Genomic DNA, 121,896 nt, shown 5'->3' with positions numbered 1-121,896 from the left:
CAACAACCATATGTTTTGCGCTTTCTCTTCTTATCCGCAGTGTTTCATAAACACATTGATGACTTTAAACAAACCCCAGTTTAAAGTGTCTGTGCGGAAAGAATGTGGTATTGTACTGTCATTCTTTTTTTTTAGTCCGCTTTTTACATTGCTCTCATTTTCATCTTTTTCATTTACGCACTGTGCCACGGAAGCCATGTTTTGCTCCCGCCCCCTAAATATGCGCTGGATATAATCGGCTTTATTGGTCGCTCGCAGATGCTCGGTGATTGGCGCCCAGTCCCAACGTGTTTCCCGCTCTCCTCGTCACATTCTACGAGTATATATAAACCACCAATTCGCTCTAGAGTGCGCGATAGGTCTTATTGCACTGTGACGCTATTTGAAAGACGAGCATAGTGAGAGAATAAACAGATAAAGAGATAAGCGAATAGTACTTCAAACAACTTACAGACTGCTGGTGGAGGGTAGACTTTTTCCCCCGGTTGGTGTTTCTATATTTGCCTGCGGTGTCTTGAGTCAAAGTAAAAGTGCAGATCGGTGAAAGGAAGAATCTTCAAGAGGGAATTTGCCGACGACATCGTCTTCTTCCGCACACCAGGTTAGTGTATTCTGCTTCTGTTTTTTTTTTTCCAGTCATCAAAAAGTTTGATTGTTGTTGTTTTTTAGCAAATCTGCACTTTTAGTAGCCAGTGAACATTTAAACTACCCTGTATTTGATCTTGCTGAGTTTCTAACCGATATTGTTGTTGTAGTCGCATAACATCTCGTCAACTAGAGCAAGTATTCAATAAAAGTGAATATAACATTAGACATGGGACAAGGTGCACACATTGCATGTTATAGTAAAGTAAAACTTGGCTTGAAGTACGAAGTTTCATAAAGGTAGGTGGTAGAAACCTACCGCTTAACTTAGTGAATATGTCAAGAAGTGTGGGATGCACGACTCTCGGCGTCGCTGTGGATAATTTCGCTGCATCGTTGATCTGATGCATTTGCATATCTTAGGCTGTGCAATTCGAGAAGCTGGAAGAAGAGAAGAGACATTGCTTATCTCTAATCTTCTTTTTGATTTAAGCAAGCTCAAATGACTCCTTCTGGATAAGATAAATAAATTCTTGATAAAGATAATAGCAGGTGCTACACATTTTAAAGTGAGATGTGCTCTCTATTTTCAATGGATTTAGTGTAAGGAGTCTTCAAGAGCTGATCAGGGATTATACGTTGGTCAATTCATAATGGACAGTGATTTATCATCGTCATTATTCAGGGCAGGAGACCATTTGCATTCTTATTATCATCATGGTGCTAGTGGCGTTAGTGAATATTATGTGGGGGAAGGAGTGGGGCTAGGGGTGCGGGACTGCCGAGCAGGAGCACATTCATTGAAGCCTTTACGAGTATATTCTGAACATTTTCAAAGACGCACATCTATACTAGCAACACAGAGTGACTTCTATCTGGGAAATCTACGATTTCAGCTGTCTTCAGGCAAAATGCTCAATCCAGAGGACATTCACATGAAACACAAGAAGGACGCTTCACTTCTTGTCATTATAAAACCGCACTAAGTTGAAACAAAACAAGATTAAATTATCTTCATTCTAGCCTCATTTGCAATCAGCGAACAGACTGTGGTTTAAAAAATGGAGGCCCACTAGAAATCGTGCATCTTTATAAAAACAATAGCATTGTCGCGATTGCAGAGATTGTTATGCCTTGAAGATATGTACATGCTATGGCCCCACAACTTCAGCAATGTTTTGGTAATGTTATTTTTTTCTCTCTCCTTGTCTATCTCACTTTCTCTCTTTAGATCAAATATATAGCTATTCGCATACATGAATTTCTAGGCGCCTATATGTCTACGTCTATACACCCGTTTGCATAACAACATTATCTACAAGCATAGAAGTATAATATCAAAACTACGATAGGGAATAATGTAATCCGAAATCGTTATATATATATATATATATATATATATATATATACATTTTGTCAATTGATATTCTCCTTCAGGAAAGCCAGTTACGCTGTTGCTCTTCCCTTTAATAAACGTATATAGGTTGATAGAAAAACAGATAAAGATATCAATGATTTTACGAAAGACAATACTTTTTTTTATCCTCTACCACACATGCACAACATATTTGTATATATATATATATATATTTATATATATATATATATATATATATATATATATATATATATACATGTTTATGTAGTCTGTTTGAATTGGTGTTCCGTTTGTTTTATTTTGTTCATGAAAGCAACACAACATTGCAATGGTACTTCTATTTAGTTCTCCTGCGGAAAAAAATAGTGATTAGCGGATGTATCGCTGATAGGGGATATGTCACTACAGATCATCTCAGACAATGCACTCTCACACACTTGCTACCAAAGAAAACGACAAAGTCATTTGAACATCCAGTAAGTATGAAGAGGTTTAAGATTCGACCCAGTGCTAGCAGACAGTTAAGATTTATGAACGGTTAAACACATTTAAAATTCAATACCCACCTGATTTGAAAACCAAAGGAGCTATCGGAAAAGTGACATGCAGGGGTGTCTATAAGCCCCATCCAGCAACTACTCTTTAGCGTTTGATGCTCTATACATCATTGTAATAAGAATATTTCAGTGAAGATAGAAACACACGAAACTTTATCTCGGAGTGTTTCAAAAAACTTTCTTTCACCACGATGTTAAAAAAAAAATACAAATTTAAAGTGTTTTTTCCATGCTGGCGAAAAACAGACAAAGAAACAAGAGGACGAAACTGTTTAATTGCTCCAACTTGATTCTATGAAATCTAATCTTTCTGTAACAAGAACAGTCTACGCTGTTTCACTTGAGAAAGCTTCCCATTTCTGTTTTTGTTCTTTGGCAATTATTCTTTTACACGTTAATTTCCTTGTGGTTTAGCCAATTCTTCCCACAAGGAACGTTATTTTTCTCTGTTATCTTTTTTTTTTTGTGTGCATGCAACGTAATTCACAGGATCTGGGGGCGAGTAAAAACGTGTGTTGTGTTTGTATCGCTACTTTCTCTGGTTTCGCATTTCTCTCCACTTACACGTTTATTAATCAACAAACAGAATTTCACAAAATCTCACTTTTCAACGACATAAAAGACTTTTTACCTAGAATCTAAAGAAGGAGAAGAAGAAGAACGCTTCGGATAAAACAAACGCCTTGATATATTTCAATGATTTTGTCATATGTTTATATGACAAAATGAAGGAACCAAATCAAATCAACAAAATGATCATTCACATTTCCTGAATATTGCTTTTCTGGTCTGACATCACAATGTCATTTGATATATCATGAGGTTGTCAAACGCAATTGATCATTCTTTTTTCTAAGTCATAACTCACAAATGTATTTGTCATTTTTATGTGGAAACTTTCAAGGATGCACTTGACTATTAACTGTGCATTCGTGAAACCCAAATAGATGTCTAGGGACAGTTCCTTCCTTTTTTAACAACTAAATAGAAATTTTGATCTAATCTTTCTCGCTTGAATACATAGTTTTCCCGATATTTGACTTTTCAGATAGTACTAGACATAAAACTCGAATTGTGGAAAAGGCAGCTGGAGAATACTGCAGCCAAAACTTGATATCTGGTTCGTGTCCGCTAGTAGCAGTTGTAGTGCCCCTGTCCTTCGGATGCGACTTTTTTGTTGCCTGCTATTAATCACTTTGACTTGCCGCCAAAATTGTCACGTACAAGACTCAACTTAAACAAAACAAGTCAAGACAAAGCATACGACGGCGACTAACTAATTGAAAAGCAAATTGTATAAGATTTGGATCTCTTACTTGTAACTGGAGAAACATTTTTTTGCAGGAAAGTATTACAGCTCCCAGCACCATTATGTGAGTTATCATTTTCTAATATCAAGAAATTATCTTCTCGACGAAAACCTTTGTAGACACTGCAGCAAGTATTTTCGTCATGAAACGTGAAAGAATTTGAAGTGTAAAATATAACCATTTCTCTACCGGAAGATGGAGTTGACATTTGTGAAATGTATGTCATATATTATAGAATGTTATATAAATACAGTCGATTTAAGACATGATCACTGTTAGGGCGTGACATAATAAGGTGTAAAAATGCTTGACACCGTACGTATAAAACTCCTAAAATCTTAAAATTTTACGATGAACTTTGAATGAGAAAGAGTCAACCAGATTAACACATAGAGAAACTCAGACACACATTTACAATGAGAAATAATAGAATCCAATTTTCTTTGCTCATTTTTCCACTAAGAAATAATTATCATACATTAACGGAAGACTGATGATTTCCGAAAAGAGATATTTTGTTAGACGTCATTATTTCATTCCATTTTTTTCACACTCTTATTAGATTTTAACAATAGTACTGCACATTTACAAAAAAAAACAATAACAAGTTCATGGAAACTAACGTCACAACCGCACCTCTATACACAACTCTCTTTTAAGTAAGACGGTAAGGATGTTGTTTGTTTCGATTATATCCGTAGATAAGAATATCTAGGAACTGAGAGCACATTCACAGCCAACCGGCTTTTTTGCAAACACGATTATAGGTGTGCCGGCAATATCTGATCTTATCTTGAGGTTTCAGTCGGTGAATCGCTTTAAAGGGGAAATCCAGTCCGAATTCAAAGGGGGCAATCAGTCCAAATATAAGTTAGTCTGATAAGAAAGACTGAAATATTACGAGATCAAAGGTAAAATTCGGGTGAAAAATAAAGAATTTATGACATTTCTATTTTTTTTCGAACATTTTCTAATTTTCAGGAAACAGATCTTAAACGGTCACTATATGAATGTGCAAATGGAAAAGTGAGCATATCATCCCATCACAACTTGCCATATATTATATATTGTACATAAAATTTCGAAATTTCCAGTTTTTCATTCAAATGCAATTATGCCCGAGGCTCAAATCCTGGTATATCTAACTGATCACTATTTTGAAGTTATTCAGCCAGGAATAACATCATGTTTCAGACTTCACTGACAGAAACATTGAATTTTTTTTTTCTACACCCTCAGTGGAAAATTGAGAGGGTATGACATGGTGAGATCACTCATTTGCATATTGATATCCACTGTACAAGAAATGTTTTGTAGAAATTAGCAAAACTTCAAAATGTCATAACTTCCTTATTTCTCATCCGATTTCAGTCAAATTTTTACCGTTTAATCGATATTTCTCTTTTTTATCAGAAAAACTTAAATTTGGACTGGATATCCCCTTTAACTGAAACTGTCAGCTACTTTGCAATTCGTGTCATTCCCTTTTTTTGGGTGTGTATGAGTGTATGTGCTATGTGTGAGTATGCTCGCGTGCAGAAGAAATCATAGAATACTCAGTCAAAAAAAAAACCAACAACAACTGTGAACATATGTTAAGGTATGATAGCAAAGTAGAAATAATATGTTTCCTTTTTTTCAATGGGCATTTGAATTCAACTCGGAAAATGAGTTACTCGCAGATGGGAAAAAAAATCATTTTCTCTACGCTCATTTTACGTCGACGGCCTTTTAACAATGTGGTGTTGTTTGTCTGGAGTAGGAAGTGAATACTCTATTTCTTTCTTAGGATGTATAATTGTGGTATTTGTATTTCCTTTTCGCTGTTGGTTTTTTTTTTCTGTGCCTGAATGCATCCTAGTTTCGTCGCATGAAGACTTCATCGAATAGAGTGAACTCTTAGCATGTAAGCAGTAGTACTTTGCAAAGTTGACACCATAACTACCCCGGACACGTGTCAAAGATTTTGATTCACAGCTTCCGGAAAGTCATCTCAAACAAAAGAAGAAAACCCTCGAACAAAATCGACGTGTTCGTTTCTCTTGGATGGTGATGGTGATGATAATGCAAAACCTCTCGCGGCCAGTAGACAACCTTCGCGTTCATGATGGTAATGGTTATGTCAATCAAGTGGTTAGGAGTCGTTAAGCCTACCGTCGTTTTTCATTCCTTTCCGGTTTGTTATCTTAGAAGAACGATGAGAACAAAAGAAGATGAAGAAAAAAAAAACTATGCCAGAAAGCTTCATGGAAAAGTTGGCCGAAAACCTCTTACACGGTTGCCAATCGCGTTTTTTTTTTTTTTTGGATAATCGTGATGTTTTCGATGTGTTGTGGTGACGATGTAGGATTCATTGATCATTATAAGCAAAAAAGAAAGAAAAGAAAAGAAAGAAAGCCACAGGTACGTAAATGATGTGCATGAGAGAAGGAATGGGTAAAACGTCCACAAGTCCTTATTAAAACATTGAAGGAAAAATTGTATATCATTTATATCGTTCAAAGGAATGAAAAATGATAGTGAAGAGATTACTGTTACGATTTTGCATGGTGACTTACTAAAAAGGGATATAGCCCTTTTTTTCTATAAAGATCTGCAATTTTTCCATAGTCAAAGAGAAATATATACATGTAAAGTAAACTATTACCAATGTGTGCTGTATGTAATGAGATTCAATATGAATCTAAAAAGCCAACAACGAACGCACATTCAATATGAATCTAAGAAACCAACAACGAACGCGCTTTCAAACTTTTTTTTCGGCACTTTGGAGTTGCCAGTAAATATGTAGAGACTTTTAGTTTGAAAATAAGTGTCACTTTTCTTTAATGCAGGTCTTTTGACTAGTACTAAGCTGCAATATCCTGCTACAGCGTATGATTCACAAATATTAAATTAGAATGATAATTGTTTGAATGGGGGAATTTTTGACATCTGACAGGTAAGAATCTTGGATTTCATCCAGATTTCAATCCCATTTCAAACAAATCCCATTTCAACGACAGACATTGTTAGTAACTCAGCTTGTCTAAAAATGTTCAAAATACTAAATGAAACCTATTTTATGCGTTCTATAGTATAGCAATATTCCCTTAAAGGGGAAGGCTAGTAACTGATCAGTGGGAATCAGTGGAAATGCTGGGAGATGATTGTTCCAATCCTTATGGGATTCATTCAAGAGTTCATTGTATATCTATTGTTGTGTGAAAATGATTTGCTTCAGAACTGTATCATATTCAAGTAATGTGCAGATTAATGCTCCGTCACTGACCAGGGACGCTAACCTGGAAGCATTAAACTGCACATTACTTGAATATGAGACCATTCTGAAGCAAATCATTTTCACACAACAATAGATATACAATGAACTCTTGAATGAATCCCATAAGGATTGGAACAATCATCTCCCAGCATTTCCATTGATTCCCACTGATCAGTTACTAGCCTTCCCCTTTAAGACAAAACGTGAAAAAAAAAAAAACGTGCACTCTGCAGAAAACCAGTTTACATGTATCATCAGTGGCAAATCCAGAGGACTGACCATGATATAGAGACTGGCATATAGCGCACAGACTGACCGTAACCTACCCGCGAAGAGAGCAACTGGAATTAGGACAAAACCATTTCGTCAGTATCCGGGACAATCCACGAAACTTAAACGGTCTGATTTGCCCTAAATGTGGCTGAAGTAACTTCCTGTAGGAGAAAAAAAAAGTGAAGTGAAAAGAGCAGACTTATCCATTTCATCTTTTTTTTTTTTCCACTGGTGGTGGTGGCCCATATTGTCGTTTTCTGAGTAGGTCAATGTAGAAGTGCTTGAATGATAAGGGGCCTTTAGTCACTTGATCGGCACAATATTGAATGCGTGGGTAAAAATCTGAATCTGAACAACCATTTTCCTTAACAGCTTCTAGGGCCATAAGGTCTCCATGTCTCAATTGTTATCGAGAAAGCCAGATGACTACTACGCTTCAAGTGATTGCGTTTCCTTTTTCTATGGAATGTTTTTTTTTTCTGAAATATATATATCTTATACTGCACTCCTTAAATAAGGAGAAAAGATTTTGAAGATATTGTTAAGATTATCACATTATGTTTCGATTTTTCTTTCTTTCTATGTAGTGTTACTCTTAAATATCTTAAATTGATAGAAATTGATATGATTTTTGTTTCATATACTCAATAGCTAGAAATAAATAGATATTTATTTCATGTATAAGAATATCATGCTTGTACCAATTGTTGATAAAATGTTACCGACACTGCAAAACTTTGCACTTTCACTTTGCAATACTACAAAATCGTATATGTGACCGTGCATCACAAAACCAACAAAAAGTTGCACATCCAGTTGATTTTACATGAGGACTCAGAGTCGGTGAAATGGGTCAACCAAGTCAATCTTGAGTTTTTCATGATTTCTGAGTGAACTATTCTTCTTTTACATTATCTTTCAGAATCTGCCCTTAACTAAAAATCCTTGTCTGGCGACTTTTTGTTGGTTTTGTAATGCAAAGTCACATATACTTCAATCATGTCAGTAAGCGTCTATATGACATAATTGATTATGTAGGTAAACTTTTTTGTAAGTTGGGTTGGCATATGTCACCCGTATTTCAGTTCTTTAGTATTCTCGATCTCGTTCTTTCTTGATAAACAAATATAACAGTAGACTTGCATGGGCCCATGATAAACTTTACACAGTACAATTCGCACTCTAGCCGTATTTGTTAGTTTCTCTTTCTATGTACACTGCAATCGGGTTTTTTCCGTGATTTTTTTTCAACACTTTTTAGTTCTGCAAGGTTATGACCTATCATAATTGGTCAGGAGAATATTACTTAGTTTAGAACTACTTGCCAGCTTGTGATTTATATAAAGAAACCCTATTTCCTTGTACTTTCCATGAATTAACTTTTATTGCTAAATACGTACACACATATACACTGCAAACAATGTCAAAACTAGAAATACTTCAACTTTATTAGGAAATGTAGTTTGTTTCAAGTACCGTCACTGAAAGAAAATGGACGCTTTAATGAATAAGATCTTACGCCTGAGTGGGATCACATTAGTGGCATACCACAGTTCTCTTAGGGGCGTCACGTGCGATCCGCTCTCATGTTCAGGGGAAAATCAATCGAGACGTTTTTTCACTTACCCCACAAGAAAGCACCGGAGAGTGTCATTGGGTATCCACACCTCAAATTTTGACAATTCCATTTCCTTGCACTAACGTCAACAAGATTCCAAAGTCGAGTCGTATCACATCCATTAGACGCAAAGCCTTTTTTAACTTTCCATTTTCACCCCCCTCCCCCTTAGCCTGTCTAGACTGTAGTGCGAAATGCTTTCACAGATGTAATGCAATACTCACGCCTAATGATGTATACTGGGGATAATCCAGATTTACATTTTCCGGAGGAAGTTGTAGAAGAAGGGGGGGGGGGGGATAAAGAAGCGACACATGTATCTTTTAGGAACAATCCCATTTACATCTTTGTATCAAAACACATCCTGTGTAAATCTGTCACTTGGTGCATAGCAAATGGCGCCAGCAAAAGTAGGGCAAGGTCGATGAACCCTGTAATAGCCATGGACGGGACATTGAGGAAGGTTCAAAATCCCACGATTTAAACTTGAAATTAGTCGTAACAAAAGTTCAAAAGTCTGTTCATGAATCAAGAAAAAACAAGGGATATTCAGCCCATGAATCTTCCCAGCCAACACTGATGTTGTCTGCTTTCTTTTCATCACGTCTCGGTTTGTCCTCAACGATAACGTAATATGAGTGTAATATGAATTTGTGATTATGTACATACATTTTCTTTTTTAGTAGTATTGTATAAGCCTACAACCGTACACTATCCCCGTGACACTTTCACATAGGCGCAAATTTTGTTCTTTTGACAATCACATGCACATCATTTCAAGCGTCTTCAATATCACACTTTATGCATGCACACGTATTCTCATATTAAGATTCAATGATAGAGCGATTCCACCAAAACCTGATCCCCAACACTAACCTGCAGGAAACATATTAATTCAGTCGCATTGTTCGCTATTCCCTTCGGTATAGTGATGTAAACTGAGCAGACATTCTGTTCCCGATGACTATAATCCGTTTTGTATTCTAACCTCTAACTTACATGATTTCGATACAATCAGGCTTAATCGCATAGTCTTTGTATCATTTTGTGTCGTCCAACATATTTTCCTGCTTTGTATTCCCTTTTTATCATGATTATACATAAAATGTTTTTACCGTACTTATAAATAACACAAGATGCAAAAGGCAAAGTAATTAAACGGCTACTGAGAGGTCAGAAATATGGATTTCTATAAGGAGAGTCAAAGATTAGTTGTCAAATTGAAATAACTTGGCTCCAAGGCATAGATTCCTTCCTAATCACAAAATTGGTTAGCAGACATCTGTCTTGCTTCAGCCTAGAGATGTGCGATGTACGAGGCTGATGCATTTAGCAATATATTGTTTTTATCATACGTAAACAATTGGGGGCAATGAGGGGGGGGGGGACCGTTATTCATCTTTCCACGGTAGAACGTTACTAAGATATTCTTCTGGTTTGGCTCAATTGTCAGTTGGCTTTTTTCTGATTTTCACATCTATACCGGGTGTCCCAAAAAAAGCGGAACGGTGGATTTTCAGTATCTTGCGGTCTAAAAGTTATATATCTTTTGACATCATTAGAAAGAGCATCTTCCGCAGAAGACTATGATACCAAAATCATCAAATTTGGTTCAGTACTTTTTATTCTACGCCAATTTCTGAAAATGCAGTCATTGCCAAATTTCGCCGGATTTTTGCGACTTATGAGATAATAATTAAAGTGCACTACGCGATCCATACGGTGAATATTGTGTAAGCTTGGTGATCCGTGTCAACAAAAGATACAGCTTTCACATTGGGAAACCCGTGTGTGTGTGTCTGTGTGTGTGTGTGTGTGTGTGTGTGTGTGTGCGCTCCCAATATGAAAGCGTTATCTTTTGTTGACATGGATCAACGAGCTTACACAATTCACCGTATGGAACGCGTGTCGCACCCAAATTATTATCTCATAAGTTGCAAAAAATTGAAAATGACTGCATTTACAAAAATTGGCGTAGAATAAAAAGTGCTGAACCAAATTTAATGATTTTGGTATCATGGTCTTCTGCGGAAGATGCTCTTTCTAATAATGTCAACAAAATGTATCACTTTTAGAACGCAAGGTACTGAAAATCCACGTTCCGCTTTTTTTGGGACACCCGGTATAAATCATATCTCTAATGATTAATGGCGTCGAGAGTGAGGGTTAAAGATGCACCTATGCACGATTGGTCCGCGTGGCGCCACAGAGACATTCTTGGCAGGGGAAAACGATTGTCAGAGTGTACGATCATTACCAAACTTTTCCACCAGTGAGCTCATCATCCAAACAGGTGTAAAAGACTTATTCCAGCATTTCGATTACCCTTCATTTATCGCCACTTGGCAAAGACATGCCCCACAGGTACTGACATTCATTTGCCGCGGGGGCACAGCTCATACATCAAAACTGCATCGTAAGCTCCTCTCGGATGATGGCTCCTCTCGGATGATGAATCCCATTATGGTGCTTGCTATTGTAGAGGGTGAGATCTTGCTGAATTTGAGAGTCAAGGTGTCCGGAAATAATCAAAAAGATTACCCTCCGAATGCCTACCATCAGGATATGAATCCTGCATGTTTCGTCCTCATTAGATAATTATATGATTGACACGGATGGCTGAGCGCGAGACTATTATATTAATTTCATGTGATGCTGCAGTTTCAGTGTATCCCCTTCTCTCTCTCTCTCTCTCTCTCTCTCTCTCTCTCTCTCTCTCTTTATACGTGAAATTTTAGTAGCGTTGCGTAGCGTTAGTAGCGTCGATATCGTCAGTTTGACGAATCAATTAGCAAATTCAAGGTCCGCTTGTATTAGACGTATACATGGACGCGTGAGTAGATCTGTACGTATTTCTAGAAAGATAAGTGATACAAATCTTCCGAAAACCATGTCCCTGATCTTTTCACTCTAGCTATGTAATTGTATACATACATACATGTATATGCACATATATATATATATATATATATATATATATATGTATATATATATATATATATATATGTATATATATATATATATATATATATATATATATATATCATATACTGTCAAAGTTGTCGCTTACGCCTACTGTTGTTCAAATACTGATGTTTTCATCGTGGCATACACAACAACAAACACAAATGCAAACTGTACATCTATAATCATGAGAGGTGATCAAGATATACTGTAGTAGTGGGTGCTGTTGTGTACTAGAATTATGTATTTTGCATGCATCTTTAACGTTCCATGTTTTACATGCTTCAGAATGTTCCTTTCTACCCAAAGTGGCGTACACCGTCTGCCAGAGCTATTCCATCTCATTACATAAGTAATTATCTTATTACAATAAGCGTGTACCTCTAATGCGCCATCTCCACTTGTTATGGTGACGAAGGGAAGAGCGATAAATCATCAACATTCTACTCGAGAGGGAAAACAAAAGAAGTTGTACAGATAGAAAGAAAAATAGGTAATATATAGCTAGAGAGAGAGAGAGAGAGAGAAAGAGAGGGAGAGAACACTTATAGTCTTTATACTCAGAGAGATTATTGAAAAAGCATTGCTTTCACGAGGACCTGTGAAGATTCAACAGACTAAATATTTGGATTTTTCATTTAAAAAATCAAAGGACTTGCGCAATCGAAACCCCTATCCCTTAAAGGAGAAATCCAGTCCAAATATAAGTAGTCTGGAGATGGGAGATCTTGAGATGAGGTATTTGGTGCAAAGTTAAAAGTAAGCAACTAAAACTGGAATGCAGGTCAAAATTTAAAATGGAATGTAAAATTACCAGACTTCAAGGAGACCTCCGGATGATTTTCAGACTTTCAATTAGTTATACCGAGTGCAGTGTTTCAGAAATTATAGTGATTGGGATGAGGAATAGGAATGTTTTCAAAATTCATAACAAATTACAATGAACAAGGATGATGACATGGCAGCCTCACCATAAGAATACATGAGTTGGGGCTCAAGGAGGCAGAACAAAAGAAGAAGGCATACATAGATTCTACAACCGTGGACTTGTTAAGCAAGCGGTGTTGTAATGGAATTACACTTCTACGTTTCTGAAATATGCGAGGTTCCTATGTCATCAGCACTGTTCAGTGTACTTTGTATAAGATTTTTCAGAGTATTGGTTTTTCCACTCAAGGACCACAATAAATTCCACAAATCTATACATGGAACTGTCGATTTATGTACTACCTGATGTGAAATTATGAAAATCGTCTGGAATACCCTTTTAATCCGTGAAGGAATATCTATCAGTATCTCGTAAGTGCAAAAATTCGATGTGTGTTGTAATTTTAAACCTTGTGAGATGTGAGTCTGAAAGCTTTCCAACAGATCTGATGGCGGAAACCTTGTAAAAAACAGAAAGTATTGGCATTATCTCTTTTGTTCAATTTCACTGGAATGGAAAATAGAGCTTCATGACATCTAAATTCGACAAACCCGCCGCGAAGTTTGCGAACTGATATATTATCATGGTTGATTTCATCTTTCCATTTCCGGAATATATGGCCATTTACCCCGGGTATAGCATAGTGGGCGTTAGTATTGCTCTTCTTAAGGGTTCTACCACTGCAGGACATTACCCCTGCATCAGCATTGGAGGACATTTTGCCTCCTTTATCAAAAGGATGGGGCGGGGGAGGTTCTTCTTCTTCTTCTTCTTCTTCATCATCATTTTCTTCTCCTCTTCCTCCTCCTCCTCCTTCTGCTTTGTTTCTTCTTTTTCTTTTTCTCCTTCCTTTTCTTCTTCTCCTCCTCCTCCTCTTGCGCCCCTCCTCCTACTCCTCCTCCTTCTCCTTTTCCTGGTTGAAACCATAATCTGACTTTTGCTAATCACCTGAAGATAACCACGAGAAGTCGACATCATCGTCCGTTGTTCGTAACTGTGAACAATGAACCGTGGAAGTCCCGTTTGGGAGCCCATATGGGGGGCATTTTCTACCACCATACTTTTTAAGAGAAAGAACATCAATGTGTTGAAGACGGTAACACTTGGAGGAATTGTCAAAGAGTACAATTCGGGGAAAATTAAGGCGAGGCAAGAATAATGGATGTCAAGATATAAAAAAAAAAGAAGACACGAAAGGAATGGACAAGATGTGATTTTATACCGCTATAACAGTGTCGACACCAAAAATTCTAAGATGATGTTTGAAGCAAATAATCTATGCGCGTTCAACCACTTATCCGATCTTTAATATATTTCCCCGACAGTAATGGACATCGGAGTCCACAAGCTTGCTTCTTGCATTCTTTTTTTTTTCTCCTATCTTTGAAAGGTAAGAAAATAAAGACATAGGCAAGGGAAGAAAAAACACCATACAGTACGAAGCATGACAGCTTCTTGATTATTCCATTCGGAAATGTAAAAGAAATATTTTCTCTTACATCGCCCCGAATGAAGGCACTCGAAACCTGGCGTGTGACGGTTGAACCCTCCGGCCATCAGAAACCTATTAGATTTGCACTCCGGGCGTCCAGATATTTTAGCTCCTCCCCGGAGATGCGGAGCTTAACATCCCTGCCTTAATACTTTTCCGGACAGATCAAGCCCGATTCAATTATTTGTCACGTTGTAGACCTCTCCCAGGTTTGGTAGATGAGGTGTGAGGTGCTGAGCATATTAACTACAGCAGTCAGGGATATCGCCGCTTCTTTTCGAACTGTCGTGGGGTGGCTACATTACCCCTCCCCCTCCGAAACAAACAAAAAAATATATATACATAAGAGGTCTGATGGGATGTTTGCAGTATGTATGGAGGGACATTTCGAAATCTGTCTCATATATGTGTGTCTAAATATTGATTGTGCAAGTTGGGCACACAGAAAATAAGCAATTAGCCTAATGTTACTAAAAAAGCAGAGCAGACAAGGAATATCAGGTATCATAAGGACAAGGACTATCATAGTGAAATAATGTGCACATAAACAAGCTAACGAACACGTCTGAGGTTATAAAAGAACAAGAAGAGTTATAAAACACAATACAATCCATGGGCTCGTAGAGGAGCAACGCTTTCTGTTATCAGTGTGATTATAATAATATGTCAGTGAGCTATTAAGGTACTAGAGGTGAGAGAAAAGAACCAACACATAAAATCGTGTTATCAGCCAAAAGCCCCCGGGATCAACACTCTACCTATAGACTTGACCGGAGTTGTGGAGGAGGGGTAGGCAAAATTAGCTGATCAAATACGTTAAGTTTGCCTGCATAACATTCTGGCTGGCAAGAAACTCTCACCGGGATAGAGCGCAAGATCGTTCGGAGTTAGTTCCAACTCCTGTCTATTATCCTCTGATTTGCTGGAGGTGAACAAAATCGAGGGTAAAGACGTGCACACAATGAGAACTTCCCCCGAGTTCGTAGATTTCTAGTTTTAGATGTTGCAAAGTAACAGATGTCAAAAGAATAGTGTCGTCATTATTCACTTAAAATGAACCATTCCATTTCAAAAAATTATGTCACTTTTGTAATAGAATGTGCCTCTCTTAGAACATACGTAGGAGTTGCAAATTGTGTACTGCCATCATTTATGTTTCTTTCATCTTGTTTATTACCTCAACTACCTCTGTAAGTTATCATTGTTATAATCATTATCATTACAAATCCTCCGTTGTCAGTTTCTTGCCATTTGTTATCATTACCACCATTGTTGCTATGAGCATTGTTGTTGTAAAATATAATAATATATTAATACGTGGGATAGGCAAATAACATCATTTTTTGATGAGTAAGTTTGTTGCGGTGGCATACAGCATTACTTATTTATTCAGTGTTATGCATTAACAACTGGAAGGACTTTTTGTGTGTTTGTGTACATATTGTTTGAAAAGTATTGTATAGTACGTATATAACTAGCATAGATATCATTAGCAGGAAATGAGATAGAAAAAGACGCAAACATATTACGTATATATACAAAAATAGACATCATAATTATGTGGCCATAAGAGGACTTGTGACAAATTATCTGATGATTTCACAGTCGATTACACACGGCCATGAACTGCAGTGTGATGCATGTTTTCCTTATTTGGAGTCTGGTAATAATAAGCAAAAAAAAAAAATCGTAATCATGCAAATGTGCAATGAAATGGTTTTTCTCATGGCTGTCACGAACCACTTTAATCATCTCCCCATGATGGTTGCTACGGTAGTGACAGTCTAACATTATTACATTAAGGTAATTTGTATACATGTACCATATACAATTGTTGTGTTAACTGTTATGATAGAATAACTTAATAAAAAGAACCGAAGAAACAAAGATGAAGAAAGGCTTTTCCTAAAAACCGAAGTGGACATTACCAACATTGGTTGTTTTCACAGATACCAACTGGTCGTACATCGACAATAAAATGTGTGTTTCTCTGCAAATATCTAGATAAATAAACAAATGAATTAAAAAAGTTTGTGGTTTTATCATAAAAAAGTCATGAGAAATTGTTAGAAAAACTCAAAATAAACTGGAAGAATTGAAAAAAATCAAATCTCAAAAATCCCCATCTTAAACTAGATCCTGCGTGCGGAATAGACAGACTAGAAATGTTTTCAACTTCGTACCTTAACTCTTTACGTGCCATGGTGTAAACCCCATATGTCAAACTGTATGTGCCATGTTATTCTGAGACAGCAACGTAGTCATGCTTTGGGGGAACATTCTGCTTTTCAAATCTATGTAAGTTCAATAGATTAGTGTTACCTGGACATGTAATAAGCAAAGTTGGCGAGAAAATGCCAAGCTTTCTTTTGATGTACATTGTATGACATTCATGCATTGAATGATCAGTAGGTACATACTGTAAGAGGGATGACTTTTGCACACAAAACAGCGACTGAAACTTAGGATATATTCGCAAATCCTGTTGGGAACACCACTTGATTGCCAATCACCACATAAAATGCAAGCTATATGTGACAGGAATAGAATCGCGAGAGACATTCCCATTGTACTGTGGCATTTGGCTATTTATCGATCGGTTTGGGCGGCTTTGTGGTTTGAGCAAAATATGCGAAGTTGGCACGCCGTCGACTGAGTCGGGCGTGCAAACGTGGCACAGAAAGGGTTGAACAGTGAAAATGTGCGTTCTGCATATACGTTTTATATTTAACAGGTTTTAACAGTCAAAACAAGTTGCATAATACGTATTGTATTTAAATGCCTATTTTGATGCACTGATGCATCTAAGTTACAGCTTCGATTTTTGGAACAAAACAATGTTTATCTGAAGGGTGCTTTCTGAGGGCCATGTTTTAGAGGTTTTGAAGGGGAAGCACTGCGGTATAGTGAATAAAACTCTTGACTTTGAAACGGAGGTTCGGGGGGTCAAGTCTTGTCAAGTGCCTACGTCCTTGTATGAGATGATTTTACTATTCGTATGCCACTCTTTATCGACCCAGGTGTATAAATGGGTACCTGACAATGCTAGGTAATAATAATGACAGGGCCCTCTGGAAGAACAGCGCTAACACTGAAGAGGCAAACCCTGGGAAAATATATTGTAATCATTATCATCATTATCATGGATTCTTTCTTCTTCTTTCTTCTTTTTTTTTGGGGGGGGGGGGGTCATCAAAGAATTATTCATCCCTCAAGAGCTTTGAATCCTTAAAACATAAAGATATTCAAAGCAGGCGATTGCTGTATGGCGACTTTATCCGTTTGTTGAGGTAAAGGGCCACTTCCGTTGAGAAAAGTTTGAAGGTAACTGAATTTGTTGAATGTCGAGAAGGTTTCCGGTTCGGGATATTGTGATGTATTAATGTATTGTGAATGTAGGTTGTTGCTTTTCTTTTTTTCAAACGTCTGTCTGCAATCTGTGGAGACCTTTATGACAGCAATTCTTGCTGCGTTTTAAACATTGGATACTACAACCACACATGTGGTGGACTTCATTTTCCTGTTATGGATAATTCGGAGAAAGTAATGTGTCTGTTTTTCACGAGATGTTGATCTCATAGTGGAAACCTTAATAGCTTAGCTTTAATACTTTGCTTTAGTGTCTAGCGTGCTAGCAGTAAAAAAGTTGTTACAGTGACGCATTGTCGGTTTGTAGGATATGTGATTCAGAGAGAAAAATTAGCACTGACTCAATGACGACAAAATCTATATATCAACATTTAATTTGCGACATCTATGAAAAACAACAACTGCTTAAATCATGAGACTGTTCTGGTGAAGGATGCCTGATGTCTGAATAGACATCCCATTCTGTGACCAGTACCCACTAGGCATTGTCAAGAATCCATTCTACAGAAGGAGAATATTTAACTAATATTTGATGAGTGGAAAAGAAGCCAGAGAGGCCGGATGCAGTCCACAAGATAATGTATGTTTTGAAGACATAATTCATACGAAGCGCCATCAAGACACCGCTTTAAAGACACAACATGTTTGTTTCTCCGGAAGACGTCAAGGAGCAGAGTGTTCCTTTTCATCTTGAAAACGCCCCCCTTGGATTTGGTTTCCCCATTTTATATCTGTTCATTAGCGTTAGATTATACGCTTATTACCAACATCACCAAACAGTGTACACGCTGGATCGACCTAACTGACACATGTTACTGACACTTAAATGGAGCGGTTATGTGCTTCATCAATTTACAATTCAAGACTCCAAACATAGAACTTGATAGTCAAACTCAACAACTGGCTACCACTATTTGGCCGTTTTAGAAGAAAAGTGTTCTCTTTTCCTCCCCATCTCTATATTAAATGCAAAACGTAGATGAAGATGACCACGGAAACAAAATACGCAATGATAAAAGAATAAGGACATCACACTGGGAGCGGCGGAGAGAAAACAAAAGATCCTCCCTCTACCAGCATCGATTAGAGGCGCACTTCATTTCTTAAGTCCATATGAAACCGCATCGATTCGAACATACGAAACTGCTGCGAGATGCGAACTCGAGACAAATATATTCGCGTGATACAACACGCGCCGAGATGGTGAAGGCATCGATCCGAGGCGTTTGCCTCCTCACAAAGGCTTGTTGAATTTGGTGATGCGACTTTTATTGGCACACTGACTTCAGAGAAGATCCTGCCAAGACGAGCGAGCGAGCAATGGATGCTGTTGTTAAACTTGTTAAAAAATGCGGTTTTCTGTAACCACTGGAGTTGGCATCCAGTAAGAAGCCAGACTCTTTCTTTGTCTGGTGACTCAAAGAAAACCAAAAAAAAAAAAAAAAAAAAAAATCCTTGCAAAATATTCTTCAAGATCGGGCAGAACAGACGAAAAACAAAGACACGTCGAATCGATTTAGTTTAACCTAATGCCAAAACGCATCAATCAAACACACTCGCATATTGCTGGTTTTTGTTTTGGAATTGTTACCATCTCATCCCCCAACACCCCCCCCCCCCACACACACACACACACAAACACACACACACACACACACACACACAACGAATAAAGAAAAATCAACTTTTTTTCCGAAGAAGAGCAATAACACATATTTCATGAATCATCTGGTATCAGCCAGGCAAAAAATGATGTGCAAAAGTAACATGTAAAACCACTGGGACAAAAGATGGGAGGATCCTCAGATAAAGAATCTAAGAGCGCAAATGACAAAAGAGAGAGAGAGAGAGAGAGAGAGAGAGAGAGAGAGAGAGAGAGAGAGAGAGAGATAATAAAAAAACCGTGTATAGATATCAACAGTATGATGCGATATAAATGCTGATAACAGTCTGTGTATTAATGCTCATGAAAGAATATACATTGAAAAGACGGAGAACAACAGATTGTGACCTAAAGCGGTAATGACACGAGACGGTTATAGTGCAGTATGCGCTGAAAAACAAACAAGAACACAAACAAAGAGATAGAGCAAATGTCTTCGAAAGGGATGACCTGAATGCTGATGAAGAAGCTTGGCAAAAAAAAAAAATAATAAATGCGTGCCTGGGCACGTACGTAAAGGGGGTAGAACGCGCTTTTGTCTACGATTCCAACGAGCTGGAAAGCATGATTATAATACCCATACTGGACATACATAAAGAGTTTGAAGAGTCAAAGGCGATCCCAGCTGAGTAGATGGATGAATTTCATGAAGACAGGGACAATAAGGAGATCACTTCCCACACTAACACAAAGGAATTTAAAGGCAACGTATTCTATGAGAAATCAAGGCAAATTTTACCTTGGTCCGTTGATACGATTACGATACTATTTTGAAAGACTAGTATTCATTTCAAAATAAAACAATGTTTTATTTAAAGCATCTTGGATATAACAGCGTCAAGCATGCTAGCACTACTTAATATGAGAGAGTACCCAGGTAGCATCGACATGTACTTTTAGGATAGTTGGCGAGTATGCTTCGATTCTATAAATAAATAATAATAAAACTATCACGTTTGCGTTCATCACTGGCTCCTGAGCGATGCATGAAAAGCGCGTGTACGAGAACAAGTGTATTGTCCAATCCTCTCGTGTTATATGATTTATTTATTCATTTATTTCAGCTAATATACAAAAAAAATACTCCAGCGCAATGTATAAATACGAACATCACCTTATTTCCGCACAGATATAATTCTGTTTGTGGTATATAGATAAAGGATATTTACGCCGTCTTCGCCTGATGAGATCTATGAGTGTGCGGGAGAAAGTAAAGACAATTTAGATTTAATGGGATGAAGCTTAGGCAAAGCGAATTGTCATCTCTTTGTATTTCACTGCCTCAAGTTTTCTTGATCCACGGGAGTGCTATATGGTGATACAAACAGCAACTACATCAGGTGTATGGAATTTCTATGATCTTATCTATCTATATGTTTATCTATCTAAGTATATAAGTATATATAATATATATACTTAGATACTTAGATAAACATATATATATATATATATATATACATATATATGTATATATATATATATGTGTATATATATTGTTTATATAATTAATATATATGCATAATTATGTAAATATGTAGAGAGAGAAAAAGAGAGAGAGAGAGAGAGAGAGAGAGAATAGTATCATAATGATAATATACATTTTCTTATTTCATCTATCTGCATTGACGTCAGTATTCCAGAGTATTCATTTTCTTTTGTTTTCTTTTTTATGTATTTATTGTGTGAATTATAATTATGCTTATGATAATTATCTAGCCGTTATTGTGTTTGTTGCGGTCAGATTTCAATACCGTATAGTATACCTATCATGATTGTATCAAGCCTTTTCTACTAAAATTCGTTTCTACTAGCGCTTTTTTAAAAGAAAATTGTAACAATAATTATGTTAGGAATTAGCAGTTGTGAAGAATTATTAACCTTGTCTTTCTCCCTTTCTTCCATAAGTTTTCAGATTAAGGTTTGCCCTTACTTTTAGGCTTACAACAGGAAGTCATTCGCCATATTTCATCTTTCCCCCTCCTTTCCTTCCTCTTCCTCTCTCTCGGTCTTCCTTCCCTCTCTCCCTTTCTTTTCTCCTTCCCTCCATCACACTCCTCTTTCTCTATATCTTCGCCCACCTTATCTCTTTCGCTTTACCATTCCGTGAGTCCAATATGATTTGCTCGATAAATCCATTACCCTTGGCGGAAGCGACAATATCCCATTGCATCTCAGCTCAGCTCATGAACAACACCGCACATGTAGGTACTACTACAGGTTATGGGAATAATACGTTACTCTACACTGCATGAACGCAGGGTGATAACACTTAACATCACATCACGGTTACTCCATGACAGCTACATAGCAATGATGTGATGCGTCAACAAACATGAATCTTCTAACAATTCGTTATCAACTCACACTTCGCACTGTCAATTACAGACACTTTGATGGCAATACTGTGACGTTTCGTAAACCACTCTAGATCGTATGTGTGAACCCTGTCATCACGGCTATGGGGCCATTTACAGCATTTTGTCACCCTTGACAAAATAGATGTGTGCCGTATCTTTTTCGGCAGTGTGCAATACCGGCGAATTAGTGGGCTATCTACCCTAGTCTTAGACGAAGCTGTTCAAACAATCGCGGGGAGAAGGGGAGACAAAGTTGGCGGATCCAATACGGAATGGGAGGAGGGATGCCCGTAGATTGGCAGAGAAGTACGGCAAAGTACACACAGGAAGATATACGGGTGGGACTATTGCCGGAAGAACTTAACAATACGTTCACTCTCCCTCAGGGTAGGTTTGTGTGTGCTTATGCCAATACTTACAAGGATCATCTAGAGGCGGAACGTTCTCAAAGAGACAGACAAACAGACAGACAGATAGACAGAGACAGAAGTAGAGGGGAGATGGAGAAATAGAGAGAGAGAGAGAGAGAGAGAGAGAGAGAGAGAGAGAGAGAGAGATGCAATATAAGAAGGATAACATCAAGAGCAGATTGGATATCTTACAAAGATAAGAAGAAATATTATCGTCCAGACAGCAAAAGAGAAAGGGAGAAGGACCGTCGTTCTATACCTTGAAAAGGTTCTACGATAAGACTCTGTTGACATTGTGGTGGAGAACAAGCTTTCTTTTAAGAAGAACCCATCATATTTCTTTACCATTTATACTTAGGTTGAAACTTTCGTAGACTGACCACCATGTTCTGTATGTTTACAATAATTCATGGTGCGTCCTAGCTAAATATGATGTATCATTCTACTTTGTTATTTTTGATGTATTTTTACTACAAAAAATATGACAATGAATTGAAATTGAAAATTGAAATTGTATTGGGCAATAATGCACCTAAAATATGTAAACATATTCTCTTCTTCCTACTGATAGCAACGCAGACAGATCTTAAATCATCAAAATGGATTTATCCAGATAGTAATAAGTAGTACATCATCACGTTATGCAACTCACTTGACAATTGTGTGTGCTTCCGTTACATCAAAGTGACTCTCAAACATGAATATTTCATGATTTTCTCTTCCTTTGATGTTTGAGCTGGAGACGAAATTTCTTGCATGTTCTTGGTATAGATTTATTGGTTTGTTGGTATTTATTTTGGTCAAAATAAAGCAATCATGCAAATACAAGAATAAAGAACAAGCAAAGAATTTATCTCTCTTTATATTCATCAAAAATGCCTGGTAGAGTAAATTTGAAGGTGGTGCAGATTTTCACTTCAGGTAAAACCGAAGCCAGAAAGAGAACAAAAAATCTGAAAGAAAGACGGGAAATTCACCAAAATGAATTTGAAATTATTTGAGCAGCGTGTTATCGTCTTCTGGAGTTCAACAGAGTATCTTGCCCCACGTCCTCTCGTGGAATGTCCGTCTCTTTGTATGTTTCGGGTTAGAATTCGCCCTGGAAATGTGGATTTATGGACCCTCTCAACAATCATTGGCGGTAGTATGTGAGGTATGGGAATGTTTGTCTATTACATTTCGAGTGCTCGTTGGAGAGCCAGATCATACCGTATATGCGGTCTTTGGCCCCATGCCGAAGAAATTGTTTGTTTTTATTTTTTCTAGCATGAGAATTGGTAATGTCGTTATTGTTTGAATGAAATAAGACAGAGTAAAGACTCGAAGCTGAAATGTAATGTTCTCAGCTGAATAAATACATCGTTCTTTTTCCAGACTCAATTTACAGAGAGCGTTTTCCCTTTTTAGCACACGCATTAGAAGTAAATGCGCGTTCTGCTAAATGAATATTTCCCTTGAATTCTATACTTGATATATTTCTATTTATGTAATTTTTGCTGCCGTGATGATGAAATAGAATGCCCCAACGGCGTGCGCTAAACTCCCATCAGCTTCCCGTATCGTGCAGAGAGCGTTGTTAAGAAGCTCGATGTGCCGGAATGGTAACAGATCAATTATATTGGACTCCCGGAAAAATTCGCCCGCAAATAGATTCAAGTCCTATTGATTTTTCACCCTACCTGACTACATTGCTGGTGGCTACGCGAGAGATGACTACAAAATTGATGGGTCTGTCATAGATAGAATTTGGAGGAAGTAGGCCTACTTGTAGAGCTTCGAGCAGCTTGGATATAGATCTTCAGAATATTATGAATGTAGGGGCAGTTTTCATTGATAGTGATTAATATATTCATTTGTTATATATGGGTCTAGGGCAATTACCCCCTGGGCAATTACCCCGCACCCTTCCCCTGGCCCTAATCCTAATCCTAATCCTGAACCTAATCCTATCCCTAACTCAAACTCCTAACCCTAACCCTAACCCTAATCGTTACTCTAAGCTTACCACTAACCAGTATTTAGCCGGGGGGTAATTGCCCTCTCGGGGTAATTGCCCGGATACGGTTATATATATATACATATATAGTGTGAGTCGTGTGTCTTCAGCTACTGAACCCCTGGGCCGTCGCATCTTTTAGGAGTGTGTATAACGAGAGTAAGGAGGCGGTAGACGTTGCTTGGAATCCTCACAAATGATTTTGCTTCAAGCTTTCGGGCTTTCTGCCCTTTGTCAAGACTGAGGACATATCGGACAAAATACAAAACATGGATATCATAAGAATTATGCAAAAAATAATGATGATCAAAACAATAGTGAAAATAATAACGACAGTGATAGAGGCAGAGACGGCAGAAAATGAATACACGGATGGGAGTGTATATAGGCCTATGCATCAATCCTACATAATATATACATACCATCACAAACAAGCATACATAATATTATAAGCATTTACAAATACGTATGACTAAACATCTGGGCACACACATGTACAAAAAGATACCGATATGTACGCACAAACAGAAGTGTGAATCTCCTCGCGTATGTCAAAGCAGGCAAATATAAACAAAAACGGCAAATAATGAAATCATAATAGTAATTAAATCAAGGAGTTTATGTATAAATAAATGGAACGTATATATATATATATATATATATATATATATATATATATATATATATATATATATATTTATATATAATCAATTTGATGTTGTACATACGTACATACAAAATAAACTCTGCGACAAACACTCAAATGGGTTTGTTACTTGCGAACATGATATTCATGGTATATATACATTCAGCGGTATTTGCGTGTGTATAATAGTGACAATCCTTTATAAAGTTTGAAGATGATAATGATGTAAGATACTTAAAAAGGATACTTTTTCGTCCCATAATACTTAATTTCATTTACTGATAGGGATATCACATCACATGTTATTTTAACTCTCTCTGTGCAATCAATCTCTTTTTTTTCATTAATACGCAGACATGTCATTTTGGAGTGCAAGTCCTTCCAAAACAGTATATATCTGAAACTCAGATGTTTATCTTCGACTGAACGTAACCCGGTCTTTTACCCTTTATTTCCCTTTCTTCTTGACGATATCGGTTACGGCTACATTAATGATCACTGTTTAATCTTCATGCATCACACTTGATGTAACTTCGGGAGAAAAAAAATCCAGTCAAGGGCCAGCTGTGGCCTTCTATTTTCTTTCTCCAAATTCGAAATTCGTCATCAATTTTATTCCTTTCAATACATCTTTTCGTCTATAAGAATTCATGGTTTAAAGCAGTTTACGACGTTTCTCCTGAAAGGAGGGGCAAGAATAGAAGAAAATCTTTCTGTGTGTATGCATATAGTATTTGGTTATCTTTAATGTTTCAACCGTTGCCATGTTGCTTATTGTGTATTCTTTTTTTCTAAAAACGACATCACAAGGATAAAAAAGGATACTTGCAAAACAACAAGTCACCATTAATATTCTTCGTGAGATCACTGTGTGTGTATGTGTGTGTATGTATGTTTTAATTGTTTGTGTGTGTGAATTGTTATTCACCTACTTTCGCTTCTCACATTAATTTAGTTATACTATGGGCTTCAAACTGCTTGGTCCGTGATGTTGATGGGTACAAGTTTTACAGAATCCTGTAATATTTAATTGGTTTTCATTCTTGTCTTAAAAGAGGTCTAGAAGGGGTTTTATCCCTTTGTGCTCCTCACCCCCCCCCCCCCCCGAAAAAAACCCCAAAACAACAGCAACTTGAAGTGTGCTATACCAAAAGTTGAAACGAAGCTAGAACGTTTTATGCCTATTATATGGAACTCCCCACTGCAAACCATGTAATGATTTAAGCATTTCTTTGCCAGCTCAAATGTTCTGTTAACACTGGCCACATGTTATTTTACAGCTATACTTTATTGACTGACGGGCTTCTTTTTTTTTCATAGGGCGTGGTGTCAGATATCCACTTTTTTTTTTCATTCAGTTGAATTTGCTGACACCATGAACAACTGTTATTGTGGATATTGTTACTTTGTCGGCAGTTCTTTTTTTGTAGTTAAGTTTAGTTTAGTTTGACTAGTGTTAGGTGTAATTGAGATGTATCATCTATTCATACACCATAAAAAAATGCTGCACATTTTGAATAATATGTACCGGTTTTCAATACGCCGTTCGTTATAAACTACAGTATCTATCCTGAAAGGAAGGAAATAATAAAAAAAAAGACTTTGAGAACGTCAAAAATGTAGGCCTAGTAAATGTAGAATGATAACAAACAATCAATAAAGCCAAAGACGATTATGACACGTTTTATAATACAATGGTCACTTTTCTATGAACGAGCGCAAATTGCATGAATAGTTGACAAAAAGTGTAGAGCGCAAATGGGCTCTTTTGTTGTAACCAATGCTTCTAGAACAAAAACTTTGGAAACTGGTTTCATCATTTAATGTCATCGGGCTATATGGACCACCACTGCATAGTAAACGAATGTATAAATTCATTGTAATGTGGATCATTCAAGTTTTGTGTTTTAGCAGTGTCGTGTGAAAGGAAATGTAATAGATTTATGTGAAGAAGGAATTGATCACAATATTTGTCTGTGTGGATGATCGAGACTATTAAAATGCTCAAACTGACGCATGATAGAAAAAGCCAATGTCTGGTGACACACTTTGGACCAAATGAAACAAACAATCAGCAACAAAGAATGATGAGGCAAGCCTCCTTAATAATCGTAGCGTGATCCCTAAATCTTTCAGAAGAATGAAATGAAATATGAGTTGTTGATGTTGTAGACGTATGAGAAAGGCAATAAAAAAAAATGATCCAAGAGTGCGAACGATCGATTTCTTGTCAATTCAAGAAAGGTAAGAAAGTGCAGCGAAGGTACATAAATATTCACTTTGATCAAGAACTTTCTACTTTTGTGCATCAGACAGCGCGGAGTTGCAGCCAATCGTTCGCAGTTTTAGGTGTTATCCATTTTGCATTTTGAAGATTGTTTTTGCTGGCTAAGCTCCATGTTTCCTGTCTGCAATAAAAACACGTTCTTGACTAGCCTACGTAGGAAACAAATTCAATGTCATAGCTGTGGATTATGGCCTGGCAAAAAAAAAAAAAAAAAAAAAAAAAAAAATCAGTCGATGCAAAGACGCAATTTAGCTGCTCAACAAACCAGAATCTCGCTCCTCAAATTGGCCTTCGTAATTCAGGAAAACACGCCGAGCCGAATCAAATCATGTGCTTCGAAGGGTTAGAGTAAGTGAATCACTCAGCTGACTACTCTATCAAAATCACAAGCCTCCATATTTTCCCTGCGTTTAAGGTATGTCAAGTTAGGTCTGTCGGCTGGGCAAACCCCTCTAATGTTTGCCCAGAGCTCCCGCGCTTAATGATGCGAATAAAGGAATCGAAAGACCCTCTTTGCCATAATTTGATATGCTGCAAGAAAAATTCACTTAGGCCACATAGACACCAACTACATTCTTGTCGAGTCAAAAGAAATCCAGTCAATTGTCCGAAGAGTATTTTGAGAATCGCAATTTTTTGTAGCGTGTTTATCGAAGAAGTGCTGAATACAAGGTGAAAAGTTTATTTCACATTGACCCCGCGGAAATAATTTTTCCTAAGAATTAATTGAATTGAAGTTTAGCTACACACATAAAAACACGCATACATACACACACACACACACACACACACACACACACACACACACACACACACACACACACACACACACACACACTCAAATTACACACACGCGCGCTGGGGTATTTTATTTGTGAGATGATTCGCGCTGGTATCAGGATTACTAGGTACACATCTTTAGCTAAAAAATGTGTTTCTTTTTCAGGTAACAGTTTCTGATTTTAGTACTTTCGACTTCGACAAATGTGTAATTTCTGGGGTTGTTTTTTTTTTCTTGAAGAAATTAATATATCAAAAATGTCACCTGAAAGGTCACCTTAAACTGAAATCCATTACCCCTGCTTTGTCTGTGTTCATGATATGACCATAAGTACTGTATTTTATCCAATCATTGAATTTCGTGTTCTATGGATAGCAATGCTCGACATTATCGGTGACCTGATGGGCCTGAGCCGATGAAAAATTAATATGCTGCCACCAAATTTCGAAAAAAAGGTTATCTTTTGGTGGCCCAATCGGGCAACTAAGATTTTAGTAGCCCGAATGGGCAACCAAAGAAAAAAAATCGAGTCCTGCCTATAGTATTTTGGTAACTTTCCATGAGTTCAGAGGTTCTGTGTCTACTTTATTTCTCTTTCCAGTCTTATGAGAAAGGCTGCATGCATGTCTTGGTATCCACTTCCAATATGTCTGCAGTCGGAGTCCATAAGTGTATTCACACAAATTTCTTTAATGCTCTTTTTGGTATATTGTATTTTCTGTCCCCCGTCTGCTCACTAATCGGCACGATGTGTTCTTATGAGGCATATAAGTCGAAGCCGCTACATCTATTGTGACCGGCTAGACATAGCACTTGCTACATCATTGTACATGTCATTGACAATGCTCCCAACACGTTTATTTCTTTCGTGTTTCTATCCTATCCGAAGCAGAGAGGCGGGCTGCTCGTTGATGCACTTTAGATGACTTGAGTTGTTTCTTTCTTCCTTTTTCACGATGTTATTGTAAACGACATGGGCCATGTTTCAAGCCAATCGTCGGATGTCTTGAATAGGAAATCGAGTTTGTGTCGGAGCGATCTCCAGCGAAAGATTCCCGGGTATGCATGCGCTCAGGCATTAACCCATATGCATCGACTTGCTCACCTATGTAAGAGATCCTGATACGCGCTGTGCCTCATTCCAAGAAGGGGTGATAATTCCTCCCTATATAGCCAGATTCGAATACCAAGCAGTGAGACTCGTGTTCCAGTGACACTGAACGTTGTTCATAGCGTCATTTTACAGTACTTAAATTGTCTACAACAGCCATCACTGCCTGCTGGCTAGAGTTTATGTTTATCAAAAGTAATGGGGAGGTTTTGCATTTTCTTCTTTTTGTGTGTGTGTGTTGGTAGTGCTATATCTACTCTCAAGTGAATAATGCGTGAAGAGGCCCTCGAAATATTACAAGTAGAGTCAACATTTGACGTGTGAGAGCAAATACGTAATAATCGCAATACACGGATAGCTTTATGAAAGGTTCGTTATAACAGAACCTACCGGCAACGCACAAATACCTTGGAAGACATGCGAATGGCACCAACCACTCGTGGCTGGTCAGCGATCGGAAGAGACCGACTACACCGTGCCATCACACGGTTGAAGATCCCGCAAAGGTTTGCACGTATCCAATATTAATCTGTGATTAAGAGAGTGCGTGAGAAGAACAAGTGCACACCCCTTACAGTAATTTACTGAGTCAATCCTTTAATGAATAGCCTACTCAAATAAACAAACAAACAAATGTGTTAATGTGAAATTACCGATTACAAACACGACGTTTCACTTTCTGGCGGCAAACTTAGGCCGTGGTGCCAAAAGTGTTCGCGCCGTCGCACTTTCACCCGGGAACATAATTCTTGGGACTTCATATATGACTTGGAGGCAGTATTCCACTTCATCACGTGTTGCACCATGCCTGGAGCGACGGGATTCATTGCTATCGAGGAGAGTGCTTTCTGCTTCCAAATTCAATCAAAAATGCCACTCGGTATGTCTCGATCTGCAGGTAGCTCCATGGATGGAGCTGTTTTTAGTGAGACTCACCTAGCAATCGTCTCTTCTTCTTCTTCTTCTTCTTCTTCTTTTTTGCTTTTTTTTTCTTTTTACGCACACGATTTGACGCCGGTAGAAACTGTTGAGATGGCCATACATATCAAGCCAAGTGTGCACACAAGGTGCTAACGTTGAGATGAAAGAGAGTATGCCCATCAAATCTAATAAAAAATGAGGCGGTCCGTGGGATATCGATATATTTCAACAGTTACTCATTCAATGAAAAGAACGTTAAACAATGAGAGGACGCACAGTGTCTGAGATTGCATGGTTAACAAGGTGGCGCATTTCCATAATTCGTCGTCATATCAGTCTACTTTCAGAGAACCCCAGAACGAGTGAAATACTTTGAAATTGATAGCGTTTACTTTCGTATTTTTGTTTTTCACCTCTCATGTCGTATTGTGTAGTGAACATCATAGACAGTAGCAGCAAATTAATAATAATTATCTTTGCAGGCTCGTTGTTACGAAAATTCGGGCATTCCACCGGAAAGAAAGAAAATACTTTCAAAATATTCATGTTTGAAGTACATTGCATAGAAAAAAAAACATACAGCACCCCGACGTACACTTGCATAGACCCTAATCCAGACCATTGAAGGAAATATATACAGGAACTAGCGGAAATTATTACTACATCACAAACTATACACACGAGAATCGCAAACGAAGAATATCTAAACGCATGTTTCCGATGTATACTCACCTCACCCCGTGACTTTCTAGTAAATAAGTGAATTTTCTAGTAAATAAGTGAATTCATGCGTTTTTCACAGCTGCTTCGTCACATTCGAGACGTGATAGGTAAGAATAATATCCCAGCAGGAATATGCTGCAACGCTCAATCTCTGACATCTGACAAGTTTTTTATTTTCTAATCTGTTTGTGATATCGTTTTTAAGATAATATCAAACAGCTCTTCAATAAAAAAGGATTAACAAAATTTTAATTTTACACGAGGAAAGTGCTGTAACTATGGCTTTTCGAATTAGATAGACTCAAACTGAGTAAGTTCCTTTTTACCATCGTGCTGTAAATGGAAATGAAATACAATCAATGAACTATCCTTTGGTGACAGTTCATTGTCGAGCTTCTAGAGTCGTTGCCCTTTTTGACTGAGCGAGATAAAAAGAAAGAAAGAAAGAAAGAAGGGAAAAAATATCTCCTCCATGGAGAGACTGTAGTAAAACCCTCAGGGAAAAAATGGTCTTTGTTCCTGTACAAGAACCTCACCTCTACGGGTGTGCAATTCGATACTGAGGAGCACATGGTATCACTAGGCGAGTTTCGTTGATCGCTCAACTTGAAGCAACGACCTACCGAGGTCTTCTTTAAACGATTGTGTTGCAAATTTTTGTCTGAGCTTTTTTTTAATCTTTCCTTCTGCGTATCTGCTTGTGTGCGTGTGCGTGTGAGCGTGTTTGTGTTTGTGTGTGTGTGTGTTTGTGTCTGTGTGTGCGTGTGTGCGTGTGCGTGTATGTCTGACAGGTAGGCTCGTGATGCTAATTAGCTCCATCACCTGTAATAAATGGGTATTAGTCTACAGCGCCGTGAAGCAATCCCGGCGTAAGACTCCGCATGCAATGTGAAGGAGTCTCGAGCGAAATTCTAGAGGAAATAGGTGAATTCGTAGCGAAAACATCATTATTTCCGGGTCGGATCGTGAGGTACTGAAAAGAAAGTGACAACTTTAGGGAAATATCTTTTTATTTGTTTGCTGCAATTATCTTAGAACTTAGAAAGACCTTTAATGTGGCATGGAGATATTCTGTTGTAAGAGATTCATAATGAATTCAAAGTGACGAGGAAGCCAAATTTTCATTTATATTCTTTTGTAATTTCTTCGTTATAGGGCGCAGCTCTTGAACACAAATCTTTAGGGGAAAGCTGCATGATCACGAAGTGTTGGACGTGCGTAATGGTGGTATAGGAACGAAGAAAACAATGCCTTTTAAACACGGAGGACAACACTTATGATTTTGATCAGTAAGTAAAAGGACGTTGATGGTTTAATGGACCATGTATTCTTCCTCGTGCATTAGCCATACTTCTTGTTGCTTTTAGAGTAAATCAAATTAAAGAAAGTAGTAGAAGTCCAAAGGAGAGGTAAAGAGAGTCTTCAATAGATAACTGGTAGTAGACGGTTTCTTCTATTAGGTTACGCAGAGGTCATCGTTAGTCATTATCCGTTGGTTGAGTGTATATCAAACTAATGAGAAGTGAGTCTTAGGGAGAAACAACATTCAACTCGCCATTTTTGTACATGTCAGAAAACAGATTTTAAATGTTTCAGCCCTTGTATTTTTGTTGTTTTGTAGTTAGAATAGCCAAGACACATGAAGTCTGTTGTTAAAATTGCTCGTTAGTTGTATTGTAAATAGTGGCAAGACCTTATATTCCTAAATTATTCAGTCAGCTGTATCAGTGATATTTTTGTCAATTTTGGGTTTGGTTCTTTTTTTTTCAATGAGCATGAAGAATGATGGAACGATTTCTCTTCAACGGTTTATTTGATTTATGATAACAAAATTGAGAAAGATTGAAATGCCTGCGGTGACGAAATGTGTGTAAATAGCTATAATTTAATGTCTATTCTCGTCAGATTCCGTATACATTTTGTACTTAAACCATGGAGCTACAGCTCCATGCTTTAACAAACTCTTTATTCGAGTTAGGAATGAAATACTCTGAGAAAATCGAAGACATGTAACAAAGTATATAGGCCCTGATGATTCTGCCAAGACAAATAAAACCGCAGTCCTTCCTATCCGAGGTTTGCGGCCTCTTAAATGTCTCTATATCAAATGAAACGTAAACGTACGTTCCGTTGATACGGTCACACATTTCCAGATGGTCGAACCTATCACTCGCCTATCAACCCCTTGTCCACTTGCCGAGGTTGCGTGGCTGATTTGCCCAAGTTATTACAGCACATTGGATATCTTTAAACACGTGACATTTAACTAGGGACAAGTGCGACGACAATCAAGTATTCTGTATACGTCATTGCCTTTAAATCAGAATTTGTTCCAGGCACATCTAATGAATAGAAGTTCATTCCTAAAAGTCTATTTGCATACCACTGATATAATATCGCGCATGCCGATTGAAGATTCGGCAAAGAGCTTGAATGTCGGTGACCCTAAAGGAGAATGGATGCGTGTGTGTGTGATTTTTTTGTCTGAATACTCATGATACGGCAAGGAAGAATTCAGCTGACGAACTAAAGACCATTAATATGTATGACGAGTATGACGAGACGTGAAATATTTTACCACTGACCTTGTAACGGAAAGACGATCATTTTTCCTATATGTATGTGGGGGTTAAAAATCCTCCCTTTCCTGTAAAATCCAACTTATCTCTTCAAGAGCTAGTTATTGTCTGTGATCTATGACGCCATCAAGTTACAATGCTGTCCAGGTCGTATCACGTGCCTTAATATTACACCTAATCATTAACAATCTCTTTTGTGTTCGTTTGTATATAATTATCTGCACTTAGCGCGTCAGGGTGTGTGCATACAATCTATGAGAGTGTAAATCATTTATATATGCGTGTGTTTGTGTGAGTGACGAAGGGCTCTCGAGGTTGAAATCTTGTATCTGTTGGCTGGAATGAAAGTGAGGTTTATTTGTCAGCTCCATCACCATTGCCACAGATGTCAAATTTGGAAGGAGAACTCAAAGAGACTTCAACCTGCATGGCATCCGCACATGTCCCCCACCCTCTATCTCTTTCGTTTTCTTGTTGGAATTAAGATGCTAAGACAAACTGCATCTGTACCATCTGGTGGGCAGTGCTGGAGCATAGCCCCAGTCGTCAAGGAAATGTCATCTATCACTGGCGCTGCCCCTAATGGTCCTAGATTTGCATCCGTAATGCAGTTACATCTTCGCTTGGCTCGAGAATATACCGGGGACCACTGCGATTTTAGTTTCGTTTCTCTTATACTGTTTTTCTGTGACTTTTTGTAGTTGTTGTAGTTGTTATTGTCGTTATTGATTGGAGTCACCTGTAACAGAGGTCTAGCACGAATGAAATTTTCACTTCCCTGTAGCCGAACGTTGCACTTTGACTTTGAAATACGGTCGCAGCCTCATTTTCATTTTATCTAAAGTATAGTCATCCAAGTTTGACGTTGTTTCGACATTTCCTGCTGCTATTCCCACATGAAACCCCAAGCTCGCAGCCTGGCAAACATGTCATTTAATACTGTCTTTTTATTTTTGTTCGAAGTCAGCGAAATGTTTTTGAGATCACAGTGAAAAATGACATGCGATGCATGACGGAGAGGCGGGATTCGCCTGTGCGCTATGCGACATTTGAATTTCATGCAGCTCATGCTTTCGCGATCGTATCAAGCTTATGAACAAAGCATGTCATTACTCCTCCGACAAAAAAAAAGGTAAAAACAAACAATTGTGCTTTCCCTTCCCAGGGATGTACACCATTTCTTGTGGTATAGATGCTTAAGCCTTGACCTTAATCCGAGAAATTGTATTATTCACTCAGTGGTCATGACATGGCTGAGTTTCAAAACTACCAGACAAACTACGATGTTCGCAGACAGAAAGTAGCATAAAGATTGGATCCATTCCAGTCAAATGTATATGTGATGCGAAAAGACGACTTCATCGATTTTTTTTCCAACTTCGGATACCCCTCTGAAACTGAGAAAGACAAAAGTTATGATCGTATCTCCCCTGTGTCAAAAGATGACACTTATTGTTCACTCATAAAGCGTGTCCAATGTCGCGGCACCTCCCTAGCTCAACGGAAGCTGGCGGGCAGAGGGGCTAAAGGAGTAAGCGGAAAGCTGAAGAAACACAGATGGACTAGCTTCTTCCCTCTTCGCGAATGTCAGGTGCCATCGGAGGTCTTGTAAAACGTCAATTTGTATGTGAAGGGACGCAAACTTGGCGAGAGTGTCGTATCTCAACAGCAAAAAGTGTGAACCGGCTATCGCGTTACTGCTTTCGTATGGCATATCGTCGGGTCCGTAGATTCAAGCGCGGCATTTTCTGTCAGCGAAGGTGCCGTACGGCTGCGACGGAGAATGGGTCGCAAAGTGTGGGTGTTGGGAAAGATTCGGGAAAGGCTATACCATGAAGTCTTGCGATATCCTCATGAAAAGAAAGAGTTCACAAAGTATACCTGAATTAAAAGTTCGAGCGTGACAATGACAATGAAATGGCACGTAGGAACACAAGATAGAGTATAAGCAAAATGCACCGGCAAGCCCTAGAGAGAAAATGAGATATTGAGATATAAGATAGGGAGAAAGAGAGGGCGAGGCAGAGAGAGAAAAAGAGAGAAAGACGATGACTAAATTTCATCGTAAGCTTTCGAAACAGGGGACACCCCTCTTCCTTCATCTTTTCCACAATCGAAAAAGAGTAGGCGGAACACAAAATGGAAAGTGTCACTGCACTTGGAGGAAAAAGGGGGAGATGAATATCACCAAATATTACGTTTTACTTGTCCAAACCATATACATGCTGCAAACGTAATAATGTCGACAGACGCGTATGTAACAATTTGAAGTGAAGGTGCAACAAATCTACCATCGCTTTTGAAGTCTATAGTAGGAAAAGATGATAAAACATTTTCAAAGTAATTATGAAAGTTCCCCAATTTGAAAAGAATCCATGGCCTGGTGCATTACAGCCATGGCAACTCTGTAATGATTCATCTTAGAAAGCATGATATATGCATCGTTTTAAAATCGCTCATTTTAAACTTGAGAACAGATGAAAATGATGATGATGATGATGATGATGATGATGATGATGATGATGATGATGATGATGATGACGATGATGGTGATGATCGTAATAATGATGATGATAATAATGATAATGATAATAATAATGATAATGATAGTAATAAGTCTTCTTTATCCAGGGTAGCCTCTTCGTTGTTGCCACTGCTCGACCAGAGGGCCCTGCCAATATTATTACCCTCATTAATACACCTCATTAATACACCTAGGTCGGGAGGGACGTGGTGGGTAAAAACATTTTGTCCATGGACGTTTTATACACTGCAAAAAGTCCGGTGTTAAATAGTGAACACCGAGCTGGTGTTAAATTTTCGGTGCTCATTTATGGTGTTAAATTAACACCCCCGGGTGTCATTTCCAAATTTTAAACTGTTTTTTGAAGAGTTTCTTAGTAACTGCACTTCTTGTTGATTTTCAATTGAAACAAGACGATCAAGAATTTTACATTAAAATACTAGATTTTTGAAAACATGTGAAAATAAATTTACACCAAAGTAACACCAGCTGGTGTGGTCCCTTATTGAAACTTAACGGGTGTTAAACCATTGATATTAACACCAACAAATATCAAATCAACACCATGTGGTGTCATTTTTGAATTAACACCAGTACAGTGTCAAAATAACACCAGGTACAGTGTAAATTAACACCCCGAAGTGTCAGGTGAACACTTTTCAACACCATCACAGTGCGCACGGGGGGGGGGGGGGGGGGGGGGCGGGGATCGAACTCGGGTCATCCGATTGGGAGTCGGGAGTCTTACCCACTATGCCACAGCGCCCCACAAGGATAATATCTATCTTGCACAATACATTGTAACCGATACCACTGTTCTTTGAAAACACATGACACTACAGAAATGCATTAAACTGCCTATTTGTAAGTACTTTCAGTATTTTTCCCCTTCTCCTCAACCTAAACAAGATGCGGAGTTCTGCGCATGAATGATAATGAAGCTATATATGACGCTGATGTTCTGGGTTTTTCTTTACTTTTCTTTATTATCAGGATCGCTTCAAATGCTGAATTATTCATCAAAATCCGTGATCATTCTTGATCCATTCCAGGCACACCAAAGCACCTGCATTATTAGGAAAGAAAACATGACGAAAATATTTCCATTACAATATCAGGTGAACCTTTCTTTGCTTCGAAAAAATCCTCTTCTCTAAATTGCCCTGTAACATGACATTTAGAAGAATAGGTCCATGTGGTTTACGGTTGAGAATCTAAGAAGCTTTTGTAAAACTTTGAGCTCAGGAAATGTAAATCTCCTTGAGAACAATCGTTACTGTTAATAGAGAAATGATAAGCATAATATTCAGAGGACATGAATGTGAACGTGCGTCACTAAACCAAAAAACAAACAAACAAACAAACAAAACAAAAACGCATGCCCTCATTTTAAGTGAGGATTCGAAATGGGTGAAACGGGTAAACCTAGCCACTCTTAAAGTTTTTTTTTCTCATATTTTTGAAGAACGATCCTTCCTCTGTGTTATTCTGAAGTTTGGAGTGATAAAAAAAAATTCCCGTTGATGGTAAATTGTTGTTTTCTTTAATCAGTTTCTCTACAACATCTTTCTTTGTAGAATAGTGGATTAGATATGTCTTAAAGTTCCCTTTTCATTTCTTTAAAACCCTTTACACACTCTTTCCTTTCAACTCTAATGAATTTTGAAAGGATGATGCTACAGCGTTGAAGTTAGCATTAGTCATGGACAGATTGTGTTAATAGAGCATCCCTAATTTCAGCTTACATTACTTGATTTACTTTTTTACCGGTGGGGGGAGGGGTTCCATTAATTACACAGCTAGCACAGCTTGGTAAGATTAAGCGCTTGATATACCCTATACTTCAGAGCCTGTTTTCTCAGTACACACTTTTCAAGAGTGTATGCTTTCATTTCCCTATTTTAGATAGGCCTAGGTTAGGAGTGTCCATTTGAATTAAGGTGACATAATTGTAAAGCTTAGAGTCTGCTCTTTCAGGATCTGCCCTTAAATAAAAATCCGTGTCTGCGACTTTTTGTCGGTTATGTGATGCACGGTCAAAAGTACTCACAACTTAGTTAGAATAGCTTGATATATGTCAACATCCATACGATTTGTATGGTAAAACGGACGATTACATTATTTATGTGTAGGAATGTCTGTATACATTTGCAGCTGGGTCTTGTGGCTAAGCGAACATTTTCTGGGATTCCACTTGCAATGACTGAAAATATCGACAGGCAAGAGGCATTGGCAGACGGTCAACCGGAGCGATTTGAAGGAAGTCTCTTCGGCAATCACTCCGGAGTACATTAAATTGGTATTGATCCCTTTGATGTAACGTGATCCCTAGAATTATCCTTTCTAGTGCGTCCCACTCGAAAACGGTTTCTAGGACACGGTCACGTTGGTAGGGATGGGGGAAAAATCTAATTAGGCGGGGGAATATTGAATAAACAAGACTCTAGGGCAATTACAAAATCGGCTCGAAAATTTGCAGCCAGGTTCGCGGTGCAAATCCCGGAAGTTTTTCCACGGCGCTGTGGAAACATTATATTCGTCGTTCTTCCTTTGCTTTTCAGAGCAACGTGTGCCAGTTCTGGGAGTAGCCGCAAGTGGAAATGAAGGTGTGTACCCAAAATTGTTGGCACACATCGATTCTGCGTAGATACATTGCCGTTCTGTAAAGATTAGCGGAGTGATATAAATGGACTCCGTTTGGTCAGAAGGGACTGGTGAAAACTTTTTGGACAGAGAAGCAGCCCATTCTGATTGAAATGGGAGGTGATTTGTCAAGCGCTTTGCTAGTTTGGATATTCATCATTTTCGCTTATACAAAAAAAAAGAAGGAAATGATAGTCAAAACGTTTAAACAAGAAACAACAACCGGTTTTCGCAAAAAAAAAAAAAAAAACTTATTGTGTTGAATTGTCTAGACAACGATGTCTACTGTCCGCGAGATATGGTAGAAATAGAATGCCATTAAGAGGGAGCAAAAAGATGGAGAAAAGGAGCTAGAAAAAAAAAAAGACGCGACGCATACCTATTTCGTCATGATTCTAGCAATATTGTTGATTTCTCATGTCTTCTCTCTTGATTAGACATCTTTGTTCGACTGTGGAGATGCGTAGCATTAAAAAGTGTTCTTTAAAAAAAAAAGACGGTCCTCTAAGACCAAGCTCTCTGATTTATAACTAGATGTTCAAAAATAATCACTAGTAAAAGTGCAGGATTGAAGTCTAATCTCTCCTCCCATTCTTACTACTCATTGCCTGCAATGTGATGAATAAATCTGCAGAATAGATGGGGGTTAAAATTTAAATTGTAAGGCCTCTCCGCTAAGTTACTGCCTAATATTTGACACTGATGTGACGAAAACACCTCGTGGCTGGAAATCTATTGATCGATTGACCGTTTGGTCACAATTTTCGCGCCTTTCACGGGTGAGGGAGAAACAGAATGACCGACCAATGACTTGTAAAAACCGACATGATATGTTGTCAACTCGGAAGTTGTTGCACTCTGAACTATCTATCGTCACCACTCTCTGGATGAGAGCGCCTTTCTTTTTGTTGGCTTTTTGTGTCCGCCTTTGGTTGATGTTAGAGAACATTAAAAAATGCGTCAGAACTTTTTTTTTTTTTTTTTTTTTTTTTTTTTACAGCAGGAACTGGCAGACGGAGGGCAATAGTCCTGTGCACCCTTGTTTGCACTTTTCTGAATGCGGCTATATTCGTGAATGTCGAATTGTGTCTATAGACTTAACTGTTTCATTTTTCCTTGTCTTTTTTATTTGGTTAGTAAACATCAGAATCACACTTTTTTTCTATTCACATAAGCAAATAACAAAACAATCAAAGCTGTTGTGTCCTTCTCTTTGTAATTAGCGTAATGGGGCAAACTAAATGGCAGCTTAGCAGCCAAACTTCACTGTCTGTCCTGGTCTATAGACTTAACTGTTTCATTTTTCCTTGTCTTTTTCATTTGGTTAGTAAACATCAGAATCACACTTTTTTTCTATTCACATAAGCAAATAACAAAACAATCAAAGCTGTTGTGTCCTTCTCTTTGTAATTAGCGTAATGGGGCAAACTAAATGGCAGCTTAGCAGCCAAACTTCACTTTCTGTCCGGTATTATGCAAAAAGGGCACGATTGTTTCTTTCATGGGCGCGGAGTGTATCAATTATTTGGCAGCACTGTATTTCGACAACACGATTTGCGTGGGACGAAGTTTCGATTCATTGACGGTACATGCATTGCTTGATTGGCATTGTGAATTAGAGATGTTAAAAGTCAATGGTTTTGCAAATCATTGTTGTGGATGCATTTCCTTTTTATTTTTAGATCATTTGTGTTATTTTATTTGTCTGGATGATGTTTTGCTTTATGATGGAACATGTATTATTGCATTGGCCTTTCGAGTCGGTGACTTTAGACAAGTGTTAGAAATAAACAATTTTGCACAAACTATGGCTGTGTATAGGTTCTTAAAGGTGAAGGACGTGTTTTGGTATGTGCTTGCGTGTGAGGAGACATCTTAAATTTATGGCTGAAAGTGTTTGTGCGTGTGTCTATCCACTGGCCCACCTGCTGATTTGTTTCTACGTACTGCAGTTGAGGTATGGGTGAGACTCATTTATTTCCACACTCCACACTGCTGTCACGTTGTGATCTATGACTGCAAGTCCTGAAACATTGAAGAAAAATATTCAGCAATTAAGTTGCCTGCACTCTTATCGTCTTTTATCCTAACGATTACGATAGCAACCCTATTACACCGTGCAGAAGTGTGAAGGATGTATTTTTGTTTTTGTTTTTGTACTATCCGAGGAGTAAACACGTATCACTTGACTCGTCCGACAATGCCAAAATGAACAGAGCTCTGTTGTAGAAAGGTCAATATATATGTCATTTCTACGAATTGTTTAAGTTTATGAATAATCCTAAAGGTTTTGGGTTGCCAGTCCGCATACAGTCTTTTTCCCTACCCTTATATACGTAGGGTCAGAGAAGCTATTCCCTTAATGTTGACATTTTCTGTCAAGACTTTGTCCTGTCTTCCATAACTAACCATAACGGCTGTGAATTAATGTTGTTGCTGCTTCTTTTTCATCGATGATGATGATGATGATGATGATGATGATGATGATGATTCACAGCATTTGTATAGCGCCATATACATTGATATATCTGCTGTAGAAACATTCGAAGGCACAGACGAGTAAATAATTGAATAAAAATATCGTTTTGCTTCACATAAGTTCATTTTTCTGAATGTTGATTCCTTGTGACCTAAACATGTTTTTTTCGTTGCTACAACAGAAATGAAAGCTGAAAAGAGAAAAATGTTTGAGATGATTCTAAAGCTCATTCTGTAGTTGTTTCAACAATTAAATCCCACTTGGTGCATAGAGACCAAATAAGCTCTCAGCTCGTATGTAACAATGACTACGGAAACCAAGTATCCTCTCTAACTTTTATTTATTGGTAGTTATTTTGTACCGCTTTGCCAATCAGAACACTCCTTTCTTCCGTTTATTTGTTTATCTTTTTTCGGGGGTATTTGCCCTGAAATCGCAGGTAGTTTAATTGTTTATTTATTTTGTTCGGTCCCGTTTACATCCTGATCTTGAAAGTAGTTACATTAAAAAAAAATCATGTATTAAAGCAAGAAAAGGGGAGCAATACTTGTAATAACAGACTTACATATGTGAGTGTGTGTTTGTGTGTGTATGTCTGTTGGTGTGTGTGATTATCTAGAAGGCACCTCTGTGCAGCCTGATCTACTGAAAAAAAAATAGTTGGAAAAAAACCACATATATTATTACCTTGATCACGAGCTTAGCTATTCATGCCCTACCGCTAGAGTTTATCACATGTAAATTATGTAATATCAAAAAGATAGAGAAGTTCTATTCCATCTCTCAAGTACAGTCTTTTCTTTCATAAATAGGCCTATACGGAGAGGGCTAAAGGTTTTTTGTCGTGCAATGCCAAGATTGGTTTCTGCTCCCTGAATGCGGGACTTTTCCTACAAAACTATACACATCTACTCAACGGTCAAACTCCAGTCCAGAAAAAAAAAATCTTGTTTGAACTGTCCAAATAGGCAAGCATGTAAACTGTATTGTTGTTAGCATGTGACGCTGAAACGAAAATGGACATCAAAAGTAAGTTAGATAAATAATACAGTGTGCAGACGAGCCAGGAAGCAATTGAAATGTCTATTTTAAATCGACATCTCCCTCCACGGAAAACACGAGGATCCGAATTGAAAATTACTGAACTATCGACATCGAATTGGAAACAGTAAAGACAAAGAAACAACGCCATGTCATTTGACCGTCACAGTTGAAATTACTGTTGCAGGTGACATAGTAACTAAATCGAGAGGTTTACTCTATCTCTATGACTGGACTTTGTTCACGCTTCTCTTTTAATAATCAGCGGTGCAGAGCAAAAACAGGAGGAGCCGCATCAGGTCAAGGAAGACCAATTTTCATCTTGTAGACTTCACCGCTCATCTGCCACTCCTGTTGTCTCGAATTCATACCAACGAGCTTAATCTCAATCCTTATTCACCCTTTTCTACTGAAGTGAATTACTCAATAGCATCCTAAAGACCATTCAAAATATATTCACAGGAAAGAAGTAAAATTTAATGAAAATCGGTATGGTGGCATTGGTCATCAAGTGCCGGCCCCCAGGAATACATTCCAGATCAGTGGTAAAGTCACGTTACAAATTTGGGTAAAGGCTTTTTTCGATGGGAGTAAACTTGAAATTAACATAAAGGGAAGTCTTCTGATTCTATTCTGTATAAGGGTCAAATAGTGTGGATAGCAAGAGTACCAACTTCCGATCACAAAAAAAAAAAATCGTAAATCGTAAAGTTTAGTATTGACTATGCATTTCTAAATTCAGCAAAAAGAAAAAAAATAGTCGGGAGAATATATCTCGCTAGCATTTTTTTTTCTCATCGAGACCATCATCAGGCATAAAATCTAGACTAGAGGGTTTTATTCTTTTTTTTTTGCAAATCATTCGTATTTCAGGTAATTTTTCATTATTGGATATGTAGTCGACTGAGAAATTAAGCAAAGTAAAGCAAGTTGCTCCTCTTCGGTGTGATGAAAATATAAGAAAGTTATGTCTGTGAAGGCCAATCGTGCAAAAAGCCTACGCTGTTGTTTCTGCCACAATACAGCCCAGGAAAAGGGTAATTGAAATGGCGAGGGAATGGACGGCAGGAACACCATGTAATATCACTAATTGTATTAAGACCTATCGGAAGCTAATCTATATGATTCTCTTATCCGTCTGTCCAAAGAAACACGACGGTTAGATATTTGCCACCTCCTACTTGGAGCCTTTTGGGGGTTTTTCTGTTTATCACTCGTTGTTCTTTGGGTCATCCTAAAGATTCTGCGCTAACGACAACCCGTCCCAATGGGCCTACGGATTAGCAATAATCCTTATCCTTTATCTTGGATTACACAGAATAAACAAGGTGGCTTTAGCTCGAGGGAAATTAGGAATATTTCTCAAAAGTGATGTGCAAGGATATAGTATGAAAGTTCGGATTTTTTAATGTAGCTTTTTCTTTCATTCGGGAGTATTGTGTTTGTCATTGTTAGTGTGTAACATTTTTAGAAAGACAAGAAACATGATTAAACACCCCCGCTGTGGATAAATTATATATGTGGTTTGGAATGTCTCACGGATCATTTCGCCGGACATGAGCCTGGAGGACGTCTCTTTTCCGTTATGAATTTTTAATCTTTGTGGGACCTTCATGGACTATGGTGATGTCGAGTGCAATACCTTGATGACTCTATCGTAATCTGAAGATATCCTATAATAGAAAAAAAAAACACGAACAACAATATTGGTATTGCGCTGACTGATATAGCGCGATAAGCAAATAGCCATCAGGAACTTTTTTCATATTTGCCTAAATTTCCTCCTAAAGTTCTTGCATTGCTGTCGAGATGGAATAACGGCAATTCAAATCCGAATATTTTACACGCAAGTACGTCAATGCGTGAAAACAATGCCCCCATACAGCGTTGGAGGAATCGTCTGGACCGACAATTTGCTGCTAAAAACAGCCAATTATTAATCCCTTAACCCAAGAACTACAACATGTAAGGATGTAAGTCCTGTATCTATTCCTAGCAGACTAGGATTATAATGTGTACCTTAATCGTTAACTTCTGTTCTGACGAAAAGGGCTCCTTTCTCACCATGACTTCTTAAGAAGCAAAGAAAATGAGTACCACGATTCAAAAGCACAATTGAACCAGTTTACAGGATATGCACACCAATATAAGCACATATAGGCCTATATACATTAAGACATTCTTTGTTGTTGTTGTTGTTGTTATTGTTGGATAAATATGTGTACTATGGAAACTACACCAATTTAAGAAACTCTAATGAAGTAGAGGTTGTTTACAATGCTTGTGCATTGATATGTCTTTCTCTATTTTTGTTTTGTTTTGTTTGTTTGTTAATTTGGGTTTGTTGGGTGGGGGTGGTAAAGGATGAGGGCAATGTAGGACCTCAAAACACCATCCCCAAAAAGAGAGAAGAAAAATATCTGTACCAAATTGTATACCAAAGTATATTCACATCTTCGGTAGATCACTTGTCGAATGTGTGAATGATAATGCACGTACGATAGGAAGGTTCTTTTTCACGATAATACTGTATGGAAGTCAAATAAACCTACAGATATTCTATGGTTAGAATGAACTGTTTATGAGAAGACTTGATTTCTACACACTGCAATTATTGTTGTTACCTTGCAAATCCGTACTTTATCGTCATAGTTTTATAAGATTATATCATGCACATACTTACCCTCACACCATATAAGTGTCATTCATTATTCTATATAAATGTATAAACATATCATGTGTATGCGCGTATTAAACGTTGAAAGAATATTATATATATATATATATATATATATATATATATATATATATATATATATAATAGATATATGCAGAAAGAGAGAGAGATACAAAGAAATATGTGAATGATGAACATTATCAGTTCATTTCTAGTCACAGCACCAGGTACTATGGCAGCTAAAAAGTAAACGACTGAGCGTTGATTTAGGAAGTGGGAGTCTACAGTGCTTCGTCTGTTGGTTTTTGGACAAATTCATATCTTTAAGCTCAAGGGTGCTGCAGGTATCATCCAAACAAAGCACCAGTGAGCAACCTGTTTCTTGGGTCATGAAAAGCAGTTCCTCGTGATATTCACACTATTTCTTTTTCGTATATTCCGTTTCTCCCGCAATTTTCCGAGAGCCTTCAATGCCCCCAAACGAGAATCTTTTTTTTTCCATCGACAAAGAATGGACAGGTTGGTAATGCGCCTATAAAAAGGCAGTCAAGCAGTACACGTTTCTTCTTTCCACCGTCAACTGCATGTGCCATCGAACAAAGCAAAATATCGATCGGACGTGAGGTATGAATAGAGCGCGCACCGATGGGCTCGTAAAACTCTTCTGTTATACACTATATGGGCGCAATGGGGTCAGCGAAAATCTAGCGAAATCAACCTTGATTGCTAGGTACGTCTTTATACGGGTTAGCAAAACAAGCGCACTATACCTTGGTTGGAAAAAGGTAAATCAAACAAAAACAAATAATGCAGTTTTGATACATATTATAGAAGAAACAGATCTTTCGACCGAAGTCATTTTCTTGTAAGCATAACACAGATAAACACATATTCACAAATGTTGACCCTCTTATCGACACTTTGGGAACCTGAAATACAAGGTTCCCGTAAGAAAGGATATTTACATATCATATATATACCATATGGATACTAGTAAATAGACAAAGAGAGGGAGGGAGAAACATAGAGAGATACATGCAGATTTATTTTTGAGAGAAAGAATTTGAATTTTGAAAATATCATTTAACCTTCATTTAACCTTATATTTCAATACTTCATGTTTCACAAATGCACACAAACGAACTAGCACACACCATTAATGCGGACATCATAATGAAGCTTTCAATAGTAGTTCCCAAGCTGATTAAGTAGACAATGTGAATTTGTCGATTAGTTCTTTTTTTTTACAGGCAAATGTTTTGAGGGAAAAAAAAAACTTCACAAACCAAAACAATTCCATGCAGTCAATGTTAAATTGGTTCACTGATGCAATGTACAGATAACGATCCATTGTCTTTTTGTCAGTTACTAAAATAAAATGACTCCAACATATCCAGCTCTCTTGCCACACACACACACACAAAAGAAAAAAAAATGGCACGAACATGGCCCTGTAAACAAACAGGTTACAAATGGAAATGACGGGGGAGAAGCTGAATCGTCGGTAATACCAAAAGATATCATAATAAGATGGAAAAGCGTTCCTGGGTCAGAGTAATTATCTTTTTATCCTATAACAGACGATAACACCCCATCTCAACTTCCACGTCGTTACGCGCACTATTGCCTTCTCTGCATTCGTTTCATGAAGTTGTGCAGATGTGGACCAGGGCTGAGTTTGCACTTTCATCCATTGCACTAATTCAAGGTCAATTACATTACGATGGAGATTCTATGCGTGTAAAGGCTTCAATTCATATTTCAATGAGCTGAAGGTATTTGTACACCATGCAGTAATACCTTTAAGTGCCTACCATTCCGGTCACAAACTTCATGGGTGAGCGTTTTTATGCATGGTAACATTATTATGACGTTGTGATGAGAGGTTCTGTTCTAATTCGTATGGTATGATACGTTGCGATATACAAGGATTCACGAAGCTAGAACCCCAAGTCATTGATTGCCAACTTCCAACAGTGTGTAGTTACACTGAATAATAGAACAAAATAAAGGACCCTCATTTTAGATTATATAATGCGCACAAAAGAACATTACATAGGTCATAAAGCAAAGCAAAATAAACAGACAAAAGAAAAACGAAACAAAAAAACTGAAAAACTAAGACATAGTTTTTTGCCATTTTTTCGTTAATAAGAAGACGTTGATATTGTGGCATTTTTCTCACTTGCCGCAGAAGATCTGATTAATATGCCCCTGGATAAAGCGGCTAGAATTGGAATCAATTTTAAGAGAAGACGAGGTGTTGTCATCATGCACCCTGAAGTTAGCGGCTTCTGATATGAAGGAAAGAGGAAGGGAAATAAGGGCGATTGGAATTGGACAATATTGTGGATGTGATCGCCTTTTGGTGTTGCTCCGACGCTCCCAAAGAGCAAAGGTTATCACCGGACGATACCGGACCGAAGATATACCAGTTTAAGAAAAGACAGACAGACAGACAGACAGACAGACAGACAGGGAAAGGTACAAGGAGAGATAGACAGATGGATAGATAGATAGAGAGATAGATAGATAGATAGATAGCTATAGGAGCTAAATAGTTAGAGAGATAGATAGATAGATAGATAGCTATAGGAGCTAAATAGTTAGGTAGATAGATAGGTAGATAGATAGATAGATATGGGCTGGAAAGTGTGTTTTTTTAGCAGTTTATCTCGAGCATTTTTGGTAGAATAGTGTGATTAGGTGTTTCTTTAGAATCCCTTTTTCATTTCTGATAAACCCCGTTCACAGTCTTCACTTTCAACTCTAATAACTTTTGAAAGGATAGTGCTACTGCTTTCAAAGTTAGCATTATTTATGGACAGAATGTGTTAATGAGGCATGCTAAATTTCAGTTTAATCTGATAATCCCTTCATTGTTGTCACTCTGGTAGATTACTTCCTGTTTTTTGTCCCATTCATCGCACAGCCAGCACGGTTTGATAAAGATTAAGCGCTTGAATAGACACTGTACTTCAGAGCCTCTTTTCTCAGTTCACACTTTTCCTGAGTTTGTGCTTTCTTTCCAATATTTAGATAGGTTAGGAGAGTCCATTTGATTTGAGTTATACATCATTTTAAAGCTTAAAGTCTGCTCTTTCAGAATATGGTCTTAACTAAAAATTCATGTCTGGCGACGATAGATAGATAGATAGATGGAAGGAGAGAGAGAGAGAGAGAGAGGATTTGTCCTGAATCTGTATGAAGAACTTTCATTTACCCTCTTAGCATGTCCAATTTCTAATAGGTGGAATCAACCTTGCCTTTAAATAGGTAACATGACATTTGCTCATGCAACAGTTGCTTTTATTTTCTTTAAGGACTTAGGGTGAGGGTTAGGGTTGTAGCAGGGTTTTAGGTTAAGTTTGATGTGAGGATTAGAATTAAGGTTAGGGTTAGTTTTGTGGGTATCTTTTATGTTTGGCTTAGCTCACAGATATTTCATGGGAGCAAATTATTGTCGCAGAAGCAAATGTCATGAACCGCCTTTTTAATGTTCCTATTTTCTCTGTTTGTCTCGACTTGTTTAGTTTCTATTTGAAAATGCCAAACAAAATAGGCTTTATTTGTATTTCAAATGCATAAAACTCTTTACTGTTAGGTGGTTGGATATGAAGCTGTAGCCGTATACCCAAGTAATATCGATCGTAAAGAAAAACAATACGCTTTACGTTAAAACTAGTCTATGCGGTAGCCGAATGGGCATTTGCTGAGTGTTCAAGTTTGATTGGTGTTAATAAAATGTTGGATCTTCACTACTCACCGCAAAACACAATTCATTATAAGGTATGAATCCAACGTTAAAGGAATATATATTACGATGAAGAAAAATACCTTTGCCTCTCAATATGTTAAAAAATCCAAGCTTTGCTTTTCAAATAGGAAAACATTGTAAATGAAGTATAATCATCAGGACCTGTTCGTCAGTTCATTAAATGCCCAGGCTTGCGGTTTCAGGACGAGATGACGTGTAAATCTACCTCATCAAATGAGAAATGATAAACAAAAGGTGGTGGGAGACCTATATCGTAATTATCCACATAGATTCTTGCAAACGCACCACACACACACACACACACAAACGCACACACACACACGCACACTCTGTCTTCTTCTTCCCCACTCTCTTGATTCTGTATTTGGAGTTCTTTAAAGCCTCGCACGCATCTAGATTTCATGGCCCATTTTCGTGTTGATTCAGTCGATACAAACTCGCTTCGATGGTCCGATCAGCCGGCCCAATCAGACGGTGGCCCGCGACCTTAGCACATTTTAGCGCGTCCGTAAACATCGCCAAGATGTCAATGAATCTATTACGTCATATGACCACTGATCACGTGACAATCTCAATGCTTGATATCAAATGCAATAAGCCCCTCAAGAGATAAGCCCCTGTGTCGACTCTCAAAAGGTGTCAGGATAAATCGTATCTATATGTTGAAGCAAATTTTGTCTTTCATCCATGTTGCTTTAGACACAAATGATATTGGTCTAAAATATTTGTTTAAAGGGGAAATCCAAATATAAGTTAGTCCGATAAGAGTAAAATATTACTGGTTCAACGGTAGAACTTTGATCAAAATCGGATGGAAAATAACGAAGTTATGACATTTTGAAGTTTCGCTAATTTTAGAGGAAACAGTTCTTGAACGGTCAATATGAATATGCAAATGACAAAGTGAGTATGTCATCCCCTCACAACTTGCCATATATTTTGTACATACAGTTTTAAAATTTCCCGTTTTTTATTCAAACGCAATTATGCCCAAGGCTCAAATCCTGATATATCTAACTGATCACTATTCTGAAGTTATTCAACCAAGAATAACATCATGTTTTAGTCTTCAATGACAAAAACATTGAATTTTCGTCATATTTTGTATGCGTTGAATGGAAAATTGTGAGGGCATGACACGGTCAGCTCACTCATTTGCATTTTCATATCACCTGTACAAGAACTGTTTTGCAGAAATTAGAAAAACTTCAAAATTTCGAAACTGGCTTATTTTTCATCCGATTTCAGTCAAATTTTTACCATTGAACTTTTGCTCCTTTTTATCAGACTAACTTATTTGTGGACTAAATTTTCCCTTTGAGAAAGAATTGTTTGATAGCTGGTCTCCATGAGTATTTCATGAGACGACCACAGTGCATATTTTGCTCTCGTATCATGTCATTAAGATAAGTGAACAACCATCAGGTAGACCGTATTACTGCCCTACCGGAAGTGATGACTATTAAAGGTAATTTCACTCCTGGAGAAAGAGCGACTGTCTTGAATGACACCAAATACATGTTAGGACAGGAGAATGGAAATGAAGATATGTTACAGGATGTTTGAATGTCAGCAAAGTATACTGTGACGCCATCCAGGCAGAAATCTTAATGTCACATGACCTGCAAGACGATTGCTTAGAAATTTTCTGTGGTTGATGTGTAAGAAGACAAGGATATTTTTTTGTCTTGCAAAGCCTGGTGACGGCATGGACTTCCTCTGTCCAGGATGATGCGTAAGAAGTGTTGTTGGGGTGGGGGTTTTTTTTGACAGAAAAAGTGCCTATGAGAAGCATTGAAACATAATCAAAGATTAAAAAAAAAAACAAGAGAGTATTTTGACATTCTGTGCAAGTGACGTCAGAAACACGCTATTATATCTGTACATTCATCAAAAGTCGTCTCAGGTCATTTTCCAGGTGTCCAGTTGCTACAATTTTCCTTCAACATTAGCTTTAGATACCTTATTGAATTGTAGGAGGCATATGTCGATGTTATGGAAAACAGTTGTGTTCATGTTAACGTAAGAATACACTGTTATTCACTCACATTTGATATAAATTTGCAATCTTATATCGAGCTAGCAACCTGCAGTGCAGGCTAGATACGGCTACAGAGTTAGGGTGGGATTTCACGGAGCACGCGAACGATTTGCGAATGACGCGAATGGCAAAATCCAGCATTCGCATTTTAGTCTGCAAAAGATCGCCAAACAAACGTGAGGGTTCGGAAGCGTCGTCAATTGTTCGCGAATGTCGTTTTTACTTCGGCGAGAATTTCAAAAAAGTTTGAAATTTCTTGCGAACCTTTTCCGCACACTTAGTCGGGATTTGCTCGTGAATTGTTCTCGAAAGTGTCTTTAAAGCTTCGTCATATGCGCAAGACCTTCGCAAGACACGCGCGATGTTCGCAAAATGTTCGTGAAACCTCAAACAGACTCCGAAACTTCGGAGAATGTCTCGCGTATGTTACGCGATATCTGCGAAGTTTTTCCGATCATTTTACGACGTAATCGCAAACTGTTCGCGTACCTTTTGAGACATTCTCGCGAACGTTTACCGCACGTTTGGGGGATGTATGACCTATACGTTTTCTACTTATAAAAGTCTTACCATACATCTAAACATCAAACAATTATTAACAACTATAGTAACAAAAGAAATTAAAAACTAGCAAAGAGAAAGAAATGTTTGATATAATATACAAAAACAAATCGCAGAATACACCTAAAATTATTCTCAAGTAGGTAAAATTTCGTTTGAACTATAGAGATTATGTGTTGGAGGAACTGCAAAAAAGAAATCAAATGCTTTACTAGCGGAGATAGGTCCTAGGGGAAAAATATATATGTAGGCACACCATAGACAAATGAGAGGAAAAGAAAGGAGAAATAGAGTAAAGAAAAAAATTCAACTCAAGACAGCTTCCACCTCTCCTTGGGTACATTTTCTCCCATGATTAATGAAAAATTTTCGTTGTTCGCATTTCCGTCGCGTGTTCTTCGTGTACGTAACATGCTGTACTTTAGCAATGATGCACACGACATTCGCACATACGTCGTGGAAACTTCGCACATATTTCGCAAGAATAGTTTTCGGCTTCATTGTCGGAAAACATTCGGAGAAAAACTTTTCCGAATGTTGGATTTTGTCATTCGCGTCCTTCGCAAATCGTTCGCGTGCTCCGTGAAATCCCACCCTTAGCAGGTTAGATACGAGTTTTGTCTCTCTCTCTATCGGCATTTGTGTGTGTGTGTGTGTGTGTGTGTGTGTGTGCGCGTGTGTGTGTGTGTGTGAGTGTGTGTGAGTGTGTGTGTGCGTGTGTGTGTGTGTGTGTGTGTGTGTGTGTTCAAAATTGTGTAATGTAGAAGAGGTATTTCAATATATTCTATAAATTTCGTTTCCACAAGCTTTGACGATTGTGTCAATTCAACTCATTAATTGAATGTAACCTTTTAGTTCACATAATATAACCAGCAGAACCCTTGAACAACATTACTGATATCTAATCACTTGATGAACGCGTTGATGACTACATAGACAAACTGCTACACTCTTCTGAGAATTCTTATCATAAAATCACAAGTTTTGGGTATAGAATAAAAGGACCCTTTTTAATTAAAGCAATTCTCGTAAAATGTGAGATGTTACGAATTTTCATCATAATCCGTATACCAATGAGGAATTCTTTTTGGCCAACTATTGTATTGTCTTCTTCGAACAAATCTTCAAGGATTATGTAATCTTTGTAACCTTTTTGAAATGATTCTCTTACGATGCAAAAAAACCCCAACAATAACAACAGAGAAACACATCATTACACGTTTCGATAAACTGTCCATTTATGACATATTCCCCCCCCCCCAAAAAAAAAGACTTTACTCAGAACATGATCATGTGTGTCGTCAGGTTTTATTACTGTGCCACCACTCGTCAATATATCAAATACAAAGAACAATGTATTAAGTAAAACAAGAACGAAAATTCGTGTTGCCAATACTGAACTTCGTTCATTTCTATCCCTGTATCAACTTGCACCAGGCAAGTCATTGAGATATAATGTCCTGATGTCACCAAATTGACCCTGATTCTAAAGAGAGCCATGCGTATTGTATATATAGGCAGTAAGTCCACCAGTTTGAATCGAAGTAGCTTAGCAGTGAGATATAAGCGAAGATGAAAAGTTCAGAAAACTGGCCGAAAACCATCTCAGATCATCTCTGCAGAGTAGGAATCTTGTTTGACATTGAATTTGAAATAGTATGTACACGTCTTTTCAGACGTGCTGTATAGTTCGACGCCAAACGTGATCGAAGGCAAAATTCGCAATTGACCCGGAACAGCGAATTAGGGGAACTACCTCGAGGTGTGGCGCACGTGAGTAGAAAAAAAAAGAAAAAAGAGATAAATAGAAGAAGAGAGAGAATAAGAGAGAAAGAGATAGAGAACGACAGTGAGAGAGGGGATATAAGAAGGAAGACATCAAGAGCAAATTGGGTATCTTGCGAAGACAAGAAGAAATCATTGTCCGAACAGCGACCTCGGACATTCTTTTCATACATCATTCTAACCATCTCGTCAACCATTGAATTGGCTAGGCAAGACGAGGTAGTAATAAGCCTGTTCGTAATAAGTTCATACGTACATTTCCCAAATTTACCCTTCTTTCTTTTTTCTCAGTTGGTCAGATGCTTTACTCTTTTTTAAAGCGACAAAATGCATAAGCGTGCTCAACATATCAATTTTATGGAATTCATGTTGACATAGAGACTGAACTTGGTTTGACTACGTGGCCAGAATGGTTTATACTTAATGAATTTCTTCAAACATGTTTTTGTTACTATTAGCCTATAATGAAAGTTTGTTGCTGCTGTTGTTGTTTTTAGGGGGGTTACTGTCAGGTGGATGTGCTGGCAAGCACCATTTACGACAATGTACAGTGATTATACATAAATAACCATCACATTGCAGATGCTTATGTTAGTATCAAGAAATTAAAAAGCCTCTTTCACAAATGAGCTTATTTTTTGCTCATGGACAAAGTTGCTCTACGATCTGTCTCATTGGTCGTTCAACACCTAGGGACATAAAGAAGCCGGAATAAAAATTATATTTGACGTCCATCACTAACATAGACACACGTAATAGATATGTTAATTTCCAACTATTCATTGTAAACTGACGTCTGACGAAGTAAGATAAAAAATTGATCGTTCGACCACGGGGCAGTGCTATGACTCCTCATTTCGACAACACTGCTCCCAAAAATGTGTGCGTGTATGTGTATGAGTGTGAAGAGTAAGCCAAGACCATTTCAGTTTCTCGTAAGCATGCAAAAGATAACGCAAAGATGTTATATATACATTTTAGCAAATCATATGCACTGTACGTCCTCATCGATCTGCTATCGAGAACGCTTTTAGTAGTCCGGATGCATAACACTTCGCTTCGGCGTGTTTGATATCTTTATCGTTCTATTTGCTTGCTGAGTTTCGTCCACCAAACATAAAGGCTTAAAATGCACTTCATTGATACCTATTCTCTCACTCCCACCCCCCCCCCCCCCCTTCTCTCTCTCTCTGTCGCTCAATGACAAAATGTCTATCACGCCCAACTCCTCGTAATTCTTCACCTCAAGACCTCCGAAGTGACATGCAACAACTGCGGCAGAATCTGCACTCGGAAGTACAATCATTACCGGCAGATTTGAACAAGCATCGATGCTACATCAACACTTAGTTGATCATGAGCGGTAAAAATCATCCACTGTCCTCTCGATTGTTTGATGACTTTATTAGAGCTTCGTTAACGAAGAGAGGTAAAGATGAACAGGAATTCGGGATTCAAGATCTGCGTGTTCACACGTCATCATCCAATATTTGTGTACAGCCCCTTGCACTCAAACACCTCGGCATCAAGACACATTTGCCCAGTCATAAGCACACGTTAGGCATGAATGGTCTGTGTCTATGTTGGTTCGACAAAACGTCCAATACTGGGTTTGCTCTGTGTTCGACTGATAGAACCCCCCCCCCCCCCAAAAAAAAAAAAAAAAAAAAAATCAGACATCCCTGGACAATGTCTACATAAAAGGCAGCTGTTTTCGTATTTTGGTCGTTCGCATTCAATATGTGACCCTGCACCTCAAAACACACAAAGAGTCGCCAGACATGCAATTTTAGTTAAGAGCATATTTTGAAAGAGCAGACTTTTAGCTTTAAAATGATGTATAACTCAAACCAATTTGACTCTCTTAACCTATCTAAATACTGGAAAGAAGGCACACACTCTAGAAAAGTGTGAACTGAGAAAAGAGGCTCTGAAGTACAGTGTCTATTCAAGCGCTTAATCTTTTGCGAAGCCGTGCTGGCTGTGCAATGAATGGGACAAAAACAGGATGTAAACCACCAGAGTAACAACAATGAAGGGATTATCAGATTAGATTGAAATTAATCATGCCTTATTAACACATTCTGTCCTTAATTAATGCCAACTTTCAAAGCAGTAGTATTATCCCTTCAAAAGTTATAGGACTTGAAAGTGAAGAATGTGTAGAAGGTTTTTACGAAATGAAAACAGGACTCTAAAGACAAACTTAATCACACTATTCTGCCAAATAATGTTACAGAAAAATGGCTAAAAAGCACACTTTCCTGCCCGTTTTATGATCCCAAATTTTAGCATAATGTAGAAGAAGACTTGCTCTTTCAGAAAATATGAAAAGGTCGACATCGGCTCGTTTGACCCTTTTCACCTATATTCAGTCCTCACACAAAACCAATGTGTGCGACTTTTTGTTCGTTTTGAGGTGCACGGTCACATATGACATGGCGGCAAGGTGGCTCACACCGCGAGTGGTTGCCAGTCATTCGCCATGTTCGCAAGAGCCTTAAATTCAAACCAAACGTCCAGGAGTGCCCTCTTGCATCAAAACGAAAGAATCCTGTTTCTCGGGTATGACATGTAAGAAAGGTTCCATGCACATGCGCCCACTCGGGGAAATGACCCGCCTGCACTTCCCCGCCAAGCAGCCAAGAGTACAGTTCACACCCCACTCTGCCTAACACACACCCTCCAAAACGGGAAGATTATACGGACTCACTGCGGTCCGCCTAGGAGTAGTGACAAGTATAATAGTCAGGAAATTATTGTTCTTCCTCCTACTACTATTACTCCTCCTATTTCTCATTCTCTAACGACACTAGGTATACTTCTGCGTTGACTCCAACTAAATTGTACACTGCTCTGTTGCAGTAATCGCTGCTTTAAGTATCATGGAACATCATTTGAGTATAAACTCCTTGACAAGATTTTACAGTAAGTTGCACAGGCGCATTGGTGCAAAAAAAAAAAATGTTCCTGTTTCACATTAGTGTCGTGGTTTAGAATCCACGGACACCAAAGTACTTCAATCCCTAACGCTCTGCATAAGATACTTAAAAGAGACACAGAAGAAAAAAAAAATATGTCTGCAGAAATTGGGTCGATTGTAGCACCTGTTCCTTAGGACTCGGATTTCTGTTCACACCCGCAAAGTTTGCAAAGTGATGTGAACGCACTTGCCCGCACGGCGGCAGTTTGATACGAACTACGGAGAAAGTGTTATTACTCACTATGTGTGTTTGTATATAATGCTTAATATTTAGCTTTTTGTCGAAAATCAGCAACTAGCAGTTGAGGTGCCCTTACACATCACGTCTGGGAGCTAACAAGCAGATAAAACAGTTCTTGAGCGACTGTCCGTTACTCTAGTGCGAATTTGCAATTTGTTAATGTTCTCTTGCACTGTCTCTCTCTCGGTAAGCATCAGTTCTAGAGTCTTAGAGCAGAAATATGATTGTTTGCCACTTTTTCAAGTTCATCAAATATTGGCGTGCATGTCGTAATGGGTTTTGTAGAAGGTTTACAATATTTCTATCAATTCATCTGTCTATAATATGAACTGTCTTACAGAAACATGAGATAAGCTACTCCGATACGGTAGTATTGATATTACTTTAGTGGATATTTCAAAATGTCGAATACAATATTTCTAATTTATCTTTATTGAATTATACGGAGAAAATGAATGTTATTTGCTTCATGTCATCTATCTAAGCTTTGAGATAATGGAAAGTGACAAATGAATTCATAAATTTGAGGGGGTTCGTATCATTCTATTTTTTCGTTTCGTTTCATTTTGTTTCGTTTATTTCATTGTTTACAAAGAGTGGTCATGTACAAACATAGCACGAGAAAAGAAAATGATATAAAATATACAAAATTATTTTTGATAAGATAAGATTGACAGCACAGATTTTCGTGTCAGTAATAACGGTTATTTACCACTCGTCTTAAATTTCGTAACAATCGCAGATGCGCGGAGACATCCTACCTTAAACCGATTTGAACTTACAAATTATACTCACGACTATACGACTATACGACCGACAGACTTTGGATCCGAAATAAATCACAATAGCCTAAGAATAAACACGATTGTTTATTTCAGATCCAAAGTCTGTCAGTCGTATAGTCGCGATTCGTTGTAGTGTGCAATGGGCTCAACTCAGCCGAATCTCATACAGCAGGCAGCAAACTCGAAGACACGTGATCGGTCCTGTATCGATGCGCGGTTAGTTTGCCCGCCATGCCTTTCTTTGCCAACGAGAGATAATGACGTCACAAACACCTTTGATCGTCGCCGGTCAAACGGGCGATGCAAAATAACTAGCTCTAATTGGGCCAGGTGCAGAAGAAGAAGAAGAAGAAAAAAAAAAGAAGAATAAGACAAAGAAGAAGAAGAAGAAGAAAGAAAGAAAGAAAGAAAGAAATTTTTAAAAAAGAAAGAAAGAAAGAAAGAAAGAAGAGGAGGGAAAATGAAGATGAGAGGGAAAAAAAACGAAGTAGAAGAGCACAAAAACTATCCTTGTTCAGTGTATTGTGTTTCAGGATTTAAGAGCAGTGGATTATCTGCTCAAGGACCAGAATAGATTCCACAAGTCTATACGTGACATTATCTACTTATGTAGGCCCTACTACGTGAAAGTGAAATTGTATACATTTTCTGAATTGTTCCTTTGATTTTAACAAGCGGTTCAAGGGAAACACTGCACGGAAAACATGATTACCTGTGATTGTGCTGTGAAACCCAACATAAAACTGACAGTCTTACTATAGTTGCACATCCCACTGGGCCTCCTGATATACTTTCATTAGTATTCACTCATTCTTTTTTTTTTTCTTTGTACCTTGCGCACCCTATATATTCTTCTTCCGTCTTTGGCTAATATTTTGTTCTTGTTTGTTTTTTCTTACGGGACCACAATGCTTTACATTTAAATTATTCCTCAGAAGTAGATTTGTATTTTATATCTATATGATGACAATAAGATCACGCGAAAGGTTAAATCCACGTTGGAATCTCATTTCAAAATTTACGATATTTTTAAAGCTTGATTATTCATTCAATCGACAAAATTCAATCTGTATTGTATTCAAATTGATAGAAATGTGCTGCGGTAAATCATATCATTTCAAAACATGAAATTTCGTATCATGAAATGAGCAGCATTATGGCGTAGGTACATCTCCGAAACGTCAGTTTTTTAACGCCCTTCGGGGGAACACACGCACATGTTTTTACAATCTAACAGCACTGAGTGCATGACAGTGTGATTATGGATTCCTTTGACGTCATGTGGTACAGTTTCTTAAGGCGAACTGTGGGGAAAATGTTAAATATGATTTCCTGCAAAAGTATCTTATTGGCTGGCAGGGCACCGCAGGGGGTAAGAACGGTGTATCTCTGAATTGTAAGAGGAGTTTCATAAGTTACATGCATAATAGGTAGCATTAGTGCTTTTGGCTGTGAAGGAGCATATAACTAGCTGAAAACGTAATGGCACGATTTACTGCGCGCTGCCGGTCAGTTATAAGTTACGGAGCAATGAACTGTGTGTGATTCAAGTTTTTATGACAAACATGGTGATGCTTTTTCCCTACAGGTGTGTTTTTTCCTCATCTTCCCGGTAGTAATGTTTTAAAGCTAAATGGCTGTAAAACTCGTCCCAGCCATATTTTTATTTTCATGAGATCTCATGGAAATGTTACAAGAGACATTGAGCTACAGTAGCCATAGAGTGAAACGGGTGCACATTCAAAAACAAACCGGGGGGGGGGGGGGAGTGTCTAAAGTTAACCCATCCCCACGGCAATAGAGAAAATATGTAGATCTTATAACGCGAATGTATATGTCCCATTGGTACACAAATGACTCTAAAAAGTTGTTCAAGTCCTATAGCAGAAGATCTTTATTTTCATGAGCTTTAATTTAAATTGACAGGGGAGACAATGCTCTACAATATCTAGATAGCCATAAGGGTGAACACATAAAGGCAACCCGCTTCTGAGACGCCGAAAGTGACCCCTTCCCATGGAAAGGTCCTTCCAAAACACGCATTATACTAACACAAAATAATACAATTGTTCTATTAGCTTATACTTGCCTTTATAAAGTCTGACTGGCCATGCAGCAAATATGCTTTCTTTTTCATGAAAGTCATCGAAACGATAGGGAAGATATTATTCTATCTACTAGAAAAGGGTGCACAATTGAAGGCAACTCTTTGGGAAGTGCCAAAAGTTACCCCACTCCCATGTCAATCTAGAAAATATGCAGCATATTCTAACGCGAATACAAAATGTTCCATATTGGGATACCCCTTTAAAATTTCGTTCCGGCCATAAAGCAAAGACACTTTTATTCCAATGAAATTAATCAAATTGATAGAGTATACATTGCTTTACAATATTTAGGTACTGAAAAAGTATGAATTGATAAGCAATCCTCTGGGAAGTGCCCAAAGTCGTTAATTCCCCTTGGTCACATACAGAATGTCCAGCATAATGGTGAATACATAATTACATGTAGGTTCCATGGAGACATACTTTTAGAAAGTCGTGTCGGTCGCATAGCAAAGACACCTTTGCTTTAATAAAGTCTTATTAGATTGATAGAAAAGAAATTCCTCTGCAATATCTATTTATCTATATATGTATATATATGATGTATATAGTGAAAGCATACATATTCAATTTCGAATCCATTGGAGGTGCCCAAAATCACCCTTACCAATTCTCACCCTCACCGTCCCTTTCAAAACATGCGTTATACCAACGCAAACACACGCTTTTGTTTCATGAAAATATCTTTAAAGTAAAGAGGATGCACATTTAAAGCCAATCATGTGGGAAGTGCCCAAAGTTACCCCACTCCCACAATACACAACAACTTTGCATATTATTCTTTAGTCATTCCTAATTAACTGATATTTTACCTGATCTTCGTTTCATTATTAACACACTTACTAGTTTGTTCCCTATTACTACAGAAATAATGAAAACATTACAAGCAATATGCTACTGTGCAAATTGCATGACAACCCCCAATTTGCATAGTTTGCCAATAATATGCATGTTAATGAATATTGTGGGATGATGATAATACGAATTAACTTCTTTTCTCGTCCCACGTGTTCATTATATCAACTTTACAGGATGAAATCAATGTTAATTTTTATTTCAGTCGAGACTTTCAGTCGAGCCGAGACGAGAAGTATAATAGCCTATAAGAATTTTTACAAAATGGTGATGACTTGACAACCATTTATAAAATACAAATAAGACGGTCTTGCCATGAGAAATTTGCTTGCATGGGAACCGAATTTTTCGGGCTCAGCATACTAGAAGTATGCAAAAGAAAAAAGAAAAGAAAAAAGAACAAGTCTGATTCCCAACCTTTAGTCTAAAATGCCCCTGGCAGTCACATTTTACGAAAATCCCACTTGACTTTTGCAATGCAGTTCTTTCTCGGGTTTATTTTAAAGGATCAGTCAAGCAGTACACCCCACGGTTATTAACAAGAGACCGTCTGACGTGATAATCTTTTCTCGCAGCGCAACATCAACAGAATCATGGACAGTATTTATCAATTATAAAGTAAGCTATTACATTCGATGTGTCATGTGAACCTTTTTATCATAGTGGCAAAAGGTTTTATCGTGTCGTAAAAACTAGTAATGGCTCTCCCTCCCTTCCTCTCTCTCTCTCTCTCTCTCTCTCTCTCTCTCTCTCTCTTTCCTTAACCCCTTATGTTAATGAAACTGCTGAGAATTTATGTGCTCGTAAAGAAATGCCATACAGAGAATATTATATCATATCAAATCAAATCAAATCAAATCAAATCAAATCAAATCAAATCAAATCAGATGAAATCAAACAAAACTGACGCAATACCACTGTAATGAAATATGACATAGGCGAATGATGTAAAGAACCGTTTCGGACAGAGAGAGAGAGAGAGAGCTGTGGCAAGGATTTTACCATAATTATGCCCTCACATGTTTCCCCTAATTGATCTCATCTTTTCATGCTAACTTCTGTTTAAGCAAACTTTAACCTTGTACAGTTTCAGTTTTTGCTTCAGAAGTTATGACGAGTACTCTCATCCAAATGTTCTGCATTTGGATGTCCTCTGGTATTTCTTTTTCTGTCTTCGTTAAAAAGAGTGAGTTAAAGTAGAGATGTTTTCATAATTTGTACCTTTAAAAGCATTATTTATCATTTGCAGACGAAACAAAGCCCAGCTTTCGTGCTTCAAAATAGTTCTAAAATGTAAGTTCGGGATAGAAACAACCAATGTAAAAATGTTAACTGGTATGAAATCAATATTTAGTATTGTTAAATATACAAAATGTGAGCAATAGTTATGATAAAAATTTTAGAATTAACCGTCTATGATTTATTAAGAAAAACAGTGATATCTTCTTATATTCCAGGTTTCATTGCGAATTTTTTATATGGTAGGATGTTTTGTGACACAACTTGCCTACACATTTGCATCAAATGTGATAACTGGAACATTTCTTTAAACCACTGCTCTCAATGTTAAACAATACCTTTGCATAGCGGCAGAACATTCCTGAAGAGAATACTTTCCTGTGACGCAGACGTCGCTTCCGCGTTGTTAACCAATCATAGCCAATCTCAGTGAGGTGGTGAGTTATCTTCGCTGTACTTCAATATACATTTTGCTATCAACCATGTTAACATACATATGGATGATTGATTCCCATTTTATTTAGCAAGCAGAAATTAGTCTGTGTATGGAAATATTGAACGACATTGCCTTGAAATGTTTTACTTTGATAAATGATAACAAAAATGATTCCCAAATTCCAAGGGCGAACGCAAGTTGAAGTTCCATATCTCAGCTGGTAAATCTGATTCCATATAAATTTGTTTAGGTTTCTTTCTTTCTTTCTTTCTTTCTTTTTTGGGGGGGGGGGGTGGGGTCTTGTACAATGCAGCATCGGCGATGAAGCAGCGAATTGCGCATTCCTCCCTTGTGCCGGTTTGCTCGGAAACACTCTCTCCAAAAAGATGGATTGTCCCGCCACATGCCGGCAAATATTGTCGAGTGGTCACAGAGACCACCAACCAAGGAAGCACCACCAATACAAGAAAGCGAAAAAAAAAGAGGAAAAAAATCCAGATATTTGACAATTTTGCCCCGTTGAATACTGGGCAAATATAACGACCAGTCAATGATGCAGTAAGGGAGTGATCGGTCAAACGGACGTGAAACAGCAAGAATCTTAATCAAAGCTTCCACCGGGGTCTACGGGAGTGCAAAGCTGTGGAAAGCGCTGGATAATACCCCCAGCCAGTGTGCGACATGCCATCATTGTGAAACCCTAGCAGAGGCAAAGAGGAAAAAGATATGAAGAAAGGGGGGGGGGGAGAGAGAGAAAACGGAAGTCCCCATGTATTGGGGGCAATATACCATGGAGGTGAAAGGCGAGCTCGCCCATGCCATCTTGGTACTACCAGCTGTAGCATTAAATGTACAGCTTACATTGAGTTCTGTCGCCGTTCCTCCTTTCCTTATTTTGAAATTGGTATTCAAGAGCTGTAGTAATAAACATTATTTCTTTTGTTCCTATAGAAATAAGACTTCCTCCACCCCTTCGTTTTTCATTCCAACTCTTGGCAAGTTATTGCACCTTTCATTATTTGAGTTTAGATTTTTTTTTGTAATCCCAAGCACGTGTCGTTACTGAACTTATACTAATATTATTATTATTATTATTATTATTATCATTATTATTATTATTATTATTATTATTATTATTATTATTATTATTATTATTATTATTATTATTATCATTATTTTTCGTATCATCTATATCACGGGTACGTCCTTAACGAAAGAAATACATTGCTGGCGACCCGAACTAAATTGGAGTCATTTCGGATTTAAGTGATGATAGGTCACTCAACCTGCCAAATGCACTCAATCACCTTTCTACTATCGTACGAGTCAAGGGAGCGGGAGAGGTGGAGAAGGCGTTTCTCTGACGATGTTCGTTAATGATAGGCCAGATACTTCAGTCTTGGACCGAGCTTATAATCAAAGCATGTTCTTTTAAACACGCCACAGCAAACAACTGGATATGAAAATAGGAATTTCTTTCCCCCTGAGTTGCTCGTTCTTGGATTTATCACCTGTCATTCCAATTGATATGACATACAAATGTGATAGAAACGATGTTGCAGACAACGTGCATGTATCGTCCATTTGGGTAGGATATTTCTGATAATATGAGTGTGTAGTTTGAATGGTTTCATGAACTGCGTGAGTTTCGCTCCCTACGTCTGCACCATTTTGTTGATGTTGTTGTTGTTGTTGTTGTTGTTGTTGTTGTTGCTGTTGTTGTTGTTGTTTAAACATGTTAGCTTCATAACCTCATGCAGCAGTTGACATCATATTATATAATTATCCAGATAATAATGGAACTACTTGTCCATGTTGTTAAAATAAAAAGGAATTATAAATGATGCCATACAGAGGATAAATGAATTAGATCAAATCAAATCAAAATTTTATTGACTACACGGACCAAATGACAAAAATTTTCTTTTACGTCTAATAATAGTGACCACACGCAAAGCGTATCAAACATGCGCGGAAACATGACTTTGATCTGCTGCAAAGAAGCCCATGAGTTCATATTACGCATACACGCATAAGTGAAAGCAATAATAATTTGTGATCCTCACTCAGTTCAGTCCCCCCCCCCCCCGTACCACCATCCGTTCCCTCCCCCCCCCCCCCCCCGACCATCATTGGCGTGATATTCATTGTTGTATCGGGTCATCACGATATCAGCCATTAGGTTGAATTTCATCTTTAAGATGATGCAGGTTAAAATACCAAACAATTAAAAAAAATACGAGAACAACACAAAGGTCACCTTGTATCTATTGTGAAAATATTTTCTTCTTGCCATTCTACAGCGGTGGTCAGACTTCGAATTCATAGTCACATATAAGCAGGTTTTAGAAACATCACCAGTCTATGGTCTATCAATAAGAGTTCGAAAGGAGATAATGTTCGTTCATGGAATCATTTTTGGAGATGCTCAAATCAAAGTCCTGTACACTCACTTAAAGTGACACCCCTTCTAATCTATCCTTAAAGAGGGTAGATGAACGACATTGAAGATTGAGAACCTCTATTTCTAGCTATACTAACCTGAAATGATTATAGATTGCAGTGGCCTTTCACCTATTGTGTCTTGTAAAAGAGAACTATGTTGAATGTCATGTTAGCGCGCCTACTAGTCGGGCAGGGTACTTGCCCTTCCACGATAGATAACACTAACCCCCACAGAGGATACGGGGCCAGCCGGGAGAAGTGGCATTTTCCTTTGTCAGACGTGGGGTGCACGGGGAAATGGGACAATGCGTTGATGTATCAAGGGCATCTCTTAACTCTAATTGAGATTTATTCATCTCATGAAAGTCAGAGCGCCCTGTAAGCTCATCAAATGTGAATTTCTTGCGTCAACAGATTCCGGCGGCAACTTGGCTTTGTGCTATTTGAGAATATTCTAAAATTCTCTTGCCAAGAGGCCTGTGCTATGTTCGGTTTTACTCTCCCGTGTTTTGAGTTGGCTCCAATAATGAGGATATTAATGTAATGACACCCGCCCTCAGGAGACAACCGAAGCACTTATGGTCACTAACTACCAATTTACTGCTACAACCTGATTAGCACGTTGAATTTGCTGCTATAATGTACTGTCTAACGTTTTGGAAACGATGTGACCACACGATAATGAATTGAATTTAACAGCAAATTAAACATTCATATACCTTACGGTCTCAACTTCTCAACTTATGATTGTGTGTAAATTCAGCTTTATACCGCAACTGAACGTTATTTCTGAGAAGTTTGACCAGTCATAATAATACTTATACTTATTTATGAATCGTCATTGCGCCTTCAAAGAGAAAATAAGCTCAGTAGATATCCCTGCGGTATTTTGATGATAACATGACAATTTATGGTCATTATCGATTCGTTGTGTCTGCAGGATTTGAAGTTACCTTATTCTGTATGAAGCAAAAGAGGCGATCATAATATTTGTCAAAGCATGCTTCTATTTTACACTGCTGCCTCCTATTTGTTCATGGTATCCTGATCTAAGTATTAAGTTGAAGACACTCAGAAACCATCAACTGTAATAAATGTTTAGTTAAGTTGACAGTATTTTAAATGTAAAAAACTGTGTTATGTTGCTTGGCTTAGACCGTCAGAAAGGTCAATTTCTTAGTTTCCTTTCCAACTGGTCCAAGTATTATATCTCCTGGGTAAATATCAGGTCAAATGTATAATCTGTTATGAACGTCTTAAGTGCAGATCTAAACGACAGATTCATAACACTGAAGGGTGAATTGATATGATTATCAGCAACTCGTGTGATTAGGAAATTCCGTGTAACTTTGCATATAAAGCATGGATGAAGAAACTCTCATTTTAGAGGGTAAAGGAATTGTATTTGCATCTGAATTTCACAATGGATCTATGAAAAAATCAATTATTCTAAGAGTTTTGATAACTTCCCTGATGTCATGCAAATTGTAGCTAAGACAGATCCTTATGGCGCATAAACGGTCACATAAACTTAAGGACACATTTTCTCCCTCTTTCTTTGAACTATCCCAAAAGTCAACCTTTTTTTAATTAAAATTCTAATGAATTATCACGAATTTTTTACATGTTTCTGTTCTGTTTATTTGTGTTTTGAATCTCTACAGGGCTTCGCAATGGGAACACGATGCCTTATCGCCCTGTTCACTTTAATTTTCATGCTACTTGCACCCGTGACGTCATTTCCTACGCGGACAACAGAGCAGACACGTGATCACCTTGGGGTCTCAGCCTTTCTGCGCATGCTCAAGGACCAAATTCTTAACCGGTCAAGGGGTACAGGCTCAAGAGGAGTCTTCAGAGGTCCCAAAGGTCACGTCCCCTATGCAGCCTCCCCAAATACGGAGATCCTGTCGATATGGCCGCAGAAACCGGACGTTGGACCATGGGAAAAGACCGCGGAATTGACTAATATCGCCAACGATAGCGACCTAGAGATCTCGCCCGACAGACCCATGGCTGGCATTGAGGATGACAAACGGGGTAGCGATTACGGCCACGGGTTCTTTTTCGGTAAGCGCAGCACAAGAGACCAGGCGGGTCAACCGGAAGGCGAAGGCGAAGGAGAACAGCAGCTTCAACGCAACAGGCGGCCGGATGATTACAATTGGGGGATGTGGTTCGGCAAGAGAGGGCACTCTAACGCTTACGGCTGGGGAGGCTTTTTCGGAAAGAGACAAGGCGAAGTTGTGGAGTATGACGACTTCGTAGCATGATTTCAAAAATGAACATTCTGATCTTCAACACGAAAAAGTACTTTAATTTAAAAGAAAAAAAGTAAAAAAAAAACAAACGTAAATGATTTTGACAAGTAGATGCAGTTCGTCGTAAGCTTTGTGAAACATTTCTGTACAATAATTCTTCAACAAGTACAATTGTAGAATTATCGTCAAAATACAGCTTAAGCAAAAATCACATAAAACGAGGGGCAGAAGTTTGGCATACAATATCTGTATTGCATTATTGGCTGGGACTGCATAGCTCTGCTGCTTGGGGATCAAGACATGTTCAAACAGGTAATATGCCCCGTGTCCCTTTGGCCATAGCAAAATGACAATAAAAACAATAATTTCTGCTAACACGCATGTGAATACTTTAGACGGCAACTATCTATTAAAATTACCATATGTCACAAAAGAGGGTGCGCATGAAGATAAAGCCATTCTAGTCAATTTGATCAATTTAGATGCTAAGCTTTCGTTTTCAGTCATACTTTTCAGCTGTTAATATAGTTTAAAACGCCATTCCAAATTGAATGCAAGAATTCGCTTCATTTAATAGATTGAATAATATTCTTTGTACAATAATCGTGCGTTGCATGCGTTGCATTTCTTTGCGTCATCTGCGGTCATTGTTACATTGACTGTAAGGCGAACATAGTTATCTTATCTTGGCATCTTATATCTTACATAGTCCAAAACAACATCAAAATACGTGTTTTTTGTTTATTTTCAATTGCTGTAGAGGTAACATCAAATGTATTCATTTAAATTCAATTCCACCAGCACATTGCTTTGATTTAAATGTAGTACTGCACTTTTATTGTCTATCGATATAATTCTGTTCCCGCTACTTAACAACGCTTTTTTTTTAATAATCATTTTGAAAAATGATATTAGTTTCAAGAGACAATGTGTCTAGGATCACCTTGTTCAACAGGAACAACAGAAATTATTCGCCTAGCATGTTTCATTACATCACTATGCTGTACGCTTACCAAGGTCTATATAAGGAGACAAAACGTTTATTTTGATGTGTGTTTGAGAACAAAGTAGCATCAGCCCTCTACATTTGCCTAACATTTAAATATGTTTGGTTAAAATCCGGTAATCAATGTGTCTTTGGCGTTTCTGATTTTCATCAATTTCATTGAAGCATTTGTGGTATCAGAACTGAATTACGCATTGCTTTTCTTGAACATTTTTTTCATCTTTTTATCGCTGTGGGTTTTTTCGTTTGAAACCAAGGATACTATAGCTCGTAGTTTAATTGTACAAGATTTATCTCTGCTCAAGCTCTATCAAAAAATTAGCAACAATGTCCATGCAGCAAGTACTCGAGAAAATATTGCCTCGTGCACCACAAGGTAATATCATGAACAAGTATAAAATAATTGAATCATATTGTTTTGTAGCACGTTTTCTTTAAATTGCAGCTAAAATTCAGTCAAACTTTGTGAAGACGTAACAATAAGTTGCGCGTTATGTTTCAAGAAAGATGTGATGTGTATTGCAGCTCATAATCTTGACAACAAGTGGAAAATAAAGGATATTTGCACTTCCCTTCAAGTTTTACTCGAGAAGACAATAATTGCTGTAAAATTTACGTCTTTGTTCCATTCAAGAAATTTGAGCAACTGATTTCTATTTTGTGATATTGCTTCTTGTAGAAAATCTGCGAGATATTCACTTTCTAGATCGGGTGATGTCTAGACATTACTGTGTAGTATTTAATCATTGATACTTTTTCGTTGTAAATCTGTGTGCGAAATACTGTAAATTATCCCTGCCCTTGTGAAATAAAAGAATACACGTTTGATTTTTTGAAAATCCTGTGCAATTCATGAAGATATTTCCGGCAACATTGTTTGAGTCGTGCAATCAAAATACCTAGTAAGGTGACTATTTCACTTTTCGAAAGATTACTTATTGCAATTATTATGTGCATGCGTGCTCGTATGTTCTTGGGCGTGTGCGTTGGAGCATGAGAATGTTGTAGTTTGTAAGAATAGGTGGAAACCACAAAAATTATATACTGACAATCTTTTTACAGGACAACTCAGATGAAATGAAATAGAAGGTCAACAACAGATCACTCTGGAGCGCATAGGATTAAGAGGAAACACGCGTGTCCTTACCTGTAATTTTCCTTTAATTATATATATAAATATATATATATATATATATATATATATATATATATATACATATATATACATATATATATATATATATATATATATACGCACACACCTACACACACAAAGTGATGAATGGTTCCAATGTTACAAGTTGTTAACCTCTTCTCAGTGCAACATGAAAAGCGGTATTACATCATGCTTTCAAATATATCATCGGCAAGATGTGGAAAACATACGAAAGACATGAACACATTATTCAAGTGTCATTGTATAGACCTATATTACAGATGAGACCAGGAAGGGATATGTAGATACCTTTTTTTTTTTTGGAAAATGTGTTAGTTTTTGATGAGATGTGACGTTCCTCCTTTGAAGTTCCAACATATTCTTGAGCGCATTCATGATAACATGGTTGTGTGTCTTACTTATTTCATAGATGGTTCGTGATTGCTTATTTACAGCATAAAAGAGATATTTTTTGGTGCCCTTTGAGCACTCATACTGAGTGGTGAAGAGCATTATGAATATTCCATTATCATCATTAGTATTATCATTATTTTTTTATTATCATTATCATCATCATCATCATCATCATCATCATCATCATTAAAGACGAGGTTCCATGACGTCGATGGCCTCACGGGAATAAAAAGAAATCACGTGTGTGCAAAGCGCATTAACAGCTCTAGCACGCCGTAGCGCCGCTTGCCTATCATGGGACGAGGGATGTAACGCTTACGAGCTTGCCCACGCTTATGCTGCCCCCATATGAATCCCCCCCCCCCCCATGACGTCGTTGGAGCCTCGTCTTTTAAAAGACTATGTAATCTATGCAAACATGTTTGAGAAATAAAAAACTGATAGCGTACAGATATAGAAACTGAGGCACAAACCTTAATTTCTTTTAAGTAATTCAATATCTCAATTTTTTGTTCTTACAGGAAATTACCCCTCCCCCTCAACAAATTATAAAAGCTTTATAACTTTTTTCAAATCCCTTTCCCTTTTTCAATTTCTCTTTATTTTCTCTCCATTATCCCTTCAGTAAGAAGTTTCCAGCATTTAAATTTTTGCTCCCACTACTCGCCTTCCATTCGCCCGTCCCCATCAATATCCGTCTGGTGAATTGAATTCCCCGCCCCATAAAAAAGATGGACACTAAAAGATAAGAAATCAAGAAATACCATATATCATGAACATTGACCATTCCATTTATCAAATTTCCCAATGGATGGTACAGCTTTTTTATTTAACGCTTGTTTCTTTTTTTTTTCTGTTGTAAGGCAAATTGTCGCCTTCCCTGATTATCCAGTAGGAGGGAATTAAATGGGCATTTGGTTTAGCTAGATATTATCTCTAAACCTTATTAAAATATTTTGATGCCCCTGGGTATTTCTTTCAAATGGAGTGTTTAAATAAACAATCGATCCACGAGACAACAAAAACGAGGACAACATTTCTTTAAACCGATATGCTCATCTTTAGTAGGCGGATTAATTACACTGTGACTGATTAGTCAGATAATCTGAATACGAGAGTATGAGAATTAAAATCTAGTAACTTAAAGAAACGAATAGGATGAATGAATTGGAGAGGGAGGTTGTTTTGAAATCCAAAGAAACCCAAGAGGGTTAGAGGATTAAGGCCTACCTGAGGGTATATCAACAATATTTGTGTGTGTGTGTGTGTGTGTGTGTGTGTGTGTGTGTGTGTGTGTTAAATCTCCACCTTCTGTCTATGAACAGTCAATGAAATTTACATCATTTGATAAGATAAATATATGATTTCTGGTAATATTTTTTTTTCATTGCATGAATTCATATTTCTAAATGAAATAAAACAAAAGGTATTTTCTAACTATCAACGCAGGTTGTGCACAGGTGAATTAAGATGTTATAGACATTGAATGGCAGCTCAAATCATATCATATCTTTCTAATCATGAGAAATTATCCTGCTATGAATATATGATTCCATATAGGATTCGGCAATCAAATTTCCTTCGAATTCCGAATTCATCCCCAAGTTTAAACATACATTGTTCTTTTGCTGTATCTATGTATTTCGATATGGTTAGAAAACACTTTTATCTCTCATAAGAAAACATTCCACAAGCGATTCCAATAAATATACAACTTTCTCCGTTATCCCAATGCACGATACAAACACTTTCGCCAACATTAAACAAAGCAAAAACAATGACACGCTCTATTTTATACAAAAAAAAAATCACCTTTGTTTTATCTTCAGTGGTTTACTACAATGACCATGGTACTTGTCGAAGATCTTATATACTTTTAATATCACAAGTACAAGGCATATCTTCATTGACTGATGAATTTGACACTTATATCTATAATGACCCCTAACCATTATGGGTGTATAAATCATCGGCTCAGTTGAGATGAAATATTGGCCAAGGTTTCACAGGTGTTTTCGTGGGCATGTAGATAGAATGAAATGAATCATGATTTTTTTTTTTTTTTTTGCCTCGAAACCATCTCCGGACGAGGTGAAAAATGGCCTGTCATCCCCTGTTCAAGCTGAAAAATTACACCCACAGAAAAAACAAGGATGAAAACAAAGATAATGTGATGATGCAAGAAACAAGACATTGCAGATATTTGTGTTAAAACTGAATATCATAAATAGACCATTCTTTTGAAGAAAAAAAAAAACAAAGATTATAATGTAGGATCCTTCAAAGAATTTTAGGATAACATTTTGCTTGTCAAAATCATTAACTATTCTTTTAATATATGAAGATCTGCAGCAGCATGACAGGCTACGATCGTACATGAGTAATAACACGTCGTACCTATAGAGGTCTTTAATGTCAGAAACAATACCCTAGAGCACAACATTTCCTAAGGAAAGCATTGAAATATTCAAACAGTTAAAGAATTTGCAGCATGCGAACGACATTCTACTTAAACATCGAGATTTATTACTCGCGACCCGCACTCCAAAATAAATGACAGAAACATTAACGTAAAGGCATTAACTTCTAAAAAAAAAAGAACTTTGAAGTTTAAGGTCTCGTCTTCTGAGAGCACTAAGTCAGTATTTTGAATGTTTGGATAAAACAAAAATGTGAAAGGATTGCCAGGTTATTATAGCCTGATACTTAGAATGTCATTATTAACATTTTAAGCATGATTACTTGAGTGCATAAAAGCTACTCCTGATTTACGTTTGTAACAGTACTAATGAGTTAATGGTAAGTGTAGTATGAAAAGTGCTTACACCTGCTTGGTGAAAACATGGGGGAAATCCCAATGAATGAAAAAGTGTGTACAATAAAGCTGTAAACTGAAATATTTAATCTCTCTGAAGTTGATTTCTTTCACAAGTTAGAAAGCAAAAAAAAAAACACCTAAAGTAATTAATACAATCGAGTTTTCATATAAAATTTCAGTTTTGCCTATTCGTACTTTAACCCATGCGGGTTTTTTTTTTCTTCTTTTTTTGGTGGGGGAGGGGTGTCAGGCAGGTTATTGATTGTAGGTTATGGATTAAAACCGAAGATCTTCGCCATGACAACGCAGTATGCCAATTATAAGTTGTTGGTGGCCAAGGCAAGGGGTATAAAGGTAACAACAGCAAAATACCTTCGAAATTCTTTGATCTTTGACACATCTTAATAAGATATGAACGTATTCTAAGTATAGTTTGCAGACATCAATCGTGCATAGAAATGCAATTTATAATAAGTTTATCAAAATAAAACATCAATACAATGCATCAATAGCATTAAGCTTACACAGGTACAATTTAACATTAGAATACAGAACCAGCCAAAACAATGATTTAATGACACATGACCATTTTAAATATACGTTGGAAAGAGAAAAAAGTGATATTTCTATTTTTACGTTCAGACAACATTCTATTGTAAATAATGAGTGTATGTAAGATATCATGTGTGTGTGTGTATGTGTGTGTGTGTGTGCGTGCGTGTGTGTTCGTCCATTTTGTGTGTTCTATTTAGTTATTACTTTCGCATCCGTACACACAAACACGCACACACACTCACTCAGAGATTAATTTTGTATGTATCAAGTATGTATGTATGTATGTATGTATTATGTGTGTATGGGGGTGGGTAGGTGTTGGTGTGGGTGTTTGTGTGTGTGTGTGTGTGTGTGTGTGTGTGTGTGTGTGTGTGTGTGTAAATAATATGATACCTTAGTATATGTAATTCATACGGGCGGCCAAGTATTGCATAAACCATGCACTGAGTAGTTGATAATAGTGTATTATTTCTGTCCCCGAGAAATCAATACCAGGTAATTTCACCAATGGCTAGTGGACAGTTCATGATATAATAAGTATTGTTTAAGGAGGAATTCCAGACAAGTTATAAGTTAGTCTGATAACAAAGAGTGGATTTATTCGAATACGACAATGAACATTTGATCAAAATCTGATAAAATTAGGGAAGTTATGAAAGAACAGAACGGTTGTCCTGGAGTTTACATGAATATGAAGATGAGTGAGTTCTTCACCTCACAATTTTATTGATTGATTGTGTACAAAAAAAGAATAACGAAAATTCAATGTTTCTGTCATCAAAGTGTAAAACATGATATTATTCCTGGCTGAATACCTCAAGAATAATGATCAGTTAGATATATCAAAATTTGAGACGAGGGCCTAAATGCGTTTGAATGACAGACTAGACAAAAAGACAAAATTCTATATACAAACTATATGACAAGTCGTGAGGGAATGACATCATCACTTAACTATTTGCGTATTCATGTGGACTGTTGAAGAACTGTTTCCTGAGAAATTAACAGAACTTCAAAATTTCCTAACTTCCCCATTTTTCATCCGATTTTGATCAAGTTTTTGCCGTTGCGCTAAGGAAATCTTACTTCTTCTTTTCAGGCTAACTTTCAAATGCACTAGAATTCCTCTTTTACATCTCTTCAACGAATCTAAAAAAAAAGACTATACAGTAAAATTGTTGAAATAGAAATGCAGTGCGAACTATCAGTGTACTGCAATAGACGCGATACGCACAGTTCCTTTTTTTCAGTCGATGATAGTATCAAGCACATAAAAAACAACCAAGTAGCATGCAAATACAAGCCCACAAAGTAACTTAAAGTAATTTACACTGTCCTAAGTGGAAACACCTTCATCGTCACCATGTATACACAGCCCTTCCGTAACCTTCAATGAAAGATATAAATTGTAACGTAGTTGGCGTCAGAACTTTGATAAGTGGGTGAGGCAAAAGCTGTCACGCATCAACGATTATTTTGGAAGCAGTAAAAACAAAACCGATCTTGGCCTGCAATATCTGCACGTCAAGTGCATAGAGTATCTAAAAACCTCACAGTTTATACAATCTTGCACACATCGCATTCATTATATCTACAACTATATAATATTATGAGTATATGCTTATGATATAATTCCTGATTTATTCTGTGTTATGTTTTTTGGAAGAAAAATGAGAATGAAGTGAAAATGAATTGAATTGAATTGAATGAGTATGTAGACCTACAACTGTGTGATATTAGTCGCAAAGGATATATATACATAAGCATATAAATCATATACATGTTCAAACATGACAACAGAGGAGAAAATTGCAAACAACAAACAAACACATATCAGACAAAGAATACAATTGTTCCGAACATTGTAGACTGCAATTATAGTATGATTGACATCAAGCTATTATTCATTGATTCAATAACCATTGTACTCCAGCTTATGCCACGTGAATTCTGCTTGTGTGGAAAAATGTTTTTGATGACTATCAATAGCTGTGTGTACGTAGGCCTGCAACCATTGCATGCTAAGGCAATTCCTCACTTCCAAACCCAACGGGCGAGAGTGGAATTCTTCCACGTCAGAAAGTAGTTAGCTGTTGTAAATGGTTGAGCGTTACTTAAAAATCGATTCCCTATTTAAACAGACTACTCGTAATTCGTCACGCTTCTTCACAGCCATATAATGTATCACAAAGCCACCTTAAGCGAGTCATCACTCTAATTACTTTGGGACCCAACGTTCAAGGTCGACAAAATGCATGAAAGCTTGACATCACAATAGTTTGACCATATCTTTTTGCTTAATTACACGGCAATAATTACAAATTACAGATTAAAGCCCTTTGAAAGCGACACAAAGGCATACCCGTGCATATATACCGCACTGAAATGCAATAGCAACTTAGTATATTTCGTTTATTCTACGTTCTCACAAATATGTAATTATAATAATGTATCTTTATGCTTTCTTCATGATTTCTAGTGACAAGGAGTCACAGGAACAAAATCATTTTCAACAATGATAATCATGAAAAGTCGCGCTTTTTACAATGTATTATTGTTTGGAAAAAAAAAAACAATCACAAAGTGTGAGGTCATTTGTACATCATTTTGTGATTTTCATTCAGTAATTACGGGCAATTCATTAAGCCTGTTAAGAGGACGGGCTGATTTTGCTACAACACGCATTTCCCATAGTCGGTCCTCAAAGGGTTAAATGTGCGAGATCAGCATTTGTTTTTCATCATCTCCTTTACAACGGTTGACGCATGAGGGCCCACATTGCTAGCTTTCATCGAGCTTATTGTTGATCTCATGATTACCTGGGCGTGACCTTCTTTTTTATCAAATTGGTCAGCTTCATTATACCCTTTTCAGTGGCTTTTGATCACCGATAGAGGAGGACATCCATAGCTCAGGCTCACTTTTAAAACGCTGCAGGCAGTGCACATGAAGGAGATACAAACTTTACATGGTCTGCAATGGATTTGGACTTTGGCGTTATTTTCTCTTTGACATTTCCGCTTGTGATGATATCGCGAATTGTCAAGAATTGATATCGAGAGTTCATTTTCGTCTTTGATAAAAACTGCTTTGTGCCAGGGAAAAAAAGTTATCACCCACTTTTAAGAGTGTATTTGGATCACAATATATCTGTCATCGTTGTTTCACTATTGAGGAGGAATTTTGCAGGAACAACATGAAGCAGCTCAGATACGTACGTAACTATTTTACTTTAGTGTTATCTCTTTGTATTCCGTTATTCATAACGTGATCCCGTCCAGAAAAATTTCGGAACGCATTATCCAAAGCAAAGTTGTTGTTTTTTTCTTCCTATTAACATAAAGAAGAGACATAAACATATTATACTGCAATTCGTTCTGATGCTACAAACATATTTATTATAATGCTACTGACACGAATCGTTGAACCAAAATGTCACTGAATAGACTTTTTGCAAACTTCTTAGAGTAGGAATTTGTCCAGGGTGTCTGTTTCTGGTTACTGAATAGTTAGGTTTCCATATTTTACTTTCTTTTGCTTCTTATGTATAACAGAATATCAATCGTATGATTTGTTGTATTACGTGTGGGGGTAATGCAATACAATCACTACTTTTTAGCATTCCTTCCCATTTCCAGCAATTTCGTATACTTACAATATTCGGTAAATTATATTCTATTATGCAATGTCATGTAATTTATGTTTTCAATTTCTGTAAAATATTCATAATAATGTTTTTGTTGGAAATGGAAAAAATAAATGAATGAATGAATGAATGAATGAATGAATGAATGAATTACATACTAGTATACTGTTTACTTTTGCAACTAATTAGTGACACTACGTCATGAAATGCAAAATGGAATAGGAACATAATAGATTTGAAATAAAAAAAAGAAATATATAAGATCTCCTGCTGTGCCTCACTCCAGATATAAATATTTGTAAAAGTGAAAAATAATGTGGTAAATTTAAAAGATTATAGTTCATTATCATATAATTAATCATGTCTAGATATGTTTCCTTGGAGAACTGGGTGAATCTTAATTGATCTGAACTGCAAGGTACATGCGAATCGAAGTAAACATTTCATCTTGCTTTCTGTCGCCCATTTCTGTTATGTATGATTAAAGAAGTACTATTTATTTATTTATTTATTTATTTATTTATTTATTCATTCATTTATTTATTTATTTATTTATGGTTTAAAAGATCACTACCATGGCAGCCTAACAAGGCCGAATTGAGGTAGTTTACACAGTAATACAACATAACAAAACAATTATCACATACAAATTGCTTATAAAAGAACACAACTTACATTACAGAACAGATATAATCCTATGATAACATTGTAACATTGCTTATTCATTTCATAACTCAATTTCCAAAGCACAGATATAACATTAAAAAACCGTCAGACATTAAAACATTCATGTAATACAAAGTACAAAGTTGAAGCAAAAAAAAATATGAAGAACAGCTCTTTTTTATAGAAATAGTGTTGATAATGTTAATGCTTACACACGGGTAGTGCTGTACATATTTACAAATACATTTAGCTATGCATATAATTATGTATGTATTTATACCATTATATATGTATATATATATATATATATATATATATACATATATGATTATATATATATATATATATATATATATATATGTGTGTGTGTGTGTGTGTGTGTGTGTGTGTGTGTGTTGGTTATGAGAGTGTGAACATGAATCAGTCACCAGCACTAACAATTGTGCAACCATTCCTGGTTTCAGGTCTGTGGAGCTGTGATACCCCTCGTCATTTGCATATCAGGTGATATACTGATTAACAAGCTCTTTTGACCCACAGCAGAAAATAACATTTAAAGAAATTAATTCTTTTTTTGTTTCGACACATGACAACTTGTCAGTAAGATGATAAACGTGCATTTAGCGAAATTACTAGAGATAATTGAAAACTGGTAAGAAAAACAATCAAGGTAAGGTTCAGGAAAACGCCTGTCAACTGTTTGGTTAAAGTGATTCAAATAGACAGCAACAGCAACAAGCTTACATTACACTAGCGTACATAGCCCCGTGTTATATTGCGCGACCTCCATACGTATTCGTATACAGAAGTAGATATTTCATTGAATATAGATACGCATATCTTGGCTAATCATAATGTGTATAGTTGTATCATCATGATCATGTTATTGTATCAAATACTTTTTGCGTTGCATGTATGTATGGTATTAGTACGTCAAAGTGATAATTGACGTATTATTTTCACAAAAGTAAGACATAATTATACATACGAAATACTCATGACACGACATTAATTGGGTGCAATGGGCGGTTGAAACGGAATGATAAAAGCATAGTTACTCGAGTTTGGCCAAGACTTAAAGTTTGAATCAATTTAAGCATAAACGTTTGAGTCGTTGTTGAGTAATTTTTATGTAGCATATCAATACGACCATTTGTGACGGCGCCATTAGACTGAGAATATTACACAAGTATATGCAGATCTCAATAGACAGTAGTTACGATCATAACTTATGACCTACCGAAGAAGTTTTCATTGTAAAACCTGCAAATTCAATCAATATAATTAGTTTAGATAGATCATCACATGTTCGTAGCAATTGGTGTAAATGTAACTCCTTGTATGTATCTCATTCTCGTGGGTGACCTTATATTTATTATGATGGTTACTTTCCTTTAGTCTCAATTATCTTAATTGATACAAACAGTTACATCTGTTTTGCATCTATATGAAGAGTTGTATCCCATAATTAATTCAATTTTTATCAATTTGTGGCATTTGTGATTAAAGATAGTAAAAATAAGGAGAATTATAAAAATTTGATATTACGGAATATTTCTAATCATCACTTTAGGAGTATTTCTTGTAATGTAACAAGTGAAATATCACTGAAAATATTTCATTATTGCTCTATTTGATCACCGACTTACGTTAAAGTGTTGAAAAATTGGTACTGATTCCGTTTTGCGATCAAAATCTTCATGTCTATTATCCATATGTGTGGTTGGTCGCTAGGCGTATCCCTGGCACGAACGATTGATTTTTCGCGACAGTTCCGGTGCCACACAAGGTTATACTGCCCTCTACAGAAGATACGAACAGAAGACGGAGGATGGAAGGAGGTAAAGACCGTCGCCAAGCGATACGAGCCGCCGATACTCCTCGACTTCGATTATTCGTTACTCCCGAAAGATCTGTCTGAAATGGACTCGTACAAGTGCAAGGTGCCCGGTGAGTGAACGTTTCATTAAAGGTACTGTTTACCATTGGGAGCAGTGCGGATTATAAAAAATTTCGAATTATCACATTTTTCCCCATTTTTTATTCAAGTTCAATATTCCACATTCCATATTCAGGTTTCATATTCCATTTGATTTCGGAGTAAAATATGTATAACACAACATTCAATTCAAATTCATGAAAATTCTTCCGTCGAGGTGTTTTCATTGCAACTGATTGACAAATTGCCCTACATCGACGTAAAAAAGCAGTACCCGCTGCATGCTTTAAGGATTAGAACCAACACTTGCTGTCGGGCGAAAGCTCGGTGGTCTAGTGGAGATGACGGCTGTCCGGTGATCAGGAGGTCGTAGGTTCGAATCCTGCTCGAGTATGTACGCCCATGATTTTTTATCATGGCTGCTACTAAAACACTGATCAATTCAGTGCTTATTTACGTCGATGTAGGGCAATTTGTCAATCAGTTGCATCAACATTCAATTTTAGACGTAAATTCACAAATGTATAAGGACATGTAATAAAATGATGTGTAAATATGAGGAACCTACTAGAAAGCAATTCTTGTAGGATGTAGGTTCCAAAGAAATAATATAAGAGTTTAGTACAACATGCTAATTACGAAAGATGACGAAACACAACCTAATAACGTCGGACTGGCTGCTCAAAAACAGCTTTGTGAGTTCACTTCAAAATAACTGCCCCATAGGATTGTACACACTTCCTGAAGTATTCGCCGTGTGATGCAGTGATACCTCCCTATTTGAGAGGCTCTATCTCCGCAACCGAATGGCACATGAAGCTGTGGCTTCTACCATATTACGCGCCAAAAAATTCTCTATCCTATATGTCAAACTCATTGTGATTGGATTATAGGTCTTGTCGGAATTGGCAAAAAACTGAGAAGGTCCCGTCCTCAATCCAATCACAATCAGCGACACAGAGAAGCTCATTATCATAATGAATGAAACCTGACGTCACTGTTTATTCGTGGCTGCATTTGGACGAGTTATGATTTCATATACCGTGAGTTATAACGTAAATTGGATATGTATTTCTCATTTCTAAGTTTCCTGAATTCAGCGGTGAGCCCTTGTATTAACTGACCACCTACTGTACCAGTTATGACTTTATATGTTGCTGAGAAGATATAGAAAACGGGAATTTTCTTCTTCGATGATGTTCGATGATCATATCTTTCTCGGCAAGCACATATACGCAGAGTGCACCATTGTGTAATGGGGGTGAACGTGCCCAGGTAACCGCGAGTGGAGCATGAAGCACAGTGCAGTGCAGTGCCGGTGGAACTTGCAGTGGTCAACATTCCAACATGATTGTGAATCTACACTACATTAGCTTTCAGTTTCTATTTGTGCATCTTTTAGAGTGTACTTGGGTTTTGCTATTAATTTACTGAAGTTGCTGCACATGACCAGAAAGCGACTGTCAGCAATATAAGATTGATACCTCAGTGAGTGTGTGCGTATATATGTGTGTGTGTGTGAGTGTGTGGTCAGTTAAAAAGCAGATAATGTAAACAATTTCATGAAAAGCATGTATTTCATGTTGTCAATGTAGATTTAACCCATATAATGCTATATTCATGACTGCCCCTATGTTGTTTCCGCAGCATTTTACCCATATTCGACAATGGACCAGTCCGTATCACTGCTGTGTGCACGACGTGTGTGGCAGACCGTGTAGGATCATGAATAATTCAAAGCGAGCACCTTGGCGTTCTGTGTGTGCGGGCAGCGTGCACTCTCAGCTGTAGAATGATTTTAGTAGACTTTTGGCCAAAAACCTTTCCATATGTGACCTACATAATTCGTCGGCCTCATGCCAAAAGGGCCTAAACACCACAGATTTTGTACACTGTTAGGGCCCTTCTGGCATGAGGCCGACGATATACACATTTGATGCGTATATGTAGGTCAGTTGTATCACAAAACACCTTACCATATAAAAAAAAAGATAAATCCTAAAATAAAAGGATATATATTCATGATTATACAACACCTCAGAATGATGTCGAATTGTGATTGGCCAAGAACATGTCACATGACATTCAATAGAAAATACCTATCAAACTCATTGAGAGTAACAGCCATGCAATAGGCCCCTGGCATGGGCCTATTGCACGGCTCGAAGGTACTATAGCACGGCTTCGCAGGGGGCTACTATTGCACGGCCGCTCACTGTAGAGTTCTGTGGCTCACACTAGCAAAGCGCCAGCAAACTACGTGCTGGCCGGCTGCGCTGCGCTGCCGGTAAGTCTCACAGACCAGGCGCGGCGCCGGCGGAGTACTGCAACGTTAACGTGTACGCGCAGCTACCTAGTACCTTCTACCTAGCTAGTTGCATGTATTGCGGCCTTACCTACTGCTGTGTTTTTACTTTTGACTCTGATCTGCTACGTGGACCACAGTGATCCCAAAATCAAGACTTCATTTCAAGTTGAGAAACCGTAATTTGATTATTTTTCTGTGTTTTTATATAAAATCATTTTCGGAAATAGACAAAGTCTAGACCTACTACTAGATCTACCGACATCTCAGATCGGCCTAACAGTCAGGCCTAACTCGATCTAACGTTAGTGTAGAATGGGCATAGACCCTGCAGAGTTTGTGATTCCTGTGACTGTGTGGTCGAATCATAACGAGTGTTTGAAAGCAGTACACAGGGTGGTTTACAATTCTCGGCCTAATTGTTACATTTATTTTTGGGCCTTCATGAGTTGGCGGTCACTAATTTAGTACTGTGATTGTGGACAAGGTGTTGTATAAAACGAATAATTTATGATTTTGTTCGTGCATTGGGGCACGTAATATCGCACTCGGCGCGAGATTCGCCACTGGTCTATTCAACGCGGCGCTACGCGCCTTGTTGAATAGACCAGTGGCTTATCTCGCGCCTCGTGCGATATTCGTGCCCTGATGCACTCACAACTCATAAATTATTCGTATACTATTTTTCTCAGTAAACTATAACTGTAGACTGTCCATTCTAAAAAGATTTGTATTATAGCTATTGTCACCTTTTGTATTTTCAACAATATTTACATTGATTGTATGGATGAACATGTTTATGTTGATTGTTTGTATCTCTAACTCACATCTTAGAGCTATTTTGAAGTATTAAATCTGGTTGTTGTTTCATCTGCAAATGGTAAATAATTCCTTTCACGATTAGAATCCTATTTGAATAATCGCGCTTGATCTCATCAAATGCACGACTAGATGTCTGCATTTTCTGGCATTTTTTTTTTTCTAAAGGCAGGAGCAGACGTAATAACGCAGTCATTCCTATTGTTCAGTGCAGCAATCAATGATTTCGTTGATAAATCAATGAATGGTATTCATGTCATGTCACTAAACCGACAGTTCGCATTGAATCTTGTCTTAACGTGTTAGGAAAACCATTGATACTGTAATTTAAAGACGTGATTATATTGCCAGTCGTTGAAATTGGTGTTCAATGCGAGTTAACCCTTTCTGTGCCAACGTGTCAAACGTGCACAAATTTCAATCGCATACCTATGTACAGGAGATTAACGTGACACACAGAGGAATAAAGAATAATTTTACCGTATGGGTCAATTGCAGTTGGTCCACAAGTGTGGGTGTGGAGAATACATAAATCCATATTCTCAAGCGTAGGCTGTTCAGTATTATAATGCTCACCATCTTAAGGAGGCTTAAAGACTTATTTCGATGATCTCTGACGGAGGATCAAAAATGCACCGTTTACTCCCTAAACGAATTATACTTAAACGCTGACTTGATTTCCATGTGGGTTTGCGGAAATAAATTCAGTAGAAGCAGTATCGCAAATCCCTATCATTAATGCCATGGCATCTCAACACAATAAGGCAACCATGTTGTAAATAGACCACATGCATCTGTGTATCTCTGCATCTCACTGTTATTTAACCCATTCCATACTTAATTCTGATATCCCAAACACCTGATACGCAGGCCACCTGGTTCCCGTACGGAGAAGGTTAAGATCCATCTGGTCAACTCTCATGACTTCGCTCACCACCCCCCCCCCCCTCCCGCCCTCCATGTATATGTATAACGCCTGAATCAGTTTTCATATTGTCCATGGTTAGAAATTGACCTCACATGCGATCATGTGCATATTATTCATAAGACCTTTGAGAATCATCCCCGGGGAATGATCGCAGCAGAGGTTACAGCATTCTCTGAAATTATGTTTGGAGTCCATCTCAAGATGATTATTTCATTTGAATGGTGTAACCTTTCTGCGCCAGATTGTTTGTCGCAGCCATGTTTGAGAGGGGGTACATGCAAGGAGACGGATACTGGCTTTGTATGCAACTGCCTGGCGAACTTCACCGGGATCAGATGCGATGACGGTAAGATCATTACTTTATATTCATGAAATGATTCATAGTTAATCCGATCAGGTAGGGCTCCCTATGAAATTGTCAATATCACAGTGATACAATACACTAACTTGAAACAAATAAACTATTGTGAGGTATATATTATGAATCTTGTCACTCACTAAAGTGGACAGAAGTCGTAAGTGGTGTGTGATGATGTTGGTATGCGTGGCTCGCAGCGCAGTTATTTCAAATCTACATTTCTGGGATAGTGTACCAATCTGCAATGACCTACATTATGAACTAGACCTTGCATGGTCAGAATATTCATGTCGAACTAGAATGCTGACATTGAGTCACTGTACTAGTTCCATGTAAATCTAGATGGGCGCCGATGCTGGAGATTTGTGTAAACAATACCTATCTAAGTGCTTCGAAAAAATAACATCTTTTTTTCTTCTATACAAATATCGCCGTGTCACGTTTTCTACGTGAATAAGATACATCGTTTTCTTGGAAATCCCAATTTCAACGGGAGCACGGTCCGTCTCTTCCAGAGAGTGTCCCACTTTTGTGGAGACCTTTTTGCGAGTGACTAAAAAAGGGGGATCCGCAGCGCATTCTCATTTACCCCCATTTTGGGGAAAGAGGAAACGATAGACGTTATAGAGACAGACCTGCACTTGCTCCAAATTTAACGATTGCGGCTCATAAAACTGCGATGATCAGTTTACAAACAATACAGACCTAGCTTTTCTTTACCAGTTCATCACCAACAGAGTATTGGATATAACGCATTTCGACCAGCGGCAAATCCGTCTGGTACTAAACATTCACCTACACCGACTCGATGCGGTGACTCCTAATTTAATAAGTAGATCATTATTTATCCATTTCCGCACGTGCCCTAATATAATCGAAACCTGACATAAGTTTCATAATGGTCCCTCTCTCCCCTTCTTTCTTGTGTCCTGTATCTGTTTCTTAACCATGTTTATGTTCTTTATATTTACCAAGATTAAAGAAAAGTGTTATAAATGGATACTCACTGTCAGGCCTTTGTACATAGAAGAAATGAATTGATTTACCTAGTGAACAGGATTAATCAAACTCAGACCAGCGCAGGAAAAACAGGTGAATTATGACTACAATCCCTATAACGGCTTTTAGATCCGGGGGCTTACTATTGTTTGTCTGTTTGATAGTTTGTTTGTTTGTTTGTTTGTTTGTCTGTTTGTTTGTTTCCATCTGAGAAGATGGCTGGATAGCCCATATTCAGCTACGTTAAGCTGGTCTTCCATGGGGTCTAGTGGATGTGAGGTGGGACCACTTCACCGGGTTAAATACCCTGCTCTTTGCGAGGAATGAATGAAGCGGGATCTTTTACGTGCGTGAGTCGTTACTCTCTCATACACAGGACCTCCATTTCATGTCCTATTCGAGGGACAGAGTGTTTTGCTTCTTGCTAGAGGGGACGGTATGCTTACACACAGCATTGCTCAGTCCAGACTCGGGTTCGAACCCGGGCCGCATGATCGTGAGGCAGACGCGCTGCCGACTGAGCCAACTCACCGCCCTTACTATTGGCATTGCAAAATAGGTCTATCAGTTTTACTCCCACGAGTTATACAGCCCAAGAGTCATGTACAGCCCAAAACTGGCCACCATGCTAAATCAGGCCCACGAGCTAGCCACTTTAATAAGCAAATAAGGCCCACGAGTTCGACACTCGGCAAAAAATAAATTGAATAGTGATATGTAGTAGATAACTTAAGCCCCAATCGTGATTTGATATTGAGCTCGTGAGCCACTTATGTCTGGTATCCAGCTTGTGGGCCCCATTTGCCTAGTGTCTAATTCGTGGGTCTTAATTACTTAATGTCTAGTTTATGGAGGGTACAATTCATTGGCCTATTATACTTGATGTTGAGTTCGTGGGCGGTCTGACTCGTGGGTGTCGAGCTCGTGATTCTCACTCGTAGATTCCTGGTCAGTGAGAATCATAACTGGGATTTTCAATCTTCTAAACAACAGAAGAGGTCTAGCCTTTCTCCAAAGATTCTTAAAGGTTCAATAGACTTTTATACATTCTGGTTTTCTTATAATCCAGACCATGTTCATGATCTGCTAACAACGTATACCTGTGATGCTTTTCTTTCCTGTGTATTTTATTGTGTATAGACCTCAATGAGTGTCTGCAGACGGGTAGCAGCTACCCATGCGATCCTATCAACGGGTTGTGCATTAATTTCCACGGCTCCTACTCCTGTTCCTGTGTCGCTGGATACTTGATGGAGACTGGCGGAAACTTGTGTGCCGGTATGTTGACCAGCTATCAATAAAAATGATAATTATATATGTACATCTTATCATTTCATCTTTATTACTTAGTACTATTATCATTTATTTACCAGTTCATTCAGTCAAACGATGTAAAAAGGTATAGTTTATAGAACATCAGTTCGATCTCAACATGGCGTTCTTGAGAGATAAACACAAAATTAATTTCCAACGAGCAAATCGAGTTCGATCCCCGGGTGATCCCACAAAATCATAAGAATTTTGGCATTCTACAGGTCATAATCACTTGATTATGCAAATTAGTTGTTAAGTTGGTGTCGTCCTTTTATACGTCACCCATTTCTTCGTCGACAGCAGAGCGACAGGTAATCCTTTTATTTTTTTTTTAGAATGTCGACATCACTGTTTACTTAGTCATTAATCTTTTGAGTGCAAATGAATAATTCAACCTCATGAGAAGCGGACCGTCAAACAGACAGAAAAGATGTTCTCACATGTCAGAGCATTCAAACATTTTCCCCGAAAAATCATAAAGACATAAGAAGTCTGGGACACATTAACGGAGAATAAAAAGAAAAAAAAAAAGAAAAGGACACGACAGATGTCGTTTCTACCTACGTAATGTCGTTAAGTTGGAGACTCACTAGTGCATGTCATTTTGCCTTTCTTTATATATCGCCGAAATTCTAGTTTTTAGCTAAGAGAGGGAGGGGAAGAATATATGACGCGACGTCAAACTAGACTATTTGTATGACGTCATCACGGCGGAAGTGCATCATCGACGAAAAAAAACACCAAAGTAAAAAAAGAAATGTACATTTCATAGTGAGTCTTGTATTGTTTTGTATCTGTACGGCAACGTTTGATATCAAATAAGACCAATTCAATTACCTTCTTCGTGATATGTCAATAGCAGGGTATTTCTATGACGCAAGCGAAAAGAAGTAAATGTGTCATAAAAGATAAATGTGGAGAGAGTTCATCCTTGAGAAGAAGTTTCTTTTTTTAAGAAATCATACGGAGTAAATCTGCAAACAGACCACAGATATCGGGCATCCTTCCGGAGAGAGCAAAACGACTCGACATGAAAAAAAAAAAAAAAAAACCAGTGGAAACGTCAATAGTGTGTTATCAACTGTATCTTTCAATTGTGATTCCTACATGATTGTGTGCCTTGTATAAAATGTGTCGTCAGTTTCGTTAAAGACCTCGGGTTTTTTGCTGAAAGGAGATTGAAACTGGAATTCAATAACCTCTTCGAGAATATGTCTTCCTTGCCTTGAAGCAATGTGTTCAAAAGATGATAAAACAAACGAATAAGAAGAAGAAGAAAGAGTATGACAAATCGTTGCTGGGAATGATGTATGAAGTCATGAACGTCTAGAAAATAGAAATGTATTCAGATACTCCATCTAAAAAAGAAGTTTAGCTTAACCTTGTCATGTAACTGTCACATGAGTGAAGTATCTGCTTTGAAAGGAAAACATGCAAATTGTCATAAATCTGCATTTCATTGATTTCTACAAATCATTTTTATTTCTTTCACTTCGATCACGCACTGGACCTTTCTTTTTTGTTCATTGGAAGATGTTCCCTCTTTGATTTTGATAAGCCTCTAAAATGTCATGCAGAGCCTTGATAATCATAGGCTAATGTAGATGAATAGGAAAGCGTATGACACTAACACGAAAATGTGCAGGTATACAGCGCATAATCTCCCCGACATCCTGCTGTCGATATTAGCATCACACTTCTTTTTAAATTTCTAAATGTTGAGTGATATTATCGATGGGTTTCATTGCTAAATCGATGAAAGACAGGATGCAGTACAAATATTTCAAACTGTTTGTTGACTGTAGGCAGGGTTTTTAACGGTTGGAAAGGGCACTCTTGTGCCCAGTAGCTGAGGGGACAGATAAGCGATGATGTATGATTATTATATCTCTCGAAACCTGAGATTTCATCATCATGTAGAGAATGAGAGACAGAGAAAGATACCGACATTAAGATGAATAGAGGCGGAGATAGAGAGTGAAGTCGAGAGGTAGAGGGAGAGAGAGAGGGAGAGAGATATAAGTGAAAGAGATAAGGATGGAGATAGAGAGGGAGTTAGCACCAGAGACAGAGATAAAGATAGAGATAGAGATAGAGAAAGAGATAGAGATTGATATAGAGCTAGAGCTAGAGATAGAGATAGAGATAGAGATAGAGATAGGGATAGAGAGATAGAGATAGAGATAGAGATAGAGAGAGAGAGAGAGAGAGAGATAGAGATAGAGATAGAGATAGAGATTGAGATAGAGATAGAGATAGAGAGACAGAGATAGAGATAGAGATAGAGATAGAGAGATAGAGATAGAGAGAGAGAGAGAGAGATAGAGATAGAGATAGAGATAGAGATTGAGATAGAGATAGAGATAGAGAGACAGAGATAGAGATAGAGATAGAGATAGAGATAGAGATAGAGATAGAGATAGAGATAGAGATAGAGATAGAGATAGAGATAGAGATAGAGATAGAGGTAGAGATAGAGATAGAGATAGAGGTAGAGGTAGAGGTAGAGATAGAGATAGAGATAGAGATAGAGAGACAGAGATAGAGATAGAGATAGAGATAGAGATAGAGATAGGGATAGAGAGATAGAGATAGAGATAGAGAGAGAGAGAGAGAGATAGAGATAGAGATAGAGATAGAGATTGAGATAGAGATAGAGATAGAGAGACAGAGATAGAGATAGAGATAGATATAAATATAGTGATAGAGAGATAGAGATAGAGAGAGAGAGAGAGAGAGATAGAGATAGAGATAGAGATAGATATAGATATAGTGATAGAGATAGAGATAGGGATAGAGATAGCGATAGAGCTAGAGCTAGAGACAGAGATGGAGATTGAGATTGAGATTGAGATTGAGATAAAGATAGATAGACATGAACAGAGAGATAGATAGAATAGATATAGATAGATGTAGATATGTATATATATAGATATATATATATATATATAGTTATATGTAGAGACAGACAGAGAGAGACAGAGAGAGAGAGATACAGATAGAGAGATAGACAGAGAGGGAGAGATAGAGACAAAGAGGGAATAGAGATAGTGTGAGTAACCTTGCGAGTGCGTGTATATCCCTCTGTTTGATTTTCTGTGGTCTGGCCACTTTCCGCTCGAAGCAAGAAGTTAAATGATGATGGCACGATGATTATAAATAAATCAACTCTTTCTTGATTTTACGTAACGAAATTCGTTACTCCCGAAGACATTGATGAGTGCGCCGAGACGGGCAGCCTACACCCTTGCGACAGCACCAATGGCGTTTGCACCAATACGGACGGTTCTTACACCTGTGACTGTCAGCCTGGTTTTGAGTTTGGTAGTGACCCAGACAGCACAGAGTGCTTCGGTATGTTATTTGATACTTTTTATGTCTTTTCATTTTGATATTGTCATTATTAGCGGGATCATTCCTTCAACTTGCCTTGCTAATTCTAAGCCCAATCTAAAGGGTCAAAGTCATAATGCTAACAGCTTTCTGCTCAACTCTTTACATGGAGCCAAACACACTTCATTAGTTCGTATGAATTAACAATGATGATGATAAGAAATCTCTGAAACTTGATACTTGTCATCTAGAGGAAGCATCAATCCAAGCAGTGTTAATAATCCATTTTTATTGATATATTATTATGCATTTGAAGCTTTGCCTCTAACAGAGTTGAATAAAAAGAAGGAATGACATTGTTCCTTCACCGTAGTTCACTGTTCATTCATAGATATTGACGAGTGCTCTCGAGCGGGCGCCCTTTACCCATGTGACACTTCCGGCAACGGAGACTGTGTGAATACTCCAGGGTCGTATTCCTGTACATGTCACAAGGGTTACGGACTCCACCCGGACGGTTTTACATGTGTTGGTGAGTTCGGAATGTCGCTCAGGCGAGATCTAATGTTTTCCAAAATGTAGGCCTCATGCTTAAGATGCATACTTTATGTTTTCTTGTTTCATTTTCATGTTCGTGTGCTGTGATAATCATTTCTCAAACAATCAACGCGTGATCAGGTTGAAATGATATTATTAGCTTTGTAATATTTTGCATGCTTCTAGTGAACAGTCTTCCAAGCCAACTCCGCCTGAGTCAAAATCTTCCGTAACTTTAAATCTCATCTTAAAATTACCCTTGATTGCAATTGTCTTCCATGCTCAAGTCTAGTTGTTTAATCTCACTTCTGTTAGCCCTTCTCAGTTTCTGGAATACTGCCAAACGATGCAATGAAATATGATATGTGTATGAGGTTACATCGTAATGGGTCCTAACTAAGATTGTCTCCTTTCGCAATTATTTTGTGGACCGTACAAAATACATTGTTATCATTATCATTTTTTGTAATCATAAATATTTTCATCTGTGATTTACGTTATCGAAGAATATAGAAAAAAACATCAGAGTCCCAGAGAAGGTAAAATACTGTTACTTTTTTTTTCTTATGGCATTTATAAACATGTCATTGTTATTACTATTAGCAACAAAGCTTTCCAAATTGTAATTGCGTTAACTTCGACGAGCGAAATTTGGAACATTATCATTTTTAGCACTGTATAGAGTATAATTGTGTATGTGTGCGTGGGTGTGCGTGTGTCTGTCTGTCTGTCTGTCTGTCTGTCTGTCTGTATCTGTGTCTTTGTCTGTGCGGGCATATATGATATTAGCACAAAGTACGTCGTTGCCCAATACCCCCCCCCCCCAAAAAAAAAAAACAACAACAAAAAAACAAAAACAAAAACAAAAACAAAAACAAAAACAAACAAACAAACATACAAACAAACAAACAAACAAACAACAAAACACACACACACACACACACATACACATATACAAAAACTACAACAAAGTAAATGTTATTTTAAAGTATCACAGCCAAGACAGAGGAATTGAAAGATGGCAATATTGGTGCATGTTTTGAAAACTTGGAAAATAGTTACACCAGACAATTGATACGTAGAGAGAGATGAGTGCAGCACAAAAAGTATACAGAGATGACACAACCATGCAGCTGCAATATAGCTCGATGATAGACACAGTTGAGACTCGGGCAATCTTGTGGCCACTTGGCTACATGCCTTGCGCCCTCAACGGACAGCGCACCCATAATCATTACTGAACAGTATCGATAACGACACGATCACTGAAGTTGGATGACGGGCATAGTATACGTACACTGCAAAAAGTCCGGTGTTAAATAGTGAACACCGAGCTGGTGTTAAATTTTCGGTGCTCATTTATGGTGTTAAATTAACACTTCCGGGTGTCATTTCCAAATATAAAACTGTTTTTTGAAGAGTTTCTTAGTAACTGCACTTCTTGTTGATTTTTAATTTAAACAACACGATCAAGAATTTTACATTAAAATACTACATTTTTGAAAAAATGTGAAAATAAATTTACACCACAGTAACACCAGCTGGTGTGGTCCTTTATTGAAGCTGGACGGGTATTAAACCATTGATATTAACACCAACAAATAGCAAATCAACACCATGTGGTGTCATTTTTTTAATTAACACCAGTACAGTGTCTAAATAACACCAGGTACAGTGTCAAATTAACACCACGAAGTGTCAAGTGAACACTTTTCAACACCATCGCAGTGCATTTTCTACACCTGTGGGTGTGGTCCTCTATTGAAGTTTGATCGGTGTTAGATTTAACACCCATGGTGTTAAATCTAAGACCGATGTTTTTACAGTGTAATAGTTTAACATCTTCATGTTTGACTGGGTAGTATTAAAAGAAAAAAAAGAGAGAGAATTTGGGGTGGGGGCGATACATGTGTGCAATGATATCTACTGCAGGTCAATATCCTCACCGTGTTGGTATCAACCAACTTCACCATGTTCACGCAACTCCTAGGCCCTGCTATACTTACACCATACACAACTTAACCCTTGTACTGCATGTCATGCCGTACGAGGGAGTAAGTGCAATGCCAATAGAACCGTGCTACGTATGTATGTTTGTATGTGCGTATTTTCATTATTTTGTGTATAATCTAAGTATTATTGTATGCTTATGTGAAACCTAAAGGATCTATGAGAGGGTGCAATATCAAGGCTCGCGCACTTGACTAACTATGAAAGTTTAGTGGAAAATTTACAAAGGCGCTGTTTAATGTTACTTCCAATTCAAAAATTCGGAATTACATGGTACATTGTACTAGAATACGCTCCCTGATTTATTGATGTTTTGTAGATATGGAGATATGAAAAAAATGTAAACTAAAACTTAAGATGTCCCAAAAGTAAACAGTTGATAATATAAAAGTGTGACTGGATTGACTATACTCCGTATTTCAAATAGACAGTAGTGTGAGATAAGAATGAATTGTTTGGTAACAGGGGTTATTATCATTGTCATATTTCGTTTTAGATCTCTTGACAGTGACAAGATTAGTTTTAAAGCATATTGTATGCTAGAAACATGATTTTCTTTTCTTTTTAATGCATAAGAACAAGATCATAAGCGTTGAGTCAGCGAAGTTCCATTATTCTTGTATTTGAAATGACACAGTGAAATACTGCAATGTCTAATAACATAGAGCGGTAAAGCATGAGCCACGGCATTACAAGGAAGCGGGTTGGTATCCTTGGCTTACATTTGGCTCCATATTTCTCAGTGGTCGTCATTAAGAGTCAACTCAAGAGGGAGTAGAGAAAGGATTATGATATCATTCATGGAGGGATAGATTGAATTCATACCAATTATATTAACACTCTCGATACTGCAACTGATTGACAAATTACCCTACATCGACCCGCTGCATGCTATAAGGATTAGAACCAACACTTGCTTTCGGGCGAAAGCTCGGTGGTCTAGTGGAGATGACGCCTGTCCGGTGATCAGGAGGTCGTACGTTCGAATCCTATTCGAGTATGTACGCCCACGATTTTTTTTAACCATGGCTACTACTTAAACACTGATCAATTTAGTGCTTATTTTTTCAAGCAGTTGCAATGAAAACATCTCGACGGAAAAATTTCATGAATTTGAACTCTCGATATTGTTCTGCGTGTCTGTATCCTCCTCTTCTTCACGGAAAAAAAAAAAGAACTGAATTTTGAGTAGTTTGCTTCCACCATAGCTTACGATCCAGACTGTTTCACGGATCCACAAGGCCTGGACTACCGGGGGAACTTAGACCACACGTCCACTGGCATAACGTGTCAAAACTGGCTCTCCACCTCTCCCCACGACGGCCTCCTCAACAACTTTCCTGGTGTGGGCAACAACAACTACTGCCGCAATCCGGACGGGGACTTAATGCCGTGGTGCTACACCATGGATCCTAGCGTGCGCTGGTATTACTGCGATATCGGCACTGCGTCTGATTTCTGTGCATCCCAATGACTTAACGGTCGTACAACTCTTTATGATATCTGAGAAGCAGTTGTTTTGGCTTCAAATTTCGTGTCGTATTCATTTTGGTTTGTCAGAAAATGAAAGTTTTGCTTAATGTATGTCATAGCGAGAGCTCCATTGCCCGCTCAGGGATCTGAAAAAAAAAGAAAAAAAAAACTATTATACTCGTACCAATTTGCATTGAGACTTGTAAAAAATTGCTTAACGATACCTGGTAAATTGTTATCACTTGCTTTCGCTATATTTCGTAGTTTTGCTGTCTATTCTAGTTGCTTTTTTGACAGTTTTTTGTGCCATGGTGTAATCCCCATGTCTGCTATATATACATTATATTGTGAGACAGCAAAGTAGTCATGTGGTTTTGGGAAAACATTTTGTTTCAAATCTATGATTGTTTTTCTTTCAAGCGAAAGAAGTTACAAGCAAATTCACTGGGAAATAGTAAATAATTAATCACCACATAAAATGCAAGCTACATGTAACAGGAATGGAATCGCGAGAAACGCTTTAATTGTAATTACTGTGGCATTTGGCGATTTATCGATCAGTTTGGGCGGGTTTGTGCGTATGAGCAAAATAAGCGGGCATGGCACGCCAAAGACTGAGTCGGTAGTGTGAACGTGGGACATAAAGAGTTAAAGTACCTTAAGTATTTAGGTTATTGCATAATATTTTTTGAAAATCTATTCACTTGCACATGAGAGACTGATAGGCCTTATTGTCAGCGGTAAGATGTCAATTTGCGTAACCATGTACGATATTCTAAATTTGGAATTATTCAGTAAATTTATGGCGTATATCGGCTTGACTCTCCTTTTTGACGACTATGGTGTGCGATTATGCTGGATTAAAGGTGACAACAAATCTGATAGCAATAAAACAAAGGAGAAAAAATCAAGCAAATGTCACATAAAGTTTGTTGCAGTGCGACGATAAGATTCAGATGGGTTGGAAGAAGTGTAATACGAGCATGATGATTTATTTGACCTGTTGACATGTAGGTGCGTTCTATACTTCTGCCGAAACAGCTTACATGAATTTCTTTACAGGATGACATAAAAACAATGCGGAATTTTCATACAAAAATCATGACTAAACACTTATTTCTTTGACAACGGCCTAGGGACAAAATGACAATTTACTGCGTCTTCTACTTTTTTTTTTCTTTCACTTCACCCTGCCTGGAGTATCACATTATACGGTTCCATGACGTTCGCTCCTGCGTCAATTGCTCCAATATAATAAATGCACGCTAAGCCAAACATAATTTCTGCCAACAAACATGACCCTAACCCTAATCCTAAGCCTCACTGTAAGCTAAAGCTAAAACCCTGTCATAACCATGACCCTATACCCTTAGTCCTTGGACAAAATAAAACCGGAACAATTTTCTCAGGAGCAAATGCCGTGTCACCCATTTATAAAGTCAACTTCGCCTAAATAGAATGAACTAATAGCTTCTATACGATAGTCAAAATTCACGTAAGTCGAGGAATTTTCTCCGGTTACATTAGATTTGATAAATATACATAATCTATCTCTCTCTTTCTCTCTCTCTCTCTCTCTCTCTCTCTCTCTCTATATATATATATATATATATATATATATATATATATATATGTGTGTGTGTGTGTGTGTGTGTGTGTGTGCGTGTGTGTGTGTGTGTGTAGTTCGCAGTTTAGTTATGCAGAGTGACCAGTGCATGTTTGATAACTAATTGGATCTTATAGATCTTGGATGGGTAGACCTCCCAAACATATCCTGTTTAATTAACGGTGATTAAATTATGCATGATCCTTACATGGATTTCGCAATTCTGAATTAACTACAAGCAAACGAATTTTTCGTTTTTCAGAGGATCTGTATATATGATCCCCATTTTTATTTTCATTTCTATACATACTTAGTAAATGACTGTATATAAAAATGATATGGGTCATTAACTTTAAACACACCCTTGTTACACATATCCTAATGATAATAGTTATGAAGTGTCTTAGATAAATACATTTAGTTTTATCAGATATTGTGTTAGCTCAACTCATTTTATTCTCTTTATATTAACCGTTCAAGATTATATTTTGGTATTACTTGCCAGCCAGTCAGATATATGTTCATAAATAACAAGATGCTATCCGTGAGAAAACCAAACAGAAAAGGGAGAAAATTAGGAAAGGGTGATAATCAATATAATAAAAAGGCATTGTCTAATATCAAAATAGGAAGAGAAAGTAAGTCAGGCACGTTTTGTGTTTCATCCAGTCTTTTTCGAAATAATTTTGATTTGCCGGATAAAAAAAAGCACCTGATGGTTGAGTTGGAAGAACAGAAGAATCAGGTTTTATATGACATACATTTCTTTTTTTTTTTCAGATAAACGTCCTCTTGTGAATTGATATCTATAAACATTGAGTGTGGCAAGCGCACTGAAGACAACAGTGCGAGATTGTGGAACCTTTTGGGCTCAAACAGATGTTTCAGCATCTTTTCAATGGAAGAATATTACTTACTCTTTTCTTAAGACAGCAAGAAAAGCAGGAACTTTCAGCCTGATACGACAAAACGTGCATTGAAAAAAACGAATTCCTAAGTGATGCGCTAAGAGCAACAAGTTGTATTTCAACGGAGTCCTTAAACAAAATAAAGTAAACATTCTCTTCAAAGTCTAACGAACCTGAATGTAAACACTCGAAATTAAGTATTGGATATTTGAGACCAGCCTGAGTTGCTGTTGTTTGTTTCTTAAGCAAAGCACCGTGGCGAAAGAACTGCATGAACCAAACGGGCAAAACTAAGGCACATGACGCGTTACGTAAATTATACGTAACAGCTGATCATAGGCAACTAAAATGGTCTGCACGTCACATCTTAATGGACTATAGTACATCATGGAGTAGAGAAGATTCGAGAATGTCGGTTTGCTGTTTAATTTAACCGATTAACAGACATCTTCTGAGTGGCTAGTCCTATATAAGTGACATGACATTTGACAAAAAAGGAAAACAGATTAAGTATGAAGGCTATTAATTAAAAACCAAGCTCATCGCCAAAGGATGCCATGTGGTTACAAAACAACTTTAAAGTCTTTATAAAAACGGTAAGAATTCGAAAGCCTTTTTTTCTAAGTCACTCATAACGACTGCGCATTATATGCAAATTAAAGAAATAGAAAATCACACCTTGCATGACAGTAACAACGATTTGATCATTTTGGTACCTTCAAGCATGCTTTTGTGTATCCAGGTTGTAAATATACATCTTCGTTGTGCTTTGGATCTTAATCAAAACGCCCCTCGAGAGCATTTGCATTCATCATATACATTCTTGTATATTCACAATTATACTTACTTATAGAAATTAAGTATGATATGTGATCTGACTGATTCCATTTTTTTTTTCACAAACAGCAACAAATCGTTAAAAAATCTACGTACCCCTATTTTCAGCCTACAAGGTCTAAATACAATTTTGTCATCGAGCATTGTCATAGAACAGCACGAGGATAATGCATAACAATACATTGTACTTCCCAATAGATATGAAGACAGAGAAAGTGGAGTAAACATCAGACAAGTGCTTGATCAGCTTCAACAGCAAGAATAATTCTAACGAAAGCAATCCGCTCTCCAACGTGGAATTGCCTCACACTTTGCGTATGCATTATCAAAACAGATCATTTTGCAGAGTTCACTATTTTTGAAACTAAACGCAGATATCCACAAACAAAAGCTCAAAGGCTGAAAACAGGTTTTCAGCCTGATACAGATTTTGCTTCTACACATAGTACTAACTTTTTTTTTCTTGCGAACATCATTATAACTACTACGTTTCATATTTGTTACACATATGGGGTGTTGCAAGAAAGTCGAGTTACAATCGATTACAAATAATTATATCTATTGAAGCTTTTGCAATAGATAGATCAATTGCAACTTGCAATCAATCGCAAAGTTGCAATTGATTTGCAATCAATTATATTGCAGGATTTACTATTGATTTGGGGGATTTGCAATCGATTTGCAATTGCAACTTTCTTGCAACACCCCCATAGAGTGTACGTACCCCATGCATCGTCGATAATCAACCCCTTCCACTCGTTTATCACATACGACCTTCATGCATACACAATACAGTAAACATGATTAAATGACATCATACTGGTAACTGACAAGTTGTTCACCCATAAAGCACTATACTAATTGCGTTATGATAACATGAACTAACATCATGCGGAATACATCCGAAAAGCACATAAAGGCAACATTCAAATGTTTGAATGCTGAGAATTCCTTGCCAGGCCAAGTCACACTAACATAACAATAAGAGTTCATATATAACCATTCGATTTGCTGGACGTTTTAAGCAACACGTAAGATATTCGGCCACTCTCAGGTCATGCGACTGCACTGAAATTTGTGTCATAATGCTGATTTCAAATTCATTTACGTCGATGTAGGGCAATTTGTCAATCGACTGCAATAATGCTGAATTGTGGTGATAGTGACATGAATATCACAATATATCTAGCATGCCTATAAACAAGTATCTGATCAACATGATAATCATTTTCAAGAATCCATAAAGATAATACACTCGAGTCATCACGTTATTTCTGTTGTCATTGTTTTCATTTTCGTCAACCAAGAAGCTAATAATAACATAAGCATGACAGCCTTGTCACCGTCCCTGCTGGACATGGCCATGTAAGTTTTGCGATTGCAACGCCAACTAAAAAGCCATGTACATGATCGCTATATGTCATAACTAAGAATCTACACGGGTTTTGTGTGGTTTGTTTGGTCTGTTTGTTTTTCATTAGAGCTTGATGCGGACAGGTATTTTTTTTTCTTGTACAACTAACACGCTGGTGCCGATAACTCTCTTTAGGTTCTTTATTATTAGTATGATGCTAGTAACCAATGTCAGAACAAAAGAACGATGAGAATTTTAGAATTATTGTTTCGCTTAACTTAACAAAAGTAATCTAAGCCAAATTTCTGAAAGTATACAAGTAGCACTTCATCCTGTGTAATTTACTTTGGTTCTGTGAGTCTGGATTTTGTACTGCTTTCTACATTTTTATGCAGATAACACGGTTTGAGGATAGTGACAGAATGTTCTCGAATAAAAATGTATGCTGCCGTATTAAGTAACACAATTTTAACTGGGCCAGTCAACATTTATATATCTATGTGATGTGTGACGTCACTGTAGTGGGTTGAAGATTGGGGCTCACTGAGAAGATATTAGAAGAGTTGAGAGGAAAGAAGAGCTGATCAACCGACGACTTCAAAGGATTATCGGAGGATAATTCTGCACCTCATGGTTGCACGTTGCCGGACTTGATGGCTTTTACTTCGCGCGAGAGCTGGCAAAGGGCACATGGTCCGCACAGCCACGTCATACAGCAATCGTCCATGAGTGTGCCCTGTTATTGTGACGTAAAAAACAACAGTGAAAAGAACAAATATACAGAGGAGACGTTTAGAACAAGTATTTCAGCATTCTAAATCAAAAGGTGGACATAATAATCAACGAGTCCCAAGAGTGCATGTGCAATTGTGTAAAATTAAGTGATAAAACAAAACAAGAAAATGAATGGCAAACTACAGTATCCTGAAATAATCTAGACACTCTTTTTTCTCGAGAATCGAAACCTAATGGATACTTCTACATCTTTGGATAAAATTTCATAGAATTTACTCAAAGGGAAACGAACCCAGGATTCAAGAGCGCGCTGTTGCATAGGCCCGCACTATGAATCACATCTGCCACATTCCGAACGTCGAAATTAAACCGAGTCATAAGGTATGTCGAAAATGGTCGGAGTAATGTCAAACTCAGTTTGTATCTCGATTTGGCCATTATTCCCGGCTGGTTCCACCTCACATGTGGATCCTTTAAAGACAAGGTTTGCCTGCTAGCTAGCCGCGGAAACTTGCGTGTATCAAGTACTGTACGTGTAGTGGTCGACGGATTGCTGTGTAAGTGTAAAACTAGACCTCGACCTACATATTCGATCGGTCAAGTCCATTAAACAAGTAGGGCCTGATTAGTTGTTGTACTATAGTAATACTTACGATACGTACCGCGAGTAGTGAACGTTACGACTAATCAACCTGTACAAAAGAGAGCGTTCGCAATACTCTCCGGCCATCAACATCGATTTGCAGTAAACTAGCATAACACCGTCGATCTCCGTAATGAAATGGCGACCATTATCACTCTCTTGAATCCCAGTTCCTTGTCCCTTTGAGTGAAACTTAACTTATTATATAAGTATTAGAATAAGGCTGTCAAGGTATTGAATATTTGGTTGCGAAAGCGTAACATGCTACGCAGAGGGGTGATATAATTATGTAGCTAAAAGTTGCATACAAACAAATTACATAACACAACGATTTTTTTTCTAGGGATCTCCAATTTCTGTACAGATAAGTGAAAGCTCAATACATTTTTTTTCTCCTTTTTTTTTTGTTCAGGACTTAAACAGTTACTTTGCGGATGGGAACAGAGTATACTAGTTTGATAATCGACAAAAAAGACTTGTTTGTAAAACATTCCTGTTGTAATAAGTCGTCGAAGACTTATCAGGAGATTATGCCGGGTTTTTTGTATTATTTTCATGTGAAATTTTGACCAATATCAGTTGTTTTTTTAAGCAAAAAAGTTGAATTTAAAGTTATGTGTTATTTACTGTTCACAACATTCTTTTTCAATATTAAACGACACTTTGCTCAACTGCTCTTTAACTACAATGTCGCACAGAACACAGATTGCAGTTCCCAGATTCAAAATGGAATGAAAAACCATTGGACCTGTTTCGGAGCTATATCTGACCTGAATGTTATGACGACCACGGACTTGCGCCCTCATCGCCACCAAAGCGCCAGGTACACAGATGGGCACGCAACAGTTCTCGCCCATGTCCTGAGCGACGCAACACTGGTAGCACGTTCCGCAGAAGAGCCCAAGCAAACCTTCAAAGAGAAAGAAACCAAAATCGTCTTTATTGCGCACTGCCATCACAAATACGGCTATGCAACCAATTAACTGATTGATCAACGTATTTATTATTTTTTTTTTGCTAACCATCATCAATGCATTACTTAAATCTAATCAATCTTTAATATTCCTTACTTTAATATCATGAATTGAGTTATGACTTGAATGATTAATTCATTCAAATATTCTTTATTATTTTTGTCATCCATTCACGCATTTACTAACTTATTCGGAGCTCCCTTTCCTATATATTTTACAGGCAATTCACGTGTTTCGCATTGTCTAGTCATTCGAAGGAGAACTGTATTCACCTGTCGTGGGCGCATTGTCCCATGTTTTGCTCGCTAACAATGAGCTATTGCTTTCTTAGCCGAAACCAAGTCATTATCTTACTGGATTTTTAAAAAAAAAGAAAGAAGAAGACTTACATCCGGGGACGTCGTTGAAACACTCAAATAGACCAGAGCTCCAGTCACGTGGTACTCCACGTGGATGTAGTGGATTGCTTATAGTGGTCATCTGTTAAGATAAGGAGAAATATCCATCTCGTGTTATCGGGGACAGGAAAGAGAGTGTTCTGTTATTTTTCTAGACCGCTCTTGATGTGAATGGAGAGGACTTTCATTCAATTTTCTATTTGATTCTTCAAGACACACTAGAATACAAGGAATCAATCTCCATGACTCACTTACACATACATGGTATACACATACCCAAACAGGCATGTTTACACATAATAACAACCAAAACATCGTTTAATGAACAAATTCATGATAGAGAGATCAAACGGAAATGAAGACATGGTTTCCATGTTTTAAATTTTAAAAAAAAAGATTTCGTGCAAATTTAATATGCGGTTGCGAAGTAATTTGCTTATCAGAGATAACATCAAAAGACTGAGACGAATTATATTGTCAGCAAATAGATGAAAATTGGGAGCACTTTGTCGCCGAATGTTTCACATCGAATCGTATCTCCTATCATATCATAATATCATTTCATCGTATCACCAATTTTCTCTGTGCATTAATAAATCGATCACAAAAGCGTTCTCAACACATGGTGTGTTGTTCTCAGCCTGATCCAGACGTGGAACTATGAAACTCAGATCATGACCTTGGAATACACTTGTAACATGGACTGTAAGTGTCATCTGACATTGTAGGGGTGTGTGCGGGGGGGGGGGGGGGGTGGGTGGGTGGGATGTGGTTGTATTGAGTTTCGATTAGCATGTTTGTATGTGCACAGGTGTCCTGCGAGCGTGTGTACATATCAAACAACGCTTTCGCTTCTTCGAGTGATCGAAATGCTCACAAATAACACAAAACATGAACAACATGTTTATATTCAATATAAACCATGGTCTGAAAATCGATTAAACCAAAATGTAATGCGTGCATATGATTTTATAGGCCTATACTTTATGTATAGGCTTATGCATACAAATAGACAGTCGAACCCCTGGCCTGCTTCGTGCACTTTTCGCACAAGGACAGTGTACACTAGTAGTGCATGAGAAACAACGGCAATGCACCGTTTTATTATTATCATAGTTTGGACACTGAGATCCCATGCATTCTCTCTGTCTCTCATTCTAGTGAACGTGATGTGACTTGTTAGAATCAAGTCAAGATGACTCACATGCACCACAGTTGTAGTTGTTGGTTGTTGCACGACAACAGGAGCAGACATGGTTTCCTTTTATGGTGCTGCCAAAAAAAGAAAAAAAAGAAACGAAGAATTAGATCATTCCCGGCGTCGAAATTACCAGTAATAATATTTACTCTCGCAAATACACTGTTTATACAAGATCAGAATGAAAGAGAATACTGCGTAATTACGTTATAAAAAGACTTGAGGGACATCGAAGTGATCTCGAAAGACTATGCATGATTCTGTATTGTATAGTGTACAACACAATATGGCATCGAAACATGCGGGTAATTATAATTCAGTATAATGATAAGACACCATAAAATAAAATAAAAATTGTAGTGTAGCTTTAGCGTAGACATCTACATTATCGTGTAGTCTAACATTATCATACAATGACATGATATTGAAGGGAAAATTTCAAGTGAAAATGTTATTGGAAAACTGCTGACAGAGTGACCGGAATGACTCAACTGTGAATATGAGACTGAATCCTGGAATGATTCCATGAACTGTGACAATAATCATGTCTACGTCACTATGTGCATACAATCGAACGAGGGCAATGTACTGTACAATGGGAGGCTTGCGGTTGCATTGTGCGGTTTACTGGAAATTGGTTTACACTTATGCTATCTTTTCACGCGCAAGATGCATTTATTTTTCTTTTCTTTTTTGGTCGAAAATTGATTTTTAAGAAAAAATTTCTTAAAAAGACAAGAGCAGCTTTGAAATGCACTGCTTCGGTTGTATTGCACTCATACTCTTTAACAAAGATATGTCCTTCCTACTAAACCAAGAAAAACAGGGGGATATAGGAAGCGTCTATAGGCAACAAGACATAATTTCCTTTAATGTAAATACCCATTATCCACTTAAGGCTGTATGTTTTCCGAGTTTGGGAAGACATATTCTACCCACCGCCCTGAGCGGTAAATGTCGAATGGACTATGTCATCGTGTATGTGGTTTTGAAACCAAGGGCCTACAAATATCGTACGATCATAGCAACACCAACATACACGGAATAAACACGGGCAGGCATTATCGCTTGATGCATGGCATTAGCAAGGCTCTATGAGTTAATAGTTTATGTTCAGCTCTCTCATCCATATTATGTTTATAGCGCACGTGCTGTAGATCAGTTGTTTGAACTTTCATAGTGCATGGATCATCATGGTCGATTCTACCTCTTTGCAGATACTATTACACTACAAAACATCTAAACATCATAACTTACTGGACCCACGTTTATGTGAGGAGTAGGTCTTTAATGTCCCAACAAGCACTTCTTTTCATCTGACTACTTTGTTTTAGTTTGTTTCTTTGTCTTGTGTTGTGTAATAACACCATGAAATATTATCATTACTTTGTTCAGTAAGACTAGAATCCCATCTTTGTGTTTCATACCAATGTGGAACAGACTAACATAAAACTCTGTAGAATCGCAACAAAAGGAGATAATCTAATTGATTATAACGAAATTTCATCATCTGGAACGCACTCATAGTCAAAAATTACTCATTTTCAGAACTTTTATCAAAACAATGAGATTAGTAATATTGATATTGAAGAAAGCTCACTTGCCCTTTGACAAAATTCCAATGCTGCATACACTTACTCTTCACTCTCTCTCTCTCTCCCTGAGTCTCTTCATTTCTCTTCTACAACCTACCCCTCTCCACATTTCGCACCCCCTGGGATTTGGATACCCTATACATAAACCCCTCTGAGCTTGGGGCAAAATATGACGAAACTCACGGCGCCGTCAGTAGGCTGTCTCTTATATCTTATGAACACACACAAACACACACACAATTGTGTGTGTGTGTGTGTGTGTGTGTGTGTGTGTGTGTGTGTTACACTGTGCTATACGAGTGTGCGTGTGTGTGTGTATGTGTGTGTGTCCGCGCGCGCGAGCGTAGATAGTGTGTGAATGTACATGATGTTATATGTGTGAGTGTACCAAGCGTGTTCGAAAACATCTCTCGGTTGGGCCCCTCCCATCTATAGGAGCGCACAAGACTTCATGAGATGGGCAGGCCCGAAAGGTTATTATCATATTATTATTGTTAATGACGAAGAGATCAAATATTCGGTGTTATAAGGGCAGGTCAGCACGACCATTACGGCACATTCGAGCCCCCACAGATCGACTGAACACGGAATATATCAGACCATGGTGAAAGACAATGGTGTTTCAGTATACTCTCCTCCTGTATTTCTTTCTGGTTATTTCGTGTTTGTTTGTTTGTTTGTTTGTTTTTTCGTTTCTTTGTGTGCTTGCTTGTTTGTTTGTGTTTTTTCATGCACAGACAACCCCAACTATATGGAAACGCATCATACAATATACCCCGAGTCGCGGAAGTCGGAATTCTTGAACACACATAGACGTGTATATACATTCACACAGACACACACAAACACAAACACACGCACACACAAACACAAACACACACACACACAAACACACAAACACACACACACACACACACACACACACACACTACACAAATGTACGTATGACCTGCGTAATGTGCGCGTAAACCGTGTTTCCTTAACTTTTCTCCGGCGTCCTATCTGTACTCCATCTTTACTCTGCGTGCATTCTCGTCCCAAATGGAATTACATGTAATGCATTTTCGTCCCCTGCAGGACGCTCGTTGGGCCCCTGCAGTCAATTATTGCCGCACGCAGTACATCTTACACAATATCTCGCGGCATAATTACTTGACCCTATCAGCAAGTGATCAGTGAGTGCAACGCAAACGGGGGAAGGGGAGGAACAGATCCGTCGCTTAAAGACCATCCATTCATTATCTTTCCTAGATTGGTGGCGACCTCGATCCCCCTCAAGAAGATCTTGGGGCTGCGATTCATCAGACTTTCAGGATTACAATGATGGATGTTCGTGTTTGTTTTAGCTGGTACATTAGAACAGTTGAATGGCATCAGGAATACTATACGGCTTTCTAGAGAGAGAAGAAGATTCTTCATCGCTTCAGAGTGATCTTAATTTATTCAAACGTCATTATGGCCCAATTAATCGGCAAGGGATGCAAGTCGAGTCTGCGAGTGAGACTCGTGCCTGTCTCCTGCTCGCTTTCATTCTTCATGACGAGCAATGCAAAGATCAACCTTGCTTCTCTTCTTACTTTATGCAGGGTGACTAGAGGTTCATTAAAGGGAAAAACTCAACTTCGTCTTGAAATTTAGATCGGAATTATCGACAAGTTAATAGTATTGAGTAACTATCCAATCTTCTTTAGTTCTTAATCAGAAGAAGCAACGAGATTGCTCCAAAAGTTATGTTAAAATCTGGGGAAATTGAATAATAGATAAATAATTCTCCTGTCAAAGGTCACCATCTGACCTTTGCTACAAATTTTACTCGAATTTTGTTCCAATACCGTGATCCAATACATGTCATATATCTTTATCCATTTAGTTAGATAATCTTGATAATGATTACATGGGGAAAGGTTTGTATTCTTATCTGGGTTCCACGCTGATTATGTCCGAAATAAACTTTTCTGAAATGATTTGAATATCTGAAGTGGGGTTTTTTTTTCCTACCGATGTTCAGGAAGCTTCCGACTTTTTTTGTGTAGAGCGTTTCTTGTAGAAGAGATTCCCTTTAAAACATCACTATGTATATAATATATATATATATATATATATATATATCCGCTTAAACCATGTTCATTCTAATTCTCATCACATCACCAAAGCAAGACCTTACATAGTTCTTATATCTGTTATAAACGCTGCTCCAGTACATTTCCAGAGGTACACATACAACAGATCAAATTAAGGTGCCACCGGGGATTTGCTATTTTGCCCATGTTCTTTCTTTCATTCGTTCTTTCATTTCGAGAGGGGGAATTATACTGAACAGAATTTCTTTCTAGTTTAATAATGAACCTCTATTTCCATTATTAGTGACTTAAAGTGAAACCTGCCATTTTGATAGTTTGAATGGTAACCGCCAACTATAATCGAAGGTAAGTGAGTGTAGAATAGCCATGCTGTGATTTGTTGCCTTCTATAGGTAATTATTATGACTGTCTTTTCAACGTAAGCAATGCATTACGTGGTATATTTAGATCAACACATCAAGAAAGAGACAGTCGTCTTTGACTTGTCGTTTTTCTGTGCGCAGTATGTGAACTATTATATAAGGATCTCCTTTTTAAGAGAGGACTTGTCGGCTTGTAACTTAATTTACAGGGTTTGCACCACACAACATGAACACGACCACGTTGTGATGAAAATACTGCTAATTATAATAACAAAATAGACATTATCCCCATCCCCCCAAAAAAATGAATCACTGATTACTTTTTTTTTCATGACATATCTAGCAAGTGTCTAGCTCAACAAAACTTCTTGAACAGAGTCATTGAAGAGAAATTGAAAAATGAATATTATGACGAGTATAGATCGTGTTGCGGTATCACTTTAAAAATCATAAATACCGAATGGAAAAAAAATAGGCAGATATACCGGAATCCGGAAAAAATTCTTAATGCATGTCCATATAGGAGATCTAATAATATTCGACGACGTCATATCGTCTACTTTTCTTGTGTGGTTGCAACCGATATGACCATTCTTGATTTTTATTCGACGTTTCAGTTTGAATTTTCTACTCTTCAGCTTGTGACCATGGAGGTGAGAGAAAACCTCCTGTTGTGACATTATCACCCCATTCACTGAAGTGAGCTAGGGCAGTGAGGGGCGTATTACTTCAGTACATAACTAGGTGTGGAAAAGGTATACACTGTATTCATTGCTTGAAAACGTTCTCTCTTTTCTGCCTTTGTGTTCCTTTGTCTATAATGCACAGGTAGATTTCCACGAATACATCCCTAGGATTGTATAAGTTATGCCAACTTTCTTTTTGTTGTTTGGTTTCTCCCTTTCACCTTTCGTTTTGTAAATGTGAGTTCGTAGCTGGTAATGGAAGCTTTACAGATCCAGAAAGTTATGTCGGCGTGGGCGGGAACCCGACTGTACGGCAGTCATGGTAGTTGAAAGGTCATGATCCAGATGAAAGATGATCATGTGTTCAGTTTCAGATGGCTCAGAAGTTGTTTTGCCTCTTTCTTGTTATCATACTTCTCAGCAAATAAATCTACTTTCACATGCATTCAGCAAGGCCCGTGTTAGTCTAATGTCAAGTCTTATCTAAATGTTTGCTTGTCTGTTTGTTTGACTTACTTTCTTCAATATAATTTCATACATAAATCTAAATTCTTTTTTCAGTAATATCACAGAAAACTTCAATATATTGATTACAATGTGCATGATTAGAAGAAAGAAAATAAATGTGTTTTATATAATTTCATTAACAAAATTTAAATTGTATTACCAAATTTGCAAATAATTACATAAGAAATTATGCAGAAGGACTGCCACAAAAGCGGATACTTGAACATGTGGCAGCCCAGGAAACCTACAAACATAATAGGCCTACATACTTTGTTTAGCAGAATGGGGAAAAGACCTGAAAATATCATGCATTGGTTTTATATTCTAGTGCATAGGTGATATGATATAAACACTATGATAAGATGGTGATGGTTAATGTAGAGCTTAATATTTAACATATTACATTTATTAAACATATAGTACACACAAATGTACAGACCTAAAAATGTCTGCTCTGTTACTTTTTGGTCGTAAATTCGAGAACTGTAGGCGGAAACGCAAATGAGTGCTTGTCATTTCTGCCAATACATAATATGTTTTGGTAATCAGACCGTGAAAAAGGTTTATGACGATAACAGAAAGACAAAGGACACCACATACATATGACACACAATTGTTCCAGATTATTGGTATTTTGGCATATTGATATTTCAACACACACGCATACTCATAAATATGAATATGTTGGCGTGGGTGTGTTTTTATGTGTGGCAGTAGAATTTCTTTTGACAAACATTTGGATACGTGTCCACGAATCCAATTATCACCCAGTGGTTGCCACTCCTAACATTATTTTGTGTTTCCCTTTTTGGTGATACTATGATTCACTTCAGTAGGCGTTATAGCGTTGACATTGATATTGATTTGACACGGGACATTGCTATTTTGATGTATTTCAAGCGGCGAATGAATCCCCGGTAGGCATAATTTTGTCATTGCCATTACTAACCGCATTTATGAGTATCTTATGGTGTTCCCATCGGAGCTGAATTTCTCGGTAGTTCTTCCATAATATCTAATCGAAATATGAACTAATGAGTTTATTGGTATCGCACCTTACCCACGTCAACGAAGGGCAAACTTGTTTTCACAATAATAGGAAATTGACGTACACATTCACCATCTGTGTTCAACATTTCACTCGCAAAAAGTTGCACAATCTAAAAATCCATTGCTTTTTTTAAAGCCTTTCATTAAAATAGTATAACTACCTTACCTATAAATTGAAAATAAGATAAGGCAAAACAAAAACTATGTTGCTCATTCAAAGATTATAATTATTTATTATAGGTTTTCCCGGCCAATTTTGCACTTTTGTCCGTCGTTTTGATAGAAGGTTCATTCAATTTAGCCAAATCCTCGTTATCGCACAGTCTGTCTTTCAAAATTGCAACTTGTGTGTTCAATTTAGCATTTCGATCAATTAAATTTGCACATGTGGCTTTCGAAAAAGGGCATTCATATTGGCCGGTACTTTAGGTTCATTCAACTTCGCCATCACTCGCCGAATAGGGGTTTTCAAGTCATTCAATATCACGAATGGGCAATCAAATTCCAAACATTTTCATTCAAGTCTACGTCATGTTATTTTTTTTTTTGAAAAAGTGAAAAGATTTAAATGAGTACGTTGTATTTCTATGTGACTTTTTGTTTTATCCACACAGTGTTAGGTAGTAAAAGTATCATTTTTTTGACCCTATCTATAACTCGAGTTTGTTGTTCTAGGCATCTACGCTAAATTTGCTAAATTGAATGCAGCAACAAGGAATTGGACTGACAAAAGTGCGAAATTGGCCGGGAAAATATAAATGAAAGCGCAATCCACGCCCTTGTTTCCTTAATAGCCATACACATTCAAAACACACATGCCAAAAAAATAAAAAGAAGATCACACACACACACACACACGCACACACTTACACACACCAATACACAAGCACATGGTCATTGTCAAGAACATCGCATGTATTGATTGTCTCTTGTCCTTGGACGCCTAAAAATCATAATGCGGCACAATTATTGATTGTTGGACTGCAGGGATGTGTGTAACAGTCATATTTACATAATACATCGTATATTTTTTATCTTTGGCGATGGGACAAATTTGTTATATTTCTGTACATACACAGCACACACACACACATACACACACACACACACACACACACACCACACCACACACATACACACACACACATGTGTGTGTCTTCTTTCTGTGTTTCAGATTCGCGCATGAAGCAGACAATATCTTTCCACCGAGGACAGTACAAAACACACGTAACACAAGACAGAGAGAGAGAGAGAGACAGGTACACACATACGCTTTCTTCGTTTCAGGCAAATGCATGTAGCAGACGATGCAACAGTAGGATGAAATCCCGGGCAGCTCGGGTCAACTGAATTGTCACTGACATTGGAACGCGGCGAAACACATTCCCCACAGCAGTTTCCCTTGAAGTGTACGTGAAAAAACAATCAAGCACCCAATCCCATGGGCTGATCCCATCACCGACACACAACCGAAGTCCATTTTGAATGACATTATGTATATGCTGCGTGAATTTTGGATTGAAGGGGTGTTCCTCTGAATATGGGACCGGTATATTCCAAATTTACCCCTCTCCCACGGGCCCACGCCCTTCCCTACCGCTGCTTCTTCGTGATAACGAGGGAGTCCCTCGCTGCATATGGAATGGCGGCGGGCGTCTGTATACCAAAGTTGAGAGTGATGTGTTGAAGGCAATACTCTCACACTTATACAAAAGCATCCGTGCTAACTATCACTGCTATATCAAGCAATCTGGGAATAGGTCTGTCTACCTCTTACTATGATAGAGACCAGAGAATGAAGACACAAGACTGCCTGCATATTTAATTGCTTGCACTTTTATCCTGGTTTGTTTGAATGGCACGTGATGGTACGAGTTAAACGGTGAGGTAACATGTTTTCTCCTTCTCTGGCCTACTGCAAGAATTGTACAAGAGATGTCGGCGGAAAAAAAAAATAATGGTGTAATATAAAAGAGGGATCACGTACCACGATCGAATTACTTGATTGGGAAGAATGTCAACTTGCTTGTGATGTCAAGTACCGGTATACCCCCCCCCCCCCCCACACACACACACACAAGACAACAACAACAACAACAACAACAAATGTTTCATTCCCACGAACACCATTCATATTTGTTTTGACAAAACATTGGCTTTCTATAGCGAACGCTTTTTACCGCTTTCGCCACGTTCATATGGACATAAACTTTCATTCAGATATGGAGAATGACCAAAGAATGTTGAATAATTGTTAAACGACATTATCACTGGACAATACTACGGTATCATTAATCACAGTGCAAGTACGTACCTTTATCTTGTGGAGCTCGTCAGAGAAATAAACCTGCCTTGGAATGGAATGCCGCAGTAATAATAAGAGATACTCGATGTGCCCAGGGAGGTGGAAGAGAGCTGATGTGCCCGTCACGTACGGCAGAAAGCAACGCTCGCCTCAAATCCAGCCCGCACTTTATTTCTTGTTCTCCTCTCATTTTGCCTTTACTGCACAGCAAACCAATGGCGAGCCTCCATACGTGCTCCTGCCAGGCCGCGCCCTAAAGTTAGTCTCCTTTTCAGACTGACAAAAAATGTCTGTGTTCATTGCCAAATATTACGCTGTCGTAAACTATTGTCATTAAGTACATAATCGTGAACAATGGCAATGAGCTGACGTTATCAAGCTAGCTAATTTTATGACGGATGAGAATACTATTGCTTCCTTTAATTTTATATCCTATTTGAGAGAAAAAAGTTTCAGTTCCAAACATATTTACATTCGACATTATTCTCGGTTTCTGTAGTGTACGTGTCGTGAATCAGTCACAACAATCTTGCAACTATCAGTCAGGAAAGGTGACATCGTCATTTGTCGATCAGTCAAACAAGACATCATAAAAGGATATCATTAAAATCTACATACGCAGAACTGTACTTATAAGCGTATTATAGGCCTTACTCTCAATATCTTCGGAGACATCACTTTTAACATTAAATCACCTTTTTTTGCCATCATCTGAAAGATTATCTTTGTTACAATCCACTTCGTCATCATTATTTATGACAACAAGATCATGATTATGAATGTGATGAATTTCTCATTATTATAATTACAAATGACGTCAGCATAAACACGATCACTTAGACCATAATCACGATCACCAGTATTACTATTTTCGTCACCATTCTTACCAGTGATATTGGCATCATTATGGTCACTATAATGTTTAAAGGCATAATTGACCCGTTGCAGACGAAACAAAAACCCAGCATTAGTGCTTCAAAATAGTTCTAACATGTAAGTCAGGGATAGAAACGATATATATAAGTGTTATATAAAAGTATAATTGATGTTAAGTATTGCAAATGTGAACAACATTTACAATATAATATTTCCAGACTAAACCGTCTACAGTTATGGTTCAATGAGAAAAACAGTGATATCTCCTTGTATTTTAGGATTTATTGCAAAAATTCTATATGGTAGGATGTTTTGAGATACAACTGACGTACACATATGCATCAAAAGTGATATCTTGAACATTTTTAAATCACTGTTCCCAAAAGTAAACTGCCCTTTATCCCTTTCAGTGCTTTGAGTACCAAATAACACAGGAAATTCTGCAGCGCGTTAAATACACCCTCAAAAGTCCCTGGAACAGAAAGACTTAAATCAACTGTGATGAAGGCAGAGCAACTAAATAAACCATCATTATCCACCAGAACCATATCAGTGTTATTGTCATCACTGTCGTCGTCACTGCACCATAATCCTCGAAGGCACTATCTCTTTTTATCATCGGGGACATTGATATTGACATATTATTATTAAAGAAGCAATCTTTATCATACTATCATATTTGGATCATTCTCGTTTCGTTTAATTTCATTTCCAACACATTGAATTACAACATTTGAATACACTTACTAATAATACAACGATGGAATGAACAAACTATGAACAGTGAAACGAAGTTTGTAAATTTTAAGCGAGAGCGATGGATTGTCCCTTTAAGATAACTGTCAACGAGACCACAATACTTCTAATCGTTATTATTTTTCGATACCCAGGATTCAACCAGGATCCATTTTATTTGCGGTATTTACCATCAAATCCGGAAAAAAAAAGAGAAAACAATTTCGTCATGAACGTCGTGCTTCCTTTCCTTGATCTCCGACTTTCCGTTATCAGGTCATGGTTACTATGGTTACAGTCATGGAGGAACTTCGTTTTGTTTTCCTTAAAAAAAGAAAATCCTGTTTATCCATCTGGAGTTATGGAGTCTATTCAACAGGATGCGGGATGAGACATCATCTAGCTACCGTTTCCTCTTTGGCTTTGGTAGGTCTCACCCCAAACATTGCCCCCTCATGCACATAAATGCGGTTGTATTGTAAATACCACAATAGCTCGATATTCTGTAAGCTATGGTTTTCCATGAATCCATAAAAAACAGATAAGCAAACACACATAAGTAGCCATGAAATATTTAATTGGATAAAAATGAATGACTAGATAGACAATCTTATTTTGAATAAGGTTTGTCCTCTGAGTAATTTATATTTGTTGGTGATATGGGTTTGTTTTTGACAATCTCGAAAAATCTGTTTGCCCATCAAAACGGGACGAGCTGAGGAAAATGCTCAGTGGGCAAAACTTTATCTTGGTCTTTCAGTCAAATTTTGCAGTGTTCTATTTCTATGTGTTTTGTTTGTTTGTTTGGTTGGTTGGTTGGTTGTTTGTTTGTTTGTTTGTTTGTTTGTTTGTTTGTTTGTTTGTTTTCGTCGTTGTCAGTTTTTAGGGTACTGATTTCAAACAGAATAAAGCAAGCTTCGGGGAAGGGGTATATAGCAATATCACCGAAGCTCCTCATCATTGAAGGTTGCATTGTATTGGAAAAACCAAAGTGAACGTCACAACAGAAAATAATATATCTATGTGATATCGGGTGATAAAAATTGTTAAAAATGTAATTTGATTTTGTAGATGGTGGGCAAGTGGTTTGCTTTTAATAGCGACATCTCGTAGATAAAGGTTTATGAGAATAAGATCTTGATCTTTTGAATATAGGCCTACATTAAATGATATTGGTAGTTGCCGGGTCTGTCTTAGTTTTTTAAGTTTTTACTGATGTGATCTTTAAAGTCTAAATGTAATGAGACTAATGATAACATCAGCATCTACAGAAAAGAAAGAAACTCCGCTGGAAAGAACACAGTGTCCCACAGCTTGTTTGCACATAGAAGACTGTGAACACGCTCGAATTTAACAGTGTGAAGATGATTTCACTCTGTGAGACACTGTATTCGTTCCAGCTGGAAATATTGCCACAACGCATCGTCAATTTGAAAGTGACGGGAATGTAGCATAGCGAATAATGCACTGATATGGCTGACTCTCTTGGTCCTATATAAAGCAGGTCACATTCACTTTATTTGGCATGCCTGTTGAGTCAAAGGTTTGAACACTGAGCTACGTTGTTAGGACGTTGTAGACTCATCATGGTTTGAGCATGGAGCCATACCTCCATGGTTTCAGCGAGGAATTACTTGCCTCCCTCGGTGCATGCTTTTCGAGATGGAAATATAATAGATGGGTGGGTTGCAAAGTTTGCCAAGGTGCAAAGGTTGCGGAGGTCATGACCTCAACGCATCGAGACTTCACGGGATTTAAGGCCCGGATGTGAGAAATTCTCCATTGCTTTAGCCCAGCAGCTTCCCTTATCATAGCGGCTGGTAGAATCATTAATATGTACTGCAATCGGGTCAATCGCTATTCTCCTGCAAGGTGTTGGCAAGCCTCATTCGTCAAACCAGCTCTGAGAGTTAATGGGACATCGGTATCGCAGAATATTAATAGGATTTTGACGAATAGCAAGGTTGCAACAAGTCAAACCAAAGATTCACTGAAATCAAACCAGCAGAAATTTAGATAAACGTAGAACTAGAGCGAGACCAACAAAAAGACGGGAATGGAAGACTCTGCATAACCGATAACAATGAAATTGTCGTTTCGCATGAAGAGTTGATTCTGTTCAATAGAAATTGAAACAAATGAATTAAAGGTACTGTTTACCATTGGGAGCAGTGATGAAAAAAGAAATGTTCGAGATATTACATTTGATGCATATGTGTATATAGGTCAGTTGTATCACAAAAAAACCAACCATGTAAACATCTCGCAAAAATTCTCAATTTGATAAGGAGATATCACTATTTTTCTCAATAAACCGTAACTGTAGACGGTTTTGTCTAGAAACATGTTTGTTATATCTATTGTTCACATTTTGTATATCTAACAATACTTAATATTATTTATAATGCTTCTAATTTTTACATTATTTGTTTCTATCCCTAACTCAAGGTTTTAGAACTACTTTGAAGTATTAAAGCTGACTTTTTGTTTTATCTGCAAATGCTAAACTATGCCTTTATAGAATTATAGAAATATGAATATATATAAGCATAATTAGGAACATGAAAGGATGACAGGCTACCAGGAGGTGACATATTTTGTGATATGTTCAACATGTTTGTCTTTTGTTCCTATGAGTCTCTATAGTGGCACATATTTACTTAGCCATGGTTCTAATAACGCAACAAGCTCCCCTTAAATTGTTGCATTCAAACAGCCCTAGTTGTGAATGTTAGATTAGAGATCGAAAAAAAAAACCCCACAACCACACTCTACTGTCTAAATGTACGTATTGTATATAGTTATTGCTTTGTTGTCGACACATCGTGCACCTTGGACATTGTGAGCATCAACACCGTCACATGCAGCGGGGCAAAAACCCTATATACACACACAGCTTGTTTGCACTGAAATCAGGAATAGACGTTGAGCCTGAGTGTTACAATGACCTTGTTGCCTCCAAGATGCGTACTTAAAAGTGTGAGAAATCATTAAACGAGCGAATTACAAGTTTTCAGATTCATCTCCATTGTAGGTCACTCTGCTATTTCAATAATCATGGGTGGTGGAATTCCTAATTTCTTATGAAATTAAAATTGAATTGAATTGAACTGATTCATTTCATTTTCGTAAAAACACTAGCGCGAATACTTCCACGTATCTCTCAAAAGAGAACATAGAACAAAGTAAACTCTGTGTGTAAAGCATTTTATGTGTTCTTATATTCAAAAATTGTACTTGCAACGTTTTGCATTTGAGGGTAAATTACGTATAAAAGATAATAAATTTGGGGGTTTAACCTAAGTGAAAAAGTATGTAATGGTAATTTATGTATCTTTTTAAAGATATTCACTTCAGAAAAAGTTGCGAATATAATTCATCAGAGCAAATGAAAACACAACCAGATCAATCCCCGCGTTAAAAGTATTTCATAATTCTTCTTGAGGACAGTCTGTGGAGTTTACAAGCCAAACGTATAATCCTGTATACATCGTTGTGTTAATCAATATAAGGTGATATAAAATACTCCTCATCGGCTATATATTACACTTGAGCAAAATCATGAACACTTCAAAAGTCTACATGTTAAGAGGAGACATACATTGTACATTATTGTAAAATATTAAGACGGGTTTCACACCCCTACTATTAAAGTTATATTCATGTCTGGGGTCTGCGATAAGGCAAGGGGGATCAATTAACAAGCAGTATTTCCTTATTAACCTTATTAAGTCCAAGCTATCTTGACCCTTCTCAGACCCTGCATGGGGGGGGGGGGGGGCATTCACTGGTAGAAATTGGATTAAGGGCGAAGGAGTGGCAAATGAAAAATCTGGTAGGGGAACAGTGTGCCCCCCCCCCCCTTGGGTTTTATAGGTTTAAACTAGTCATCTTAGTATTTTAAGAGCATTTTTTTTTATTTAAGCATTGCACAACACCGCGTAAAAACCAATTGAAATGATAACACGCCAACATTGCGCTACATTACAGGTGGTATTCTCATCGTTGTTTTCAAGTTTGTTTGTGTTGTTTTGTTTCTCCTGAGGGCATACATGCCATAATGACTGTTTCAAATAAATAGTCCCTTTCAATGATGAATTTTACACTAAAGTTCGAAGCAGTTTAGAAGCTAAAGATATATTTTCAACGTATTGAGACCAATAATTTCTGGGATTGCTTGATATGGGATAAAGATGATACAATTTTCATTTCGACACAATGAGTAATAATAATAACAACAACGAAAAGGAAAAATGCAATTTAGTTCATTCCGTTACACTTCTCGACTCAAAAAGGACGAAGTTTTATATAAAACCACTTGAACGTAAAAGCACAATAATGATCTTCTAAACATCACAGAAGTACATGAATTGAAAATATTTACCAAGTAAAGGTATTTAAGCAGCCTATGATATCCGAAACGGTAGTTTTGAAACCCATCCGCCCCCCTCAAAAAACAACAACAAACAAACAAACAAACAAACAAACAAACAAACAAATAAACAAATAAACAAATGGAAAAAAAGAATACAAGGTCAAGAACACTTTTGAAATACTGGTAGCAGGTGCTCAAGACAGCTTATCTGTGCTGGAATCTCCGAGAACAGAGAACCTGTTACATTGTGTATACATGTACATAAACAAGGTGAGATGGGGCTGTTAAAAAGCGAGGGAATTGGAGAAAAAGGTATCAGCGTCCAAAGAATCACCATAGTCAGTTTGCATCGAACACCATCCAAAATGCTACAGAGGGTGTATAAGAGCAAGTTTATGAAGAATGTATGTAACAAAAACAGATATCCCCACAATGAAATCTTATATTAGAAGTGACGAGGTTTCCCATTCATCCTCTTGTTATTCGATGAAAACATGCTTTTACTCAACGTTGCACGCACGTATCTTATATGCCACACATAGTTTATACTCTATTTATAAAAATACTGGTATGTACAGACATTAACTTGTGTTCTTAACCTGTCAGGAAGCAGTATTTATGCACGCGCAGGCATACATTGTTTTCACATGACTTAACAGAATTATGTGCATTATAGAAACGCTAAAATGCAATATCACTAAACAAACAGTTCTGTTAATACATCAATATCTTTGTTTCAAAAATTACGTAGAAACATAGGATCCACACAGTTGCACTCTTTGCTGGAATGGAAATGGAGGCAAAGTACAGTGTACCAAGGTTTTACAGATATTGCCAGCATAATTACTATTCATATGTAATAAACAATGTTTGTTGTTGACGATTTATTACGATTGGATGATTATATAACTGGTCTCCTCCTTTTTCAGCATACTGTAACGATCGTATGTAAATTGTTACATATTGTGTTTTTCACTTTGACAAAATGTAAGAAATTAAAGTTGAAATGAAATGTATATCGGCACTGAAAGCAAGGAGTAAGTAGATCACATGCGTATTATCCAGGTCGCATTATAGTACCCGACTATCGGGGAGACTGTTATATATACATAGTCTATCCGTGCATGCTTCTAAGTGCAGACACAGAAAATCGATAATCATTCGAATTTTGAACAAAACTTTGATATTACAAACCTGAAAACAAACATAGCAAATACAAACAAACATATATCTACAGAAAACCCAAGCAGAAGGCGATAGCAGTTTCATTGTGGATGCCAGCAATGACTCATGGTCAAGGTTTTGTTGACTGCAGACTCGCCGATTGCAGGTATCAATAGCTCCCTCTGACCTCATCCCCATCCTGTAAGTTTTTTACGACTTGTTTCTTATTTCTCCTAATGATAGATTGTAAAAGAAGGCCCTGAAATTGTTTTATGCTCTTGTTTAATGTCACGAAGGCACTGGTCCTATCGGATTACGATGTTGCCGGATTTTGATGTGAAATTCGGTATCATAATACCTATACTATTATTGAGGAGAGGTCAAGATCGTGATGAAATTCATCGACATCATTACCTTATATTGCAAACAATAACATTTTTTTTTTCATTTGCTGCCGTTTTACTCATCGCTAGCTTTTCCAAGAGTAATTAAATTAATTCATTATTCCTACAGACGTTTGGAAGTAAGACTAGAAGAAAACAGATCGGTAAGATATGTTGACGATATGAGGCCGTAATTGGGGTCTTGAAAGTGCATCCGCGGCGTCCGCATAACACCAGATAATTCATTCATGACAAAACACGTAGCTTAAAGGTACTGTATACCATTGTGGACAGTAATTTAGAAAATGTTCGAGTTATCACATTTGATGCATACGTGTAGGTCAGGTGTATCACAAAACATCCTATCGTATAAAGATTTGGCAATAAAGCCTAGATTATGAGATATCACTATTTTCCTCAATTTACCATAAGTGTAGATGGTTTATTCTAGAAGTAATTCTATCATAACTATTATTCGTATTTTGTATATTTTTAAGAATAATCAACATTGATTAAACTTATAAATATTTTAACAATGGTTGTTTCTATCCCTCACGTTTTAGAACTATTTTAAAGCTCTAAAGCTGGGTTTTTGTTTCATCTGCAAATGGTAAATAATGCCTTTAAAGGGATATAGTCTTGGTAGAGACGAGGATTTTGTGACATACCAGAAAAACACGTACGAATTACTACAGAGCATACTATTCTAAGATGAATTCAAAGTTTGTTGGAAGATAATCGGTTTTGGAATGGCTGAGACATCCAAAAACAAATTAAAACAAAGTAATCATAATAAAAGCTGGGTCCCACCTTTTATTAGGACCGCTCTGTTTTGGATATCTCAGCCAATTCAAAACCAATTTTCATCAAGTTAACATTGAATTCCTTTTGAAATTACATGCTCTTTCACATTTTATAAGAGGTTTCTCATTATCTTACCAAAACATGCTAGAAACCTGAAGTTAGGTGTCAATCAAAACTCCTTCCCTTTAAAATCGAAGCGGACAGTTCGGAGAACTCGCTCTCATTTAGGCAGGTACTGATAAAGGCGCAACACTACAGTAACGATGACATCATACAATATCCTTTTTAATTCTTATTTTAGCTTGCCTATACCACTTTCATATATCTTCACAACTGGCTTTATTCTTGTAACGAAGAAGTTATTCATCTAGATTACAGACTATACAGGGTATTAAGCATGATAGATTTGGGCAATACTGATGAATATCCTCGTCGGTATTTAAGTGCCGCGAGAAAGTACAGATGTGCCCTACGAAGGAGTTATGTATCATGTTTTAATGATGGAACATTTGAGTCTGATAATCAGCACTTCTTCGATCGGATATTTACGCTGATGAAAATTATTATCGACTAAAAGTGAATGAACTTGAATACTTTTCATTTTTCTCCCAGTAGGTCTGCTTACATTTACTTTTAAGTCATATCTTCCTGCTCTATAGGACAATTCGGCCCCTGTCCAGAACAAAATCATTTTCCATATTTTGGCACCTATTCATAAATAATCTCAAAAGAATTAGTAGGCCTATTGCTGAAGTAACTATGATGCATTAAATCTATATGAATTAATGTATGTATGTATATGTATATGTACATACATATATATACATATATATAAATCTATATATATGTATTATATATTATATATATATGCATATTACATATATATATGTGTGTGTGTGGTGTGTGCGTGTGCGTGTGTGTGTGTGTGTGTGTGTGTGTGTTTGTGTATGTGTGTGTGGATAACACATGGGACCTTTTGTTTAAAGGATAAAGTTAATATCCACTACACCACGATACTGCTTCATAACCACATCCATTTACATTCATAATCCAATGTTCAACAGTAAATAAGCAAAGGTTCTTCATTGCGTTAAAGAATGCGTCTAATACCCGCTCTATAAACCTGCATTATTGTGTCGTCTGTACCATTTTCTTTCAATTTATTTGTGCTTACGAGAAAGCGACCTGTGGCCTTCCAGAGGCGTAATTCTAAGAGTGACCATAATATTATAGCGTCAACTAACGATCAAAAGTTTGGTAAACTCATAAGATTATTCCGAAAGGTTAAGTTTTCGTTCGCCTGATTATGCTGATGGCAACTACGGAAAGCAAAAATCCACAACGTCAAGAGACACTTTGCAGTCGTCTCACGGAAGGAGTCTTCCCTGTGGCATTTTGTGTTTTAAAGGGATGGTACAGTCTTCGTTAAGATCGGGCTTCAGGTTTCCAAAGTTTTTTAATTCTTTGATATAATGAGAAACCACTATTGAAATATGAAAGATCATGTAATTCTACGAGGAATTCAAAATTTCTTTGTTGAAAATTGGTTTTCAAATGGCTGACATATCCAAACAAAGCGATCCTTATAGAAGGTGGGGCCCATCTTTGATTAGGGTTTCTTTGTTTTTCAATGTTTGTGGATATTTTAGCCATTTCAAAACCGATTTTCGTCAAATAAACTGAATTCCTCTTAGAATTGTAAGCTCTTTCATAAAGTGGCTTCTAAGTATCTCGCTAAAAGTTGAAGGCTGAATCCTCACACCAACCAATACTATACCATACCTTTAAAGAGACCATCACCAGGCAGGAAAACAGAAATAATCAAACAAAAAAAAAATAAACAACATTCCATATAGACAGCATTCACCAGAGTACATGTATGAAACACAAGACAGTGTCAACCACACTGGCGTCTCTTGATAAAAAAAGAGACAAAAAGCAATATTTCTCTGGAAAGGTTAAAGCAACAATTCCCTCTTGGCATGAACATAAAATCAGACTTATTTTGAAAGGATGACTTTTTTTCATTCAAAACACTTTCCCTTTTTCAGATCATTAAAGCTGTAAACTTATATTCGACAATGATAATTACACTTTCTAATCTTAGTCTGGAATCTCTCTAGCTTGTAAAACAAATACACTTGTAGATACAAATCTGTGTGTCATCAAATACCTGAGCAAATAGTGTTGTCAGCACCAATCTTCTAACTGCTTTTAATAACTTTAAAGGGATGGTACAGTATTGGTGGAGATGAGAATTGGGCTTTTAATTTTTTTTTTTGCGAGATACCAAGAAAATATTTATGACATAGTACAGAGCATACCATTTTAAGAGGAATTCAAAGCTTATTTAATAAAAATCGGGTTTGCAATGACTGAAACATCCAAAAACAAAGTAAAACAAAGCGATCGTAATAAAGTGTGGGTCCCACACTTATTATAGAATCGCTCTGTTTTGGATAACTTGGCCATTTCAAAACCAATTTTCATCAAATAAACTTTGAATTCCTCATGGAATTACATGCTCTTTCATATTTCATAAGAGGTTTCTCATTATCTCACACACAAAAAAAAAAAAATATGTAAGAAACCTGAAATTAGGTCTCAACCGAAACTATACCATCCCTCTTTGATGGAGAGGCTTCTTTAATTGCCAAGCGACCTATCCTGTGCATTTTGCCTCCCAACCCTTTCTCCGGCCTCTCCCGTCCCCGCCCCCTCGACACACATGACGGTCAATTGCAGCCACTCGGCGGTCGAAGAATTTAATTTGCCCGCTGGGGACGTCGCCATATGAGAGGGTCAAGGGTCATATAAGCTATCTGAGAAGAGGCTGTCAGAACTCATTCTGCTGCCACCTATCACACGCATCTTCCACTTAAAGCGTCTCTGTTATCGGCATATTCTACAGAAGCTTGTCATAGTTCTCGCTTAAGTGTTCTTACAGATACTATACGCGCATATATAGATAAGCACTTCTCACAATGTACATAGATCTACCAATCAGATAACTGTCATTATCTCCCCTTCAACAGAGTCTTCTTCACTAAATTATAATACATAACACTTATACACCGCTTAATTCTGCCGTTTCTTTTGATAAGTGCATAAATACGGAGCAAAAAACTGAAATTAGATTACAGATAAAATTACCAATATTGTGATGTATGTACATATGTATGTGATATATATATATATATATATATATATTATAATATATATGAAGAGTTTGCAACCAAAAGGCGCTAAATCCATTGAAAATGATGGATTTAGCGATGTTGGGTTGCACCTAATATATATATATATATATATATATATATATATATATATATATATGTATACCCATGCATTTACTGCCACAAATCTGTAAGAAAAAATCAAAAATCAATTCTTTGTATACATGTTCGAAATGGTCACACGTTAAATGCAGAAATGTCACAGACGATATTTTATTCATCCGAAGACTGGATATGTAATGTTTCCTAAATGAATGAACTTCCAGGATATATAGAAAATTCGCCAGGGGAAGAAATGCATTCATCTATTAAAGATGATGAGTTTTCTGAATGTACACCTCATTATCCTCAGGGAAAAGGTATTAAAATCGCACATTTAAATGTTCGTAGTTTACGGAATAAGAAAGATGATATTCAATTGTTCTTAGAGTCAAACCCATATGATATTTTTTGCTGTGAATGAGACGTGGCTTCATAACAACTTTCCCACCGGTTGTCTGCATATAAATGGATATGTTTTTGAGAGAAAAGATAGAGTTAATGGAGGAGGTGGTGGTGTCGGATGTTATATCAAAACTAATATCTTATATAAGAGAAGAGAAGATTTAAAAGAAAAATCCTTAGAAATAATGTGGATTGAAATTCAAATGAAAAATCATAAACCATATCTTCTTGGTATAGTGTATCGTCCACCGAAGGCCACAACTGATGTGTTT

The 121,896-nt window shown here is 37.5% G+C and overlaps 2 protein-coding genes across 2 annotated transcripts; one reads left to right on the top strand and one right to left on the bottom strand.

The window, feature by feature from the left end:
• The first annotated feature begins 472 nt into the window (after positions 1-472).
• On the top strand, positions 473-66,834 carry LOC139712685 (uncharacterized). The gene is made up of 2 exons (XM_071624484.1): positions 473-601; positions 65,496-66,834. Exon 2 carries the CDS (start codon positions 65,505-65,507, stop codon positions 66,102-66,104), a length of 600 nt encoding a protein of 199 aa, XP_071480585.1. The 5' UTR covers positions 473-601; positions 65,496-65,504; the 3' UTR covers positions 66,105-66,834.
• A 30,471-nt stretch (positions 66,835-97,305) lies between these two features.
• LOC139712688 (cornifelin-like) lies at positions 97,306-109,728 on the bottom strand. Its single transcript, XM_071624490.1, has 5 exons — positions 109,617-109,728; positions 101,028-101,095; positions 99,815-99,905; positions 99,222-99,361; positions 97,306-97,809 (listed from the first exon to the last, which is right to left on the bottom strand). Exons 2-5 carry the CDS (start codon positions 101,076-101,078, stop codon positions 97,702-97,704), a joined length of 390 nt encoding a protein of 129 aa, XP_071480591.1. The 5' UTR covers positions 101,079-101,095; positions 109,617-109,728; the 3' UTR covers positions 97,306-97,701.
• Positions 109,729-121,896: the final 12,168 nt, after the last annotated feature.

The sequence above is a fragment of the Diadema antillarum genome, unplaced genomic scaffold (genome assembly GCF_040938485.1).
Source record: "Diadema antillarum isolate AM-2024a unplaced genomic scaffold, OU_Dant_1.0 seq00001842_RagTag, whole genome shotgun sequence".
NCBI classification, from domain to species: Eukaryota; Metazoa; Echinodermata; class Echinoidea; order Diadematoida; family Diadematidae; genus Diadema; species Diadema antillarum.
This window is presented reverse-complemented; position numbering and strand designations above follow the sequence as displayed.

Bases quoted from the DNA above. Each gene is read 5' to 3' on its own strand.
- LOC139712685 (XM_071624484.1), top strand. From the start codon at position 65,505: ATGGGAACACGATGCCTTATCGCCCTGTTCACTTTAATTTTCATGCTA.
- LOC139712688 (XM_071624490.1), bottom strand. From the start codon at position 101,078: ATGTCTGCTCCTGTTGTCGTGCAACAACCAACAACTACAACTGTGGTG. The intron at 99,906-101,027 runs GTGAGTCATCTT...TTATCTTAACAG, and splicing joins CAACTACAACTGTGGTGCAT to ATGACCACTATAAGCAATCC. The intron at 97,810-99,221 runs GTCAGATATAGC...TCACAATAACAG, and splicing joins GTGGTCGTCATAACATTCAG to GGCACACTCATGGACGATTG.